The sequence below is a fragment of the Panthera uncia genome, chromosome B4 (assembly GCF_023721935.1).
Source record: "Panthera uncia isolate 11264 chromosome B4, Puncia_PCG_1.0, whole genome shotgun sequence".
NCBI lineage: Eukaryota > Metazoa > Chordata > Mammalia > Carnivora > Felidae > Panthera > Panthera uncia.
In genome coordinates, this window is record NC_064809.1 from 88874639 (window position 1) to 89018817 (window position 144179).

The 144179-nt window shown below is 41.3% G+C and overlaps 4 protein-coding genes across 8 annotated transcripts in view; 2 read left to right on the forward strand and 2 right to left on the reverse strand.

The window, feature by feature from the left end:
• Window positions 1–319: 319 nt before the first annotated feature.
• On the reverse strand, window positions 320–8487 carry LLPH (LLP homolog, long-term synaptic facilitation factor). Of its 3 annotated transcripts, none has more exons than XM_049625926.1 (3): window positions 8336–8487; window positions 6030–6249; window positions 320–937 (listed from the first exon to the last, which is right to left on the reverse strand). In XM_049625926.1, exons 2-3 carry the CDS (start codon window positions 6232–6234, stop codon window positions 759–761), a joined length of 384 nt encoding a protein of 127 aa, XP_049481883.1. In that variant the 5' UTR covers window positions 6235–6249; window positions 8336–8487; the 3' UTR covers window positions 320–758. The 3 variants fall into 3 exon arrangements, with proteins under 3 accessions (XP_049481883.1, XP_049481885.1, XP_049481884.1); XM_049625928.1 differs by lacking the exon at window positions 8336–8487 and adding an exon at window positions 7323–7535; XM_049625927.1 differs by lacking the exon at window positions 8336–8487 and having other exon boundaries at window positions 6030–7288.
• Window positions 8488–13718: 5231 nt separating this feature from the next.
• Window positions 13719–33232, reverse strand: TMBIM4 (transmembrane BAX inhibitor motif containing 4). The gene is made up of 7 exons (XM_049625925.1): window positions 33067–33232; window positions 29758–29866; window positions 28254–28359; window positions 24118–24151; window positions 20824–20941; window positions 14542–14587; window positions 13719–13982 (listed from the first exon to the last, which is right to left on the reverse strand). The coding sequence occupies exons 1-7, from the start codon at window positions 33161–33163 to the stop codon at window positions 13776–13778; spliced, it is 717 nt and encodes a 238-aa protein (XP_049481882.1). The 5' UTR covers window positions 33164–33232; the 3' UTR covers window positions 13719–13775.
• An 11732-nt stretch (window positions 33233–44964) lies between these two features.
• On the forward strand, window positions 44965–108201 carry IRAK3 (interleukin 1 receptor associated kinase 3). Of its 2 annotated transcripts, XM_049625923.1 has the most exons (13): window positions 44965–46506; window positions 63125–63307; window positions 68688–68746; window positions 69371–69425; window positions 70944–71095; window positions 74919–74983; window positions 81664–81778; window positions 82838–82956; window positions 96034–96232; window positions 96501–96563; window positions 96658–96822; window positions 98348–98878; window positions 107344–108201. In XM_049625923.1, the coding sequence occupies exons 1-12, from the start codon at window positions 46200–46202 to the stop codon at window positions 98861–98863; spliced, it is 1998 nt and encodes a 665-aa protein (XP_049481880.1). In that variant the 5' UTR covers window positions 44965–46199; the 3' UTR covers window positions 98864–98878; window positions 107344–108201. The 2 variants fall into 2 exon arrangements, with proteins under 2 accessions (XP_049481880.1, XP_049481879.1); XM_049625922.1 differs by lacking the exon at window positions 107344–108201 and having other exon boundaries at window positions 44967–46506; window positions 98348–105482.
• Window positions 108202–139103: 30902 nt separating this feature from the next.
• The window catches only part of HELB (DNA helicase B), a 36246-nt gene continuing 31170 nt past the window's right edge, over window positions 139104–144179 (forward strand). The window contains exons 1-3 of one of the 2 annotated variants that reach the window (XM_049627404.1): window positions 139104–139342; window positions 140811–141221; window positions 142134–142303. In XM_049627404.1, coding sequence (XP_049483361.1) covers window positions 139159–139342; window positions 140811–141221; window positions 142134–142303 — 765 coding nt within the window. In that variant the 5' untranslated portion in view covers window positions 139104–139158. Of the gene's footprint in view, window positions 139414–140810; window positions 141222–142133; window positions 142304–144179 lie in introns of both variants that reach the window. The other variant, XM_049627405.1, reaches the window with a different exon arrangement.

Sequence of the window (144179 nt, forward strand, 5' to 3'; positions counted from 1 at the left end):
GCTCAAACTCACAAACCGTGAGATCATGACCTGAGCCGAAGTCGGACACTTAACCGGCTGAGCCACCCAGGCACCCCCAGAAAAACTGATTCTAAGAAACATTGTGTGAGGAATGTTGTGTTGTATTAGGCTACATAATATAAAAACTGACATTAACTAGTTCCCAGGTTGTTCTATCTCCTAAAAAGATGGAGGCTATTAATTTGTAGATGTTAATATTCTACCTAAAAACTTAAAGATTTTTTAACAATTTAATTGAAGATGTTCTTCTCTCCTACTAGAAAACCTTAAGGACACATGAAAGAAAAGCACTTCAAGATCTAGACAAAATATCTTTTATTCTGAATTAAACAAAATCAAAACTCTAAACAAGTAGTGCTTATAAGATCCACTGACATATTTTTAGTTGTGTAAGTTTTCTTTAAACCTGAATTAGCTGAAATGTGTCAGTATAATATCTTCTTTTATCTTTATGGAGACCAAACAATTACAACCACAGTAACACTTAATAGAATTTTGAAGTCTGAGAACCCCTGCACATTGGACAGCATCCAATTAAAATACCAGTGTCGCTTTCATTTATCAAAGAAAATATTTTATCAAGCTCCCAAAACAAATTTGAGGAGTTAAGTTGGGTTTGAAGAGAAAGGCCAAGTTAAATCTGGAAACACAGTTTTCATTTGGTGAAAGCTGAAATCCACATATACATTCTAATCGAAGACCTGTCCCATGTAGGATTTTTCAAATTTTTAAAGAGTCTACCAGGCCAAACCCTTTGCTGCCTTTACTGCTTTTGCTTTGCTTTTCCCCTTCCCTTTTTCTCGCTTTGCCTTCAGCCTTTTCCTTTGTCTCTGGTTCATCCATATGGGGTACTGTCCATGCTGGTCTAGAAGACTCTTTTTGTTTCTCTTAATATCAGTCTCCATCTTCATGTCATCTGAATAAAAAACGAAAACTATTAACGCTCATGAATAAAGAAACAATCCTGTGAAAAAGCATGTTAATGCAATGAGAACATCAGAACTGAAAGTGGTCTGAGACTACAAAAGAAAAAAAAAATCCCTTTTTCTATGGAATGCTCTTTGACTAACACTGAAAACTCCTCACAGCGCATTCAATGGACTCAGACATGCTCTCATGGGTTCCTACAACCATGAAAGACATAAAAAGTACTGGTGAGGAATGAGACATGTCTTCTATTTAGTCACTAAGAGACTTTCTGAAGAATGTTGTCATGACTGTCCTTTGCATTAGTAAAAGTTAAACAGCAGTCATTTAGGATGTATGGGTTTGAGTTACTGCAAGAAGGGTAAGTATATGGCCGGGAGCAGAAGTGGGTTACAAGAACATTTCTCAGATTAAGTGCTTTCTTGAGCTAACTACGACAGTTGAGCCTATTAAGTGTACCCACACTTTTAATGGACAGGCCTTAAAAGTAAATGAGCTATGAAGAATGGCTGGCCACTTCTAATGAAGTGTACTCAGAAGAGGCGGAGTAGTAAGCAACAAGCTTGTGACGGGCAGATGACAAAGGAAAATCAGGATGGGGGCACCTGCCTGGCTCAGTCAGTAGAGCATGCAACTCTCAATCTCAGGCTCGTGTGAGTTCAAGCCCCGCGTTGGGTGTAGAGGTTACTTAAAGAAAGAAAGGAAAAAAAAAAAAAGAAAAGAAAAGAAAAGAAAAACTTGGATATAAGGTTGCCTGGCTGGCTCAGTTGGTAATGCACACAGTTCTTGACCTTGGGGTCCTGAGTTTGAGCCCCACGTTGGGGGTAGAGTTTACTTAAGGAAAAAAAAGTGTATTAAAAGAAAAAAAAAAAGAAAGAAAAATGAAAGAAAGAAAAGCCTGGATGTACACTGGGGCTGACACTCTTATCCAGATAACACCCAGAGACCAGCAATCTCCCTGACACGAAGCTCAGTGCAACCATGCTGTGGTACATCTATCACCAACCTTATCTACTGTGAAGGACAGGCCCAGAATGTCCTCCCATGGGAACTTACCAGGGTATACAAGGTCGTGCATGATCACTACCACCTGACACTGTATTAATTCGTTTATCTGGCTTACTTTCAGTCTCCTCCAATACAATGTAAATCCCATCCGGATGGAAGCAATTTCTGGTATGCATCATTATTTCCTCAGTACCTAGAATAGTGCCTTCTGTATACTAGCCATTCAATAACTAGTTTTTGAATGATTGTTTTAGGTGCCGTTCTAGGTTCTGGGGATATGGTGGTCCAAATACACTCCTTGCTGTCATGGAGTTTACAATATTCCGTTGAAGGGAGAATAACAAAGCAAACCGCAGCCTGTGTTAAGTGGCTTTTTTAAGAGAAGCACCAGAACCACACTAAGTAAGACCCAGCAGGCTCTGATGAGCACACGGAAAGACAATGAGATGTTTTAACGATGTGAATGACAATAATTTGCCTTATTTATTCTAAAAAGATCATACTGAGGCGCCTGAGTGGCTCAGTCAGTTGAGCGTCTGACTTCGGCTCAGATCATGATCTCGCGGTTTGTGAGTTCAAGCCCCGTGTCGGGCTCTGTGCTGATGGCTCAGAGCCTGGAGCCTGCTTCAGATTCTGTGTCTCCCTCTCTCTCTGGCCTTCCCCCACTTGCACTCTGTGTGTGTGTCTCTCTTGCCATCTCAAAAAAAAATAAACATTTAATCAATCAATCAATCAATCAATCATACTGTTTGATATGTCAAAAATGAATCAAAAGGGAGTGTCTGGGTGGCTCAGTCAGTTGAGCATCTGGCTCTTAATTTTGGCTCAGATCCTGATCCCAGGGTCCTGGGATCCAGTGCCACATCGGTATCCACAATGAACGTGGATCCTCCTTAAGATTCTCTCTCTCCCTCTGCCTGTCCTCCCTTGCATGTGCTCTCCTCTCTCAAATTGGAAAGAAAAAAAAAATCAAAAGGGAGCAAATGCTGAAGAGAGAAGTAAAACAGGCTACCATCTTGGTTCAGGCAAGAAACAATAGTCATTTTAAAGTGATAACATGAAAGGAGGAGGAAAATGGATAGATTCCTGCTATATTTTGGAGATATTCAAGATGCGCTAATGTTTTAGAGGTGAGAAATAAAGGAAAAAGGGATCAAGGTGACTACTAGGTTTGTGGCTTAAGTTGAAGGAAACAAAGGGGAAACACAAACCTGAGGGCAGAGATGAGCAACCACACTGAAACCAGGCAGATTACTAAATGGAAAGACTCCCCCACTCTCAGTTCTATCCCCATTTAGTTCCTGAAATATTCCAAGGAGGGTAGCTGGACACTGCTGTAGGCAGATGAGAGGATCCCTCTCTAAGAATGATGCGAGAAAAGACCTAGGTTCTGACATACATCCTCCACAACAGAACCTTCTAGGTTCAACCCAATCATACTCCAAGTCTAACAGTTGATAAGTCCTCCCCCACACCTTGTCCCCACCTCCCCTGCCAGTGTCCATTCATCATTTTAGTGCTTTACTTTTAAATATAAACAACCATTCATTACTAGGCTTTGGAGAAAGCCTTCATTGTGAAAGAGAAAGATGAAAACTAAAGGAATGCAGGGGGTAGAGGGAAAAAAGAATTCAAGAAAATAGACAATGCAGAGTAGATCAAAAATTTTCAAACTATAATGAAAATCCGCAATGAGATTAGAGAACATATATCCATTAAGAACCTCAGGCTATAACAAAGAAAGAGTAAAAGAGAAAAAAGAACTCAGAAATTAAAAATATAATAGCAAAACTAAACAACTCAAAATAAGAAATAAACAATAAAGTTATGAAAGTATAAGAGAAAAACAGAAAACAGGAGAGAAAACTACAGAATACATTAAACAGACTCAAAAGCAAACACTCAAAAAGCAAATAGGCATCTACCATCCAAAACATATAAGGAACACTTACAATTCAACAAAAGGACAATCCAATTTGAAAGAGTCCTGACTCTTGGTTTCAGCTCAGGTCATGATCTCAGGGTCATGAGACATCAGCCCCAGCATGAAGCCTGCTTAAGATTCTCCTCCCTCTCCCTGTCCCTTACCGGCTTGCCAGGGTGAAAACAAAAATGAGCAAAGGACTTGAAAAGATCCTTCTGCAAAGATCATATGCAAATGGCCAACAAGCATATGAAAACATGTTCAACAGCATTAAATGACTGAAGAAATGCAAATCAAAACCACAATGCGACACCACTTCACACCCAGTAGGATGAGGCAATTCTAAAAAGAGAAGGAAAAAGGGGAAAATGGCTGCCTGATACAGAAAACAGTAAACAGAATTATCAACCAACCCAGCCAATTCCATCCATAAGTACAAATCCAAAAGAAATGAAAACATGTATTCAAACAAAGATGTGTACACGAACGTTCACAGCAGCACTATTCACAACAGCCAGAAGGTGAAAGAAAGCAACCCAAAATGCCCATCAACCAACGAATGGATAAACAATGTGTGGTATGTACATAAAATGGTGTATTCTTCAGCCTTGAAAAGGAAGTACTGATACATGCTACAACATGGATGGACCTTAAAAACATTAAGCTCAGTGAAAGAAGTCAGACACAAAAGGTCATATGTTACAGGATTTCAATTATATGAAATATCCAGAAGAGGTAATCCATAGATACAGAAAACACATCAGTGGTTGCCAGAGACTCGTGAAGGGAGGAAGAGGGAGACTGTTTTATGTGTATAAGGTTTCCTTTTACGGTGATGAAAACGTTTTGGAAAAAGAGGTGATGTTGGACAACATCACCAACGTACTAAATGATACTGAATTCCACACTTTAAGGTAGTTAATTTTATGTTATGTGAATTGTACCTTAAAGACAAAAAAAGAGCAAATGGGCAGAGGCAGTACATACGAGGAAAAAGAGACAGCAAGTGTTAAGAATTCTTGTTTCAAGGAGAGCTGAAATAAAACAGCAGATTGAGAGAAATGGGACATCGAGGGAAGGATTTTTCTTTGTTTCCTAGAACATATTTATGCTGTTGGAATGACCCGGTGAAGAAGACAGACTGATAAGCAGGATGCAGGCATATAGCCCTTGAGAACGGAGAGGATTCAGAACACAAGCGGAGATACGGGCCTTTGAGAGAGTAATATTAGCAAGAGGGAAAACTTCTAGGACTGGAAGGCTGAGGATCACTGCTCTCTTCCTTGACCACTGGACACCACATAAATTCACTTCTATTTTAAGAGCCTGAGTATTACGAGTGCTTATTTCAGTTTGCTGCCAAACTGTTATATGAGGATGTGAAAACCAAGGAGTCCTTTCCTGTGCTGAAGCTAGTAATATACACAGCCTCTAACTTTAGACTGTGATTAAAACAGGTACCTAGAATCTGTCAAAATCAAATACAGGAAACTCTGATTTGTTTTAGGAAAATAATATAACGGCATATAACGATTCTTTGAACGGGAATAGATCTTACAAAGGATAAAATGGAAAACGATCTGCTATCTTGCCTAGTCCCTGACTGAATGATATACTCTTCCAACAAGGATGCGTCTACGTTGTTCGTCAGCTCCTGTTATACTGTATTTCTGACACACTTAGGCTATTGTATAAGCCTAAATACCCTGAATAATCCAAAACATGCCTATTCACATGAAGCGCCTTTAAAATAGTTTAGCATAGAATCTCTAGCAGCACTATAAGCCTTCAAAGAATCAAATGGGCATGGCAGGAGGTTTGTAGGGAAGCATGTGCAGGAAAGAGTGGAGGACAGTCAAAAAGGGAAAAAGAGTCACAAGAGGAAACTGATAGAATTATTATTAATTTTTTTGTTTATTTATTTTGAGAGAGAGAGCGGAGGAGGGGCAGAGAGAGAGAAACAGAGAGACACAGAGAGACAGAGAGAGAGACAATCCCAAGCAGGCTCTGCCATGTCAGTGCAGAGCCCGATGCAGGGCTCGAACTCACAAACCGTAAGATCATGACCTGAGCCGAAGTCAGACGCTTAACCTAGTGAGCCACCCATGCGTCCCTATTATTATTTTTTTAACAAAGCACTTAAACTCACCTTTTTCATCTTGTACCACACATTCAGTTTTCTCTGGACAATGTTTAGGCACCACCACAGTTGCTATCTCTTGAACATCTTTCATTAAAACATCACTATCTATTTTAAGAATACTTTTAAGTCTGCTGAGTTCCTTTGGGGCATTCTTTTTTCTCTTTTCGGCACGCATCTTCCTTTTCCACTTACTCCGTAAGCTTTTAGCCATATTTTACCTGGAAAGCTGACAGAAATACATACACAAAAGCAAAAATTTATACTTTTAAAAAAAGAAGGGCAAATCCTTGGAAAACCAGGTCAAAAGGTATCTCTACAAAACATGAACAAACGAAAGGTAACACACTTCACTCTGTTCATGATTTATGATGGCATAATGCACAAATTATGGGAGAATCAACATTGCATATACAGCCACTAAATAACAAGAGCACCAAATCAAACTCCCTGTGGTCACTGGCAAACTGTAAGTCAAGCCAATTCTGAAAGCTCCTGGAGTTTCCATACAAGATGCAGAAACTGAATTTCCCCCAAAATGCAAAGAGCATCATCACCTTACATTTATGCAACAACTTACAAATTACAAAATGTTTTTATAGGTATCTTTTAACTTGACTGCCTCTGAGCTTATAGGACACCTTACCCCAGTCTTCCTCATTATGCTCCCCTCAATTCAATCTACCTAATTTTTTTTAACTGTTTGTTTATTTTTGAGAGAGAGTAAGCATGTGCATGGGAGGGGCAGAGAGAGGGAGACAGAGGATCCCTAATAGGCTCTGTGCTGACAGCAGAGAGCCTGATGCGGGGCTCAAACCCACAAACCGTGACTTCGTGACAGGAGCCAAAGGTGGATGCTTAACCGACTGAGCCACCCAAGTGCCCTTCAATTTAGCTATTTTAAACTTGTCCATATCCACTCTTGCTGTTCATCTGTTAGCCCCAGCCCTAAATCCTCCAAAAGGCAGTTAGTGTGAGCTTTTAAAAACTTAGAGCTTTCCATAGTCTTTCATGGAATTCTTTAATGATATCCCACCTCATATTCAAGATCTACAAGACTATTTGTGACTTTCAACTCTATTTCATCTCAGGCTCCAAGCTCCACCCCATCCCCAAGTACCAATTACATCGGAGAAAAAGCTCAATCAGTGACAACCCAGGCACAGTATGGGGAGGTGAGAGGGAATGGGAAGGAAGGAATTCTAGGTATTATAAAGGGTTTGGAGGAAGGCTTTTGAGAGTGATTTATAACACAATCTTGATTGCATTGATGGATGTTTGTATACATATATCAAAACTTACACTGGGATGCCTGGGTGGCTCAGTCAGTTGAACATCGACTCTTGATTTCGGTTCAGGTAATGACCTCATGGTTGGTGAGTTCCAGTCCCCCTCAACCTCCATGGGCTCTGGGCTAACAGTGAAAGCTTGCTTGGGATTCTGTCTCCCTCTCTCTCTGTCCTCCCCCTGCTCTCTCTCTTTCCCTCTCTCAAATAAATAGCCATTAAAAAAAAAAACTTATATTACACACTATGAACATGTGCAATTTAACAGATTATACATCAATCAAGCAGTTAAATAAAACGTTAAGACATGATTTTGAAAAAAAAAAAAAGAAAAAGAAAAAAAAATTTTTCAAAGTCCAAACTATCTCCACTTTAGCACCTTTACAATTTGCTGCTTCCATGCCTGGGAATGACCTTCCCAAAGCTCGCTCCTTCATTTAAGTACCACAGAAAGGGTTTCTCTGACGACCTCTCCCCCCCCCCCCCAACCCCCCCTCGTAAGCTTACCTCCTACTCTCCATCACACCATCCTTTTCTTTCCTTTTAAATACGTATTACATTCTGAAATTTAGTTTATTTTCTGTCATCCCGGGGGACTTCGGGGACCCCGAAGGCAGGCGCTAACTAAATGGGTCTCGTTCACCGCACGGCGCATTTGTTGAATGGATAACTAACAGTTTAACAGTTTGGGGACCACAACCAGCAACCACCAACTCACGGTCCCCCTGCCTACAACAATCCAAGCCTGCGAGGGGCAAGAACAGAGGAGTTGCGGTAAACAACTTTGAAAGCCCAGGTTAACCCGAGCGAGACTACCGACAAAGGAGGGCTCCACCTCGCAGAGCACGGGGAAGCCCGAGGGCCACCACCAACACCACAGGAGACTCTCGTTCCTGACGGAGGGCTGCGTCTCGGGCCGGGCTCAACCTTGCCCAGAGAGGGACCGGGCTTGAGATGAGACTCTCTACGGGCGGCAGGTTAGACTCCCAAGTCCCAGGCCCCACTGGACCCGGAAAGCAGAGGACTCACCACGCAAGTCAGAAACCCGCAGATGGCACGCAGACCACGCTGACCGGAAGCCTCCACACTTCCGCCTTCCTGCCGGCGCTTTCCCCGCACTCCCAGGAGCCCCGGACGGGCGCGCTGCACGCCGGGAGCCACGATGCCCCCGGAAGGCCTCGAGGGGCGGGGCCTTCTGGAGTCTGGCGCTGACGCACTTCCTCCCTCTGATGGGAGTGCGGTTTTAGGAGCTTGGCTCCTCCCCTGTGGGTTCCCAAGAGGGATTTGGACATTGCGGAAAATCCGGATGGCTGTTGGGGCGCCAGCTAGACCAGTTTCCCGATCGTGACCGGGTTATCTCCGACACGCTAACACAGTGATCCTGGCCCGGTGACCCTGCCTGCCCAGTAGTGAGCCCAGAGTCTCCCTTTACATCTCAGGTCCCACATCACCATTCACACGATACTCTTGGATTTCCTTAGACTGATTCGTTCAGACACGTGTTCTTCTAGAAGGGAAACAACTCTTTATTTGCAGCCCTTAACGTTTTCCCATCACGGGTGATGATCTCACGTTTGTACACATTTGTCAAAACTTACCTATTGTACACGTTAAATGTGCGATTTATTGTATGTCCGTTATACCTCAATTTTTTTTTAACCAAAAACCCTTTCCCATCCCAAAGACAAATTCAAAAGGTAAAATGATCAAACTGATTCAGTTCAACCAATTTTTACTTGGCTAACAATAATTTAATGTAAACCAGACATAAGTCTTAGGTGATGGTCACAAACACCAGTTTTATTATTATTATTATTATTATTATTATTATTTTACATATGCTACTAATAGCATAGGCTTTGGAACCAGACATGTCTTGTGTTGCATTTTTGGTTCCAACACTTCCTTGTGAGTAATAAAAGTAAGTATCTCAGAGCCCGGAATGCCTTATCCATAGACTCCAGCTAATACATACAACCCAGTTGATCCTCGGTAGGTGATATAGAGCTCAACAAATGGTAGCTTTTATAATTTTTACATAATCTCAAACATGCACAGTACCGTTTCTTGTTTATTTATTCTGAGAGCGAGCGAGTGAGAGGGGCAGAGAGGGAGGAGAATCCCAAGCAGGGTCTGGGCTTTCAGCACAGAGCCAGAAGCAGGGCTCAATCTCACAAACTGAAATCATGACCTGAGCCGAAATCAAGAATTGGTTGCTCAACCAACCGAGCCACCCAGGGGTCCCACAGTACTGTTTCTAAACTGTTATTTTCCAGAGATTTATAACATATGCCAAAAAAAAAAAAAAAAAAACACAAAAAACCCAGGAAATTGTCTTTAATGATGTCTAGTAAATTCCTATCTGGTTGCTAGAAAAGGAAAGTTCTGAGAAAATTTGTGTGTACCTTCTTTCTTTAAATTTGTGTCCCCGAAGAAACCCTGCAACATATGGAAAGTGGTACACTCAGAATACAGTAGGCTTTTTTAAGTGGCTGACAAACTCTTAACCTGTGATATATAAAAAGGCAGCACACATTAGAAACCTGCTTTCTGGGGCGCCTGGGTGACTCAGTCGCTTCTGATTCTGTGTCTCCCTCTCTCTTTCTGCCCTTCCCCCACTCACACTCTGTCTCTCTCTCTCAAAAATAAATAAACATTAAAAAAGTTAAAAAAAAAAAAAACCAACCTGCTTTCTTTAAATAAGAGTAAGCCTTTACAAAGCAAGTGAATTTCTATTTTACAAGTTAACCATAGATCTTAGCTGCCTCTCCCAAAAATACACGTTCACATTGCATTTTAGAGAAAGCTCATGGACAGTCCTAATTAACTGCATCTCTCTTAATAAACCAGGCCAAGGAGTGCCTGTGTGGCTCAGTAGGTTAAGCGTGTCCAACTTCAGCTCAGGTCATGATCTCGCAGTTTGTGAGTTTGAGCCCCCTGTCGGGCTCTGTGCTGACAGCTCAGAGCCTGGGGCCTGCATCAGATTCAGTGTCCCCCTCGCTCTGCGCCCCTCCCCCACTCATGCTGTGTCTCTTTCAAAAATGTGTAAATATACAAAAAAAAAAAAAGTTTTTAAATAACAAACCAGGCCAAGACTTGAAGACGCCTGGCACCAGAAGAGAGAAAAATTTACCTATTGTGAAAATGTCATGGTGTTAAGTATATGCCAAAATTCTGCAGTACTAATACTTTAAAAAAGCTGACTCGTGAACTGCGTTACTGGAAAAAAGAAAAAAACTTGTAAATTTATGTTCCTCACCGGTTTGTATGAAAGCAGTTCTAACAATAAATAAGTGGCCTTAGTATATTTAAAAATCTATTATTAATTCCCTCATTCATACATTTGAGTATGCACTCCGTGACAGGCTCTATGTTGGGTATATGAAGATGACTGAAACTAAACTACCAGCTTCAGGAAACTTTAGGCTCTGATGGAGGGACAAGGCTTACAGGTCGAACTGAACATTGCTTCAGCTCCCTCCCAGAGCCGGAAGGAGCCCCCTGGAATGGAGGCACGTGTGTAGCACTGAATACAGGCTAGGAAGTGGACCAGTTCTCCTTCTTAAAGGCATGCCAAACAGGCACCAGCCAGTAGGCCCTCTGCAGCCAGGCCTCTCCCATGGAACTCCCAGTCTGACCAATCACTCGGTGAGGACTGCAAAGCCTTCTGGGATTCAGACAGTGACGCCATGTTGCCCAGACCCCAGGTGATGGGGACTTCAAGGCAAAGCTCTACAAAGATGAACAGGCAAAAAGAGCCCGAGTTCCCAGCTGTTCCAAAAAGGCCCACAGCTGGCTGCTGATACCACTAGTCCCCAGAAGTGCATCAAGTGGATCAAAGCCTGGGGTGAGACCTGCAGAAAAAAAAAAATGTGGGCAGGCAGACAGGGCCCACCGCACCTTTCCCAAGAATACATTCAATAGAAACAGCTCTCAGATACTGCTCTCTCCCCATTTTCCTCCTGCCTCTGGCTGTACTTTGCACCTTGCGTGTGGAGTTGCTGGTCACTCTGTCCAAGTCCTGCTAATTCCATTTTTTAAAGTATTTCTGGAGTCTGCATATTTTCACCTTTGTTTGTTATGAAAAATTGGAAGTTGCATGCACCCTTTTATCCAGCAATTCCGCTTCTAAGTATATTTCCCTATCTTGGCAAACTCCTATCTATGCACCCTGGGAGATACACAGGGACACACGTAGCAGCACTGATTGTGCCAGTAAAAAAGAAGGAACCATATAAAAATGTTTGACAGAAGAATGTATGAATAACTATAGTTCATTTATGAAATATAGCCTACATCAGTGTTTTTCAAACTTCTTGGTCTTGTGATCTCTTCACACTCTTAGAAATTCAACATTTGTCGTATCAGAAATTAAAACAATTTCTTACACTTATTTGTCATTTAAAAAAGATATATGAATTACATGTCTACATTATGTTTATTTAAAATAAACTACTGAAAAGAACAGCATTGTTTTCCATTTTTTTAAATGTCAAATCTGTTTTTGGTTATTTAGTATCTTTAGTTACAATTCAGTACATTCTGCCTTTCGATGGCCAATAATAATTAACAATAGTAGCTGACATTAACTAACACTTATATGATATATCCATCTCATTTAAACCTTGTAACAGCCCAATAAGGTAGATATTACTCCCATTAGAAAGATGAGACAAAGACCTAGATAAGAAAGGATAACTAACTTGTCAAAAATCACATAATCAGTTGGTTGCATAGCAAGGATTCCAATTTCAGTGCTCTTACCCCCTATACTATGTTAAACTTGAGTAGAGCACCATACAATTGGGTATTCAACAACTAACTGATAATGATGGAGTCAAATTTACACCAAAAACTCACCCGAAGCTAAATCTATATTACTAATTTATTTCAACTTTAATAGCTGGGAAATGATGCTTCGTGAAGGTTATGGGCCAAGTTGTGTCCCCCAAAATTCGTATCTCCCTTAGTCTACCTGAGCTGCCATAACAAAATACTAGAGACTGGGTAGTTATAAACAACAGAAATTTATTTTTCACAGTCTGGAGGCTGGGAAGTCCCAGATCAAGGTGCTGGCAGATTCAGTATCTAGTTAAAGGCCCTCTCCCTGGTTCATTGATTGTGAAAACTGCTACCTCATGTGATAGAAAGGGTGAGGAATCTGTGTGGGATCACTTTTGTAAGAGTACTAATCCCCTTCGTGAAAGCACCATTCTCATGACCTAAGCATGTCCCAGAAGCCCTACCTCCTCATATCATCACACTGGGCATTAAGTTTCAAACTGTGAATGGAGGGTGGGGAGGGCACAAACATTCTAAATTACTACAAGGTACTTACCCCTAGTACCTCAGAATGGGACCACATTTGGAGACAGGGTCTTTAAAGAGGTATTAAGGTAAAATGAGGTCAGTAGGGTGGGCCCTAATCCAATATTGACTGTGTCCTTGTAAGAAGAAGAAATTTGGACACAGACAAGTACAGAGAGAGAAAACCATGTAAAAACACAAGGAGACGATGGCCATCTACCAGCCAAGAGAGAGACCCCAGAAGAAACCAATCCATGATCTCAGACTTCTAGCTTCCAGAACTGGGAGAAAATTATTTTCTTTATAAGCCACCCAGTCTGTGGTACTTTGTTATGACACCCTAGCAAACTAGTACAGTGAAGGAATCTGCCAGAGTTTGCTTGGCCACTGGTACACTGCTGTAATTTTTAAATGAAACCTGTACTTAATGTCAAATTTTATGTCAAAAATCTGACTTTCAAGAAGACATCTAACTTTTAGTATACTTTATAAATGAAATGTCATTAACACTTTAATTTTAATATAATGTGGAATAATTCTGCAGAATTTATCTTTTTTGCTTTTTCCTTTCTAAGTCAGATTAAAATTTCCTAGTAAAAGGAAACTTATACTTTATAATGGTGAGGACACAAGTACTTTAAAATCAAAATCAATTCTAATGTTAAGGAAAAATTTAGATAAAGTCACTAGAAGATCAATTGATAGTCTTATCTACTCATGAAATTATTTTTGAATTGCAGATAAACAATCTATATATGGCAAATTTAGGATTGAAAAAACTGAAAAAGAGAATTTTGGTATCTCTTTCCTGAGATTCTAAATCAAGGATTTAGAAATGAGATATCATAAAGAATAGTTAAGATTTATATTACTAGAATATAATCTAGTAATTATATATTTATCATATATATGCATATAATTATAATTACTATTATAATTACTACTATATAACAGTAATACAGAGATTGCTATTATACTATAGTATAATACTGTACTATAATATTCTATATATATTATACTATACTATAGTATAATATTATACTATATTATAGCAATGGCTCAGAAGTCCATAGCATATACATAAAGTCACAAAAGTATTTACTAGTCAATTATATCTCAAACTTTATTACTTAATGAATCAGTTTCCAAACACTGCTCTCAATCACTTTTTATTAACTGCTTCCAAAAACCGCAACAGATGCAGGAATAGATTGATGACATCCAAGTACAGGCTGATGGCAGCTAATACATACTCTTCAGGTGACAGCCTATGCATCAGGGAGTGTGTGTCATAGATGATGAATCCGCAGAAAAGAAGGGCTCCCACAGCAGCCAAGACCAACTCCACTGTTTCGTTATAGAAAAATAACTACAGGCAAGATATTAATAAGTTTGTATTTAAGAACGATATTAAGAATACTTGAGTTACTTGCTGTGAAGTTACACATGATATGTACATATTTAATAATGCTTTACAACTTTAAATACAAATGTTAAACATAGAAAAAGGCCAGGCAAGTCCATCATCATCTCTGTTGGATGAAAGGATGAATGGATGAATCGATGGATATCCTCCCTTCTATTAAATTACCCACCTGACTTTGAACAGTAGCATTGCAAATATAAATCATTTAAAAGTAGATTTCTTTTTCAGAATTATACGTGTCACTTGGAGGTGAGCAATTACAAGTGAGGGCCTCTTTCTATGTAATTTAACTGATATGTTCATCTTTCTTTCAATCCATAATACTGATTAACATAAGACCCTAGTTTTTTAAAAGGTAATTTTTAAGTCATTCTACATACAAGTGTTCCAAAAAATTATAACCAAGTATCCTATCACAAGAGTACCTCTTATAGCTTTTCAAGATTATTTATATTGACATGGCCAGAAGTAAATTTCAAGTTAGCATTTTAAAACAACTTACCTTCAAGATTCCAGACAAGCACAAAATCCACAAAACAGCAAACAGTCTATAAAAACAAAATATTAGTGATTTAGAATATTGTTCCCTACCAAAAAACTATGTAAATTGATGCAACATTTTCTGAAAAAAAAAAATACATCCATCCTGACATTTGCCAAAGAATAAGTGAACTATAAGAGTTCATAAACAGGGGCACCTGAGTGGCTCAGTTGGTTAAGCGTCCAACTCTTGATTTCAGCTCAGATCACGATCTCACAGTTTGTGCGATCGAGCCCCTCGTCGGGTTCTGCACTAACAGCACAGATTCTGCTTGGGATTCTGTCTCTCTCTCCCCCCTAACTTGTGCCCTGGTGCACTCTCTCTCTCCCAAAATAAATAAACTTAAAAAAGAGTTCATAAACATACAATGAATACTGTAGAATACTCAGAAATCGAAAAACCAGCTATTGATTCAACATTTGTTTTTATGGTGAACAAAACTAGATTAAAGTACCATTTTTAAGGTTTTCAACTGGAACACCAAAAAAACACTGATACAAGCAGAAATATCATTAGAAGCATTTTAAGCCAGAAATCGATAAAACTTTTAGAACAATGAACAAATGAAACATAACTATTTTTAAACCAAATAACAGTGTCAAATTAGTCTGTGAATATGCATATCTATCAAAGTTCCCAATGTACTATTTTATTCTAATGTATTATAGAACTTACTTTATGCACATAAATTTACCACTGCTATAATTTCATGAGTTACCACTCATACATATTATATATGATGTATAATGAGGTATTATAAAGTATAAACATACGACACAGGACATCTAAGCAGTCAGTCCTTTGTTATCAGATATGCGATGTGAATACACATCTGCTGCTTTAGGTCACAAGGAAGTACTGGGGTCAAATGTACCCTTCTTCCTTAAGTAAAAAACACACCAAACATGAAATAACCATTTTCAGCCCCTGAACAGCAAACAGCATGGCACGGTAGTTCCTGAGATAAGGGAAACAGAAGAGGTAAGCTCTATAAGTGACCCAGCTGGAAAAGAGTTTCCGGACCACAGTGTAGGGACAAGAACCCATATGAAGCCCTCTGGTCTCCCTGAATTGAGGAGGTGAGAATTCAGAAGTCAGAGAGGCCCACATGGCTAGAATTCGCAGAGCAAAGTTCCAGAAAGGAGAGAGCTATACAGAGAGCTAGTTGGCTCTGGTGATATGCAGAGAGTCCCCTTTAAGTCTTTAGCTGAGCACAGATCAATGCATACTCGTGAGGAAGTGACAAAGGCTGGGGAAAGAGAAGCAGGCAGAACAATCCTCAGAGCCCAAACGGGAACAGGAATAAGTTCGCCCTAACCAAAGTGGAAAGACCTCCTAAGACGTGGGGTTTGAATAATTCTTAGAAAGATACTGTCTCAACAGTGGGACCAAATTGGCCCTAACCTAAACACTGTTCTGGACCCACCTAACAGTGCTTAAAAACAAGCATCAAAAGGTTCAGGCAGTTTCCAAGGAACTTAACAGCTTAAGAGAAGAATAAAACCAAAGTATTTAAAGGAAAGAAAAAAATCAACACCCAACAATATAAAATTTACAATGACAAGCATCTAATAAAAAATTAAAAGGCATGCAAAAGAACCAGGAAATATGACCTATAACAATGAGAAAAATCAATCAATATAAATAAATTCAGAAATGACACAATGATAGAATTAGTAAATGACATTAAAAAATATATTCCAGGGGCGCCTGGGTGGCGCAGTCAGTTAAGCGTCCGACTTCAGCCAGGTCACGATCTCGCGGTCCGTGAGTTCGAGCCCCGCGTCAGGCTCTGGGCTGATGGCTCGGAGCCTGGAGCCCGTTTCCGATTCTGTGTCTCCCTCTCTCTCTGCCCCTCCCCCGTTCATGCTCTGTTTCTCTCTGTCCCAAAAATAAATAATAAAAAATATATATATATATATATTCCATATGTTCAAGGAGTTAGAGGAAAGCATCACCATGAGAAGATAAGGGGAAGATATATATTTTTAAGACGCAAACTCAACTGAATTTCCATAAATGAAAAATATGTCAAAAGAAAAATATTCTGGTTGGAATTAACAGCAGATTAGACACTAAAGAAGAACACATTACCAAATTAAAAGTAGCAACAGAAATGAACCAAAATGAATCACAGAGAGAAAACCGAGGAGAAAAAATAAATAAATAAACCGAGTATCCATGAACTGTGGGACAACATCAAGAAGCCTAACGTATATGCTGATCTCAACAGAGAAGGCAAAACCTAAAAATGTTTCAAGTAACAGTTCCTGAAAATGTTCCAAACATGATGGAAATTTTAAACTGACAATCCAAGCAGAAGAAACATGAGAAAACTACACCAAGGAGTATCATAATCAAATTACTAAAAATGTTAATCAAATTACTGAAAATTACTGAGAAAATATTAAAGGTAGATGGAGGATAAAAGACATTATGTACAGAGGAACAAAGATAAGAAAGACAGAAGACTTCTTGTCAAGAACTACCTGAACCAAAATACTATGGAATGATATCTTATAAAATATGGAAAACAGGAAAAAAAAAAAAATCACCCAAACCTAGAATCCTACACTCCATAAAAACAACATTTAAAAACAAAGGCGAAAAGATATTTTTTCAGACATGCAAAAGTTGAGATCAAGAGACCAGCACTGTAAGAAATATTAAAAAGAAAGCCCACAGGCAGAAGGAAAATATAAGATGGAAATTTGGATCCACACAAAGAAATGAAGAACAGAAATGACAAATATGTGGGTGAACATAAAAGATTTCATGTATTTTTAAGTCTCTTTAAAGGATAATTTAATGTTTTGAACAAAGATAATAATATTTTACGAGGTGTGTAACATATGTGGAATTAAAAGTTACAGTAACAATAGCACGAAGGCAGGGGAGAGGACATGTAAGTTTGCTATACAGGAAATGGTATATGACTTAGAGGTAGATGAGGATGATTTAAAGATGTGTACTGTAGGGGGCTCTGACTGGCTCAGGGGGTAAAGCATGAGACTCTTGATCTTGGGGTTGTGAGTTCAAACCCCACGCTGGGTGTAGAGATTACTTAAATAAATTTTAAAAATGTGGAGTAAGAAGAAAACAAACAAATAAATAAACAGTAAAACCTAGAGCAACCCCTACTTAAAAGAGCTATAGCTAATAACTAATAAAGGAGATAAACAATCCGAAGGAAGGAAAAGAGGGGAAAAGGTACAAAGAACAGACAGGACAAACAGCAAGAAAACAAATGCTGAGATAGTAGGCTTAAATTCAATCAGATCAATAATCACATTAAATGTTAGTAGTCTACTCCAATTAATAGCAGAGATGGTCATACTGAATTTAGGAAAAAAAAAAAAAAAAGCAAGAGCCAACCATATGCTGCCTGTAAGAAAACTATTTTAACTATAAAGCCACAAATCAGCTAACAATTAAAGGATGGAAAATGGTTTACCATGCTAACATAATTAAAAGAAAGCTGAGGTATGGGGCACCTGGGTGGTTCAGTCAGTTAAGCGTCCGACTTTGGCTCAGGTCATGATCTTGCGTTTCATGAGTTCAAGCCCCGCATCGGGCTCTGTGCTGACAGCTCAGAGCCTGGAGCTTGTTTCAGATTTTGTGTCTCCGCCTCTCTCTGCCCCTCCCCTGCTTGTGCTCTCTCTCTGTCTCTCAAAAAATGAATAAATGTTAAAAAAAAAAAAAGAAAGAAAGAAAGCAAGCAAGCAAGCAAGCAAGCTGAGGTAAGTGTATCAAAAAAGTACTTTAGGGCACAAATATTACCAGAGATAACTACTACAGAGTAATAAAAGGATCATCAAGAGGACATAACAATCCTAAATGTTTATGCAACTAAAAACAGAACTTCAAAGTAACATGCAGCAAAACTTACAGATATGATGAGAGAATCATACACTAATCCGTACTTGTAGTTGGAGATTTCACTACTACTTTGACATTAATTGATAGAATGAGCACACAGAAAAGATTGGTTAAGCACACAGAACACATAAACAACACTATATCAATGAACCTGACTTAACTGACATTCATCAAACACTGATCCAACAGCAACAAAACATACATTCTCTTTTAGTGCACAAAGAACATTTACTAAGTATCGTAAAATGACTCTCAATAAATACCTAAGGACTGAAATCATGCAAAATATGTTATTTAACAACAAAATAAAATCAGAAATTAAATATATAATAGTATCATAACCCAGTGTGGTGAATTGAGGGCATAGTGAGATTCCAGCTCTCAATTCCCTTGCTGGAATAGCCACAAAATTTCTACTGAGACATCTGGAAGACCAAAGTCAGAATCACGTCTCATAACAACACATAGTATAGATCCTTCAGGACTGAAATGGACTCAGAACTTGCTTTTCCACACTTAAACCTTAGGAAAACTCCAAAGCTTCTGCACCAAGGAGTATAGGGAAGGTGGCATTAAGAAAGCATCTGAGGTTTTACTCTACTCACAAGCTAATAATGAGGTAGTCTGGCACACTTTCATGGATGCCCGTAGAAAACATGAGACCCCTAAGTCTGATACAAAGGAGTTTATTACGGCAATAGCAGTTGTTAAAGAACAAGCACAGTAGATTGGTGTTGTCAGAGCAGAGAAATAAGAGAGCTAGTAGAAGGCTGAAGAAAGAAAGTGCGACACTGGCATTTAAGATTTCTTTAGTGGAACAATCCCTAGTGACCACAAAGTCCGCGGTGTAGCCATGGCAGGGAGATGAAAAGTTGCTGAAGAAGAGGGCCAGACACACTGAGAAGCTAAGGTGATAGATGGGCCTAACATGTGGTTCGATGCTAGAGTCTTTAAACAATGAGGAAAGATTGGGGTGCCTGGCTGGCTCATGGTACAGCATGCGACTCTTGATCTCGGGGTTGTGAATCCGAGCCCAACGCTGGGTGTGGCGATAACTTAAAATAATAAAAAAATAAAAAGAACAAGGAAGGCCTGAACAAAGGGAATCACTGGCAATAATGAGGAAGATTAGGAAGTGTAGAGCCGGACAACATACACCTTAGAGCAATGCATTTCTAGCACACTAAAGAAATAACGAGAGTAGCACTAGGGGACGGAAGCAGTTGGCAATACTAACCCCTTACCCAAACTACATAGGGTGTGTGCGAATGAGCAGCTAGAGAACAATGTTCTCGAGGAGGAATCAAGTTTCAGCTGAAATAAGAATAATATATTATGAAGAGGCTGAAACATAAAGTAAGATTATTTACCAGAACTGGATTTCTAGAGACTATACTAGAACGGATGGGAGACAGGGAGCACATGGAGACTGGCATGAGAAGAAGCAGAGAGCAAATCTTTCTCCGTATGTACCACATGAGTATGTATCCACACCACAGCACTAAAAGCAGGAAATGGAAAAAATATTGCCTGTAAATCAAACTCCATTCTAATACAATGATTTAAGCATCTTGCACAATTGTCAGTGTTGGATGACTAGTTGTATCTTATCCCAACAGAGATTTCTGGTAACCTGGATTTCCAGGGGGAAAGAAGGGGATGAAAGAATATTTTGCCACAGTAGACTTTTGTAAATTTTTAACGTTGTAACAGGAAAAAGGACAGACGATGCTCGGGTGATGATATGCCAACAGGAAGCCATTATGAGCTTAGAAAAGAATATATGCATTCTTACCAGGTGAGGGCAACACTGTACCATTATCCTATATAAAAAGTATCATTCCATATATTTATTAGTTTGAAGAAAGATACAGGTTAATCTAGATAGGTCAAAAAGGCTTTAAAGTTCATGCAGGTATCACCAACACCTGGGTTTCTCCCACAAAGAAGAGAGTGAATAGTCTTGGTAACAATGATGTTAAGAATAATTTAGTAAATTCCTGAATAATTGCCTGAATAACAAATGCCTGAATAATTTAGTAAGTTCCATAGCATTCATAGAGCATACAAGCCTAGCCTCTCTAGAAAACTGGGTTTGTTTGTTTTTTGTTTTTGTTTTTTGTTTGTTTGTTTTTTGACATTCCCATTCCTTTCAATATAGAGCGGAAGCAAATGACTCAAAGCCACTTTCCATCTCCCTGTATGTTCTGGGAGTAGAGCCCGGCCTTAACACTCAGAGAGATGACCTCTCATCACCCTCCATTTTAGAAGGCAGTATCCAAAGCTAACAATATAGCACTTATCTTAGGACAACCTATAATGTTAAGGATATTTATCTATCATAGTCATGAATATATAACTTACCCTGCTCCAAATTTGCTGAAATCTCTCTTAGATTGTAGAGTATATGCAGTCAAACCAAGAAAGACGGCAGTAGTCAGTATAAATGCTTGCAGAATAATATATATATCATAGAAAGAAACTGTAAAATTAAAAAACACTGATTAAAAATGCACTTAAACATACTCAATTTTATTTTATTTTATTTTTTAATTTTTTTTTAAACGTTTATTTATTTATTTTTTTTTAATTTTTTTTTTTTCAACGTTTTTAATTTTTATTTTTGGGACAGAGAGAGACAGAGCATGAACGGGGGAGCGGCAGAGAGAGAGGGAGACACAGAATCGGAAACAGACTCCAGGCTCCGAGCCATCAGCCCAGAGCCTGACGCGGGGCTCTAACTCACGGACCGCGAGATCGTGACCTGGCTGAAGTCGGATGCTTAACCGACTGCGCCACCCAGGCGCCCCATAAACGTTTATTTATTTTTGAGACAGAGACAGAGCATGAGCAGAGGAGGGTCAGAGAGGGAGACACAGAATCTGAAACGGGCTCCAGGCTCTGAGCTGTCAGCACAGAGCCCGATGCGGGGCTCGAACTCACGGACCGTGAGATCATGACCTGAGCCGAAGTCGGCCGCTTAACCGACTGAGCCACCCAGGCGCCCCAAACATACTCAATTTTAAACAGCGTTTTCCCCTGGCATTTAGCAGAAATGCTGTATTTTCTTCGGTACTACTTGCCAATAAAAATAGAAGACTCTTTATCCAGCCTTGGAAGGTAAAACCACACCCACACTGCAATAAACAGGCTCCAAAATACTCATTCATACAAAATAAAGGGGTCACGTCATTATGAAGTTAAAAAGATGACTGGAGAGATATGACACAGCCAGGTGGTTTATGATTTGGGGGATACGGTGGGATGACTCCCACCATCTCTGTCCCAGCTGAGTTTTATGACGATCTGTGGTGGCTGTCCTTTATGACTTAAGTATCCGTAGGGATGAATGGGGTCCTGTGGCTGACTGGGAATCACTGGGCAGTAGCAGCAATTCTAGCAATCACCTGCTTCATTGCATAACCCAGCCCATCAGCCCAAATCAAAGAAACTAGGCAAGAAAAAATACTGGCACTGTCTGGGATTGTCTGCCATTCATCAACCCTGTAGACAATAGGAACCAGCCACTAACTGCATTATATCCATACCTGCATCATCTTGGAATACAGAAATGGGGGTTTCCTGAATATATACCAAATTCCCTTCTGAAATTTTAAATGAACATCTGAATTGACCATGGCTATTGTAATTATAACACAACTGCTTAACATTTTAACAAAATGCTAAATTGTAACCTCTTTAAAGGAGGTTAAGTACTTTCAACCAAAACCATTTAAGTAATTTTTAATTTTTCAGGGATTAATTTCTATTCTTAAATACTACATATAAAATTTCTCTATTTCTGGAGCGCCTGGGTGGCTCAGTTGGTTAAGTGTCCAACTTCAGCTCAGGTCATGATCTCACGGTCTATGAGTTCGAGCCCCACATCAGGCTCTGTGCTGACAGCTCAGGGCCTGGTGCCTGCTTCCGATTCTGTGTCTCCCTCTCTCTCTGCCCCTCCCCTGCTCATGCTCTGTCTCTCTCTGTCTCAAAAATAAATAAAAACATTTTAAAAAAATAAAAAAAAAAGAATTTCTCTATTTCTATCGTTATAGGATCAGGAAGGTGAATGCAGAGAAGGAAAAACATGAAGTTATCTTGTCAACAATTTTAGAATGAGATTAGGTGGAAAGGATATTATAATTAAGGAGGAAAATAGAGTTCTCAGATTATCCCATCTGTGTATGTCCACCCCTATTCCAATAACCCTGAAATAGCAAATCTTTCTCCTATATCCATTACACATGGTGGGAGCCAGGGAAGACAGAGATGGACTTGGTAATAACATGAATAGATAGTAACATTAATAATAATGTTAATAATAATAAATAATTGGGGTGCCTAGGTGGCTCAATTAACTGTCCAAGTCTTGATTTCGGCTCAGGTCGTATCTCACAGTCAGGAGACTCAGCCCCACCTTGGGCTCTGCGCTAAACAGGGAGCCTGCTTAAGGTCCTGTCTCCTCTCCCTCCACCCCACCCCTGCTCACTCATGTGTGTGTGTATGCACGCTCTCTCTCAAAATATAAAAAATTGAAAAATAATTTAGAAAAAGGAAAGGTTCTACCAAAAATAAATACTAAGTAAATGTTAATAATACTTCCTTTCTATGTTGAGAAATTTCAATCCTATTTATTTTAGTAGTTATTATCATTGACTTATATTGATTCCTTTATAAAAGAAAGAAGTGGTTACCAAACAATATGTAGATTCAATAAAACTGGCTTAGGTTAAAAGCAACAATGACAAAATAGGAAAAGACCAATATGTTAAACATAATGATTAACAATTAACTATTATTGTAATAGTTAATTCTAACTTTTTTGGTACCCTAGGTTAATCATTTTGAGACTATCTGAATTTTTATTAATATTAAGTCATGGGGACACCTGGGTGCGTTTGGGCGTCCCGACTTCGGCTTGGGTCATGATCTCACAGTTCATGGGTTCAAGCCCCACATTGGGCTCTGTGCTGACAGCTCAGAGCCTGGAGCCTACCTCGGATTCTGTCTCCCTTTCTCTCTGCCCCTCCCCTGCTTGTGCTCTCTCTCAAAAATAAATAAACATTAAAAAAATTTTTTTTAAAAAACAGTGAGTCATGAAAATTTTTACTTGAGGCATTACATATGATACATCAAATAATTATGACAATTCATTTCTTTTCTTTTTTTTTAAACAGACACTTCTTTCAAATACATATTTAACACCAAAAATAAAACAGAATTACCAAGTTTCTTATAGTGCCATTCAATAAAATATGATGCAATAATGAAGCACAGTTCAGTGTAGCAATTTGAGAGGCTCAGCTCATGTGATGAAAATGTATGGCTCAAAATATATTTTATCAGTTCCTCCAAGGCCCCTTTAAATCGGGAAAACATTAGCTGTCTTGTTTTTTATAAATGGATAAACACACATGAATACTGTTCTCCATTCTGCTGTTTTCTTAACTCTTTTCCACTTCCTCTAAGCTTAGTTGAACTACATAAAGTATAAACATTTAATTTTGCTTATATTTTAGGAATTCTTCATCCTATGCTATATATTTGAAATATGACATTTCATGAAGTTAAGCTTTAGTCCCAAACACCTATTTACACAAAAGATTTATCCACATTAAAAAGTTAGTGTAACATAAGAGAAGCAGAATTACGGCTTACCAACAAAGGCCACAGTCAGAGCTTCGAATAGTGTCTAAAAAAAGAAACTAAAATTACACAGATGCACATAAAATTTACACTAAATCATGTACATATTCTAATTACTAAGAGTTCAATGTGATTCCATGTTTATGATCTCATTTTAGCTTCAGAGCAGCCTTTGAATTACACGGGACATTTGGTAAGCCCACCATAATGAAAATGAGACCTCAAGGGCACCTGGCTGGCTCAGCTGGAAGAACACATGACTCGTGATGTTGGGGTCGTGAATTCGAGCCCCACATTGGGGAGATTACTTAAATAAATAAAGCTTTACAAAAAAGCAAAAAGAAAATGAGACCTCAAAGTATTGAGTAGGAGTACTTAGATTCTAATAGTGATCCTTAAACTCTAACTAGAGTTTTCATATCTGTAACAGGAACAGAAATAGTATGGGAAATTCCATTTTTCATACTCTCTGTAAGTAAAAAGAAATTACAAATGATATGCCCATCCGTAAAAACTTCTAGTGGCACACACACCTAAGAAGAATAAAATATTTAGGTAGCACTTTGGTGTGGCAGTCCTGAAACCGTCTCCCAGTATTCTCTCCTTCTTCCCTAGTAACAGAACTTTTACCTGGACACATAGCTGTTCAGGTTAAACATTACATTTCTCAGCTTCCCCTGCAGCTAGATCTGGTCATAGGACTTTATTGTAGCTAACAGAATGTGGGTGGAGAGGTGTACAACAACTAAAAACAAAGGGGCTTGCTCTTCCCTTTGTCTTCTCATTTAAAAAAAAATTTTTTTAACGTTTATTCACTTTTGAGAGAGACAGAGCATGAGCGGGGAAGGGGCAGAGAGAGAGGGAGACACAGAATCTGAAGCAGGCTCCAGGCTTGGAGCTGTCAGCACAGAGCCCGACGCGGGGCTCGAACTCACGAACTGTGAGAACTGAGCCACCCAAGCGCCCCTCTCATTTTTTTTTTTTTTTTTAAATAACTGGATGGAATGTGGATATTGGCGGTGAGCTAACTTATGCCACACAATGCTTAAGGAGTACTTGAACTTCAGCAAGTGTCTGTGCCCCTGACAACTTCACTAAACAGTCATGCAGATTTTTACATGAACGAGAAGTAAGCCATCTTGCTTCCCCCATGTCACATGCAGCTGAACTCATATCTTAATACAAGATTTAGGGACATTGAGTCTTAATCCTCCAGCTTCTCTTTCTCCTGAACTATATGCCTTTGTTTCGTCTGACATGCTTACTCTAGTTAGATTTTACCAACTATCTGATTAGACCGTATCACAAAGCCAAGCCAGAAGTAACAAGCAGTGGCTGTATACTCATAGTCCTGGGAGAAGCCCTCCCTGTAACTCTCCCCACCTGAAATCAAGAAATCTAACAGAACTAGAGCAAAAATGGCATTAGAAATGGACACACACGTGGAGGCAATGAAGCCACCGCCCCATTTTGTCATAATGCTGTTGGCAGCATCAGGGAAGTGGTAGCAAAAGATGATAGAAAGATTTTTTTTTTCCGGGCAAATATGATCATACCACTTTCCTGATACTTGTGACATGACTTGAGGTAAGAAATCCTACCCCCTACTCAAGTATCCAAAGGAAACGGGACAGGATGAACAGGAGAAAAGATAAGACTAGGAAAACATACCACCACCCCAAAATAATGCCCTCTTTTAAGTATGTGAACACACACACACACACACACACACACACACACACACCCTTCTAAAACAAGATAAGATCCACCTCCTTGCTTACTTTGGTAGAGCAGGACAAAGTAACCTCGTATCAGAGGTCTCTGAATAATCTGAAATGTATTTTACATGCTTCCTTAGTTGTTCACCCATTTTTAGCTATGGGTATAGGAATAAGAGATCACCTTGCCCACAAGCATTTGGCTAATGCTTTTCTAGTAGGTTCTCTCTCTGCTGGACAAAAGTCAGTCCATACCAGAGAGAAATCAACCACAGTCTTTTTGAAAGGAGGCTGGCATTATATAGAGTTGAAGAGGAACTCCATATGACAGTTTCTTTTTATGACCCCCTCTCTCTCCTAGGACAAAGATGACTGGGGCAGGAGTTGGTATCTAACCCTAGGACTACCAACCCGTGTATTGGTTAACAACCTACAATGTGACCTGTGCCAATAATAAGCAGTGCCAATCAGATTCTTTCTCACTTGGGAATCTAAACTTAGAGAATGAAGTTATGGCAGCAGGAGCTAAAGCTAAAGGTTAACGAACCATATGAGGGCCCACAATGCACCATATAAAAACTACAGATAGCAGGGGTGCCTGGGTGGCTCAGTGGGTTAAGCGTCTGACTCTTGATCTCAGCTCAGGTCATGATCTCAGTGTGTGAGTTAGAGCCCCTCATCAGGCTCCGTGCTTACGGTGCAGCTGACAGTGCAGAGCCTGCTTGAGATCCTCTCTTTCTTCTCTCTCTCTCTGCCCTTACCCCACTTGCTCTCTCTCTTAAAAATAAATAAACTTAAAAAAAAAATAACTAAAGACAGCAAAGAGGAAAACTATGTGTAAGGACAACTGTAAGGTAGAAAAGAGATGTTACAGAAGGGGGAAGAGACTCCCAATTCTTGCTTCGGATTCCCTACAATAGCATCATTCCTGGAAGCTTCCTCTAGTGTTCCTTGTCTAGTTCTTAAGGCCCCTTCTTGGGGGGTTCCCAAGCTCTTATAAACTTCACATTACTTGAGATAACTTGGGTTAGGGTTCTGATACCTGGCAAACAAAAGAACCTAAGATTTAAATGAATAACCTGTCCTATAATTGAAATTTCTAAAGTCATGAGCTTTTGTTTCATCATATTAACATAAACTTGTTACCAGAATTCACAAACTTTCTTTAGTTTAAAGCATTTTAATCTGGTAAATAGCATTTTCACTCTTATTTGACTATAAAATTGGCATTAGTTTGAAATGTTTTGAAGTAAATTTTTAGGTTAGAACCCAAAGTCATATTGGATATGAGAACAAGAAAAATAATTTAAAAGATATATAACTTGAGCCTTACAACTCATTCTGGTCATATTATAGGATTGGGTTTTAATAGGTAGTAGTTTGGGTTTTAATTTTCACAAACATCTAAACAAACATGACCTAAAGTTAAGTTCCCCAATTATGATTTTATTTATTTATTTAGCAAGAGAGAGCACAAGCAGGGGAGGGGCAAAGAGAGTGTGAGAGAAAGAGAATCCCAAGCGGGCTCCATGAGCCCAATGCTGGGCTTGAACTCGTGAATCCATGAGATCATGACCTGAGCTGAAATCCAGAGTCAGACACTTAACAGACTAAGCCACCCAGGCTCCCCTCCCCAATGATGATTTTAAAACAAATTAGTAGAGCACATCAACTGAGCAAAATGGTCCTTTAAAAGAACAGAGTACTAACATAAAAATAACACTGAGGGGGTGTCTGAGTGGCTCAGTCGGTTGAGTGTCTGATTTTGGCTCAGGTCATGATTTCACAATTCATGCGTTTGAGCCCCACGCGTGGGGCTCTGTGCTGACAGCTTGGAGCCTGGAGCCTGCTTTGGATCCTGTGTCTCCTCCTCTGCCCTTCCCCAACTCACGCTTGCTCTTTTTCCTTCTCTCTCTCTCAAAAATAAACATTGGAAAGAAATTAAAAAATAAGTAACACTGAGGAGTTAATCATAAAGATTTGAATTTAAGGTCTATGAAATTAAGGCTATAATTTTTTTCTCAAGGAAATCACAGAATATTAGGGATACAAAGTATCACAGGGATAACCTACTCTAACATTTTCATTTTACATATGAGCTAACTAGGTACAGAAAGGCTAAACACCCTGCCAAATGTCACATAACCAGATGGTGGCAAAGCCAAGTCATGAGAGTCCAATTCATTATTCTTTTCCACTATGTCATAATATCGACAGAAAAAAAAAAAAAAAAAACTTTGAAACTGACAAAGGTTGATTTTAAAAGACTAGAAAGTTACAAGTAATTTCCTAAGATATTTGAATTTATTAAAAACTCATTACTTTTGTTTTGCTACTACTTATTACATATGTACTTGCACTCAATGAAATAAAGAAAGTTAAAACACAAGAATAAAACGTTAAAGTAACAGATACTGCCAAAATACTCACAAATCCAAAAAGCAGGTACAGGTTAAGGGGATGCTTATGTCTGTTTACAGTCAATGCTAAAATCAAACCCAAAGATCCAAGGGCAAACACCAAAATTAAGGCAGGACTAAAAGACATAAAATTAAAAGCATTTTTAAGCTTAAGAACAGTATAAATAGTATTAACCAATAGAATAAAATCAGTCTGTTGTATTTGTGTGTATTTGTGGTGTGGAAGGAACCACACCAAGCTGTCAAAAGAAACTATTTTTCCATTCAGGGAATTTGATGAGTGTGAGCTGGGAAAGAGCAGCAGGACAAAGAAAAGAGCCCATAATAAATGGGGAGTACTTTTCCTTTTTACTTCAGGAACTTTTAGCATATTTGAATATTTTTGCAATTAGCATACTGCTTTTTAAAACTGACATAAAGAATAGCTATTAAATAATAAACAAATTTTATATACATCTACTATGTAGCTATCATTTAAATTAAAGGACTTTACCTCAAATAGCAAACTAATTTTTTTGTAGGGGAAGTGATGATAGAAATTGTCTACTTCCAAGAAAATACTCATTCTTTCTTTTTCCTTTCTTAACGTTTGATTTATTTTAGAGAGAGACACAGTGTATGAGCAGGGGAGGGGCAAAGAGAGAGACACAGAACCCGAAGCAGGTTGCGAGCTGTCAGCACAGAGTTTGGTGCGGGGCTCGAACTCATGAACGGTGAGATCATGACCTGAGCTGAAGCTGGACGCTTAACCAACTGAGCCACGCAGGTGCCCATATTTTTCCTTTAATACAAAAAAATCTATATAACTTTTAGCTATGGAAATAATTATTTTGGAGGTCAAATCTTAAACAAATTAGGGATGAACCATATGAAGCTCCTTTGGAAATTTCTCAGTGAAATTATCCTAGTCATGAGCCAACACCAAGAAAAGTTAAACACACGGTTATTAGTGCTTATTCAAGCACTGTCTTAGGCTTTGAGGACTGGGCATAAGTATAATAAAAGCAAAAAAATTAAAATTCAAAACTGCATACAGTAGAGATGCCTGGGTAGCTGGGTCGGTTAAGCGACCAACTCTTGATTTTGCTTTAGGTCAAGATCTCATGGTTCATTGGTTCGAGCCCCGCATCAGGCTGTGCTGATGATAGTGTGGAGCCTACTTGGGATTCTCTCTCCCTCTCTCTTGCTGACCCTCCCCTGCTCATGCTCTCTCTCTTTCTCTCAAAATAAATACATAAACTTAAAAAAACCTGCATATAGTAAAAATTCTTAATTTCATCAGAAGATGAAAATTTAACCCTACAAAACTGTCAGCTAAAAAGTTCAGAGGTAAGTACCATGTTGCAGAACCTTTTCTTTATCAGAACTAGTCTTACTCATAAGAGTTAATAATGAACCTTTTTTACATTCTAACCTCAGAAGTTAATAGAGGAAAAAGTGAACTTTGCTTATAATATGCCCTTTTGATCATAAGCAGCAGCAGAAAATGACTCAAAATCATCTTATCACCTTACCTCTCATGTACAAATGTCCGTATAGACTCAAAGTATAAAAAAAAAGAAGATGTCACTGAGGTTAAGAGAACTTGCAGAGAAAGGATGCTGTAGACTTTTCTTAGAAAGCCTGAAAAAGAAAATAATTACACATGATAGTATTCTTAAGCATTTATCACAGAACATCAGGAACAAATATGTTCTTAGAAACATTAAATTTTTATATATAATCTGTAAATCTTAATGCAAATAATGTAGTCTGTAACTTAAACTAAAAACAAAAACACTTCCAAAGAAATCACAAACTGTAAATGATAACTATCCTTCAAGAAGCATGAGTCTAAAAAAAATTAATAGGCCAGAATAAAAATGTTTTCAACCATGGGTGGCCTGGTTGGTTCAGTAGGTAGAGTATGTGACTCTTGATCTCAGAGTTTTTTTTTTAAGTTCGATCCCCATGTTGGGCATAGACAGATAGAAAGAAAGAAAGAAAGAAAGAAAGAAAGGGAAAGAGAGAGAGAAAGAAAAAGGAAGGAAGGAAGGAAGAAAAGAAAGAAAAGAAAGAAAGGAAGGAAGGAAGGAAGAAAAGAAAATGTTTTCATCAATAGGAAAAGAAAGTATAAAACACTGTTTGTACACAGCAGCATAAACAAAGCAAAAGATTACAAACAGAACATTTCCAAACAACAAATCTTGAAACTGAAAAGCTAGAATAGAAAGCATATGGTTAGATACAAATTTTAAAAAGAAACCTTAATTTCCAAGCCATGCACCACTCTTCCCTTCCTCACTGTGCTTTACCCACGCTAGCCACCTTTCTGTTCCCCAAGCATGCCAACTCCTTCCTATGTCTGGGCCTTTGCCCTTGCTATTTCCCCTGCCTGGAATGCCTTTATCCTTCTTTAGATGGAATGGTGGTTTAAAACAGCCACAATTTTTTTGACACTCCGTTCAAGAGATTCACTTCTAACAACAAAAATAAGGCAGAAGTGACAATGTATGTTATGCCTAATGCTAAGTCATAAAAGGTAATTTTTTATACCTTAGTTAAAAAAAAAAGTAATACAGCCACCCACTTGCTCTTTCTTAGAGGACTCACTCTAGGGCACTGTTGCTCAACCTTCCTTTTTTCATTATTGTGAACCTAAGGAGCCTTCTGGACATTACTTTCCTAATAGTCTGCCGATAAAATTTTAATGCCGCATACATCTGTTTATGTACCACGGGTCTTTGGAAGGCTAAAATTATCGTAAAATTTGAGATTTTTTTGCCCTCCACCTCAAGAACAAATTTCCGCCCCCTTGGAGGCAATATTGTCCCACTGAGAGTGAATGCTACAGGAGCCAGACCTTCCAATATATCTCTTCATCTGGCTGTTTACCTATATCTTTTGGTAAACTGGTAAAAGTGTCTCCTTGAGTTCTGTGAGCTGCTCTGGCAAATTAATCAAACCCAAGGAGGGAGTCATGGGAACCTTCAACTTACAGCCAAGTCTAACAAGTTAAGGGTAACCTGGGGATCTATTACTTACAAGTGGCATCTGAAGTGGGGTGGGAGTATTCTTATGGGACTGAGCCCTTAACCTGGGGGATCTGTTACTATCTACTAGGAGACGGTGTCAGAATTGAGTTCAATTGTAGGACCCACAGTTGGCGTCATGGAGAATTGCTTGGTGTAGAAAAAAAAAATTTAAAAACCACACTTTGGTGACCAGAAGTGTCAGAACTGAAGTGTTCTGTGTGAGCAGCGAAGAGAAACACAGGAGGACAAACTGGGTTTTTTCCCTACTCAAGGGGGAAAAGCAAGTTTGTCACTAACACATATGATCCAGCGATTCCACTTTGGGGTATGTACATAAAAGAACTCCAAGCAGGATCTCAAGGGGGTACTGTGCCACATGTTTATAACAGCATCATTCACAGCAGGTGGAAGCTACCCAAGCGTCTACCAACAGATAAAGGGATTAACAAAATGTAGTTTATTTGCACCATGGAAAATTATTCATCCTAAAAAAGTGCCGTCTGACACACGATACAAAATGGATACACCGTGAACACCTGCTAACTGAAATAAGCCAGTCACAAAAAGACACATACTTCATGATTCACTTACATGAGGTATCTAGAGTAGCCAAATTCATAAAACAGAAAGTAGAATGGTAGCTGCCAGGCTCTGGGGGAGGGGAAGATAGGGAGCTGCTTGATGGTATAGTTTCGGTGTTGCAAGATTAAAAGGTCATGGAGATTGGTTGCACAACAAAGTGAATATACTTCACACTACTGAACTGAAAAATGGTGGAGATGGTACATTTTTAATGGGCTGTGTTTCACCACCATTAAAATCTTAATTTAAAAAAACTACGCTCATTGGCCAAAACCATTCCAAAATTCCATTCCAAGAATAAAGATGTTAGGGATCGAGATTCTTAATGCATCAGATCTTCATAATTCCTTTTGCGGAACAAATTCCAGCCACAGGGATAGCCTGAAAATCTGGGGCAACTTCTGTATTCAATTGGCTGAACTAGAGCGGGCAATGAATTCCACCTACATGAAGGTAAGCATTTTATTTTTTTTAAGCATTTTAAATTCAACATAATTTCTGCCCATTAAATACTGTATAATTCCTTAAAACGAATATTGCATTTTGATTGACCTCTAAAGCTTCCATTTCCAACAACTGCGTCAGCGAATCTTCAAACTTAGGTTGCGTTCCAGGTGTTGCAGAGACTAGTGAACAAGAGATAATGGTCCCTGCCCTCACAGATCCTACAATCCAGTAAAGAAGACAGACAAGTAAATAGAAACCTGAAACGCGATCACATCCCCTACAACAAAGACGTGCCGGCAAGTAACTGCATTCAGGCGGACGTCACCATGATCGCATAATAAACTTATTTTCACCTTAAAAAGTAACCTTTAGTTTCTTTTAATATAAAGACGCCAAATTAAGGCTGCTGAGGTTTTCATCTACCCTTTCTACGCGGAGGAGGGAAAGGATTAAAGTGGGACGGGCTGCTGTTCCGGTTCTCGGTCGCACAGCCAGGGGACCACCACACCTCCCTAGAGCCGTGCTCTCGCTGGGCGCCCTGGCGGAGCGGAAGCGACACTTCCTCCCAACTCCCGGGGGAGGGCGCTCTTCCTAGGAGCCCGGGGCCTGGGGGAGGCGAGCTGGAAGCAGGGCTTCCGCTCTGAACTCCTGGAGACCCGCGCCGGCCTGCCAGCCCTGCCCGGGAGGCGTTGTCCCCGGAGGCCGAAAGCCGCCCCCAGAGGCCGACGACAGCGCAGCAGCCCCACGCAGGGCGGCCCGAAGGGGCGGGGGGAGACGTACCCATTCGAATGTGCACACTGGCAGAGGCCACGCAGCTGCCATAGTTGAAGTCATCCTCGATCGAGGAGCAGGGGTACCGGGGGTCGGGGTCGGCCATGTCGGTAGCAGAACCCCAGCCACCCCGCCCAGCGAGGCCCAGTACGCGGGCTCAACGGCCTTCGACCCACTTCCGGGATGAAGCAATCCAGCCCCAACTAGCCGAGTCGCCGCGCCCATCGATGCGCAGCACACGCTCATCGATGCGCTCACCTCCGCGCTTCAGTTCGGCTGGGGGAAAAGGAGATTGCTTCAAGTTGGGGAGGGAGAAAAAACGAATGACGTTGTTCGTATCATCCGAAGTGAAACTTTTCTCAGAGTTTTCTCAACAAGGTGTTTTATATCCTCTCGCCAGGAGAGTTGCTGAAAGCTATAGAACCGAGGCCCCATCCATCCATCCTTTCAACAAATCTCTCATTCACATATTCCGTCCATAGTCCACACGGGAGACACACTTTTAATTATATATTTTTTAATGTTAATAATAATCCCTAAATTTCTTGAGCACTTTCTCTAAAGGGTTTCTGAATGAGATGATGCTTAATCCTGGAAGACAAGAGCCAACCAGAGAAGAGTGGGCTGATGCAGGTAGGTAGGTTCTCAAGAGACCAGCATCTGCAAGGGGTGGGGAGATGGGGAACAAAGCTCAGTTAAGGTTAGATACAAATGACAGAGAATGAGACTAGATAGGGGCACCTGGGTGGCTCAGTTGGTTAAGCGTCCTACTTCGGTTCAGGTCATGATCCCAGGGTTCACCAACTTCAGCTCAGGTCATGATCTCAGGGCTCACCAACTTTGGCTCAGGTCATGATCTCAGGGTTCGTGAGTTCAAGCCCCGTGTCCATTCAGTGCTGACAGCTCAGAGCCTGGAGCCTCCTTCAGATTCTGTGTCTCCTCCTCTCTGCCCCTTCTTCTTCTTCTTCTTCTTCTTCTTCTTCTTCTTCTTCTCCTTCTCCTTCTCCTCCTTCTCCTTCTTCTCCTTCTCCTCCTTCTCCTCCTTCTCCTCCTCCTCCTCCTCCTTCTCCTTCTTCTCTCTCCCCCCTCTCAAAAATAAGCATTTAAAAATAAAAAAAAAAATGAGACTAGATAGATAAATAAAGGCCAGCTCACTGTGTGCCAGGTGCAGAATACATTGGAGAGAGCCATGACCAAAGGCAGGAAAAAGGGAATATTGGTTTAATCTAAAACAAATGATGAAGGCAAATTCGATGGATCAGAGTGAATACTCATGGTATTGCTGTCATTCAAATGCAAATATGAGATGTAGGTATTCCCAGAGTAATACCATCCCAGGGGTCCTCGGAATTTTTTGATGAGTTTGATTTGATCCCCTCACATTCACCTAGTCTCCACTTTAACCGTAAACACTCAAAAGACTTAGTAAGTGGAGCTCAGAATAGCTGTGGAACTGTCTATTCTGAAACAAAATCCTTCAATTTGATGTTATTGGAAGCTTTTGTCAAAAGAACTAAACTCACTTCCAAAAAGATGAGCCAAAAACAAAACAAAACAAAACCTTACCTTTTATGATTTTCATTTTATAAGCATATTACTAATTTTTTTAAGTTTATTTTGAGAGAGAGTGTGCATGCACGTGCAAATGGGGAAGGACAGAGAAAGAGAGGGAGGGAGAGAATCCCAAGCACACTCCACACTCTCCGCGCAGTGGCCCACGCGGGGCTCGATTCCACTACTCATTAGATCATGACCTGAGCCAAGATCAAGAGTGGGAAGCTTAACCGACTGAGCCACCCAGGCACCCCCATATTACCCATTTTAATATAAAATCATAAAAGGAGTTGCTAAATGGGACAAACTGGAGTTGTGCTGCCAATCCATCTTTTTATTAACTAAAAGCAGCATTTGTAGAATTTAATCCCCTACCTCTTTCCAGTTGCAAAAAAAATAAATTCCAGATGGATTATGGATCTAAATGTGCAAGACAAAACAATAAAATTTTAAGAAGATAATATAGGAGAATATCTTTATGATTTGGAGAAAAGCAAAGATTTCTGAAACCAGATACAAACTAGCAGTTAACTTTGAAGGAAAATGTTGACAAACTATATTAAAATTTTAAGGGGTGCCTGCCTGGCTCAGTCAGTGGAGCGTGCAACTCTTGGTCTTAGGTTTTGGGTTGGAGCCCCACATTGGGTGTAAAGATTATTTAAAAATAAAATCTTACGCAAAACAGATGAGCATAAGGGAAGGGAAGCAAAAATAATGTAAAAACAGGGAGGGGGACAAAACAGAAGAGACTCATAAATATGGAGACCAAACTGAGGGTTACCCGAGGGGTTGTGGGAGGGGGGATGGGCTAAATGGGTAAGGAGCACTAAGGAATCTACTCCTGAAATCTTTGTTGCACTATATGCTAACTAACTTGGATGTAAATTTTAAAAATAATTTAAATTAAAACAATTTAAAAAAATTTGAACTTCTAGTAATCAAAATATAAGAGAATGAAAACCAAGTCACAAAATGGGTGAAGATATTTGCTACACATGAAATCTACATAATGCTCCTTTCCAGAATATAAAAACAACTGTTACAAATCAAGAAGAAAAAAAGAGACAGGCAGCCAACAGAAAAATAGGCAAAGGCTCAAACAAGCACACCACACACTCTCTCTACCTCTCTCTCTCTCTCTCTCACACACACACACATATGCCAAATGGCTAATAAAAAGATGCTTGCCATCATTAATGATCAGAGAAATGCAAATAAATGTCACGATATCTCCACACAGATGGCTAAAATTAAGAGGTGGACAATACCAAGTATTAAAAAGGTTGTGGATTAACTGGGACTCTTAAACTAGAGCTGGCTTCCTTGACATGCAACCTGTGCAACTGCACAAAGCCCTGCTCTCAGAAGGACCTTGCATTTGGCTTCATGCTCAGTTGTCACCATTTTGAAATACTTAATAATTTTGCCTTTGAACTTTTGTTGTATGAGTGGAAGCACAATGCAGCATGAGCATGAGCAGAAGAGGTACACACAATATATGAGTGTCCATTCTTTGCCAACCATTTGCATTTAGCATTCAAGATGCCCCGTGAGCACAGAATTCTATTGAAACTACAAAGAATGGAAGTTAGAGTAGATACAAAATCAGTACAAGGTAAGTGTATTATACATACAATTTAGTAAAGGGAAGGAAAAGGAGGGCACAGACTGTGCCAAGGGCTGTGAACTTACTGTGAATGTAGAAAGAAGGCAATGGTATTCTAAGAAGCATAAATGACCAAGGAATCCTATCACATCCTTTTTCACTTGTGTCAGTTCCCAGTATTAGCCAGCCACTAACACTAAAAATGAAGATGTTGTAGGAAAGGGTAAGAGGGACAACTATAGTTTCTTTTCCTTACATGTAAGCTGAAGGTAGAGAGAAGTGAAATAAAAATATATGAGTGGGGGTCCTGGGTGACTCAGTTGGTTAAGTGTCCAACTCTTGATTTCGGTTCAGGTCATGATCTCATAGTTTGTGGGTTCGAGTCTTGCATCGACGGTGCAGAGCCTGCTTGGGATTCTCGCTCTCCCTGTCTCTCTGCCTCTCTCTCTCTCTCTCTTGCTCTCCCAAAAAGAAATAAATGAGCTTAAAAAATATATATGAATTAGTTTTATGCAGTTTTTTCACAGTTCTAGTAAGAATGAAATACATATGCATATATAGGCCATGAAATGCAAACTGTAATTTGGATGATCCACATAGGAGTTTGCATTTTAAATCAGTTATTGCACAAGGGTGCCTAGATGGCTCAGTCAGTCGGGCATCAACTTCAGCTCAGGTCATGATCTGAAGGTTTGTGAGTTCCAGCCCCGCCTTGGGCTCTGTGCTGACAGCTCAGAGCCTGTAGCCTGCTTCGGATTCTGTGTCTCCCTATGTCTTCTCCTCCCCCATTTGGCTCTGTCTCTGTCTCTCAAAAATAAACAATAAACATTTAAAAAGTTTAAAAATAAATAAACATTAAAAATATATATATTAAAAAATAAACTGCTATTGCACAATATAAAGATCAATTATAAAGCTCGTGCTAATAGTTTTAAGTGATATTTTTCCCTTTACTTAAAGGACATTAAATAGAAAGTTAAAAAAAAATCACGGCAAGTAAAGAAACTGCAAAAGAAATGAGAGCTCTGGGGGAGATTATAAGCGGTTTCACAGAGTGTTTTAGTTTACTAGGGCTGCTGTAAAACATTACCACAAACTAGTAGCTTAAAACAACAGACATTTCTTCATTCACGGTTCTGGAGGCCACCAGTCTGAAATTAGGTTGTCAGCAGGGTTAGTTTCTTACAGAGGCTCTCAGGGATAATCTGTTCCATGCTCTAGTGGCTTCTGGTGTTGGCAATCCTTGGATTTCCTCGGCTTGTGGCTGCATCACTCCAATCTCTGCCATCATCAGCACCAGGCCTTCTTTCCTCTGTTTCCATGTCCAAATTTCCCTCTTTTTATGGACACCAGTCCTAATCCACTATGGCCTCATCTTAACTTGATTACATCTGCGGAGACTTTCCAGGCATACCTTGTATTATTGTGCTTCACTTTACTGCGCTTTGAAGATACTGTGGTTTTTTTTACAAATTGAAGGTTTATAGGGGGCACCTTGGTGGCTCAGTCAGTTAAGCGTCCAACTCTTGATTTTGGCTCAGGTCATGATCTAACAGGTAGTGGGATCCAGCCCTGTGCTGGGCTGTGTGCTGACAGGGTGGATCCTGTTTGGGATTCTCTCTCTCTCTCTCTCTCTCTCTCTCTCTCTCTCTCCCCCTCCCCTGCTTGCACGCGCTCTCTCTCTCAACATAAATAAATAAACACTAAAAAAAAACAAGTTTTATGGCATTGAGCCACTTGCTGCATTGAGCAAGTCTATTGGTATCATTTTTCCAGCAGCATTTTCTCACTTCATGTCTCTGTCACATTTTAGTAATTTCCACAATATTTCAAACTTTTTCATTATTATAATGTTTTTATGGTGATCTGATTAGTGATTATGACCCTCTGAAAGCTCAGATGATAGTTAGCATTTTTAGCAATATTTTAAAATTAAGGTGTATGCTTTTTGCCTAGACATAATGCTATTACACACTTAATACACTACAGTTTAGTGTAATACAGTGTAGTGTAAACTTTTATATGGAAACCAAAAATTAGTTTGACTCGCTTTATTGCGATATTTGCTTTATTGCAGCAGTCTAGAACCAAATCTGCAATATGTTCCATGTATGCCTACATTTCCAGTTGAGGTCACATTCAAAGATATCAGTGGTTAAGACTTACCTGTATTTTATGGGAGCCCACAAGTCAAACTACATCACAGAGGTGGTGACTTTTCAATAGCATCTTAAAAAATAATTAGGGGTTCATCAGTAGGAGATACTTAAAAAAATCCAAATATGAAATAACTAGTACAAATTGGAAAAGACCCAGACACTTATGAGAGACATTACAGAAGAATAACATTTGGTGATTTATTGGATATAAGCACCACCAAGTGTAATGTCTGACATAGCAGGTGCTTAGTAAGTTCTTCTGACTATATCAGTTGATCAGTCAGTCAATCAAAATTACTAAGAGTTCTTTTGGCCCATGTGACCAGACACAAGAAAGCTGATTTTCTAGGAAATGATCAGTTTGGAGCATGCTGAATTGAGATGAAAGAAAGAAATCAAATGAAATTGTTCAGTAAACACTGGAGGTGGGGAGTGAGAAGGGAATCTATAGGACAGCTTAGGACTAAAGGCACAAATATGAGCATGGTCCACATAGAGGTAACAGATGAACAATGAGATTATATGAAATCTTCAAGACCTGGAATAAAATGATCACTAGAATTCCACCTGTGAGTGCATGGTATAAGCCAAAGGAAGAGTCAGTTCAGAAAACAGAAGAAACCATCAGGAGTGTAGGAAAACACTGAGTATCGTCATAAAAGACAAGAAAAGGCAAAAATTCACAAAAGGTGGTGTGATGAGGGACCAATGCTATGGAACTGTCAGAGTAAGCCCTGAGGAAAGGCCATTTGATCTGAAATTACTAGTATTTTTAAATCCAAATATGCTGGATATTTTCATATACAGACTTGGTATTGCCTTCATTATCAACAGTGCCGGATTCAAAATCCAAGCCTTTATTTTTGTTTCAAAGGTTCAGAACAATGAAACAAAATCAGTAGGAACAAGAAGAACTATGATGGCCATGACAGGCCAGAAGATGTGGATAACTAAATTACCAAGTGTTTTTAGAATGCGTCCTCTGAAACCCAATGATGTGACATCATTTCTTGATGTGCAAAGGGCTTGTTATGGACTGAATGTTTGTGTGCCCCCCATTTGTATGTTGAAGCTCTAACTCCCATTGTTGCTGGATTTGGAGAAAGGGCTTGGAAGGAATTCATTAAGATTAAATGAGGTCATAAGAGTAGGGTCAGATCAGATAGGATCAGATCAGATAAGAGGAGATGAGACACTAGATAGGATCAGATTAGATAAGTGGAAACACACCAGAATGCTGGCCTGTGTGCTCCTGTGTTCTCTCTCTCTCTCTCTGAATGTATGTGTGCGTGTGCCCGTGTCTGTGTGCATGTGCCCACATCCAGGAAAGGCCATCTACAAGCCAGAAGAGATTTTACCAGAAATTGAACCCTGTGGACACCTTGATCTTGGGATTTGTAGTCTCCAGAGCTGTGAAAAAAAATAAATAAATTTCTCTTATTTAAACCACGCAGTCTGTGACATTTTCAATGCCAGCCTGAACAGACAGGATTTATTTTGGGGATTTACTAAATAACAAGGAAAGGAGGGCCAAATCCTTGAGATGGAAAATGCACAAGATTTGTGCTTATAACTTGACAAGGAAACTTTGGAAATCCTGAATGAGATTTTTTTTCATCTATTTTTCCAACAAACATTGCCTCCAGAGTTCTCCTAGCCAGCAGCAGTTTTGCCATCTGTGACGTGCAGAAGTTGGATTAGGATGTCTAAGCCATTTTCCATTATCAAATTGCAAACAGTCTGAGTAGATACTTGACTGCAAAAGAAAACATTCCGCCATAATCTCAGATTTATTTCACATGTTTGGGGTTCTTCTAGAAGTAAATAAATGTTTGCTTCAAAAATAGAGCTTTAGCTAATATTGAAAGCCCTTGACGGAAAACTATTCAATTCTAAAAATCAGATTTTAGAAGGCAGTGCTGACTAGGCAAAAGTTATCATAGCCACACACTTCGAGGTGAGAAATACTAGGAAAATGATTTAAGAAGAAAATAGTGAAATGAGATGAAGCATGAAAATGTTGGAAGAAATTATTTTCTATAGTTGAGGGTTTTCTAATAGACAATAGCTGTTGACTTTAGAAAGTTTGGAAGACACAGAGTAAGAAAATAAAATCACCAGTTATCCTTCCTTCAACCCTAAAAGGATAATTGCTAAAATTTTAATATAGATCATGTTGCAAAGTAATAGATTTTTAGAACACTGGTTTTGGTATCTTAAATGGGGAAGGGTTGAGTTATAAGACAATGCAAATCTAATCTTTAAAAATCCACACTGAACTGGAGGAATAATTATTGCATGTTATTACTATTAGGTCATTTTGATGAAGGCTTAAAACCACCCAACTTTTCCTTCATAGAATTACCAAGTAATATGCACCACAAATGTTCTCGCCCCATTACTGATCTTTACCTCACCCCTGAACTCCAATGTACCTAGGACCCTCTATGGCCTGGGGATGGGATAAGGCTCAAAGAGGGAATATGCTAGTGATCTTTGTTTTGAAAATTATTTCCCAAACCAGAAAATCTATGTTCCACAAGCTGGGTGTCCTTTGCACATTCATCCTTAGGGATGCTGGGTAAGTAACTGCCACCAAGAAAAGTTTTCCATGTATACAAAGAGCTGTTATCTGACTCCTCTAGTTTCCTCCTCACCTGATTTTTTATCTTAGGCTTTGATGCCTGTGCTTAGCTGGGACTTTGCCACCGATAATACTGTGTATCTGTGCTATTGTGCCATCTGGGCCATAGCCTTTAGGGTTTCCTCGGCATCTCCATTTTGTAATCCGTGTAGTTCATTACTCTCTTACCTCCAGCTAGGAAGGAAGCTCTTCTTCTAGTATATGAAATATGGGGGCAGGGGGGTGGGGGGCAGAGTTGGGGAGGCAAAAGTTCCCGTGGCAAAAGATGAAGTCACACAGTGAGACAGTTTTAGGTTTAACCGCAGCCCTCTCTTTGCCAGAAGCACGTATGCTGGGAGTGGGTGGGCAGGGTGCAGTTCAGGGTCTGGGTTTGTGTGGATTTCAGTGTAGTGCCATATGCGTCTGGAACTTCATACTGCTTCTGTCTGTGCTGTCAGAACCGTTCTCTACCAACACTTACTTTCTCTCAGGGGCCCGGTTGTCTCCCTCTACCGTCCAGTTTCCATGCCCATCTGACATTTCACAGATATAGCTGTATACGTTTGAACTTCAGTTTTGGACAGAGGTTAGTTCCCACAGTTTTACAGGCCATCAACAAAATAGGAAGTATCACCAAACGTCTGTTCAGTGTATCAGGATGCATTTGGCTGCAAACACAAGATTCCTAGTTTATAAACCTACTTAGTAAGGAATTTATGTGATAGCATTTATAAGCCCATAAGCAGGACATTCTCCATGGAGAGAACAAAAGAGCTGCTTTAATGACATTATGAAGGATCTGTTTTTTTCTCTCCCGAGACCATCCCCAAGGCTCACTTCATTCTAATATTTACCTCCATGTGGTTGCAAAATGGTTCCAGAAATGGCCAGAGCTGCCACATGTTCCTGTTCAGATCCAGAAGGAGAAATCTGAATGAGATCTGGTACCCCAAGCCATATATTATTGGCTGTTGTAGTCACACACCAGCCTGAGTCTGAGTGCAATTTCAAATACGGAGGGCAGGGTAGACTGCAGCAAGATGGGAAGAGCACAGTAGGCAAGGGGATAGCAAGTGCAAAGGTTCCGATGTGGGACTCTGCCTAGTGTGTTCACAGACCAACAAGAAGGCAGTGTGGTAGTGCAGAATGAACAAGGGAATAAGACCAGAGGTGACAGCAGAGTGGGAGGAGAGAGAGTGCAGATCATACAAAGAGTCTGACTTTTATTCTGACCCAAATTAGATGCCATTGTTGGCTTCTAAATAGATTTAGTTTACATAGTCAAATAATCAGATAGTCAGATTTGATTTAAAAGGATGAATCTGGCTGCAGTGTTGAGGACAGTCTATAGATTGTAACAGTGGAAGCTACTTTAGTTAGAAGACAACTGCAGTAAACCAAACAGGATATGATGATGGCTCAAACCAGGCTGGCAGTTGTGGAGGTGGAGAAAAGTGTGATTCTAAATATATTTTGAGTAGAGTCAACAGGGTTTGCTAGTGGGTTGAACATGGGCTGTGAAGAAATAGGGGAGTCAAGGATGACTCTCTAGCTTTTGGTTCAAGCAGCTGGAAGGATAGAGTGACTTGGATGGGGAAGAATGTTGAAGAACAGGTTCAGGAGACAGGATCAAGCATTCAATTTTGGACATGAGTCTTAGGTTTAAGGGAGAGGTCTGGGCTAACCATATACATTTGGCAGTCCTTGGTAGATAGATGGTATTTAAAGCCTCGAAACTGGTTGAGATCATCAAGGGAGTAGGTGTACATAGAGAGAACTATGAACTGAACCCTGGGGCACTCCAACATTAAGAGTTAAGGAAGAAGAGAAGGGACAGCACAGGAAGCTGAAGAGTGACCAGTGAAGTAGGCTAAAAAGAGAATTTGGAAAACAAAGAAAGTGTCCAAGAAGGAGGGGAGGGATCACCTTTGTCAAAAACTACTGATAGGTTGGGGCACCTGGGTGGCTTAGTTGGTTAATCTGACTCTTGATTTTGGCTCAGGTTGTGATCTCACGGTTTGGTGAGATTGAGCCCCACATGTGGGGCTGCTTAGGATTCTCTCCCTCCCTCTTCCTCTGCCCCTCCCCTGCTTACGTGTTCACTCTTTCTCTCAAAATAAATGTAAAAAAAACAAAAACAGAAAAACTACTGATAGGTTGAGTAAGATGAGGCCTGAAAATTGACTGTTATATTTAACAATGATGTGGACATAGATGACCCTGAGAGCCATTTCAGTGGAGTAAGGTAGGAGGAGTGGCTTAGGAGTTGGTTTAAGAGAAGATTAGAGGAGAAAAGTTGGAGATAGAAGATTCAACTCTTTACTACAAAAAGGAGTAAAGAAATGGGGGTAATTATGGCATCAAAGGGGGGAAATCATATCAAATTTTTTTGGTTTAAGATGGAAAAATAACATCATATTTGTACGCCGATGGAATTAATCCAGCAAAGAGTGAGAAATTGATGGTGTAGCTGAGAGTGAGAACGGCTGCCCTGACATCTTTGAATAGGAGACGGGAGATCAGATCGGATGCACTAGTGAAGGGATTAGACTTAGATAGGAGCCTACTAATTGACTAATGGAAAAGGAGGGAGGGCGTGTATGTCCCTACAGATGCTGGTGGGCAGATAAATGTGGTGCTGCTGATGGTGCTGAGAGTCTGTGGATGTTTTTTTCTGATACTTCAGTACTTTCACTAAATACTCTCAAGATCATTGGCTGCGCAGAAGGGTGGAGGAGAAGGTAAACGGAGTTGGGAAAAGAGAAGGCATAGAATAGTTGTCAAGGGGACCCGAAGAGTAAGTGAACAAAGGGCACTTAGTGTGACAACCTGGAAGCATAAAGGACCCATTTGAAAGTCATGGCTTTGATTTTAAATTGGGTCTAATTAACAGGGTTTTTATTCCCCACTCCACCTCCAGCTACATTCTGGTGCACAGGAGGCAGAGCCAAAAATTAGAAAATTGTATCTGATCAGGAGGGTAGATTTGCCAAGGCAGCTCAACAAAGCCAAAGAGGAGCAAGAGAATGGAGAGCATATGTGAGAGGGATTAGAAAAATTGAGTGTGGATTTTATGGATAAAGAGAGAAGTAAGGACATTAAGAGGGTGGGGCCAGAGAAGAGGTGGCAAGATTTTGGATTTGGTAAACTACGGGGGTGGGAAGGTGGGGCGGGGGGAAGAATTGTTGGGGTCAGAGCACTAGAAGAAATGCACTGGAAGGACAGGAGATGTGGTCTGAGAGTGGATTCATGAAATAGAAATTACAGAAGGGGCACCGTCGATAATGACAAGTTCTAGGGAATGATCATGGGAGTGAGTGGCTGAAATAGGGTGGAGAATAAGATTACTGGAGGAGGATCGGTCAAAGAACTCACAGGACAGGGTATTGGAAAGATCATCATCTACTCTACATAGATTTCAAATCATCAAATAGGATAGGGCTAGTATTGGAGAGAATTGCAGTGAGCAGGAGCTATATAGTCTAAAAATGAGAGGGAAGAATTAAGGTGGGGGAGAGCAGTGGATGACAGCAATGGTGAAGAACAGTGAGCGATATAATCTGATGATATAAAATTCAGAAGTCAAAGGCAGTTTTAAGGAATACAGAGAGAGCATGGTCTGATACTAACTGCCAACATTAAACATACAAGAAATTTCACATAATCCATATACATTTCAAATACTTGGGGCACCTGGGTGGCTCGGTCGGTTAAGCGTCCGACTTCGGCTCAGGCCATGATCTCGCGGTCCGTGAGTTCGAGCCCCGCGTCGGGCTCAGAGCCTGGAGCCTGTTTCAGATTCTGTGTCTCCCTCTCTCTGACCCTCCCCCGTTCATGCTCTGTCTCTCTCTGTCTCAAAAATAAATAAACGTTAAAAAAAAAAAATCAAATACTATGGTATTCACATAAAATTCTTGATTCCCTGTAAATCAGAAGATCTGGAAAAGCAGGCCTTGTTGACTGCTTCACTCAGCAACCGTGATTCCTGGATCCTCTGCGTAATTGAGTTTGGATCTCTCATCGTACTAATTCACCAATCCAATAGCTACCAAATACTTGTATCCTGCCTGTTGCTGTTTATTCAGGTAGTACCTTTGAAAGGTATAGAGTTTCTTAAGCGTGTACAGATAGACAAAATTTCAGCTATTTGAACAAAGGCATATAGAAACCTTTGCCCAACCGGTATTGGCTTCACCAATTTTCAAGTGTATTTTGTGGCATACTTTAGCTGAGAACGACTTGGGATTCAGGTAGCGTCAGGCGTAATAAACGATGGTGTATCATCAACTGTTGGTCTCTAGGGGGCGCCATTGCCAAAGAGTACAGATCTGAAAGGTTTCAACAGGGTTGATACTGTTCGGTTGATGGCCATTGTCCACTCCAGTCATTAAGGCTGGGATTTTTCTCAGCACTTTCAAAGCATCTCCTCTTTTTTGTCAGTAGCATTCGTATCATGCTCGCGGTGGGTACAGCATACCGTGACAGAATATTTCAAAACAACAGCCAAGTTTACTTAAACTCCATGTTGAAAGCAAAACAGTCTGTGACACACTTTGAAGTAGGAAAAGTAGCGGAACAATGTTTTATCAAGAAAGCCCAGAGAGAAAAGAATGTAGAAAAACCAAGTAGCAACGTGGAGAATGGGCAGCGTCTGGAAGAAAACGAGCACAATTTTCTTCTGCTTTGTTCTCTCTTTTGCGTTCCTGTTGTTGGCATCTTCTCTGGTCTCTTCCAGCAATCACTTCGTATGTGCACGTTTACCTGTTCGACTTCAGTAAAAGTTGGGAGGGAAATGCGCCAAACGTTTCGGATGGTTGTCTTCAGCTCAGTGACTATCTTCTCCTGTCAGTTTTTCTGGATTTCCCAAGAGTTCCTCGGGACACATGTATCGCTTTCTGGCAGGGTAAAACAAAACGCGTCTTTAAAAGAACTATTGACCGGTCTTCTGTCCATCCACGCCAGGAGACAGCCCATGCCAGGGCAGGCAGAGTGGGGTGTAGACTCTCCTCCATTAGTCCTGCCCTCCTGGTCTTCCCCCGGCTTTCGCTCTTTGCCTCTCCAGTCACGTCCCAAACCCGGAGGGACGAAAGGCCTGCTCAGAACGTAAAAGCCAGTGAGGAGGGCCACGCAGACGCAGGGGAGACCCCGCCGCCAGGCCGGGCGTCCCCAGGGGCATCTCTGCCGGGCAGCGCCTTGCGTCATGTGGGGCCCGCCCCCTGGTGGGGCTCGGCAAGTTCTGCAGCCTTGGCCGTCGTGGAAGCAGGATTTCCGCGGTTGTGTAATAGCACCTCGCGGGCGCGGAGAGGCCTGGGCTCCGCATCCCTCCTCGGACTGGCCCCTGGTCTCCGGCGGCCGAGCCATGGCCTGGACGGCGGCGGCGGCGAGCGGCGGGGCCCACGGTACGCTCTCGGCGCACACGCTCCTGTTCGACCTCCCGCCGGCGCTGCTGGGCGAGCTGTGCGCGGTCCTGGACAGCTGCGACGGCGCGCTGGGCTGGCGCGGCCTCGGTGAGCGCGGCCCGCCGCTGCGGCGGTGCGGGCGGGGCGGGGGGCGGCGGGGACGCGGCGCGCATGCTCAGCGGGGCCCGCCGCTTTCGCGGCCGGGCTGCCCGTGGTCCGGCCCGCAGGGGGCCGCGCGGCCTCCGGGTCTTCCGACGGGGAGGCTGTCCTTTCCTCACCCCGGGAAGGAGGCAAACACGCCCCGAGGCCCGAAGGAGAGCTCCCCGCTCTCTTTCAAAGACACTTGGGGTGTCTCTGCAAGGTTAAGTGAGCGGAGGCTTGGGAAACGCGGCAACCCGCGTGAAACCATCTAATATTTATCAACTGTGCCTCCTTTGCTTGGTTCCGAGTATTTTCAATCAGAACGCCTATGTGATGTCCTCTTCCTGCAAAATTACCCCAGAATATAATCTTCGTATGAAAACATTTTTGTGCCTTTCAGTGTACCCTTTGGTGTGTTCAGCCCACTTCCAAATACCCCCACCTTCCTTAAATTTCAGGTGAAATGCTAAAGTAGAATACGATTTGTAATTAATGTGGCTCCCAGTTTTCCTCATTAAGTATTTCTGGCTTATTTACCCAATTTGTGGCATGAAAGTTTATGCTAGATGCTGGCTTTTTATTTTAATCTAGAAAATTGGCTTTTAAGACTCCCATTTTATGCAGCCATTGGGAAGTTGGGCAACCGACTGCTTTTGGCAAGTGTTGAGTGTCTTCACCAGAATTCGGACAAAAATCCTTTGTTTTGATAAGTACAGGTGTTTTTGTTAGATTTGAGCTTCCATGAGGCCACATTTAATATGATTGAAAATAAACACAGTCATGTCAAAATAACTTAGCCTTGATTCTCTGAAATTGTCTTATTTATTTTAAACAACAGCAGAAGACCTATGAGAAAAAAGTTTTGTGTTGATGAGCAATATGGTCACACATTCTGGAATGTGGCATTGGGCTTTGAGTTAATGTAAATTATATTATAAGCTCTGTCACTTTCAAAGTATGACCCTGATGTAAACATCTCAGAAAAGGGTGCTTGACTCTTTGGCTTCTGGAAAGCATAGAGAGTTCCAGTATGCGTTTGAGGGTAAGATCCTTTCCACACCAGATCTTTCTGAAATGGATAATGACATGGGCAGTTTTAGCACCCATTGGTGTCCTGGAATTACTATGTTTGTGAAAGAAACTTTTTTAGTCCAACCCACAGGTAATGAATAGGGCTAGGCAGCTATCATAAACGAGTAAGGCAGGTTGAAGACTGGAAATGAAAAACATATGTCCCATCTGAAAGGGGCAGTTAGTCCTCAGTCCCAGGTCACTGCCACTTTTCAGGAAGTCCAGCCCAGAATTGCTGGACTCTCTCTCTCTCGCAGCACTGAAATACAGATATTCGTGCTTTACCTGGGCTGTCTCATATAACACTTCCAATTGCCCTTGGGAGGTAGGTGCTATTATCATCACACTGTTTCAATAGGGGAGGAAATCATGGTACATATACATTAAGTTACTTGCCCAAATTGACACTGCTAAGGAGCGGCAGAGCCAGGATTCGAACCATGGCAGTTGGGATCCACTGCCTGTGCCCTTAACCTACAGCCACTCTACACTTCCCGACCCTGACTTCCTCAGGGTCGCAAGTCCTGACTTCTGTGCTCTTTTCCGCTGTATCTCACAGCCTCTCTAAAGTGTAGTCATTTCAGCCATGAAAGAACAATTCAGTGAGCCATTTCACACATGCAGCCCCATTTTTCTAGTTGTGGAAATCAGACCACCCAAATGAGAACAAGCTCGGGCTGTTTATTCAAAGCAAGGGAGTCAGCCACCATCACTCGCATCTGACAGAGACCCAAAGGCAAGCTGAGGAGTGGAAAAGCTTTATGTTGGAAAAAAGGGGAAGGCTTCAGGTCTGTCCTTATTGGAGGCAGTTGACATGGAGAAGCTATGGACAAGCTAACTAGCAGGAGAGCATTCTATGTGATTGTTTAGGGAGCATATTTGACTTTTTCCAGATGGCCCTAAACTGGAAGCAGGGGCAAAAATTAGGAAAGCTGTCCCTTGTTGATCAAGTCCTGACTATTTGGGGCTGATTGCTATAGCGATTATTGTTTGGCTTCCTGGACTAGTTGCTACAGATGCTAATATAACTTCCCAGACTAGTCACCCTAGGTAGTAGATTGGCATCCTGGGCTGCTTGATGCATCTTGTGGGTCACAGTTCTATTTTTATATATAGTCTGGCCATTGTCCCTTTGTATATTCTTTCATAGGAGAAGAATCTAAAATGTCTAGCCCTTGATTCCCTAGCTATAATTTATTATGCACATAGCTGGACCACATAGCTCTGAAAGGAGATCTAGAACAGACCAGCTGCCTCATGAATTATTGGCTCAGCAAGAAAGGAAGCCTGGCTCAGTTCAGGGTGGTTGAGGGCAACTGCCCATGTTAAGTATGCCATTTCCCTATTGGCACAGTGAAAGGAGAAAGAGGGGAAGAGGTGCAGGGAGGGAAAACTTGACCTTAGAGGGTAGAGGGAGGAGAGTGTTAGGGGACTGAATCAAGGAGACAGCCCTATTTATGCTCAGGACAGTGGAGAGCCTAAAGATACAGAGTGTCTAGATTCCATATGGAGAACAACCGTAATAGGTAAGACTGTCTCAAGCCGATTGTGTTTTTTCTTGATGATGGTGAACATCAGACTATATTTGCAAAGGCAGCTCCACCACAGATAGATCATATGGCAGCCTAGTCATTCACAAGCCGGAATCATCTGTGCAACCTTTTAAAGACAGATGGCTCAGAGCTGTCAATTCAGTAGGTCTGCTTTGAGGATCCTGCATCTTTCTGGTTTTTGCTGAGCCCTACAGGTGAGTCTGAAGCACAGCCTGGTTTGGGAGCCTTTGCTTAGGCCAAATTCTCTTCTTTAGTGGCATCTTAATAGATATTTTGGGGGCACCTGGCTGGCTCTGTCAGTTGAGTGTCCATCCCTTGATTTCGGCTCAGGTCATGATCTCACGGTCATGAGCTCGATGCCTGCGTCCGGCTCTGTGCTGAGCACGGGGCCTGCTTGGGATTCTCTCCCTCTCTCCCTCTCTCCCTCTCTCTCTCTCTTCCCCTCCTCTCTCTCCCCCTCCCTTGCTTATGCAGGCACATGTACTCTCTCAAAATGAATAAATATTTAAAAAATATATACACATAACAGTTATTTTACCACACTCTTTCACTTCTCCACTTAATTTTCTTTTTTTTCTCTTTTTTTGTTTATTTACTTTTGAGAGAGAGACAGAGCACGAGCAGGGGAGGGGCAGAGAGAGAGGGAGACACAGAATCTGAAGCAGGCTGTCTGCTTCTTAGAATCTTTGAGCTGTCAGCACAGAGCCCGACACAGGGCTTGGACTCACAAACGTGATATTATGACCCGAGCCAAGTTGGACGCTTAACCAACTGAGCCACCCAGGTGCTCTTCCACTTAATTTTCTTTATCTTTATTTTATTTTATTTTATTTTATTTTATTTTATTTTATTATTATTATTTTTTAATGTTTATTTTTGAGACAGAGACAGCGTATGAGTGGGGGAGGGGCAGAGAGAGGGAGACACAGAATCTGAAGCAGGCTCCAGGCTCTGAGCTGTCAGCACAGAGCCCGACGCGGGGCTCGAACTCACAAACCGCGAGATCATGACCTGAGTCAAAGTCAGACGCTCAACTGACTGAGCCACCCAGGTGCCCCTTAATTTTCTTTATCTTTAAACGTATTCTACATATTATTCTTCAAGTCACTTTTATCATGTATTATTATTAAGAATAGTGTAATCACTAGGTTAACATTCTCTGGTTGGTGATGATTTTATGGCTTCGCAATGAAAGTAGGAGCCCAAATTGAAAATGTTATTTATTTTATACTATCTTACAGACATGGGAACATGTGTACTTGGTGGCAAGTCATTTCATTATTTTACGGTAGAGGGTTATTGAGTGTTATTTGAATTAAATTGAAACCTTTCAATGCTTATGATACATTGAGAAGGAGACCCTTTTACAGATAGTCTATAATGGTTGTATTTAGATTTCCTCTTCTTAAAAAAAGAAATTATCAGAGCAATTATTATTCATCATTTTAATTTAATTCATCATTAAATTTAAAATTACATTAAATATGTATTTGAATATTAAAGACTTAAAATAATAGGAATAATAACGATAGTAGCTGCCATCTACTGTTTACTCTTTGCCAGATACTCTGTGCTAAGCACTTTATGGAGTGTGTCCTTGATCACAAAAATCCTGTGAGGTAGGCACTTTTCCTATTCCCATTTATAGGTAGGGAAACTGACTCTCAGAGAATATAAGCAAATTACCTCAAGTCATGGTCTTGTAAAGCACAGACTAGGTTTCTAATCAGATGGTCAGACTCCAGAGCCTGTGTTCTTTTTAAAAAAATGTTTAGGGGTGCCTGGGGGGCTCAGTCGGTTAAGTGTCCGACTCTTGATTTTGGCTCATGTTATGATCTCCCAGTTCATTCGTGGGATCGAGCCCTGCGACAGAATCTACACTGACAGCACAGAGCCTGCTTGGGATTCTCTCCCTCTCCCTCTGCCTCTCCCCTGCTTGTGCACACATGCACACACACACTCACCCTCTCTCTGTGTCTCAAAATAGATTTAAAAAATTTTACAAATGTTTAAGTAGACTTTATTGTTTAGAACAGTTTTAAATTTACAGACAAGTTAAGAAGAATTCTCATATATTTAATGTCTTTCTCACATACTCTGCACTCAATTTCCCCATTATTAACATCTTACACTAATCTGGTGTTGTAGACCCTAAGCCTAAAGTTCTCTTTTGTCTAGCAAAAGAGCAGACGCAGGATTAAAACGAGAGATGGCTAATGTGGGGGGGGGGGGAGATAAGAACCTCGAGTAAGGGTCCTTGCCTAGTATTTATTCAGATCAGAAGGCTTGCAAATGTGATGGGTGTGTACAAAGAGACAAAGAAACTCGGAACATTAACTTGTGGATGTGAGGGGGAAAAGGGAATTTTGAAGATATACAGTGTTTGGGGTTTGGGTCAATATAAAACAAAATCCAGGCACCGGGCAGATGGGTAGATGGTTGTTAACGGCAGACAGGAGGCACCGTGTCTATTTATCTTTGCCAGCCTAGGGGATGAGACAGACAGGGGGAATAACCTCAGGGTTAACAAGACACCTTTTCTTTTGTTAACCATCTCCACTCCGGCTGCTTTGCCTGCAGTGCAGAGGTCCAGAGTCCAATTCACCAATTTACCTAACCTGTCCCTATTCTCCTATGAAAGCAGCTTTCTGCTGTAGTACTAAACTTGGGGTACTTTCACCCTGAATATCTAATCTTGTTATTCCTATGTATTGGGCACCTTTGTGCAGATTCTATTTCAGGCCTTTGCCTCTCTGTATGTATATCTAGGGGTTCAGCACCCCTTCCCTGTTTTGGGGTGCCTTTGCACCTCCCTATTCTTGGCACCTTTGTGCCTCCCTATTCTTGCCACCTTTGTGCCTCCCTATCCTTAAAGTGCCAATCTGTTTACCCAAACTCGGGTGTGAGCATTTTATGACTTTGTGTTTCTTTATGCCCTGTTAACCCATTGGTGTAGGCCCTGGGGGATTCCTAAGCTTATCCCCCACAGTCTGGTAGATTTGTTACAATATCGATATGTTATTGTTAAAGTCCATATCTTATTGGGATTTCTTTCATTTTTACCTAACGCCCCTTCTCTCTTCCAGGATCCCATCCAGAGGTTAGTTAGCCATCATGTATCCTTAGGCTCCTCTTTACCATGACTGTTTCTGACTTTTCTAGTGTTTGATGACCTTGACAGTTTTGAGGAGCACTGGTCTACAGTTTTGTAAAATGTCCCTTGACTAAGATTTGACTGATGTGTTACTCATGACTAGACTGAAGTTATGGATTTTTGAGAGGCAGAGGTAAAGTGCTATTTTCATTACATCATATCAAGGGTGCCCACTGTTTACATGACTTAGCGCTGTTGCTGTTAACCATAGCTGAGGTAGTGTCTGTCTGTTTTCTACACTGATACTTCTCCCTCTTGGCATACTCTTTGGAAGAAAGTCACCATGTGCAGCCCACACTTAAGGAAGAGAGAGTTATGCTTCCCCTCCCTGAAAGTGGAATAGAGCCTGTGTTCTCTTGACCACCATGTAATTTCTCTGATCTTGCAGTGTTCTCTCTAGATCTCACTTCTACTCTGAGTTACCACCCCATTTCTCTGTTCCCTTTAAGACAAAATCCTGTGTATTATATTCCAGGCCCTCCATTTTCCCTTGAACTTGCTCCAATCAGGGTTTCATGCCCCACTGCTCCATTAAAATTCCTCTCATCCAAGGTCACAGCAGCTAAACTCAATGGTCAGTTCTCAGTCTCTTTTTATTTGACATAGTTGATCACTCCTTCCTCCATGAAGCACTTTCTTTACTTCTAGAATTCACACTCTCTTCATTTTCTTGTCTTCTTACAGGTTCCTCTTTATCTCTCTGACCTCCTCGAATGCCCCTGGGATTAGTCCATGGCCCTCTTTTCTGTTTATCTACTTTACCCACTATCTTGTCAATTGCATCTGTATGGTAATAATGCCACGTTTCTAGCCTAGGTCTCCCTCTTAACATCAGTAACATCTCTCTGTTTGCCTCCTTGACAGATATTTCCAACTTAACAGCCCAGAAATGCTTCCCTCCCCCAAAGTTTTTCCCCATCTTGGCTAATGGCAACCCCATCCTTCATTTGTTCAAGCCGAAAATATTAGTCTTCTGTGACTTCTAGCTTTCTCTCACAAGCTACATCCTGTCTCTCAGTGTATACTGGTAACTCTGCCTTCAGGATCTATCTAATAATCTGATCACTTCTTACCACAGCCTCCACAGCCCTCCTGGTCCAAACCATCGTGAGATCCCACTGGCTAATTTCAGCGGCCTCCTAACTGGGCTCCCTGCTGCTACCACCCTGGCCCTCCTCGAGTCTCTTTTCAGCACAGCCACCGACCGGTGAACTAAAGTATATATGCAGGGGATATTATATCATTGTCCTGTTCAGAACCCTTCAGTAGCTTCCCACCTCCCGGTAAACACCAAAGTCCTACATGCCTTTTCTCACTTCCTTCTTGTTTGCTCCACTCCAGCTCCATTGGCCTCCTCGGACAAGCAAGGAACATTTTCCTGCAGGTAGCCTTGAGGCTCATTTCCTTACCTCCTTTGTGTTTTTGATGAACTATTATCTCTCCTGATCACTCTTTTAAAATCAACCCCCCCCCCCCCCCCAGGGCGCCTGGGTGGCCTAGTCAGTTGAGCTTCTGACTCTTGGTTTAGGCTCAGGTCGAGATCTCACAGTCTGTGAGTTGGAGCTCTGCAAGTTCAAGCCTCATTGTTGGGCTCTGCACTGCCCAACAGTGCTTGGGATTCTCTCTGCCTCTCTCTCTGCCCCTTTCCTGCTCACACTGTCTCTGTCTCTCAAAATAAAATAAAATAAAATAGACACTCTCCTCCTCCTTATGCCCCTTTCCTGCTTCCTTTTTCTCTCCATCATTTATCATCTTTCAAATATTTTGTAAATTTTTATTTGTTTTTTTGCCAATCTAGAAGTAAGCTTCAAGGGGACAGTATGAGAAGTAAGCGAGAGGAGTCATTTTTAGAAATACCAAATAAAGCTGTGCTGCCTAACGATAAGTTTGCAACCTATTGGGAATATGTATGAGCCCCTTCACCCCATAGTGGAGTCCCAAACCCTTAGACACTTCGCTTCCTGGTTCTTCCCCTCTCTCTTTCCTGTGCTTATTTTTGCGGGCTTTGCAATGAACATGCGCCAAAGAACAGAGGGAAAAGGGACTGAAGGTCTCTGTGTCACCTCAGGGAATGTACATTTGTGCCATTCAGACTACTTTTTGCCTTACATGGGGACAGGCAACATCCAGGTAAGCTGTCACTGCTATAGTACTCAGCCAATGAGGAACCAGGGGAGGGGCTTACATACTAGGAGATAAGTTGTCTGCTGTGACTTCCCCCAGTTTGCCTGTCCATTAGACACCCCGCTCTTGCAAGAACGTTGATTAAAGCTTCGCTTCACTGTGCTCTGAGTCTCAACATCCCTCCTTTGATTGGGTCAGTGGGCTTATTTCTCACAGGCAGGGAATTTTTTGTTTGCCTTATGTCCTGCTTACTCCTTTAGCATCTGAAAGTGTATGTAGTACAGTGTAGGCATTCAATAAATATCTGCGATTGAATGAATAATGAACAGATGTCTGTTAAATATCCAAAACCTTCTTGGGCAAAATATCAAACAAAGCGTTGTACCTGATACAAGTCATGGTCCCTGCTTTTAGGGATTTTCCAATTTAAGGTAGGCAACAGGCCTATGCACATTTTTTTTTTTACACATTTATTTATTTTTGAGAGACAGAGAGAAGCAGACTGCAAGTCGGGGAGGGGCAGAGAGAGAAGGAGACACACAATCCGAAGCAGGCTCCAGGCTCTGAGCTGTCAGCACAGAGCCCGACACGGGACTCGAACCCACAAACCATGAGATCATGACCTGAGCAGAAGTCGGACGCTTCACCGACTGAGCCACCCAGGTGCCCCGGCCTATACACATTTTATAAAGAAGTTTAACAAAGGAAGAAAACATGGGGAGATAGTAGTGATCATAACCTGGGTAAGGAATTACACAGCTCTGCTTCAGACTGAAATGCTGGTGTTCAGGGTGAACTGTTGTAAAATTTTCTCCCAGAGGTAGTTAATGTTAGGTCCTTACCTGAGTCTGGGATTGAGGAGGGAGTAGGGCAGAAGGATACGTGAAAAATCATGCATAGCCCTTCCATGGAATATGAGTCCTGCTCAGGTATGGGTAAAAAGTAAACATAAGCTTAAGTATGGATAAGAATTACTTCTTGTAAAATTTATTACCTAGTGGGTTTTTTTTTTAATTTTATTTAAATCAAGTTAGTTAGCATATAGTGTAATAATGATTTCAGGAGTAGAATTTAGTGATTCATCACTTATATATAACACCCAGTGCTCATCCCAACAAGTGTCCTCCTTAATGCCCATCCCTGTTTAGCCCATCCCCCCCCCCCACCACCTCCCCTCCAGCAACCCTCCATTTGTTCTCTGTGTTTAAGAGTCTCTTATGGTTTGCCTCCCTCTCTCTTTTTATCTTATTTTTCCTTCCCTTCCCCTATGTTTAGCTAGTGGGTGTTAATGCTATAGTCTGGTAAGAGGAGTTGAGCTAACTGACACATTTGACTTGTATTATTTCTTTTGGAATTAAAAATATCTTCAATCTTAAATGTTATTTTAAAAGAATGCCTAATTGCATTGTGTGCTTTGTAGGAAGAGAGACTTCTTTTCCTTTTCCCATTATATTGTCTCAAAACAAGCTTTGCAAGAGTGCAGTCTTAAGTTACTAGGGGTTTCGACTTGTGGTTATATGCAAATACAAAGATTCCAAACAAGGGTGTGTTGCATTAGTCTAAAAAACCCCTTCAGAGACATATTTGCATGTGGAGAGTGCTTTCTGCAGTTGAATTCCCCAGTGGTTAGCATTACCTAGATAGTGTTGCTCTCTCAAACAGAGCCCAAAAGGACCTTTTGAGCGTCAAATGAGTATTAAGCAATCAGTATCTTCAGATAAACTAATCCGAACTGTTCAGGTGGACTTTTTGGCTTCTATTATGCCAAGATGCCTTTCAAAGAAAAGATTTGCCTTCCAAAAAAAAATTTTTTTAAACAATACTTAACTATAGCATATTTTTCTTAAAAAAATTTTTTTTAATGTTTATTTAATTTTGAGAGACAGAGAGAGAGAGAGAGAACAGGGGAGGGACAGAGAGAGAGAGGGAGACACAGAATCTGAAACAGATTCCAAGCTCTGAGCTGTCAGTACAGAGCCCGATGCAGGCCTGGAACTCGGGAACGAGGAGATCATGACTTGAGCCGAAGTTGGACGCTCAACGGACTGAGCCTCCCAGAAGCCCCAACAGTGTATTTTTCTTAATTTATCTTTTCATTTAGAATGCTCTTAAGTTTAACAACACAATTAGTCATTGAGAACTTTACTCTTTATTTGTTTAGTGCCATGAATAAACAAAGATCTATGTTCTGGAAGAAAACAGGAAAGAATTAGAGAAAACTATGAATATGGAAGGATCTGACTAATAAACATGTCAAGAGTTTGCCTTCCTGTATCATCACATTGAAGCTCTTGTCTAGAATTTGACCTAAATGAATTATACACTTTATGGATGCTGATAACGCTCGTTAGTGGTGTTTCTATGCAGAATGCATCATCATTGAAGAAAAGCTATTAAGGTTTGTACTATGAATCACCAGTTAGAGAAAGAGAAAATGTATTTCGCTTCTTATCCTGGAAGCAACCCATGCCTGCGGTATCCATTTCAACTGAGCCTGGGTCAGTTTTACTCCATGAACTGTTGCTACTAGAAAAATGCCTCTGCTTTCCATAGACCTGGTGCAAACTGTGAACCCTTTGATCCTGGTCAGTGTTAGGGAAGTAAAACCTCAGCTCTTTTGGTATCTGTTGTGTCTCAAGTCACAAGGTGGGAGAGCACAGAATCATGGCCTGTTGCACTCTTAAAAGGGAAATTCAGAAACTGAACAAAGAAAAAGAAAACTGGGGACTAGAATGATGTGGGAAATCCGATATTCCCTGGGACTTGAAAAGTTAACTCTAGATCTCCTTTGGGGTTATAAACTATTCCTTTTTTAATGTTAAGTTTGTTTGTTTGTTTGTGTATTTATTTAGAAAGCATGAGCAGGGGAGGGGGCAGGGAGAGAGAGAGGGAGAGAGAGAATCCCAAGCAGGCTCTGCACTGTCAGCAAAGAGCCTGATGCGACGCAGGGCTTGAACTCACAAACTGTGAGATCATGACCTAAGCTGAAACCGAGAGTTGGATGCCACCCAGGTGCCCCTAAACTATTCCTTTTCTACTGTGAGAATTGTGAGCCCTAAAATGTTTTTACCTTTTTATGTGCAAATATGGTATATGAGACTCCTGGTACTTCTGCGGCCAGATGGATCCTCCCAAAACTAAAGTTTCCATCTTTGCACCGCCTTCTCAGAAATCTTTGGCCTTGTTTACTTTCAGAATAGAGTTTAAGTTTGTGTGCTAACACCCAGGGCCTCTGTCACTCAGCAAATACGTATTGAACATCTACTATGTGCCAAGTGCGTACCTACAAAGGTAACAGGGAGACCCCATGGGGCTTGTTCACCTTTTTTTTAACGTGAACCCTCTGCTCTAAGCATACTGGCCTCTTCTTTGCCCTCTCAGGCCCTTTCCTTCATTTCTGGAACAATTCCCCATCTGACAGGCTCTTCTGTTTTGTCCCAATTCAACCCTGTTGTAAAGTGAGCTGATGTCGTAACCGGACAAACATGAGTTGGTGCCTTGGTGAGTCAGAAACTGCACCAGGTTGCGTTTTCCCACAAAGAAAACTTTTGTATGCGGCAAATAAGATCATGGGGACTGGCTTCCAAAGCCATGACTGCCTGAGAGAGGGTGAATGGGTTCCTTTTGTTCAGTGTTAGGATGAATGTTTAGATTGGGAAGCCTTGTCTTCCTGTGTAGAGGTGAGCATAACATCACACATGCACCTTAAGGAAACATGACAATATGACATCGTGTGTTATGTAAATGACACTGAAGCTCCTCCTTGGGTGGAGATTTTAGTATTATAATGAGATAAAGATAATCATAAGTTATTCCACAGCTCACTCCATGGTCCAGCCGCACAAGCTCCAGGCTGGTTTAGCATAAATGATCTGGGTGGTCTGGGCCAGCAGGAGGTCTTGTCAAGGCAGTCACCATCACCTGGGGTTGTTGGGGGGAGGGGGTGGTTTTGGGTTTCATTTGTCTGAGTTAAGGGAAAAGTCAGAAGGTAGAGCTTAGGGAAAAATGTAAGACAAAAGTTAATGAGTGTAGCAGGTGGATAGTAAAGGCCAGGTCCTGGGGTCTAGCTGGTGCCAACGTCACACCCTCATACTCCTCCCTGACTGGTAGCCCATGAAAGGAACAGCTTTGAATCCAAATGACAGCCCTGCCTTAGTTTAAAGCTAGGTTCTCTTTTCTGCTTATTATGGATCTTTGATAAAAAATACAATTGCTGTTTTGCTTGCTGTTTGCTATGAGCATTGTGAGACCTTTCCTGATTGTAACCCGCTGTAGAATGGGCTGTAAAACTTCCTAAATGTAGTCTGATATGTAATGAAATGAGTAATTGTATACAAACAAACCGGCATTTCTCACTTCTGTAAACCTGCTTGCTTAGCACATTCCTCACCTACCCCCTTCCCCCTTTCTTCCTCCTGCCACAAGTAAAAACCTCCCCTGTGCTATTTGTCTCTGTCTATAAAAACGCTATACCAACCCTAATCGTGGCCTCTTGCGTCACCGGTGACGAGTGCGCAGGGGACCAGGTTCGAACCTGCAATAAACGGCCCTTGCCGCTTGGCTTTGACTTACGACTCTGGTGGTCTTTTGTGGGAGGTTTTGGAACTTCAGGCATTACAGCCCACAAGGCTGTCATCTCCCTTCATGTCTCATCCCAAAATCAGGTCATGTCTTATCCAGAGTTTTAAAGTAGAGAGGGAACTGTTTGCTTTTTTTTTAATTAATTTTTTTTAAGTAATCTCTACACCAGCGTGGGGCTTGAACTCATGACCCCAAGACCAAGAGTCACATGCTCTTACAACTGAGCCAGCCAGGCGCCCTGAGACGGAGCTGTTTTATTTTATTTTTTTATAAAAGCTTGCCGTATGTTGTATAAGTATTATTAATTTATATGGTACATTATGCCTGATACTCTATAAATGTCAGCCAAGTAATCTACTAATAGAAAAAGTAGAAACCTAAACTTTCACTTTGCTGAGATTTGATATTTAGTGTTCCCCTGTTGGAATGTTAATCTGGAGACTGAGAAGTGTTCTGAAGACTGGAAGACGTATTTTAAGGTCAGTGCTCCTATAATCAGCAGACCAGAGAGGGGCAACCAAATTTAGTGTCTGTTTTGGGAGGGACTTCAAATGGACTTCAGAGGATGTTTACTGATGAGAAGTTTGAAATTGCTCAGTGACTTGCCTAGAGTTGCACCATAGGCAATGGCAGAGCCATGAATAAACACACATTTTCATGCGTATACCCAGGGGGCCACAAGGGTCCTCTGTCTTGATGGAGACTTCCCTTTTGAAGACAATGTAGTCTACTTTTGGGGTTCACAGTTCATTCCTTTATTTTGTTTCCCAACTGAAATTCCCATGATTTTTTTTTCTCCCCAGTATAGTATATTAATTCCAATAATTCCTTGAGTATTGGCCTCTCTTTAGAAGTATGCATAATTTTAAACTTGGCTCAGGCTCCAGAAACCATTCCTCTAGGAAGCTTTCCATGATGCCCTTATCTTTTTGAGAGGGATAGAGAGGGATAGAGTCCCAAGCCGACTCTGTGCTGTTAGTGCAGAGCCCGATGCAGGGCTCCATCTCATGAAACGTGAGATCATGACCTGGGCGGCGAAATCAAGAGTGGGTCCCTCAACCGACTGAGCCACCCAGGTGCCCCCCCGCCTATTTTTAAAGATTTTATTTTTAAGTAATCTCTACACCCAACATGGGGCTTGAACCCACAATCCCAAGATCAAGAGTTGCACACTCCCCCGACTGGGCCAGCCAGGCACCTCCATGAGGCCCCCATTTTTAGTTAGGGACCCCTCTTCTTGCTGCACATACACTTGACGTATGCAATTATTATACTACTAGCACAGTCAACAAATGTTTGAACTTGTTAAAAAGTGAAATTCAACCAAGTAAATCTGAAGATTTTAATTGGCTTTATTTAATAATTCACGAATCAGTCAGTATTCCGCCTAGCAAGTAGAAGGGAGTTCCAGGGAGTTGTACAAAATGGAAGGTTATTTTCCAGGAAAGACGGTGGGCAAGAAAATTATTAGCAAAAGAAAAGTATTGTTCTGCTTAGGTCATGACCTCACGGTTCATAGGTTTCAGCCCCAGTTCAGCAGAGAAGCTGCTTGGGATTTTCTCTCCTTCACTCTCTGCCCCTCCCCCTCCCCTCAAAATAAATAAACAAAAACTTAAAGGAAAAAAAAAAAAAGGATTGTTCCTGGCAAGATTCTGTCCCTTAGGGAGAAGAGCAGGGGGTCTTATCATGCAGATTACCTCATCTTCCTCTTGGGGATACAGAGGGCCCATGTAACAGATTACTTCAAAGGAACTGATCAGAAAATTCCTGACTAACTGGGTAAGATTTATATTTCTGATGCAGGTTGAAACTACAGTACTGGATTAGGTATTTAGCCCCGTTTGGTGACTTGGCCTAAGTGACGCCATTTTGGGCCTGTTGACAAATTGTACTGATTTGCACTATTTCCCCTAAGAGCTTTTAGAAATAAAGTGTTTATGAAAAGTGTGCCTCAACCAAATAGGTAGATCACATCATCAAAAGAAATACATTAAAAATTAAGTTACTGGGGTGCCAGCTGGCTTAGTCAGTTGAGCATCTGACTTCAGCTCAGGTCATGATCTTTCGGTCTGTGGGTTCGAGCCCCGCGTCGGGCTCTGTGCTGACAGCTCAGAGCCTGGAGCCTGCTTCAGATTCTGTCTCCCTCTCTCTCTCTCTCTCTCTCTGTTCCTCTCCCGCTCTGTCTCTCAAAAATAAACATTAAAGCAAACTTAATTTAAAAAAAATAGAGAGTTACTACGTCTTGATAAATATTTTTGCTTTGAAGGTCCCCTTCTATTTTGTAGTGTGAAGCTATCTAAAACATATATTGACAGTTGGATAGTCCTTGCCTCTTCATGAGACATCATCTCTTCCAAGAAATAGATAATAAAGATATTCTTGCCAGAACTTAAAATATGGAGGAAAGGCAAAAACAGTCCAACTTAATGATGTCAGATATGTTATTGTAGCTGTTTTTTCCTTTACAGCCTAAGCATACATTCCAGTTGAATGTCTCAACTTCATCATCCTTTACTGGAAATGCCACTTCCTTTCACTCTTTTCTGATACAAGATGTGACTGAAAGATGAAACTTTGTGGGTATTGACCAGGATAGACTAAGTTATATGCAGTAACAAGCACTGCCCAAATCACTGCCAGTGGTTAACATAACCGAAGTTTGCTTTTTGCTTGTGGGAACAGCACTGAGAGTCCAAAACAGCTGACCTCATGAGGTGGCCCCGCATTCCAGGTGGCTTTGATCTTGAAGCACCCCCGTATCAACATGTGCTTATACCTGGTGGCGAGCATGGGTGCCTGGTGAATTGCCCCCTGGCTCTTCAGTGTTCCTGGCTGAAAGGGACACATAGGCATAACTAACCCAGGGCAGGAAGATGTAATCCTCTCTGAAGGGGCAGAAGATTGGAAATATTGGTGAGCACTGGTAATATCTACCGAGTCCACTTTTGGTCCACAGGAAGAGGGGGGCAGTTATGGTTGCATATTGTGATCTCTGTCAACTTTCAGGATATACTTATGCTCTCAGCAAAAACAGAAAGTTGAAGGAAACTGAATAGTCTAGCAAACCCTTGAAGGACTGAAAATGTGGGGAGAAGGGATGCCATATGAAATCAAAAGATGTTTGTCTTTCTGATGTCTTGATTCAAATACCACAGCTATTGGGGTGCCTGGGTGGCTCAGTGGGTTAAGTGTCTGACTTCTGCTCAGGTGCTGATCACACGGTTCGTGAGTTCGAGCCCCACATCAGCCTCTGTGCTGACAGCTTGGAACCTGGAGCCTGCTTTGGATTCTGTGTCTCCCTCTCTCTGCCCCTCTCCCACTCGTGGGTGCGTGCTCTCTCTCTCTCAAAAATAAATAAATGTTAAAAAAAAATTCAAGTACTATAACTAGTGTAGTAGCTCCCTAAGAAATTTTTTAAAACTTTAGAGTCTTTTAGAGTCTGAAATAAACTGAAGAGAGATAGTTCTTTAGGGGGCTTATTATACTTCTCAGGTCTGAGCCCCTGTTCGTCTTTTAGAAGGACATCAACCTTTGGAGAGTATCACTGGGGGATAGGGGAGTCCTCCAATGAGGTTACCTTGGTTACTGCTGGAGAGAAGCTTCCAGATTTGTGTGTGGCAGAAGAAAAGGCTGATTTCCATAGCCAGTTATGGTGACGTGTTGAGGGTCCCCACGACCACACTCGGATGACAATTGGATTTTATCCATCCATGTGTATCTGGCTTTTTAAATTTTTTAGACTTTCCAGAAGATAAAGGTATGAGACAGGGTGTCTGGGTGACTCAGTCAGTTAAGTGACCAACTCTTGATTTCAGCTCAGGTCACGATCCCATGGCTCATGGGATTGAGTTCTGTGTCGACCCCCGTATCGGGCTCTGTGCTGACGGCTAGAACACTGCTTGGGATTTTCTCTCTTCCTCTCTCTCTGCCCCTGCCCTGCTTGTGCTCACATTTTCTCTCTCTCAAAATAAATAAACATTAAAAAAAATAATTAAAAAAATAAAAATTATAAATAATGTGAACTAAAACATATAAAGTATCCCTACACATGTATTCCAATAAAAGTAAACTATTTGTGTTCTTCCTGTTGCGATTTCTACAGCGGAGCGACTTTCAAACAGCTGGCTGGATGTTCGTCACATCGAAAAATATGTTGACCAAGGTAAAAGTGGAACAAGAGAACTACTCTGGTCCTGGGCACAGAAAAACAAGACCATCGGTGACTTGTTACAGATCCTCCAGGAGATGGGGCATCATCGAGCTATCCATTTAATTGTGAATCATGGTAAACATTTATGATTCTTATGATGTGGCTCTCTGTCTATTTTATAGAGTTTGCAATTTATAAATGCAAATATTGCATTTTGTTCAAGACCATGACTGGTTATACTATATGTCAAGGATTCCTTACTTGAGGCTTTATCTGAAGGCTTTTATCACTTCTTTTGGGCGACACTTTCTTTTCTTATTGCCTGTGTTATACAACACAGTCCTTTCTACCACTTGTTTAGGTTTTTAAAATTTTTTACTTGTAAACTACACATTAAAATTTTTTAAAAAATATTTATTTTTGAGATAGAGACAGAGACAGAGTATGAGCAGGGGAGGGGCAGAAAGCAAGGGAGACACAGAATCCGAAGCAGGCTCCAGACTTTGCTGGAGCTGTCAGCACAGAGCCCCACGCAGGGCTCGAACTCACAAGTGGTGAGATCATGACCGGAGCCGAAATCAGATGCTTAACTGACTGAGCCACCCAGGTACCTCTAAATTACATTTTTTTAAACGTTTCATTCTTAGCTAAGAGAATCAGTTTTCCATCCAAAACTCTGACACTATTTGAATCGTAAACAGAATCACAGTGTTTGAGTAAAACATAAGTACTTTTATAATTAGCTTTGTCATATAAGTCAAAATATAATTGGATTCTCTCTTTCCCCGCCCTTGTATTTTAGTGCAAATGATGTCTGGGGCTTATCTTTTATCTTCAGTGGTGTTTTTATGCCAGGGCCTCTAACTCTGCCTTACGAGTCTCATTTTACAGTGGCCTAATACCTCCCTCTATTTGTCTTATGTGTTTCTGATGCTGTGTCATGACTTACACTTAAAAGCAACCTGATAAGGAAAGCTCATGAAACTTTTTCTGTTCATTCTTTATCAATAAAATAAGTTCCTAATGTCCCCTGTTCTGTTTACTCCACTTTAGATTTGTTCACTTCAACAAGAATGATCCTGAGTGATCTTGGGTCTTACGTTACAAACTCAGGGCTCTTAGGCTGAAAATTCTTTTGAATCAGCATCCTTTTTCTTTTGGCTCTTTTGTCCAGAGGTATTTTTAGTTCCGTATATTTGCATGCAAATATACCTCTACCTTATCACCCCTACCTAGAAAAAATCCTGCGAAATTTGTACCAGAACACTGTACCTTCAGATTGACTTTGATATGCTTTTTACGTTTAATGGGATATTAGACAGTTCCCAATAGGCTCCCACTACGGTATTTCCCATAAAACGCGGCTCATCTCTTTTGTCACTGTTTCCTCACTTGGTTTAGTCCCATGGAATGCTTCACTACGAAGCTGACTGACCAAGTAAAGTACAGTGACTCCCTGGACACTGTAAATGCACTGCCTTTTCATTCTCTGAGCCTTTTCCAGCTGCTGAAACCACCCACACAACTTATCGTTCACAATATAAACTCACACCAATCTGATAGGACGCAGGGTTATGTTTTACATTTACAGATTCCGGAATAGATTTCAGGATACCTTTTCACTCTCTGTGTTGTTTATTTACACAGCAGAGAATGATGTGGACTGTGAGTAGACGAAAATTTCACATCCTTGCTTGACTCCTGTTGCACGTGCAAAATTGATTTCATTTTTAAACATAGGAGATTCGCTGATTGGTGGAAAGACAATTATTTACTGCCCTAGTATCAGGAGATAGGTAAATCTGAGATGAAGAGGAGGATAGCATTTTGGTCTGAGTCCTTTGCTGAGAAAATAGCATTATTTAATTGCAACTTGTTGAGTGGATGCTTTGAAACTAAATCTTTAAAATGTTAGTTGTTTAGCTTGTTCAAAGAAGCAGCGTGATGACTCATGGAAACCGTTAAGTGAGCCTAATGAACACGTGTCTCCTATGATAGCTACTCAATGAATTAGAAGTTAGAGTTCCTAACTGAAAGTGCATAAAAAGATTTAGTCGTTGGGGCGCCTGTGTGGCGCAGTCAGTTAAGCATCCGACTTCAGCCAGGTCACGATCTCGCGGTCCGTGAGTTCGAGCCCCGCGTCAGGCTCTGGGCTGATGGCTCGGAGCCTGGAGCCTGTTTCCGATTCTGTGTCTCCCTCTCTCTCTGCCCCTCCCCCGTTCATGCTCTGTCTCTCTCTGTCCCAAAAATAAAAAATAAAAATAAATAAAAAAAAAAAAACAAACGTTGAAAAAAAAAAAAAAGATTTAGTCGTTGTTTGTTGCTCCCATGGACAGACTTACCAGTTATCCAAATAATCCATTATTTGCTCAAATATCCATTTTTGCCTCCCTTCCCTTGAAATTGTCAGTTTGGTGGGATGGTTTTCATTTTAGAGGAGAGATCACTTTGTGGATTTGGAATTTCTTACAAGCCCTCCTGAGAAAAGTCTTGTATTTCCTCCCAGTCACTATTCCTGCGATTCACGTGGCTGCCATTAGGTGTTTTCACATCCATAAAGCATTCCCTCATATCTCAGACATAGCCTAGCTGTTCAAGAAACGAGAATCCTTACCTGCTTTCGTTATATTTCTGGTATGCCTGCTCTTACATATCACATTTTGCATTTATATTTCAATGGTCATAATTGTTTTCTACTTTTGACATAAAATCCACAGTTTTCTGCAGCCTTCTTAGGAGAGCCATTTTGAATCTTCAATTTTATATGACAATGAATATTGCCTTCCTTTTTATGGGCAACAAAAGGACAATGACTTTTAGTGCCCTTAGTTCAAATTTTATTCTACACGATACTTCCCCATGATGTTTATTTCTTTTTCTTGCCTAATTGTCCTGGCTAGAACCTCTGGTATAAGGTTGAATAGAAGTGGCAAGATCAGACATTTTTTTCTTGTTCCTGATGTAAAGGGGAAAGCATTCAGTTTTTCATAATGATGTATGACATTATTTGTGGGCTTTTCACAGATACCCTTTATTAAATTGAGGGAATTCTCTTCTATTCCTTGGGTTTTTACGATAGGTTAGTGGATTTCATGGGTTTAGTTCTTCATTCTATTAATGTGGTGTATTACATTGGTTGATTTTCATATTGTAAGCCAATCTTGGATTCTCGAATGAATCCCACTTGATCATGGCATATAATCTTACATGTTTCTGGATTTACTTTGCTAATATTTCATTGACGACTTGTTGTTGTTGAAGACTTCTGCATCTATGTTCATAAGAGATATTGGACTATCGTTTTCCTGTGAAGTTTTACCTGGCATTGGTATTAGGATAATATTGGGTCTCATAGAATGATTTGGGAATTGTTTCCTCCTCTTCTATTTTGGAAAATTTTGTAAAGAACTGATGTTAAATTTTGTTTAAATATTTGATAGAATTCACCTGTGAATCCATTCAGGCCTGGGGTTTTGTGTGTAGGAAATCTTAAATTATTAATTCAGTCTCTTTCCTTGCAATAGGTCCATTCAGATTGTTTATTTCTTCTTGAGTTAGTTATGGCAGTTTGTGTCTTTCTAGGAATCTGTCTGTGCCATTTCAGTTATCTAATTTTTTTTTTAAGTTTATTTATTTATTTTGAGAGAGCACGCAAGTGGGGAAGGAGCAGAGAGAGGGAGAGAGAAAGCATCCCAAGCAGGCTCTGCACCTGCACAGAGCTGGATGCAGGGCTCAAACCCACGAACCTCAAGATCATGACCTGAGCTGAAATCAAGAGTCACTTAACTGACTGAGCCACCCAGGTGCCCCTTAGTTATCTAATTTTTTACATGCAAATGTTCATCATATTCTCTTACAATTCGTTTTATTTCTATAGGGTTGGTAGTGTGTCTCCTCTTTGTTTTCGGTTTTAGTAATTTGAGTCTCCTCTCTTTCTTGGTTAGTCTAGCTAAATCAGTTTTGTGATTATTCCAAAAAACCCCTTTGGTTTCATTGATTTTCTCTTTTGTTTTTATATTACCTATTTCATTTATTTCCACTGTAATCTTAATTCTTTCCTTCCTTTGCTTCCTTCAATTTAGCACTTTCTTTTCTAGTTCCTTTGGTGAAAATTCAGGTTATTGATTTAAGATCCCTTTTCTTTTTTAAGGTAGGCATTTACAGCTATAAATTTCCCTTTAAGTGCTCTTTTTGCTACATCCCATAAGTTTTGGTATGTCGTGTTTTCACTTTCATTCATCTGAAAGTAGTTTATAATTTCCCTTGTGATTTCTTCTTGGATTCATTGGTTATTTATGGACTTGTTGTTCAATTTTCATGTATTTGTGAATTTCCCAAATTTCCTTCCATTACTGATTTCTATTTTAATTGCATTGTGGTCAGAGAATATGCTTTGTATGATTTCAGTCCTTCCAAATTTATTGAGGCTCATTTTATTGCTCAAGATATGGTCTATCCTGGAGACTGTTCAACATGCTCTTGTGAAGTATTTGTATATTCTTTTGTTTTTGGATGTAATATTCTAGAGAATGTCTGCTAGATCTAGGCTTGTAGTTTGCTCAAGGAGGTCTGTTATTAATTGGTTATGTTTTGTTGCCGGTCCTCTAAGCAAAGTAGTTTTTTATAACATTAGAATACAGTCAAAGAAAAACTAGAAGATGAAATAAAATTTTTCTGAAGTCTGAATCAAAATGTCAGATGTGACAGCAAGATACTTCAGGGTTTTCATCTTTTGCAGGAAGCTACATAGACTACCTCAATTCAAATAGAACATACAGAAGTTACGGTGTATATTTGGGGAGGGGTGATAGGTGTTTGTGGCTGATTACACGCACACGCACACACACACACACACACACACACACACACACCCCTCTAATATCTTATGGCACAAGAGGGGATACAAAATAAACTAACCTAAGGAGATATAATCCCATAATTATACAACTTTAAAATATATGAGCAGGGGCGCCTGGGTGCCTCAGTCGGTTAAGCGGCCGACTTCAGCTCAGGTCATGATCTCGCGGTCCGTGAGTTCGAGCCCCGCATCGGGCTCTGTGCTGACAGCTCAGAGCCTGGAGCCTGTTTCAGATTCTGTGTCTCTGTCTCTCTGACCCTCCCCCGTTCATGCTCTGTCTCTCTCTGTCTCAAAAATAAATAAACATTAAAAAAAAATTAAAAAAAAAATAAAATATATGGGCAAAAAGCTGATTCAATGTTGCTTTTTTCCTTTCAATTTTCTACTTTCTACTTTAATATTTTTAATGATGTCTATCAATAATGTAAGGTAGGTATTATACGTTAGGTAAACAAAAACATGTTTGAATAATATTTGATCATTACAAAGCTATTTACATATGTTAATTTGTAACCATTCAAAGGGAATGCAACTGAACTTTAGAAATTAACACTACTAGCAAGGTGTTTATTTTCACAGTCTAAGAAAGGAAAAAAAAACATGCTTATTAGAGACATAAAATTTTATCTGTATCTACCTCCCTTTCTTTCTTTTCAGGAGCACCCTTGAAGAGTCAGAGTCATCATGGAGATAGCTTTCCAAACATGTTACCCAAGGTAGAGTGTATGTGCAGAGATAATGAACCTTGAACTCTGTTGCATATATAATTGAGCATGGGGGATGAAATTATCAGACAGAAAAATGATGGTTTGCAAGTACTTTTTTAAAACCAGTAAAGCTTTAGCTTTCTCGTTGCTTTGTTTAGTTGGGGATTCAGGAAACTAGAGATTTGTGGGAAAAGAGTGAAGAGCTTTCTCCTCTCAGTGATCTGTCATAGATAAGGCTTAGAACTGGTAAGAGTGCTGTGAGTTACGCATTTGTCTTAATTCAGCTTTTAATTTTCCTGTTCTACTTGGCATTTTGCATGTTGCTGTTGGTTTTTATGGGAACAAATAAATTGGCAGCGATCATTTTTTATAGCATTAGAAGTCATTTAAAATTGACTGTAACTATGACATTGATACTTGAGTTTTTGTAGTTAGTATGGAAGCTTTAAATGCATAAGGCAATGAATACTGTTGAATTAAATAAAGTAACTTCGCTTTCTACTAGCTTTCTTCTAAATTAGATTCTGCTCTATTGCACTGTATAGTCCAGGGGGAGCTTTGGATTTCTGTTAAGGTTCTGTTCTTTCTAGGCTTATGAAATGGAATTACTTCAGTATGTATTTCCTCTCTTAGGAAATAGCCAATGTCACAGTGGATAATGTTCTTATTCCTGAACATAATGAAAAAGGTAAAAAAAAATTTTTTTTTTTTACTTTAAATCATGCCTTGCTTTAAGTTAACTTACAGAGACAAATATCCAATGAACACATTAACTCTTCATTAATATGCAGGTTTAGGGTAAAATTTTCATGGATGTTGAAATACTTGCAGCTTTGACTGACACTAAGTTCTGATGGATGATATATTATTGTTATATTAAAAATCCACTGGCCAATGGAGAACATAATTGTGTTCTCTTCCCTGGGGGGGTTTTCATACTTTCTGTTAGTGAAATTTGCATTTTTATGTGTCATAGGAAAACATTTAAAAATTACATTGGGTTTTATATAGTGTTAGAAATTGTGATAGCCCTTGCAGAGATCTTTAGAGACTTTTGTAGAGCAATGCCGAAGGTCACTATGAAAGTCTCATTATTTCCATATCACTTTTACTACTTTATTAGCAGGGAGAATAATTTAATTCTACCTGGGAATCCTTCTGATCAACGTTAATGGCTAGTTAAGGCTGCTTTGCCTTGTCTTTACCACCAGATCTGTACCTTCCTTGGTTCAAAAGAGAATTAGAGAAGTTGGATAAAATTTTGGTCCTTTAAGATTTAACAATAAGATGTAAATCAAACAGCAAATGTGGAAATATAGCCAAAATTGGGCTCTGAAGGATTTAGTTAAGCTTTTCCCCTTGGATATGTATTTGATTACCTTCTAAATGTTTTCTCCCAATCTCTGCTTTAGATGATTTTTTAAAAAGCTGAAGCATCTTCCTAATTTACTCTGAGGAAGTAAGTTAGAGATTTAGAGGATTTGGCTCATGAAAAATGATTCTATCAGTCATACTTGGAGAATATTGTTTAGTCATAACAAAGTTTCTACTTCCATAGGTTTTTTTTTATTTTTTTTCAACGTTTTTTTTTTTTTTTTTTTTTTTTTTTATTTATTTTTGGGACAGAGGGAGAGAGAGGATGAACGGGGGAGGGGCAGAGAGAGAGGGAGACACAGAATCGGAAACAGGCTCCAGGCTCCGAGCCATCAGCCCAGATCCCGACGCGGGGCTCGAACTCACGGACCGCGAGATCGTGACCTGGCTGAAGTCGGACGCTTAACCGACTGCACCACCCAGGCGCCCCGGTTTTTTTTTATTTTTAATGATTTTAGGTTCATAGTGAGTCAAAAGCAATCCATTGATCTAATGACAAAGAAGTGGAGTCCTGGAAAACTGTCCTCAACTGAGTTCTTCGGCTGACCTCTTTGGAAGGGTGATAGAATCACAGAACTATTATTCAGATATCTAAAAAGGCATTTGTTCTGTGGAATGGTGGGAGCCAGACCCAAGTAAATGTGCGGAGATGGGCTTCAGTTTTGGTTCCTGGGCCTTCTGCTCCTAGCTCTCTGCTGGGCTCTGAAGTATTTCTAATATGGAACTTATGGTTCTTTTTAATGATGATGTTGATTCTTAAAAAAAAAAAAAAAAAAAAAAAAAAAAAAGAAATGAAAAAGTAACTTATCTTCTCCCTACTTTCTGTCCTAAGGAATATTGTTTAAATCCTCTGTCAGCTTTCAAAACATCAGAGATGGAACCAAAAATTTCCACAAAGACTTCCTAATTGGAGAAGGGGAGATTTTTGAGGTATACAGAGCGGAGATCCAAAACCGAACATATGCCATTAAATTATTTAAACAGGTATGGAAAGAATTACTATCACAGGATATCAGTTCCATTTATTTGCTCATATTTCATGCTAGAATGTGTCATTTTTCATCAACATTGGAAGGAGATATACTCGAAAATAAAATTTAATAAATGGAAATAAGATATATGACCTCAGGTGACTGGAGAAAAGACCATGAAATGAATGCCTGACTCGCAGGAATGTGGAAGTGAAATTCTTCCCATCCCCAGATGTGTCGAAGGAGAAAGGCTTTTCTGAAGAGCTGTGTAGGAGCTTGGCACTTTGCCTGTGCTGGTCTGCTCCAGTTTTCTTGTGTTGTTTTGTTTTGTTTTTGGTTTTGTTTTTAGGATGGGCCGTGTCTCCTCCAGGCAGCTTCACAGGCTAAGCCCCAGATTGGTCTTTGGTGCTACTTTATAAATTATCGTTTATCACAGTTCAAGAGGGTGGGAAAGGGGAGGCTTCGAATAGAAGGAGCGAGGCAATGATCAGAGTTGGAGTTTAGGAGAAAGCTGAGTGACTGCAGCCAGTAAAGCAGAAAGGGCGTTGGGGTATCACACCCAGGAGTCAGGAAGAGACAGGTAGGCACACATACACCCAGAAGAACTGCTCTGCTGTTCTTCATCGTTAGTCAGCAGTCAATAAACATTCATTCAACTCTCTCTGTGAAATGGGTGCTGGGCAAGGATGAATAAGGCATCATTCCATCCTCTGGGAGCTCAGTCCTGTGGGGCAAACGGTCAGGTAAAGAAAGAAAAGATTAAGCTACGGGGTGAGAAGTAGTTGAGCCCAGATTTGCACAAGAGGTCATGGCAGCACAGAAAAGACAGCCAGGGCAGGGGCAGATCCAGCACCCAGAAGAGAGCCTGGCACAGAGGAAGTACTTGATAAACATTTCTGCAATAGACAAATGGGAAAAGCGAACAAAAGGAAGTGACCTCTCAGCTGGATTTTGAAAGCCCAGTAGAATTTTGGCGGGGAGCGAGGCATGGGAAGTGCTCTCTGGGTGGAAGAAATAGCAGGTGTAACAGCCTGGAGGTGCGTGTGTGCAAACATATGCCTTACTAATAACAGATCATTGGGTGGAGGGAACGTAGAGCAGGGGGTGGGAAGGTAATGGCAGATGACACGGGAAAGATGGCTCAAGTCGGTGGGTGGGTTTTAAGTGGGAGAGTGAAAGGATTAGGTTTGTGTTTTTGAGATGTAACTCTGAGCACAGGTTAGGTCATGGGCTGGAAGTCGGCAGAGGCATTAGAGCAGAGATGGCAAGGACTAGGCTGGAGGTGGATAGAGGGGGTTTTAGATGGGTAGGGAAGAGATGGATGGGACTTAAACCCATGTCCTCAAGCCTAACATTAGAGTCACCTCAGGAGCTTTTTTGAAATGATCCCTCAGCATCAGGTTAGGTCAGCATAGTGGTGGCAGGCACCCGTATTTTTTCAAAGCTCCCCACGTGGTTCGGATGTGTAGCCAGCGTTGAGAAGCCCCGCTCTGAGCTAGGGCAGAGGCAAGGAGAAGGTATGTCTAAGCCAGGAGGTGAAATGGACCAAATCTCACGATCGGTGAGATAGGGCTGGGCAAATGGGGGAAAGGATGGATCTCGGGCGATTCCTCCTCTGCAGCTTAGATTATGGGGCCCTTTTTTTTCTTTAATTATTAACCTGATTTCTCCAGTCCTTACATAGCATTCTATACCCACTGATTTTATACGGACGTCTCAAGATTCCTGAGGAGACAAACGGTCTAATAAAGAAATGAAACACCATTCAACAAAGAGAATGTGGTTATCTAGAGGTGGCCTAACTGAAGCCTGTTTCCTAGGGCCAGTGTGTCCCAGTCCCATTTGTAGGTTCTCTTGGGATTGAGCCCCACGGCCACCTCCCCAAAAGGTTCCAGCCCTCTCTCTACTTTCCTCTTCTCTCCATGGCTGCCACCAACTCACACTGGGAGTTTTTGTGAGGTTTTTGGAAGGTTTGGGGAGGTTTGGGGTTTTTTGTTTATTTATTTTTTATTCCAGGAGTCTGGCTTCAGAATGGAATGTCATTGCCTTTAGATCTCCTTTCCCTCCTGTCCTAGGAACAATGATCATTTCCTTGATTGCCTCCAACCCTTCTGGTATAGTTTTGGTGACCCTCCAATGTGCAGCCACAGCACCATAGCAATACCTCCTAATACTGGTTTCTTCATGCACCTCTCCCAATGGACTAGATGATGGTTTTTAAAGATCTTATTTATCTTTGTATCCCGGAGCCTTATTACAGAGCCTGGCCCATGGAAGTTGCTCAGTAAATGTTCGTTAGGTGAATTGAATGAAGCATGTGTGTATGTCCTTTTCGTGAATTTAGTTGCTGATCTCTAGGAGTAAAAGGACAGGAAGTAACAAAGTTACCAAAGGCCTAGACACCATACAAAGTCCTAAGTGTGTGCCTGTGTGTGTGTGTGCATGCACACACACACACACACACACACACACACACCGGGGAAAGATGGGAAATTTAATGAAGCCTTAGCCATAGAGCATTTGTTTCTAAAGAAACATGGTTTTGTAAAATTGGAACATTAACTTCAGTAACCTTTCCTGGAGGGACTGAAGTGGGAAAGTGTACAAGATGCCTTAGATGGGTGTGACCAGATCGCCTGGAGACCTTACAATACAGATTCTGGTTGAGCACACCTGGGCAGGGACCTGAGAGTCAGCATTTCTTACCAGCTCCCCGTGAAGCTGATGTTCCTTGTGCACAGACCCAAACTTTGAGAGTTAAGCTAGGTTAGCATGAACACAAAAACTAACCCCTTCATTTTTCAGATTAAGAAAACAACGATCTCAGGGAGGTTAAGTGACAAAAAGTCACAAATATTGCGTGTTAGAAATAAGACTGAGACCAAATCCACCTGGCTCCCAGGACAATGGTATTTTAAAATGTAAATTCTCATAAAGTGGTCCGCGAAAATGATTTGTTAGCCTCGTTTATTGTTTCTGACTTCCTGGATTAACTTGGAAAATAGCTTCCAGAATTCCTGTTGGATTTCTCTCCCTTTCTTCCTGAGAACAGAGCTCTAAAAACCCTGCCCTGTCTTGCAATTTACAAATGATAGAAACTTACAGCTGATGGAGCCTAACAATGTACTTAACTCTTTCGTGGTGGAAGTTAGGATCTTGAGATACAGAGACGCGCAGCGACATAAGGTTTATAAACTAAAGCCATCACGAACAATACCAGGGACAGAGTAGGCGCTCATACAATATTACTGAATTCATTAATGTATTCAATAAATATTCCTGTGTCAGGCACTGGGCTAGCTTCTGAAGATTCTTTGAAGTAAGGAGTTACGTTTTTCAATTTCTTAGTAAGTCCACCATTTCAAAATTAATATAAAGGTAAACCTGAATCGACATATCCAAATGACCTAAATCATAAATACCAAATTGGAGAAATCCCCTTCTAACCAGAATACAGCTATCACAAACTGGATCCTTTGTGAGACCAAGTAGGGCATTTCTGTCATGGGATTTTCTTTGAATACATATAATATTTTTAAATGTATGTAAATGTGTACAAAATATGGTAAAAGGGTTCGAATATAAAATATGGCAACATAATACAGTGCAGGAAAAACTTCTAACTCAAGAGCAGTGGTTAGAAATCTGTTTGGGAGTTAATGGATTTTTGAAAATCTGATGAAAGCTAAGGATCCTCTCCCCGGTAAAAGAATTATATTCATTTACATCAAAAAGGTCAGCTGGTCTCAGGAAGACTGTAGACCCTGGTTTACAAATCCCAGAAACAGAGATCCTTTCCTTAATTTTGTTTTCTTATTTTTCTCCATGATATTTAGGAGAAAAAAATGCAGTGTAAGAAACAATGGAAGCAGTTTTTATCTGAGCTTGAAGTTTTACTACTGTGAGTATATTTGGTCTGGAATTTCTGCCTCTGTGCCTGGTTTTCATCTTTGTGCATCTTTGATTCTATAACACAGTGCTTGGCATGGTGGGCATGTAATAAAGGTGGGTTGGATATTAGGACTTTGGGTAAATTTTTGACATCTGCTTTAGTATATTCTTCAGAACACATTTTAAAATAGACCATTCACATAATTCACTTGAATATATTTTAACAAGGAACTGTCACAAGGAAGTGGATTAAATCATGTGTGACTAACATGGCTGAATGTAAAATAACTCCTCGAACGTTAGAATTTTATCTATTTTACCATTCCCCCCTTCCTTAGAGACACTTTAGTCAAGAAACTTCTGTCAGTATAACCGTCTTCGGGAAGAGCGTTTAGACAGAGAAATCAAGTGCTTTTGATGTGCGTATTGTTTTCTGGGATTTCATTCATGAGCCCAGGAGTCCTCAGAGACAAGCTAAAATGACTTCATTTTCATATATATTCATAACTGCAGCTGTGCGGCTGTCCAGCTGGCTCATCGGAGGTCCTTAACCCTACAGACTTCACTCGGCACCCTTTGTGAAAAGAAACGTTCTTTTCAGATGTTTTCTAAACCAATATGTGAAATGGTGGTGAAGAGGAGTCATTGTGCTAAATCCTGCTTTTGTACCCTGGGCCAGCAATCAAAACATTAGAGTTCTAATCAGAAAAACTTAATGCATACCATTTAGTCAACAAGAAACTAAAGCCAACATTGTAATCGTAGATTTCTACATTTAAGCTGTATTTATTTGCTAATGAACAAGTAACAAATTGAAATATTTCAGAATTCCAAAAGTGCCAAAGGGTAAACCAAGAAAAGGAGTTTTCCACTATTGTCTTTAACCACCCAGCTGATTGTCCCAAGGCAGCAGTCATCAGTTTTTTGTAGATCTTCCCAGAGATCTAAAATATGGCAACATAATACAGTGCACGAGAAACTTCTAACTCAAGAGCGGTGGTTAGAAATCTGTTTGGGAGTTAACGGGTTTTTGAAAATCTGATGAAAGCTTAAGATCCTCTTCCCGGAAAAAGGTTTATATGCATTTACATCAAATAAGTATATATGTATTTTTTTCTCTCTTTTTTTTTTATTTCTTTTGAGAGAGAGAGAGCGTGGGAGCACATGCATGTGCGTGTGCAGGAGCAGGGGAGGGGCAGAGAGAGAGAGGGAGAGAGAGAATTCCAGGAAGGCTCTGCGCTGTCAGTACAGAGCCCAGTGCAAGGCTCAAACCGTGAGATATGACCTGAGCCAAAATCAAGACTCGGACATTTAACTGACTGAGCTGCCCAGGTGCCTCTGTATTTTGTTTTCTTATTTTCCCATCAGAGGTAGCATAAATATACTGTTCACGTTGCTTATTTTAGTATTCTGTTGTGTTCCTGTACTGTAATTTGAATAACCATTCTTATATTAACAGAGTTTTAGATTTTTTTCTAATCTTTTAATGTTAGAAAATAATGCTGCAGGGGCACCTGGGTGGCTCAGTCGGTTAAGTATCTGACTTCGGCTCAGGTCACGATCTCACGGTTCATGAGTTCGAGCCCCACGTCAGGCTGTGTGCTAACCGCTCAGAGCCTGGAGCCTGCTTCAAATTCTGTGTCTCCCTCTCTCTCTGCCCCTCCCCTGCTAGCGCTCTGTCTCTGTCTCTGTCTCTGTCTTCTCTCAAAAATAAATAAACATTAAAAAAAAAAAAGAAAAGAATGCTGCAACATGAAAAGCTTATTTTTTTTAATTTATTTTTTAAATATTTAATTTATTTTTTAAGGCTCCACACCCACTGTGCGGCATCACGACTCCAAGATCAAGAGTCACATGTTCTACTGACTAAGCCAGCCAGGCGCCCCAGAAAAGCTTGTATATATGTTATTTTGTAACTGTTTGAGTAGATCTAAGTTCCCATAAATAAAATTACAGGGTCAAATGGTTACATGCATTACATAATACCAAATTGTCCTCCAAAAGAAGTTATAAAAATTTATACCTACACTAGGCATATATGAATGCCTCATTCACCATATTTTTGCCAACATAGTATTTTTTTTAATGTTTATTTTTGAGAGAGAGGGTGAGTGGGGAAGGGGCAGAGAGAGAAGGAGACACAGGATCTGAAGCAGGCCCTGCACTGACTGCAGAGAGCCCGATGTGAGGCTCAAACCCGCAAACCGCAAGATCATGATCTGAGCCTAAGTTGGACACTCAACTCACTGAGCCACCCAGGCGCCCTACAAAGCGTTTATTCTTAACTTTTAATTTTTGCCAATGTGCTAGGTGAAAATGGTTTCTTAATGTGCTTTAAATTTCTTTTTTTTATTATGAGTGAATCTTTTCACATGTTAAGAGACAAATTTCCTTTTCTATGAAATACCTGATGCTATTCTTTGTCCATTTTTTTAACAGTTAGGCTGTTATTTTTCTTCATGACTTGTAGAAGCATTTTATATATTAGAGAAAATTAGCCTTAGTCTTATGTTATGAAATACAAATTTTTTACCAGATTGACATTTGTCTTTGCCTATTCTAGTCTTTGCTATGTGGAAATGGTTTTAATGTAGTTGAATTTAATCTGTTGTTTCTTTTATGGATTCTGGGTTTTATATCACAGTTTCTAAGACCTTCCCCAGTGAAAGGTTATAAAATAATTCTACCATGGTTTTGCCAAGTACTTTTATGATTTCATTTTTTACATTTATATCTCTTAGCCATTTGGATTTATTCTGGTGAGGTGTTTATATATGACTTTTAAGAGAATTAACAGCTCCATGATGTTGAATATTCTTGGTGTGATATTTTTATTCTTTATACTGCTAATATTTATTTAGTTTTAGGCTTAATACCAAATACATTACACGTATTAATTCTGCAGTCCTCACAGCAATCCTGTGAGGTAAATACTGCCATTATCCCCATCGTACAGATGGGGAAACTGAGGTAGATCCTACCTTTTGGAGAAGGCCCAACTCATTTCCTAAATCACTTTCAATCTTCTCCTTCTCAGATATTTATTAATGAATAAATCAGATGTAGCCCTCTCCTCTCAGAACATGCTGGCTGAAGTGGGATTAGGAGGGACGCACATAAGTAAACAGGCAATTTCAGTAAACTAAGTGATAGGATAGGCAAGTACAGAGCACTGAGGGTGGAGAAAATGGTAGCCCGGGGCGGGGGAAGGGGGGGCAGCAGTATAGCCTTCTCGGAAAAAGTAACATCTAGGCTGAGACCTGAGGGTGAGTTTTTTAAGTTCAATAGTAAGGAAGTGTGTAACCCCTGTCCCTTAAACAGAATTGTGAAGTCCTTGGGATGTGGCTTCTGATTCCTTTTTTCCCTCCTTTCCCAAGGGGAGGGAAGGGAGCTAATAATTTTTCAGGACCTAACACCTGGCTAAACAGTTAACTTTTCGTTTAATTTTCATGAGGACCTTGGGAAGTGACATTTTAATTATTGTGTAGAGTTGAAGAATATTAGTCTGCTGGGGCTTCTGTCACAAAAGAGACAGGGTGACTTACACAAAAGAAATTTATTTCTCACAGTTCTGGAGGCTGAGAAATCCAAGATCAAGGCAGATTTGGTTCTTGATGAGGGCGCCCTTCCTCGCATGTAGACAACTGCCTTCTAATTCTGTCCTGACATGGTGGAGAGGGAGGGAGCTGACTCTCCAGTGTTTCTTCTAATAAGGGCACTCATCCCATCATCCCATCATGAGGGATCCAACCCTAACCCCGACTACCTCCCGCAGGCCTCATCTCCAAGCACCTTTACATTGGAAGTTAGGGCTTTAACAGGTGAACTGGGTCAGGGGGTAGCGAGTGGGGGGAGAGACACAATTCAGACCATAGCAAAGAAAGAGTCTCACAGAGATTAAATGACTTGCCCAAGTTCACACAGCTGATAAAAAGAAGACCAGAGATTCAAACCCAGGTTTGTCTGTCTGTCGTTCAAGTCTGTCCAGTCTGCCACATGGTGGTGCCTCACACTGTGTTTATCTGACACTCACAAATGCTGATTGAATTGATTTTCAAGGTGTTGTATCAGGGGCACCTGGGTGGCTCAGTTGGTTAAGCATCTGACTTTGGCTCAGGTCATGATCTCACTGGTCCCGAGTTTGAGTCCTGTGTTGGGTCTGTGCTGACAGCTCAGAGCCTAGAGCTTGTTTCAGATTCTGTGTGTGTGTCCCCCCCGCCCCCCCAAATACATAAACATTTAAAAAAAGGTATTGTATCTGCTGACCTTCAGACCTATATAATCTAAAATCCCACTGACTTAAAAATTTATAGCGAAAGGTGGATGAGAAGGGTCTATAGATGCAAAACCAGCAGTGTTTATGGCTGTGCCATGTTCCATACCTCACAAACCTATACAGTGTCCATTTTACTGCTAGATTGGCAATATCTAAAAATAAGCAAATGGTCATTTCTGCCCTGTGAGCGAGAGAGCAGAGAACCAGGGCCATGACTGTGTCTGTACGAGGTCTGCTAGCTGCTTTCCAAAAGATTTTTTATCTCTTTAAATTATTTTAGATTATTATATTATTATATTATATTATTATATTTATTATAATATAATATATTATATATATAATATAATATTATAATATTATATTATATAATTATATTATATTATTATTATTATTAGAGATTATTATCTCTTTAAATTATTTATAAAAGAGATATTTTACCAGGTAGTGGTATAGATGAATTTTTTAGGCAGCCAAATACACCAGCTCCGTTCCTTTTCAGTCCATTGTGTTGCATTTTATAGATATGGTCTGAATTGTAATAGGGGTAGGGATCTTGTACACACACATACACACAAAACTTCCTTCTTTATGATAGGAGGAATAAAAGAAATCTGAAGCCATGTGTGAGTGTGTGTGTGTGTGTGTGTGTGTGTGTGTGTGTGTGTTTTATAGGAAGGTTTTGCTATTGAAGAAACTAAATAAGAGGCCTTTGTAAATAGAATCTTACAAAAAACCAACCTTATTTTTTTTTAAATTTAATGTTTATTTATTTTTGAGACAGAGAGAGACACAGCATGAATGGGGGAGGGTCAGAGAGAGAGGGAGACACAGAATCTGAAACTGGCTCCAGGCTCTGAGCTGTCAGCACAGAGCCCGACGTGGGGCTCGAACTCACGGATCGCGAGATCATGACCTGAGCCGAAGTCGGCCGCTCAACCGACTGAGCCACCCAGGCACCCCAACCAACCTTATTTTAATATCCCCAAGCATGCCTAGAACATGGTAGGTAGTCAATAAATAATTGAACTGAGATCACAGGTGAATTTCACATTTTATGTTTCATGTTTGTTACCTGAGTTCCATTGGTTTTCACAGTGATGATACAGGCATTCAAGAAACAGGGTTTTAAAGGAAAAGAGGCTGAAAATGTAGGCTACACTGACATAGAACTCTGTCATTTAAAATCTTTTTTTTAATGTTTATTGTTGAGAGAGAGACAGAGACAGAGTGCAAGTGGGGGAAGAGCCGAGAGACAGGAAGACACAGAATCTGAAGCAGGCTCCAGGCTCTGAGCTGTCAGCACAGAGCCCGACATGGGGCTCGAACCCATGACCCGAACTGAAGTTGGATGCTTAAACAACGGAGCCACCCAGGCGCCCCAGAACTCTGTCATTTAAAAATCAGTGATATATTTGGGGCACCTGGCTGGCCCAGTTGGTGGAGCATGTGACTCTTGATCTTGGGATTGTGAGTTCAAGCCCCACGTTTGATGTAGAGATTACTTAAAAATAAACTCGTTAGGGGCTCCTGGATGGCTCAATCTGTTGGGCGTCTGACTCTTGATTGCAGCTCAGGTCATGCATGATCTCAAGGTAAGTGGGGTGGAGCCACATGGTGGGCTCTGTGCTGACAGTGCAGAGCCTGCTTGGGACACTCCCTCCCCTCTCTCTCTGTCCCTCCTCCACTCATGTGTGCACACACTCTCTCTCAAAATGAATAAACATTTTAAGAAATCTTCAATAATGAATAAATACGTGCATACAATAAAAATCAGTGATATATTCTTCAACATCAGACTTTACTAACCACATGGATTTTAGGTAACTATAAAGCTTTATGAAGATCCTGGATGTCGTCTCTACTCGTGTGACTGGTGCCTAGCACAGAATCTGACATAGTAATACTCACTAAATGAACGAACTAAATGAATGAAAGATAGTCTCCTGTACTCTTCTATTTTGGTGATTTAGACAGTATACTTCAAGCAATGAAATGAATAGTCTCAGTTGTATTATCTTTATTTAATAAATAAGTTACATCGGCTTTCATATTGATAAACATAGTTTATTATATTAGAGAGTATTGTCTATTTCTTCTAAAGTTCCCAAGACTCCCAAATCTTAAGGAATCGTCACTTTCTTAACTTTTCTGTCTTATAGTTGGATATTTTATTTATAGTTGCATGATCACAACTAATCAAAGAATGTCTAGTATTTGTCAGAACGCTTTAGACCAATTTGGAAAACAGATCTGTGTCATGTCATGTGTCCAGTGAGATTACTTTTCCCTTGGCCAAATTTATATTTTGCTTTAGACCTATTCCCCATTCCCACCTTATCACCCCCAAACCACAGCACTGTTCATTTCCTATTTGAATGAACAATTTGATGGATTTAAAAATCTTTTGTTTCAAGGTTCCATCATCCAAACATACTGGAGTTGACTGCGTATTTTACAGAGAGTGAGAAGTTCTGCCTTGTTTATCCATATATGAGAAATGGATCACTTTTTGACAGATTGCAGTGTGTAGTAAGTCGGACCTATTGCTCTCCCCAACTCTCTGACCCCCTGAAACCCTGAGGGAGCTGCTGAAATCTCCTGAGATCCAGGAGCCAACATGTGTTCACAGGAGGGGATAGCCAACAATGGGTTTCCCAAGGAAGTAGAGGACTTTTCCATGAATTAATATTTTACTCTTAAAAACAACTGTATAAATACCTGAGTTATTGTGTGTTGTGCAACATGGTGGCCAAAAGATTTGCCGGATCCTTCTTATTTTTAAATTTTTTTTTATTTTTTTATTTTTTAACGTTTTTTATTTATTTTTGGGACAGAGAGAGACAGAGCATGAACGGGGGAGGGGCAGAGAGAGAGGGAGACACAGAATCGGAAACAGGCTCCAGGCTCCGAGCCATCAGCCCAGAGCCTGACGAGGGGCTCGAACTCACGGACCGCGAGATTGTGACCTGGCTGAAGTCGGACGCTTAACCGACTGCGCCACCCAGGCGCCCCTCCTTACTTCTTATTGATTCCATATCTTCAATGAGTTTACATGAACTACTCTTGTTTCTTACATAATTTTTATTTGCATAACTTTACACAAAATACCATTCAATACGTAGGGTAAACATAAAGGCAATGCAGACTCCTTAAAGAGAAGAAGGTTGAATTAATGCCTTGATTCCCCGTATTTGTGAAAGATAAGTTTAACAAGTCATTCTGAACAGGTGACGTTTCAGTTAGGGTCAGAATAAAAACAGATTGTTTTCCGTTACCCACACTATTATGCCACAAATACTTTTAAAATCTTACTTAATGAACTTACAAACATAGTTACCTTCCTAACCGTATTTTGACTAAGCTAAGGTTCAAATTATTGGGTATTTCCATTACCAATGGAAAGCTGTAAAGAGGACTAGAATCACTGGTAGAGGAAAACCCATCTTGAATCACAAATAGGTTATGGGAAACCAAAAGGTTCATTCACCCACCTTACCCCGCCTCACCATCTGCCTCTCTTCTGGCATACTTCTATGTAATGTGCACCCGTGTGTTTTGCTCCCAGACCAACTACCGTTGTCTTTTTAGGGTAACACAGCCCCACTGTCTTGGCACATTCGGATCAGTGTTTTAATAGGAACCTCCAGAGCCATTCAGTATTTGCATAACACGGAGCCGTGCTCAGTCATCTGTGGCAGTGTATCCAGGTAAGTTGTCTCAGAGCTTGGCTTGCACCTGACAGCCCTTTCAGCATCACAGGGGAGTCATGCCTCACACTCTTTTCTACCTGCAGTTTCCCTGATATGTACGTGTGTTTAAGGATTAAGAGTGCTCACCTGGGGCGCCTGGGTGGCTCAGTCCGTTAAGCGTCCGACTTCGGCTCAGGTCATGATCTCGCGGTTTGTGGGTTCGAGCCCCGTGTCGGGCTCTGTGCTGACAGCTCGGAGCCTGGAGCCTGCTTCCGACTCTGTGTCTCCTTCTCTCTGCCCCTGCCCCACTTGTGCTCTGTCTCTATCAAAAATAAATAAGTGTAAAATAAAATTAAAAAAAGAGTGCTCATCAAGTATTTAAAAATCTTTTTAAAATATAATTTTATTATTTTTATTTTGAGAGAGAGAGAGAGAGAGCGAGCAAGGGAAGGGCAGAGAGAGAAGGAGAGAGAGAGAAATTCCCAAGCAGGCTCTGCAATGCTAGCGCAGAGCCCGAGGCAGGGCTTGAACTCACGAACCATGAAATCATGACCTGAGCCAAAATCGAGAGTCAGACACTTAACCAACTGAGCCACCCGGTGCCCCCCAAATCTTACTTTTTTAGTGCAGTATAACTGACACACAATATTCAATTCGTTTCAGGTGTACCTTCTAGTGATTTTATTTATTTATTTTTTATTAATGAAAATGTGTCTACCCAATTTAAGAAGCTACATTTATATTGCCAAAGGGAGAGTTTATATTATCTTTGGGAATTACTAACGAACAACGTAGGGTAGACAGTTTTGCGTAGTTGATACTAAACTTTGAGGCGAACCTGTATTAATCTCACTTTTTTCTTCTCGAGTGAAGTTTAAGGAAAGGTTAAGTGACCTGTACGGAGATTCCCAGCAAGATAACCGCAGTAGACAGTAGATGGTGATTAAAATTCTTTGTCCCCGAGTCCCCGGTGTCTTGCTGATTCTAGCAAGCAGCCTGCAGCCTCCTAGCTTTACATCAGTGACAAGCCAAGCAGTAACTCCGGTGTGCATTTTTGAGACAGGAGGAAATGAGAGGCAGCATCTTCCGTCTTTCTTTTTCTTCAGTAGACCTAAAGAATCTTTCAGAGAGTAGGTACGCTGTAACAAAATCCCCCTGGTGAATTTTTCCTGTGTGCCCTTCATCTTGAATCTGTTCAACAGTGGGTAAACACACCTTTGTTGAGTAGCAGGGATGACTGAATTTAAAAGGCTGCTGCCTTTTCTGAACCATCTCCTAGTATCTTGAAAAAGCTTCTGATGTGCTTTTGAGCTGAGCAAAAGAGGAGCCGATTGCTTGCTGACTTCCTTGTTTTTCTGGTGAAATGAACTCCATATAAAAAAAGACTAGATTTTTACTTAGCCCTGGGGCTCATAGGGGAACCACCCATAGATGTCTGCTCCTGTGGCAGTGTGGTAATGGTAATTCATCAACTCTAGTGGCCCCATAGAATCAGCACAAAGTGGGTGCTCCCTCACGGGACCTGGGACAAAGATATACACAGCGAAGGCGTCAGGAGTCTGTTTCGAAGAGCTGAAGTGGCCACCCCCAACCCGAAGGAATCCTTCTTCCCCCTACCTTACCACCAGCTCAGCACAGTAGGTGCTCAAAGATATTTTATCTGAGGAAATAAATAAATATCTGGAATTTTGCTGTATATATTCTTCCTTTGGTGTAAAGTCAACACGAGTATCGCTTGTTTTCTGTCCCAAGCAGTAGTAATACATCAATGTTATTAATTTCCCTTTTGTGTGACTGAGTCCATCAAATCCTTTCCTGGAAGCAGAACTTGATTAGGAGAAAGCAGTGAGAAGCAAGAGACTCTCAAGGTTCTGTTACTTGATGGGCCTGGGGGACAAGGGAAGACCACCAACTGGGAGCATGGTGGGGGGGGGGGGATGGGTGGTAGTGGTGGAGGGATACAGATCCAGCCTCTGCCTTGTGTCCAAGGTTTTCCTCAGCTTTGGATGTGCCCTGCCAGCATCTGTCTCCAGGGATCTGGTTAGATAGAGCTCAGGCTGTGGTCCTGATAACCCGCTTTCTCGTTCTGGATAGGTGTCTTCAAGGCAGGGTCCTAGGAAATAGGCTCAGGGGAGAGATTTGCCTGCAGCAGGTTTTTTAGAGTGCTGTCAGGAACAACAGAAGTAAGGGAGGGAAGGAGGAAGGCAGAATCGGGCAATTGGAGAAGTTGAGCTGGGATATCGTAGTAGAGGCCCTTCCGATGCCACGGGGAGCACTGGTGTTGGGGTGGCCCTTTGAAAATATCCTGACGGCAAGGCAGCCCCCTCCCACCAACAGCATCAACAGCTGTGGGCTATCCACAGCCACCCCTCCCCTGGCTGGGGAACCACCATTGTGTCCCTGGGTCCTCCTGTAGGAGGGATCTGGACCACACCACGGTGGCCACCACAGTTCCGGAGGGGGATCTGACTGGCTAACGCTCTGCAAAATGTGACCAAATGATTTTTCTTCTTCATACTTTCCTCTCCACCTTCTTCCCATCCTTTCCTCTCAGCTCACTTCCCCTAATGTGTCAGACATCTGATTTAAGAAGCCGGCAATGTTCTTCTTAACATGGGATTCTGAGCAAATTGCTTAGTTTCTGTAAGCCTCAGTTTTTCCCTCTGCAAAATGCTAGCAAAAGAATAATAGCATCTATCTCTTAGGATTAAATGACATAAAATATATATGGTGCTTGGCAGAGAGTATGTTATAATTGGTGAAAATGTGGCAGGAATAGCAGGGGCAGAGGCTAAGAGATGATGATGGCCAGCCAGTCTTTTAACTTACTTACTGTCTTAGTCCATTCAGGATAAATAACCATAACCAAAAGACTAGAAAGTGGGTGGCTTATAAACAACACATTTATTTCTCACGGTTCTGAAGGCTGGAAGTCCAAGACCATGGCACCAGCTGATTCTGTGTCTAGTGAGGGCCCACTTTCCGACTCATTGATGCCCATCTTTTCTCTGTGTCCTCACAGGGTAGAAGGGGATCTCTCTGGGGCTTCTTTTACAGGGGTACTAATCCCAGTCACGAGGGCTCTGCCCTCTTGACCTAATCACCTCCCAAATGTCTCACTTCCACATACCATCTCATTGGGGGGGGGGGTAGGATTTCAGTACGTGAATTTGGAGGGGGACCCAAACATTGTGTCCACAGCACTTACTTCTATCATCAATTTATTGTGTTCGAAAAGTAGACCTCCAAACTAAGCTCTGTTTTAAGACAGATCACTTCTGTGTTAACATATGGTTATTGCACATTTGGCAAATCATGTTTATTTGAGTTAATAAATATTTACGGAACACCTGTTGTATGCAGAGCATTGTATTAGACCACGTGGGGTAGATGTGGGTGATCATAGTCTTGTCCTTGAAGGTTCAACCTGCTGATCAGAGGGATAACACAAACCCAGAAGATATATGGTACAACACTAAAGATGTTCAGTGGTTGCCTGCTCTGAGGAGGCTTGCTCTAATTACAGAGTTCCAAGCCCAGTGTTTGAGGAGATGGGTCATGGCAGTGGATTGGTTGAAAGAAGGGGGGAGAATAGTCCTAGTGGAGGCAATAATTTGTTCAAGGGAAAGAGTCAAGTAAACATTTACCAAGTGTATAATGAAAGCAAGACAAATGGGTTAGCTGGAGAGGAAGGAACAAGACTGGAGAAGAAGGAAAGGGCTCCTGGGAAGAGTGAGGAACGTAGTGGGCAGGGGTGCAATGGGCTTGCATGCCAACCAGCCTGAGGACCTGGGTAGGATAAATGAGGCTCTTACGAGGGACTCTGAGGCTTTTCTGGGGACATAGGTGGGAACAGAAAGGTTCTGGAGTCTCTTAGGAGGTCTCACACTCGGAAGGAGGCCATTTCTTCCAGGCCAGTATCTTAGGTACTTGTCTGGATGGGGCCAACTATAAAATCATTTCAGCAACACTGCGAGACAGAGTGCCCAACAGTATTACAGATAAAGAGCACCAAGAGAGATCTGGTCAGAGATGGAGAATTTCACGGAAGAGGCAGGATTTAAACTGGAAATGTGCTAACAATGTATTAATTTTTTTAGTTGGTGATGGGGCTGCTGCTGATTGTTGCCTTTTTGGCTTTTCCAAAGGGTTCGAGGACTCAAACATAACCATCTGTAGACTATGCTTGCCCGGGCACGAGTCAGGGTGTAGAGTTCCAGGGCTGTGGGCATTTCTTTGAGATTGTGGTTTCATAGGGCTCATCAGTGTGTCCCTGCCTGTTCCAGAGCATATCAGCCCTTCTACAGCCAGTGAACTCTTGGCCTTTTTGCTGAGCCTGCCAGCAAAGATGTTAATTAGTACCAGCTATAACAGTAGATTCCTCCCCTTTCCTTTGGTGATGTGTGCACCTGTTCTCTAGAAACTGGAATGAAACCAACTCATTTCATTCAGGGCACTGAACATCTGATGGTAATGACATTCAGCCTCCAGCAGGCTTGACCAAATGTGAATTGGCTGACCCAGGTCACCCTCCCAAATCTTTTAAATGAATTCTTCACTTTGCTCTAAACTTGGGCCTCCCTGATTCTTGGTTCCTGTTTGCACAGCCTAGTGCTTTCAGGAAGGTCTGAGATTCCTGTTCTTCTGCCTGCATCATATTAATTTTCCATTCTCTGTAAGGCAGCTTTTAGGGGAAGTGTCACTTTATTTCTTGGCCCTGATAATTGGCTCAAAAAAGGACATTTCAAAATATGTTCAATAGCGACCTTTTCTTTTTTTTTTAATTTTTTTTTAACGTTTATTTATTTTTGAGACAGAGAGAGACAGAGCATGAACGGGGGAGGGTCAGAGAGAGGGAGACACAGAATTGAAACAGGCTCCGGGCTCTGAGCTGTCACGATGCGGGGCTCGAACTCACAGACCGCGAGATCGTGACCTGAACCGAAGTCGGCGCTCAACCGACTGAGCCACCCAGGGGCCCCAATAGCGACCTTTTCTGTGACTGAGTCAGGGCTCTGTTTTTGATGGAATAAGAAATGGAAGATATTGTTACCTTTATTTTCTTTTCTGGACCTCAGACTGATGAATCACAGGAGAGTTTGTCATACATCATTTGACACTATTAAATAATGTTTTTAATAGTATGAAATAATATGGAACAATGTATATAAAGTGAGATTAAAGGGAAAAGGCCAAATTGAGGGCACCTGGGTGGCTCAGTCAGTTAAGGGTCCGACTGGCTCAGGTCATGATCTCATGGCTTGTGGGTTCGAGCCCCACATCGGGCTCTGTGCTGACAGCTCAGAGCCTGGAGCCTACTTCAGATTCTGTGTCTCCCTCTCTCTCTGCCCCTCCCCTGCTCACACTCTGTCTCTCTCAAAAATAAATAAACATTAAAACAATTTTTTTAAAAAGGCCAAATTGAACTAGTATATGGTACAGTTATAACTTTTAGAACTACAAATTCATGAATTAAAAAAAAAGATTAAAACATACCAAAATATCAATGAGGCTTCATTTAGATGGAGACTATAGCTTTTTATTTAATGTTTTCTTTTTATTTCTATATCATGCTTCAAAAATTTTTATTTAAGGATTATGTTCTACTCTTAAGGGAAAAGTCCTTGTCTGGAACCAGGCAGGTGACTACTGAATCTTCTCCTAGGGCTGTGGACATGAAGTGAGATAACGTATGTAAAGCACAGCCCAAGACTTGGAAATAAGCTGTAATTCATCCCACCTCATGGGGACTCTTCCTTCTGCCTCCAAGTGTCTCATCCAGCCTGTCCTCGGACCCTTGCACAGCGTGTTGTTAGCACTCCATTTGGGTGAAGCTCTAACGATTAGAATGTCATTTATTTTGAGCTAAAATCTGGCTTCCTGTGACTCACCCGTTAACCATCATTGTGCCCCTACAATTATCTCTACGTACCTGAAGAAGAGAGAAACTCCATTTTACTTCTGCTTTGTCATCAACAGTTTCTTAATCTTTTATGAGTAGCTGAATAAAAAGATGTTTCTTTCGGTTAACTGTAGTAAATTGCAAGAGTAGCAAACTGAAAAAGGAGGGTTAGACTGTAGTCCTGACTCTGCCATTAACAAGCTGTTTTGCAAAAAGACAAGTCATTACAACCATGCGGGGCTCATTTACCTCATCTGAAAAGGAAGTGATTGTACTATAGCACCGAGGGCAAATCAGTTACAGCTCACATTCCATCGTTGATTGATTGGTAATGACTTCCCACCTGCAGTGTTGAAAGAGAACCTGGGGTGGGTGCGTTCTGAACTCAATTAGTGATGTCTGCCAAGAAAATGGGAAGCTGCTTTGGCAGCATTTGGGCCGTATATTTGCCATATGCAGAGTGGTCTGGGTCCACTTATGGTTGCAAATTCTCTTAATTAACACGTTGATTATATCAACAAATGTTTGCTTGGTATCTTCTATAGACTCAACATTATGCTTATGTAAACAACACAAGCTGGTCTCTCTGAGGAAGTACCAAATGGTATGGTGCGGGCTGCACAGTGGGAACGTGGAGAAGGGAGTGAGTATCACTGGAATTCAGAGCAGTGGGGTGAAAACTTCATGGAGGGAGTGAATCTTAGGCTGCACTGAGGGTTGAAATGAAAATAAGGGAGGGAGGAGTACTTTGCAGGTCAGGGGAACAGTATAAACAAAGTCCCAAAACACTAATAAGCGCCATCTATCCGCACAGCGCTGGTAAGTGCTAGTGCATTCGGGGAAGCTGAGGCTGCGGACAGACTGAGGAGTTCTGTGATAGCCAGCCTGACTTAAGACCTGACTCCAAAGCCCAATGAATAACTTACTCCTCCCAGCAGCCCTGAGTTTGTGTATCATTGGTCTTACCTCAGTGCGGCAGAGGAGAAAGCTAACTTACTAAAGTTTGTGATCTGCCTCTGTCCATGTCTGTAGATGGGGAAGGTGGTGGGGTTCCATGTTTGTGTGGGTCCAACAATCATGGTCTTATCAGGCAATTGAGGGTTCCTAGCCTGGATTCCTGGGAGCATTGTTGGTTTCATGGGTAAAGACGGAGAAATTGGGCAGGAGAAGAGAACATAACTAACTAGTATGTGCAAATTGGGAAATGTTGACATTGGACCCTTAGTGAAAATAGGCAGTAGGCAGCAGACTCTGAGGGGAGATTAGGCCTGGAGGTCTGCATTGGGAATCTTGGTCTTGTTCAAGCAGTGAGAATAAAGAGTCTTCTAAGGAGACACTGTCAAGGACGCAGCTGCAGAATACCCAAGGAGGAAGCCAAGCCCACATTTCAAAGGTATTTTCAAGAAGTCTGGTGGTTTAGTTAGCCCAAATATGTCTTAGTAATTTGAACTCTTCAAAGAGAATATTAGAAAAACAAAATTCATTTCCAGATGGTGGAATTTAAGGAGGAAAAGGATTTAAAGAAAAGAATCTTGAAGAGTTGAAGTCTCTGTTCTTGGCAAAAGACCCTCACATTTTTATTTGGGAAACGAAGATGTTTTTGAGTTACAGGATCACATAAAAGCATCTGAAAGCAGTAAACCTTCTTGTTATTTCCATCCTATCCCTTAGCCAGCTTAATTGTTTTCACATTTATGAACGATTTTACATTGAAGTGCATTTTATCCTCAGCATTTTTCATCCCAGGCATTCATTCCTGTTAATGTTTCCAAAGCCGAGATAATCTCAGTGAACATTTCTAATGTTTCCTATAAGATCATGTTCTCTCATCGGTATTGCCATGTGTCTCCTGCCAAGTGAAACAGATTTTCATACAAGGGAGGTGGTCTAGGAAGGAAAGGAAGGAAAAAGCCATATGCTTAAAAATGAATTTTTAGAAGAGGGAAATTGATCAGAGATGGTGGTAGTTGAGTGCGTGGAGAATTTCGTTTGTGAGGGACTAGAAACACTGAGTGGTTTGGAGGGAGGCTAGGAAGCCACTGATCAGGCCCTTCCTCCCACCGTAACACCCTTGCCTGAGGACCCAAGCTCCACCTTCCTTTACCCCGCCTCCCCCCCCCACCAGACCTGCTGTGTGTGGCTAGGACTCCCGCTTAGCATTTAGTAGGGATGCAGAGCCTGAAGGGAATGCAAAGTCTGTTTGTTTGACTGGTTGGTTGGTTAATTAACAAGTCTCCTCTCTACCCAACCCCCAACCCCCTCCCCGTAAAAACCTACTTTTCTTTTCAGAAGTATTTCAGATGTAAATAATTCTTTTCCCCCAGATTTTCCTCTCCCCGCAGCCATGTCTCCCTTCTTCTAAAATTTCCAAATAAGTTCATCATTTCTAAGGGATGCTGGCACAATTAAATGCTGCATAAATTAAAATTTCTCCTATTAATTTTACCATCACAGTCTCTAAACCCCAACATTCATTTATTTATACACATGGGTACCTACATGCATGCACATATATATACCAAACAATTCTTTTTCTCTCTCTATGATTTTAGAGTATCTGGAAATGTTACCTTACTCAGGCTTTTCCAGAACTTCTCTGGAACTATTTTGAAACTCAACGGATGCCCTGAAAATGATTAACCCGATGATCCTCAGATCTCCAGGGTCATTCTGCAACTTCCTGTACCTTTGTTCCTTCAGATTGGTGCCTTGAACTTCTAGACATACCCACCCAAATTTCTTGGGATTTTAAGGTGGGTATAGGATGGACAAAGGCCAGCCTACATCCTTCAGAGTATATTTCGAGGCCCTCCCTGTGTATCCGGCACTCTGATTACATTTTCTCATTTAATCCTTGTAACGACCCTAAGAGGTAAGCATTCTCATTTCCTCTTACCCGCAAGGAAACTGAGCCTTAGGGAAGTTGTGCTAGTTTGGTTAGAGATGAAATTTCACATTTAAAGCACGAATACTCCTTATTGGCTGGGCCTTTGACACAGAGAGCCTAAGACTCACAAGTCATCAATAAAGCAGTAACAAGCTTTAATACTGTCTCTGGGTCCTGCCTGGGTTCAGTGGAAAAGAAAGAGAAGGCTGTACAGTCTGAGGCGGAATAAAGGGCCTCAACTTCGTCAGATGTACTGCATGTTGAAGTGGGGGGAGGGGGCGTGTGTGCCCTTTTCCAGTAACCTGTAGGTTCCCTGAGAAGCTGCATCTTGCCTCATCTGGTGAGGGGTATCTTGGTGTTGCAACAGTAGTGACACAGACAGTGAGATGTCCTGTTGCCTCAGGCTGTCAGGAAGAGGCCAGCGGGTCGTCTTTATCTCTGGAGCCAATTGGTTGGAGTCTGGACTTTCCCAGAGAATTGCCAGGTACTCCAGACTGGGTTACTAGACACTAATAATACTCTCCCTAAAATCCTTTAAAAATAGGTATTTTTAAAAACCAATCGTATGCTTACAGGTCAGACGTTTATTTTTACTTAAATCCAAATTCTGCATTATAGTCTAGGTGTGTCCTTGCACTCTCTGTTTATATTTTAGGCCCAAGGGCTTTGGCTAAATCAGGAAAAAAAACTGGTGGGCAGAGAAAGCAATCCTTGTAGCCTTTGGGAGGAGGTTCAGGCCCCAAAAAGAATTGTCCTGGAGATCGCTGGCACAAAAAGAGAGAGAGCATGTTACTCCCCAGAGTCAGGATACAAATTGACCGCCTTGTGTAGTAGGATTTTCGCCATCTCCTCAGTGTACCTCCACTGATCCTGCTACTAAAAGAATTATCTAGAGAGGTGATGGTCTGTGTTACAGTAAGTAGCTCTGTGGGAAAGAACAGAAGAAATGGCTTGTAGAAGCACAAAGCTGAAGGTGTGGGCCGTGACAGGTTTCTTGTCTGTCTCTTTGGTAAGCGCCATGGTTAGCAAGCTGCCCTTTTGTTTCACTATATTGGTATCTGATTGTAGTTCTTTTACGTTCTCTTTATTTTATTAGCCTGGTTTTACCCCCCTAAGATAAACATACTCCCTTGACCTGCATGATAGTTGAAGGCAGTGTATGAACATTCTATTGAAGACTGTAGCAGGGGAAAGAACTAGGGTGGAACTCATTGTTCAAGGGGCTTTTGCAGTTACTGTTTTATTAAAATAGAACATTCTTCTTCCTCAGCTATTATTAACTTATTTAGAACAGAGTAAGTAAATCACTGGACGTAAAATTCCTGCTAGTAAAATTCATGCTAGTCTGCGGGTAAACAACTTGTCTCTTCACCAGATTATCATCATGAAAAGTGTCAATGCAGTGCCCTGGGGCAATTTCACGTTCTCACTGATGGCCTCTCGCTGACCCAAAGTCCTCTGTGGGATTTATTGTGTCACACATTGTGGTTACTTGCTCTCCCTAAGTCTTTCAGAAGCATGAGTCACCAATTGCTGAAAGCTTGCCACTAGTTTTGCTGAGGCTCAGATAAAGGCATTAGAGTATGGGTTTGGTTTTTGTTGCTCGTTATTTTTTCTTCTTTTGTGCTTAGAAAAGACCCATTCTTCAGGAAATCTAAGTGTTTTGCAAATTCAGCTTTTTGCATCCTCATGGGTATAGCATTTAACATGTTTTTAATGTTTATTTATTTTTGAGAGAGAGAGAGAGCAAGCGCGAGCAGGAGAGGGTCAGAGGGTGAGGGCAGAGGATCTGAAGTGGGCTCTGTGCCACACCGACAGAAGCAAGCTCAGTGTGGGGCTCGAACTCACAAACTGCTAGATCGTGATCTGACCCCAAGTCAAAGTCAGACGCACAACTGCTCCACCGACTGACCCACCCAGGTGCCCCAGGTCTGACGTTTTAAGTTATGATTTGATACTGTCTTCAGAGCTGAGTTGAGGAAGGAGAGGGCTAGACGTGTGCCATTGAAACTCTGGCATTCAGAGCTCTTGCGCCCCCCTTGGCTGAAATAAAGGGTGTCCGTGTGGGGGTTGGGGGTGTATGCAGAAGACAGCTAGGCTGTCGGTGCAACAGGAGCTGGAGGGGCAGGAGTTTGGGGCCTGGTAACGGGACCTAACGAACCTCTCTGCCCATCTCACCTCCTGGCACACGTCGCAAACTCCTGCGCTAAATACCCGGCACTCCAAAATGATCAGGGGATCCACCTGTGGAAGAAGTAATTACAAACCAAGTTGTCTGTTCTCACCTAGAGCTGGGGAGAAGGTACGATCTGGCTCTAGGGGATTCCTCGTCTTCAGAGGCTTGTCAGGGTGGTCAGCACTGTGTTCCAAGTGAGACAGATGATGAGTGACACAGATGTGTGAGCCCTGGGCCGGCCTTAGAAGCGGCCTTAGAAGCTCCATTGAAATCAATGGAGAGAAAAGACAAGGCAAGGAGAAAAATGAGAACCATGATCGTTGATTCAAGTGTGGAGGGCTAGGCCTTCTCTGAGTTTCTCCTCGTAAGTGCAAGGATCACACCACGGGGAATGGCCCTAGGACAGATAACATGAGGCAGCGGGCTCTTTGGATTTTGCAATTCTCCTGCCACCCTTAAAGGATAGAGGGTGACGTCAGGTATAGGACATGTTCTTCTCTACCCTTAAAGGGCCCCGGAGAATCTCTTCATTCTGTCTGCTGTCAGCTTAGTTCTAGACAGAGTCTGGGTTAGAATTCTTAAAGGCCTCAGCTCTGAATCCTCGAAACAGAACTAGGAGTCTGAATACTCTGAATTATTACAACACCTGCAATTCAGACCCATGAAACTAGGGTCTGCCTGTCGGCCCACTCGTACAGGGACAGCAAGGACTTCTGGAACTTTTGTAAGATTCAATATTTGTTGAGGATTAAGAATTTCTTATTTTTCTCCTCTGGCTATTACCACTTACTTTTTTTTTTTTTTTTTTTTTTTTTTTTTTTAATTTTTGAGAGAGAGAGTGAGCACACAAGCACGGGAAGGGCAGAGAGAGAGGGAGACACAGAATCTAAAGCAGGCTCTAGGCTCTGAGCCATCGGCACAGAGCCCGGCGTGGGACTCGAACTCACGAACTGTGAGATCATGACCTGAACCAAAGTTGGATACTCAACTGACTGAGTCACCCAGGTGCCCCTATTACCACTTTTAATAACAATGTGTAGTACTTCAAATATACCACTTGGCATTTTGGAAGCTTTGGTTTCAGGGGACAAAGAGCAAGCTCTGAATAGCCCGGAGCAAAACTGAGAAATAGGTTACTTTTTCTTGGCCCACCCACCTCTTTTATCAATATCCTTCTGCTCTCTTATGATTAATTAGTAATTTTCATCTTACCTACCATTTATCGACCGTTCCTGTGTGCCAGATAGTAGGCTATTTCTATTCTCCTTATCAGTTCTGTGAATTCTGTTGTTTGCCTCATTTCGCATGTGAGGAAAACGACATTGGGACTTATGGGGTGAAGTAACCCATCAACAGTCACAGAGCCAGGGAAAGGCAGAGCTGGGACTCACCCCAGGTGTAGGCCATGTGAAATGCATGGGCTTAGCCTTTTCCATCCCTGCTGTGACAGCCTTTTGAAGGTAAATGTAAGCTGAGGCTTACTGTCAGACAAGATGTTAAGTGGTTATTTAGGATTTTATGTGACAAGTAGCTAAAATTGACTCTAAGCACTTTGTCTTTACTTCAGCAGATATCTATATTTTAAATAAGGCTCAAAGACATTTTTGTCTTCAGTCCGTAGAAAGTCATAGAGATGGGACAATAGAGAAGGACTATCCTTAAGGCAGGGGCTACCAAAGATCCTTCACATCGCTGCAGGTTAGTGGCTTTCTGCTGAGAAGCCGGGCATTCCGCAGCACAGCTCTGTACATAACAGGTACTTGATTGTTAGCTGACTAAAACCCAGTTAGTGTGCTCACCGCATATCAGAAGAGCATAAGGAAAGCTGCTTTGGTTCATTTTAGTTCCTCCTATTGGCAAATCATCAGCTTTATCTACCAACTCCCTCTATGTATCTATAAATTGGAGAAGCCCACTGTCCCTAGGCCAGGTTTTCATCTTTGAGTTTTATATAATCCTTGTATTTATATTTTAAGAAAAATGGGAAAATACCCTCACGGAAAATTCTGCACGCGTTTGTGTTGTCATTGTTTGGAATTAACCAGATATGAGGGTACGCTTGCCATTTTGTTTTTCGCTGGAATGCCTTTATGATGTTTTGGTCTCGTTTGTCCTTGGCTACAATTTCAGTGCGAACATACTTTTGGATGATCGGTTTGAACCCAAACTGACGGACTTTGGCATGGCGCACTTCCGACCCCACCCGGAACATCAGAGCTCTACCATAAGCATGGCTAGCAGCAGCACTAAACATCTGTGGTATATGCCTGAAGAGTATATCAGACAGGGCAAACTGTCCATTAAAACGGACGTCTATAGCTTTGGAATTGTAAGTACCAAGTACCAGTCAACAAAGAAGGAGAGTTTATCACCAGGAACGTTCTAGATTCTAAGAATTTTTTTAAGGGCTTTAACTTTTAGACTTACTGACTTCCTGTTACCCAATGTCTTATACATTAATCTCATGCAATCTGTCAAATAATAAAATATACAGTCATTGATTAGAATGAACTATATCCATTGTCAAGGTTAACTGTTGACCTAATTATATGTATATATTTAACATATGTAGCTGACTTTCTCTATATTCCCTATAGGTAATCATGGAAGTTCTGACAGGTTGTAAAGTGGTGTTAGATGATCCAAAGCATATCCAGCTGGTAAGAATTGTCTTCATCTCTGCACCCATTTCTTGGTCATTTTTTTGGATAGAGTTCTAAAAGACAAAGATACCTTATCTTCTTCTCTTCCTAGAGGGATCTCCTTATGGAGTTGATGGAGAAGAGAGGACTCGATTCATGCCTTTCGTTTCTAGATAAGAAAGTGCATCCCTGTCCTCGGAATTTTTCTGCCAAGCTATTCTCTTTGGCGGGCCAGTGTGCTACCACGCGGGCAAAGTTAAGACCATCAATGGATGAAGTATGTACACATGGTTTTATTCAAAACCAAGCCCACAGAACCATGGAAAATCTAAATTGGATACATTGTGTGTCTAAGTAAATTCTTTATCAATGAGGCAAATCCAGCCCCTAACATAGAATTCTAACCTAATAGATAGTTTTTCCAAGTCACCAAGTCACATTCTTTGGTACTCTGGTAGAGGTCATTATTGGGTGGGATCAGGGCACCACAAAAAATTTAATGAAATGACATAAGTGAGTAGTTTGGAGAGAATTGTATTCAGCCTTCATTAAGAGATCTGGTCCATTAAGAATGTAGCACTTGTTTCCCCTACTGATTTTTTAATTTAGTCATCAGTTTAATCATCCAGTCAGTTATTTGTTTATTTGTTCAACAAATATTTAGCTAGCGCTTACTTTGCATGTGCCAGACTTTGTACTGGGTGCTGAGGGCACAACAGTAATCAAGATACGGTTGCTGCCCTCAGGCTCACAGTCCAGAGTGAGTCAGATCAGTAAACATGGCATCAGGGTGGGTAGAAGCCCAGGTCAGTATGGGAGCGTAGGCTCAGAATACACACCAGCCTATGCAAGTCAAGGAAGCTTCTTGATGGAAGTGACAGCTGTGCTATGGTTGGCAGAATAGGGTGAATTGAGGCAACAGTAAGAATAGGAGGACACTTCAGTCAGCGAGAACCTATACATGCAAAGCTCAGAGGTGATGGATTCCATGGCACTAATACTGCAGGTAGTTCAGAGAAGTGGGATGTCATAAGGGAAAAGCTGGAGTGCTCAAAATAATAGGAAGTTCTAGATGATGGACGGACATGAATCCATTGTGGTAGTCTGGGTTTAATCCTGAGTCTATTGTGGAAGCAGGAGGGGATTTTAAACAAGAGGTCAACATAATCAGAATATAAAGAACACTGGCCTGGGAGTCAGCAGAGGTATATTCGAGGCCTGACACCACCAGTAAGAGCTATATGACCTGAAATCTTGGGCCCAAAAGGAGCTATGAGAGGTACCGTGGAAGAATAATGGGACTGGGAGCCAGATCTGAGGTCAAGCAACAGATCTGTTCCTTACTGGCTAGTGATATTTATTCCCTTTTTGAGCCTCAGCTTTATTATCTGTAAAATGAGAATAATAATATTGTTTGTACAGATTAAAAGGGGGAATGGGTGTGAAAACACTTTGCAAATAGTAAAACTCCCTAAGTACATTTTTAAAAAGTACGTGTGTGTGTGTGTAAAGATATGTTACATGCTCTTTTAAATCAGGTCAACAGCTCTCAATGTGGGCTGCATATCTGGATCAACTGGGAAGCTTTTAAAATACAGATTCCTGGGCCCCTATCTTTTATACTTTGGTTCAAGTCTGTGAAAGAAAGGGTCTAGCTAATCTTTAATAGCTTCTCATTCAAAACTCTATTGTTGAACTTATTTCATGAAAACAAGAGGCTGTTCCTTAATAAGTAGGCAGAAAAAAAGGTGAAAGGAGAGGTTATTCAAACTTAACTCAATGTTTGTTTCTTGGTTACCTAGGTCCTAACTACTCTTGAAAGTACTCAAGCCTGCTTATATTTTGCTGAGGACCCTCCCACTTCACTAAAGTCCTTCAGGTGTCCTTCTCCTCTATTCTTGGATAACGTACCAAGTATTCCAGTGGAAGATGATGAAAACCAGAATAATCGTTCACACCCTCATGATCAAGGTTTGAGAAAAGATGGAGTGACTCCGAAAGTTCCATTTGAATGCAGCCAGTCTGAGGTTACGTTTCTGGGCTTTCACAGAAAGACAGGGGGTGAGAGAAAAGAGGATGCATGCAACATGCCCAGTTCTTCTTGTAAAGAAAGTTGGTCTGCAAAGCATTCAGCTCTATCGCAGGACTCAGGGGCCTGTGGTGCAGATCTGGACCCTTCTGCAGAAGCTCCAGACCCTTCTTACAGGAGCAGGCCAGTGGAGACTAGCTGTTCCTCTGAATCTTCCTGGAACGAATGTGAGCAGTACAAAAAGGAATCAATTTCACCAGAAGATAAAGAAGAAAGCAAGTATTGCTAAGGCCTCTGAGTACAGGTATCATCTTGGGAAAACATTGTTACCATAAGTAATGCGAAAAGGACTATGGATGGTGAGTTTGGGTGATGCGGATCTACTCTGGACAATTCTACTCCTTCCTTCCCAACTCTGAAAACAGAGTGGCTCAAACCTAGGCTATATGAGAACCATCCAAAATTACTTAAGATCATGAGCTGTGGCTTTAGACAAACAAAACCTACCAAAGAGGGACTAGATTCTACAGTCTTCTCCATCATCATCAACATGAGCCCCTGTGCCACCAGTCTGCTAAGTACATTCAGTTCAGTTAGATTGCATTATTCAGTTTGGCTTGCTTGTGAAGGTTGTAAGAAGTGTCTAATTTGTAAATGTTAACAGGTGCCTTTTTAAAGAATTACCTTTGTGTTTATCTTAATTAACCTTTAGTATTTTTCTGTTCCTCCCTGTCAAGCCTGTCTGTTTGAAAATGAGCCAGATTTACCCTTGGCTATTGACATGTTCTGTGTAGAGAGGGGATTCTTGCCCAAGATCTGTATTTCTGTATTTAAACCCTTAGGATAGTTTATCACATATCATACAGTTTTGGCTATTATTACATTTTTTTTTTTTTTTTTTTTTTTTTTACAAACCTAGAGACCATTATATCCTGAGTAGAATGTGTGAAATTTTAATCAAGTAGTTTTTGTTTCTGAGAAAATGGCTGGTCACAAGGGCTTATGTTACCCTTTTCTTTGATCCTGTACCTTCCAACTCTGTGCCTTTACTCTTGCTGTTTACTGGGTCTCCCCCTGTTGAAATCCTACCCAGGCCTTCAAGGCCCAGCAGAACTACCTCTTCCAGGAAGCTTCCTTAATCTGTCCAGCCAGAAGTACTCACTTCCTTAGCATTTCTATAGCACTGTTTTTGTGTTTCTTTCATATTTGTTATTTTCTCAATTGTACCAATGTTGCCTGTGCCATCTTTTCTCTCTTACTAGATTGTAAACTACCTGTATTAATTTCCTATTGTTGCTAGAACAAATTATAAGGCACTTTGTGGGTTAAAACAATGTAAGTTGGGGTGCCTGTCTGGCTCAGTCAGTAGAGCATCCAGCTCCCGATCTCAGGGTCATGAGTTCAAGTCCCATTTGGGTGTAGAAATTACTTAAAAAAAAAAAAAAGTTAATTATTTTACAATTCTGGAGGTCAGAAGTCCTTGGCATTCTTTCTGGAGGCCCTAGGGGAGAATTCATTCCCCTGCCTTTTCTAGCTTCTAGAGACTGCCTGCATTCTTTGACTCATGGCCTCTTCCCCTCCATCCTCAAAGCCAGCATTGTGGCATTTTTGAATCTAGATTTCTCTTTCTTTTTCTCTTTGGACTTTTCTTCATCACCTCTTTCTCTTCCTTTGCCCTCCTGCCTCCTACGGATCCTCGTTATTGCATTGGGCCCACTCAGATAATCCAAGGATATCTATGCATCGCAAGACCCGTAACTCATTCACAGAAGTAATTCACAGACTTCTGGAATTAGGACATGGATGTCCTTGGGGAACTGGGGGCCTTACTCTATCACATTCCCTGAGTGTGCAGGGGCCATCTCTTCAAGGCCTAGCATGTTATCCTATACAGAGCTGTTTCCTTACAAGTTAAGTTGAATTAAGTTCTAAGAACCCACATAATAAAAAGATTGCTGAGTAAAGTGGGGATTAGGACTGTCTTTCTGATGATGGATAGAAACACTCCAAGAAAACCATTTCCACAAGATTAATGGAATTTCCCTCTCTAGAACATGTATGATGAAAGGGTAGACCTCTAGCCTGCTCTGCATCCAAGGAATAGGCTCTTGCTTTTTTTTGTGTGTGTGTGAGTTAATATGTTTGGGTTAATTGGTCAGATTGGAGTCTAGATTTAAGAACAAATTATTTAAAAAAGGAAGTCATCTTAAAAAAATTTTTTTAATGTTTTTGTTTATTTTTGAGAGAGACAGAGACAGAGTGTGAGCTGGGGAGGGGCAGAGAGAGAGGGAGACATAGAATCCGAAGCAGGATCCAGACTGAGCTGTCAGTACAGAGCCTGACATGGGGCTCTAACTCAGGAACCGGGAGATCATGACCTGAGTCTAAGTCGGAAGTTTAACCGACTGAGCCACCAGGGAGTGCCCCAGGGAATCATCTTTAAAAAAAAAAAAAAAAGGTTGGGAGGTGCGCCTGCGTGGCTCAGTCAGTTAAGCGTCTGATTCTTGATTTCAACTCAAGTCATGATCTCGTGGTTCATGAGATTGAGCCTCGCGTCGGGCTCCACACTGTGCGGGGCCTGCTTGGGGTTATTTCTCTATCCCTCGCCCTCTGTCTCTCCCCTGCTCGTGCTCTCTCTCTCTCTCTCTCTCTCAAAATAAATAAACTTAAAAAAAAAAAAAAAAGAAGACGGAAGTCATCAGGAATCAGGGTCAGGTTAACAGACCAAGGCCAGGAACATGAAGCTACAATTCTGGGAAAAATGGTCTCATGGTGAGGTTCAGAACACAATAAGCCTTAGTCTGATTGACAGGCCACATAAAGGCCCAGGTAAGCAGTTGGGAGAGGTCATGCTCAGGCTGGTCCTCAGGGGCCAGCCATCTTACCCATCTGTTCTTTGCATGTGTTATTAAGCACCTGCCAGAATCAAGGCACTGTATTGGCTCCAATAGGACACTGAGTGAGGAAGAAAAGGCAACCACCCCAGTGAAGAGTTGGGTGACATCTGGTATTTGAACCACAAACCAGTGGAACTGAAAGTAAAAGTGGGAGGAGGAGGAGGCAGAGATTACTATGCATTTTCTAGAGGGGAAGGAAGGCTTTTTTGGAGAAACTTGTTGGAGAGAGAGAAGGGAGGAAGAGAAATAGAAAAGGAGTCCCAGGATGGACATCCAGGGATTTGGGGGCCCAGAGCTCTACCAGAGCTCTGCAGAACCCCAGCTCTGGGGCTGGAAGGATGGGTGAGGGCAAAGGGAGCTCGGTCCAAAGCATTTCATGCTTTTTCCTGTTAAGCCTTCACAGCCACACTGAAGGTACAAATCCCATTTTATGATGAGAAAACTGACTTAGAGAGGTTAAATAACGAGCCTGGGGTTTTCCCAGAACTGGAAGAGCCAGGATTTTAAAGCACAGCTGTCTGATATCAAAGCCCACACTCTTTCTTGTATTCCACATTGCATACAGAAGCCCCCACAGATTCAAGCTTTTATAGAAAGGGATAGAGGTGAGAGCTCATTTGTTGATTCCAACAGGTTTTCAGTAAACACACAAGGCTTGCCATGTCTTCTGCCTTTTTTCACTATCCTGTTCCTCTGTTAACAGTTACCCACCTCTTTAGTCATTAGATGTAAGTTAAATGAATTCATTGATCTAACCATTCATTCACTGAACAAATATTTATCAACAGCCTCCTTTATGTCAGGCATTGTTCTGGGAGCTGGGGACACAGTGAAGATCACACCCAACTGAGAGCGCCTGGGTGGCTCAGCTGGTTAAGCGTCCAACTTCAGCTCAGGTCATGATCTTGAGAAGTTCGTGGGTTTGGGCCCTGTGTGGGGGTCTGTGCGGACAGCTCAGTGACTGGAGCCTGCTTTGGATTCTGTGTCTCCCTCTCTGTCCACCCCTCCTGCTCTCTATCTCTCTCAAAAGTAAATAAGCATTAAGAATTATTTTTTTTTTAAAAATCACACCCAACAAAGATCTCTGCCCTCATGGAGCTTATGTTCTAGTCAGTAAATGAGCGGATGGATGAAAGGAAACAACATGGGAAAGTTGTAATCTCGATTCTAATGCTAACTGGTGGCTCTCCAGGAGACCAGCCTCACTGAGCCATCTCTGAGTGTTGTCTGGACTTAGACTCCAGCTTCTCTGCCAGCCCTTCCGTAGGGATTCACAGAGGTTTCCCCTCACCCTATGGTACAGCTGATGTCTCCATGGTAACTGGTTGCTTTGCTATTAGTGTGCACCAGGCAGTCTGTGATATATGGCAATCATGACAGGTCCGATTCTTCCATTGACCTATGATTTGTCCAGGACATTCATCTAGCTACCAACGACACCTTCAACTGGCTGCTCCTAAGGACTCTGAAGCACCTACACATGCCTCACTTCCCCATCACTCCACAATGTAATTGTCTGTTGACTTCTCTCTTCTCCACAAAACTGAAACTTCTTGAGGACGGGGACTATATCCTGCTCATTTTTGTGTCTGTAACAATGAGTATGGTACCTGGTACATAATATGGCCTGATCAATATTTATAAAATGAATGAACCAAATAGTCATTTAGAATATCTTCAAAATCATTGGTATCTAGTATATCACGACTGTCATCTACATTGCACCCAAAGTGCATCTTTCTTTTCTCTCTTTTTTTGTTTAACGTTTATTCATTTTTGAGAGACAGAGAGAGACAGAGCATGAGCAGGGGAAGGGCAGAGAGAGAGGGAGACGCAGAATCCGAGGCAGGCTGCAGGCTCTGAGCCATCAGCACAGAGCCTGACGCGGGGCTCGAACTCACAGACCGCGAGATCGTGACCTGAGCAGAAGTCGGTCGCTCAACTGACTGAGCCACCCAGGCGCCCTTCTTTTCTCTTTTTTAAAGTTTTATTTATTTCAGTAATCTCTACACCCAACATGGGGCTTCAACTTGTGACCCTGAGATCAAGAGTTGCATGTTCTTCATGGGACGCCTGGGTGGCTCAGTTGGTTGAGTGACGACCAGCTTTGGCTCAGGTCATGATCTTGCAGTTTGTGAATTCTAGCCCCACATCGGGCTCTCTGCTGACAACACAGAGCTCACTCCAGATCCTAAGTCTCTGTCCCTCTCTCTCTTACCCTCCCCCACTCACACTCTTTCAAAAATAAGTAACATTAAAAAAAAAAAGTCACATGCTCTTTTGACTGAGCCAGCCAGACGCCCCTAAAGTGCATCTTTCTAATACCCATACTACCATTATTCATTTGCTTAGATGGTTCCATCCCACTATTCTCAGAGAAAAGTTATTAAGTATTAAATCTGAGATATCTTTGAAAGGAGGAATTAGACATTGTGTATACATTGTTTATAGATATGATTCATGGTAGAAAATATTCCCAAACCATTTCTAAGCAATGATAAACCAACATTTGATAGGGGATAAACTGATACTTGTGGTATTTTGTTTCCATATTTCTGTCAAATTATTTGTATATATTTGATGGTCCATTGAACTTGACATGCAAGTATTTTCTTGGAAGGCATTTTTATTCCAAAGATCTACACTGCTTACCAAGCCTTCACTTTAGAGCCTTCTTATTAATGTCATCTGTCTTGTTGAAAACTTTGTGGCAATCTCTATAAATAGCAAGTGAATATTTCCAAAGTTTTGTATTGGCTCCTTAATTTTAAAATTTCTTACAGACCAACATTGATTGTAATGGAGAGTAAGCAGGTAGAAAGAACTTACGTGCAGGAGATTCAGACTCAGTTAACACTGAGGTGTCTAATAGTGTGATAAGTGCTTTCATTACCTACACTCTGAATGCCAACTGAGCTGGGTTCTGTTACTATAATAGCAAGGAAAATGATATCAAGAAAGTTGACTCTTATCCCAAGTCACGCTGATAGTGAAGTATGGACACAAATTGAAAACTCTTTATTCAAATCCAGGAAATATTTGCTCTGAAAACGGATAACTTAAAAATTAGGTATTCCTGGGGCACCTAGGTGGCTTAGTCAGTCAAGTGTCTGACTCTTGATTTTGGCTCAGGTCATGATCTCATGGTTGCGGGGTTTGATGCCCACATTGGGCTCTGCCCTGACAGAGCCTATTTGGGATTCTCTCTCTCCCTCTCTCTCTGCCTCTTCCCTGCTTGTGCACATGTGCCACATGCACTCTCTCTCTCCCTCAAAAATAAAAAAGTAAACTTTAAAAAATTAAAGGCATACCCTATTTGAAAATAAAAACAGTAATAACATATGTGTTTATCTTATTTGTATTAATTGTATTCTCCAAGATTGGCAAATATAAAAGTAATTGACAAAATATGAACAAAGGGACATTCTTGTTCACTGTTGGCAGGGGTGAAGACTGGTACAACTTTTCTAGAGACAGTATGTATCAAATTTGGCAATATATACCAAACATTTAAATGATACACTTTTACCCAGCAATTTGTTTACAATTTGTCCTAAAGAATAAAAACTACACAAGTATGTAAACATGAGGGCAAAGATGTACTTTATGATATTCATGATATTAAAACTTTGGAAATGGCCTAAATATCCTTCAACAGAAAATGGGTTACATAAATTCTAGCACATATATACTATTGAGTCATATACAACTGTCATTAAATATTATTTAGATTGCATTTATTGCTATGGAAATCTGTCCCTGAAATATTATGGAGTGAAAAAGCAAGATATAGAATAATATGTTTAATATGGGCCCATTTCTAACACTGGATATTTTAAAATAATATATGTTTCATACAGAGATCTTTGCCAAAAATGATGTCTTTCTCTGGGCTATGGGATTTGGGTGATCTTTACTTTCTTTTGACTTTTATGTATTTAAAACTTGTATAATGAGCATGTATCATTTTTATTACCAGAAAATAATAAAGGTATTTTTATGTTGGAAAAATTCTATACATGTCGATATTTACCTCTTTGCTTAGCTGTGCCCTTGATAACAACTATCAACCACCAATAATATTTCTGTTCCATTGCCCTTATTTCTATCGTACAGCCTCAGCGACTGAAGCTCCCACATAGATCTATCTTGTATCTCCTGAATAACAAGTTTTGAGAGGACTTATAAAAAGGCAATCCAATGGGTGCCTGGCTAGCTCAGTGGGTGAACTGTGCAATTCTTTTTTTTTTAATTTTTTTTAATGTTTATTTATTTTTGAGACAGGGAGAGACAGCACGAATGGGGGAGGGTCAGAGAAAGAGGGAGACACAGAATCTGAAACAGGCTCCAGGCTCTGAGCTGTCAGCACAGAGCCTGACGCGGGGCTCAAACTCACAGGCCGCGAGATCAAGACCTGAGCCGGAGTCAGATGCTTAACCAACTGAGCCACCCAGGCACCCCTGAACTGTGCAATCTTGATCTCAGGGTTATGAGTTCAAGCCCCATATTGGGTGTGGAGCCTAATTAAAATTAAAAAAGGTAACAAATTAAAAAAGCAAGCCAAGATGCAAAAACCAGACCAGCTAAAATACAGAAGAGTGGAGAACAGATCACAGTGCACAATGCTTTGTAATTACAGTTGATTTTGGTAAAATATTTAAAAATTACCCTTAAGCTCTATCCTTACAAATTAGCACTGCAAGGAATAGCCTACAGTTAAAAAAAAAAAAAAAATTAAAAGATCTTTGGAGAGAGAAATTTTTAACCATAAATTATCCCTTCCTCAGACTTAGGTCCCATTATCCCTTTTTAACCTGCATACGACTTTTAACCTGCTGAATTTAGTAGACTCGGGGCTGTAGTTATGAGTTGAAGATAAAACTTGCCACAGTGCAGAGAAAGTGTGACAGAATACAGTGTTTTTCTCTAGCAGGTAGAGATGGAGCCTATGTAACAATGCTAATGGGGCCCACGATACATTAATTATAACGGGAAATAGCAAAGTGTACTCCAGGGTAAAATGCCAATTCTAATGAGCTCTATCCTGGAGGGACTGTTTTGTGGGCGTAAGTTACAGGGGACAGTAAATATGATAAAAACACAGGCAAATCCAGCTAAAAGATAAATTCGTGCTGGCTTTTTAGGAGCATGACCCTGCCACAAATTTTGTTCTCTTGACACCAAATTGACGTGTTGGTGCTATTTTTGTGTTTCCTGGAAGAGAAATGCCGGGTAATATTAACTGTATCATCACTGCAGAGATTTCAGCAAAAGAGAGGTTAAGGAATCTAGTACGCAAATAGAGTGTAAAATGAAGTCACTCTGACAGCACATTGGGGTGAAGTATGCATAACTTCCGGTAGTCTTCTTAATCCCATTATTCACTAACGATAATTTCATGTCATTCTGAAAGCATATTAGCTAATTACAGTGCACTTGCTGGACCATTAAACATTGGATCTTCTGATACATCTTTTTATTTTATGTTTGTAACACGGGGTTTTTCTTTCAGGATTTTTTTTTTTTTAAGAAAAGAGCTGCAGTGATCTCAGCCAAGGGCAAATATAAATCTGTGACTTTTATTATTTTTACTTTATGTGCCCTGGAGGAAAATGTGAGATTCCAGTATGCTTACAAAGCCAAGTGTGCATGTTTGTATTAAGTCACTGCCAGTAGCTCTAAGGCTTGAGACAAGAGGCAGAGCAATCATTATGCATTTGTTTAGCAGTTTGAAGAGGGGGAAATAATTCATATGATTTCTAATATTCTGTCTTGGCCATTAAAATGTATTTCTCTAAAAAAAAATTATTACCGTATTTTAGAAGACATAATCTAACATGTTCTCATCTTTCTCCCTATGTCATAATCCCAGCATCGTTTGTCCTTGTTTCAATGGCCATTTGAGTGACCCAAGTAGCATCGCTGCATCACAGATCTCATCAATCACAGTGAAACTACACCTCTACTTTACTTCAGCCACTATTTCCAAGGCCACACCCTCTGGACTCCATTCTTACCTGAAGCTGCTACACATCAGAAATCACAATATGCTATCCTGGACTTTATAAAGACATCCTGTTATCTGATCTCCCCATTTTTTTTTTCCTGGCCTGTCAATGACCATCCTTTTCCTCCCCATCTACTCCATGGTTTCTTTGCAGAGGTTGGGCCATGGGTTCATCTGTGTCAGTATTTGTCCTTACGGAAAACTAGAACCCCTGCTAGTTATTTCAAACAGATGGAATTTAATATTGGGAGTTGGTTATCAAAGACTTGGAAAGGCCAGAAGAGGAAAAAAAAAAAAAAAAGAAAAGGAAAATGTGTAGCTATCCAGAGATTAAGAACTACAGGAAGCCACTTTCACTGTTGTGCATGAAGGAGAAAAAAAGAGAAGAGGTGTAACTAAGAGCCGTGACCACTGTTCTGCTGAGGCCACAGAGAGCTTGCTCCTGATGCGTGCAATGCTGATGCATTTCCATGGAAGAAAGCGGGAACGTGGACCGACCACCACCTGTGCAGCTCCTATGTTACTGCCAGGGGCCCAATAAGAAGCAGAGAAAGAAAAGGCTCCTCTAGTTCTTCCGGGTTCTATAACGAGGAGTCAGCTGTCAAGGGCATCCAGGAGATGCAGTTTTCTTTAAACTACAAAGGAAAGCACAGAAGGGCAAGAACAGACAAATCCTACCCTGTGGCTATTCAGCATTTATTCTCGCCTTTCTACCTTCTGTTTCAATTTCCGGTAACAGTAACAATATCATGCAAATATTCGTCAAATAATCGAAGGTGCTGTCACTCTTTCAAAAGATGTACAGGCTCTCATCAGTCATTATATCTGTCTCCAGGTGATTTTAATATATCTTCTGCCTAAATTTTCTAAAAATAGAGGTAATCATCTCCAACAATTCTTATACAATATAGGAGAAAAGAGAAGGAAAGTAAGTAAGTGGTGAATAGACACAAATACATACAAAACAAAGGAAGCCTGCGCGGCTGCTATTGTCTTTGTTTCTGTGATTGGTCACCAGGATGCAATTTCACTCTCCTTCCATGCTCCCTTGGCCTCGGCCGGCACTTTGGGTCTCTCGGTTTCCTTCCCTGATGGTGTGTGCCAAACCTTCACTGCTAAAGGGTGTGAGCCCCCAGTGGTCTTTATTGGTGCTGGAATTGACGTTAACTTTCATCGCTGGAGATGGAACTGTTAGTAAGCGGAGTTCCCCGGATTTCAGGCCTTCCTGTCCTCCTTGTGCTCCCCAATCTCATTTCCCCCTTGACAGCGGCAATCAATACCCAGAACCTGTGTCATAAGCTACATCTTTCTCCTTGGTTCAGTGGCTTGAAGAGCCCAAAATGACAGCCTCCACTTCCCAGTCTGTAAAACCATGCTTGTGTCCGCATGGGATCGTTTCTCACTTGAGATCTAAGAGCTCTACACTAGCAGAGCTCACGGGGCACCTGGTGGGCTTAGTCGGGGGAGCACACCACTCTTGATCTCAGGGTTGTGAGTCTGAACACCTTGTTGGGCATACAGTGAGTAAATATATACATACGTAAATATGTAAATAAGCAGAGCTCCGAAATGATGGGAAGCTGAGAAAAATATGTATGAGTGGATGTGTTTACTTTTCTCAGCATCCTTGTCATTGAATAATGGGAAACATTTTAAATCAACAGCTCTCTTAAAATTTATCATACCAAATCAAACGTAATACTTTAAATATTGTATGTAAAAAGAGTATTAGTTTATTCTGTTACTTAACTGGGCTATGTTTCTGTGAATCTAGTCTGAGTTTGTGTTAAGTGTCGGTATGTGTGTCTGTCAAAGCCACCATTTCATACGAGCTCCTACTAGCCTGGGGATCTACCACGGCCTTGAGATCTTTTTCACATAAACAGCCGATAGCATAGATCTCCTTCATCTTTTCCTTGTGTAATTGATTTTCACAAAATAAAACCCAGAGCTTATTATATGTTTATCGCCTTAACACCATCCAACTAGTTTTGAATGACTTAATACACATTGTGGTTCACTGCTATCTTGTTTATTTGGAATCACTGATCCAACATTTTGAGGCAGCCCCTCACTCCATTTCTTACCACTCTCATCTCTTATCATGCTCCCCATCATATGTCAGCTGCAGCCACTCTAGCCTTCTTGCATGCCAACCTTGTTTCCATCTCAGGACTTTGCACTTGCTGTTCCCCTACCTGGAACTCTCTTCCTCCAGAATTTCTCTCTCTGCTCTTACTCCCTATCCTCTTTTACAATGTACCAGTTTCCTTCAATTCATGTGTCAGTGCATGATGCTGTTTTATATACTTATCTATTTGTTTATCATCAGTCTTCTTCCCTAGAATACAAACTCTATGAAGCCAAGGACTTTGACATGGTCATGACTGGATCCCCAGCACTTAGAAAATTTCCTGAGACATAATAGATGCTCAATAAACATTTTTAGAAGTGTCTTTCAAATTTTTTTAATCAATTTATTTTTTAATTTACATCCAAGTTAGCATATAGTGCAACAATGATTTCAGGAGTAGATTTCTTAATGCCCCTTACCCATTTAGCCCATCCCCCCTCCCACAACCCCTCTGCTTGTTCTCCATATTTAAGAGTCTCTTATGTTTTGTCCTCCTCCCTGTTTTTATATTATTTTTGCTTCCCTTCCCTTATGTTCATCTGTTTTGTATCTTAAAGTCCTCATATGAGTGAAATTATAGGATATTTGTCTCTCTCTGACTAATTTCACTTAGCATAATACCCTCAAGTTCCCTCTATGTAGTTGCAAATGGCAAGATTTCATTCTTTTTGATTGCCAAGTAATCCTCCATTGTGTGTGTGTGTGTGTGTGTGTGTGTGTGTGTGTGTGTGTGTGTGTGTATACACCACATCTTCTTTATCCATTCACCCTTTGGTGGACATTTGGGCTCTTTCCATACTTTGGCTATTGTTGATAGTGTAGTCTTTCAAATTTTTAATTCAATCATTCAACATTTTAGCATTTTTTTTTCCAGGTTTGCATGATTGGACAATTTGATGAAGTTACTTTATCCACAAAATTGTTGATAAAAAGTATTCTACAGGATAGAGTCAACTTCAGAACCATGTGGCACTTCACCAAGTATCCTCCTTCAGGTTAATGTCTTTCCAGTAATTAAAAAATCTTTAGGAAAAAATCCAGTCAACTCTGACTTTATCTCACTTTTGCAACATGTTTCTCTATCTTGACTACAAGAGATGATCCAAGCTCCTTTAAATAGCATAAAATGACCTTCATAAGCTGGTCCCAAACTATCTTTCTAGTATTTAATCCCATTACTACCTCTTTCTTGTTCCTTTCCATAGATTTTGTATTTTTTGTTCTAGTCCCACTAAATTTGTTATGATTCCTAAAGCACACCATGTCCCTTCTCATTTCCATGCCTTAGCACATGCTGTTCCAACTATCTGGAATGCTCGCCTCTCCTCACCCCACCTTCAGCTAGGTATATCCTTATACACCATTCATGAGCTATCATAAATATTACTTCCTCCATGAATCCTTCTCAAACTTCCCTGATATAATCATCTCCTCTGTTCTCTCTCAGTAATTTAGATTTATAAACTTTTGCATTTTGCTTATTGTTTGTAATCATTATCATATTGTTTATGTCTCTTTTCGGAGTTAAGACTGTGACCTCCTCCAGGGTATGAAATTACTCACTGATGTTTATTAAACAAATGAAACACTTAACAAAATATTTTATCCATTACTTTTTGGAGTTTAAAGAAAGCAATTCACACCCAATAGGAGTGACTGATACCCCAGATCGGCTTCCACCAGAGTGGCACTGACCTTGGTGAATATTGGGGAATCCATCTTAGCCCTGCCATCTCAGAGGCTAGAATTCTTCAGTCTCCTTGGAATGGACTTATCTCTCAATGGCAGATCTGAAGTGATCAAGTTCATAGAGGTTGATAAAAATCAGCATACTGATTTTCTACTTTATAATGAAAAGCCTAACTGTCCAGAGAATTGAATTCTCACGTCAACATATTAGTGTATTATCTCCTTATAGGCAAGCTATATATGAAGCAGTATGATATGGTACAGGGGGACTGATTGATTGTAAGTATTTCTTGGTGAAGGAAGCTTGAGACCATCTCATGCACTAGGGAAACAGTGCCTTCAAGGTCACTATGATGTTTGAGGTTGCCTAGCCAAGGCTGCCACTCCCTGGGCAGGTCCTGGGGGATCACCTTCAGCTTGGCAGCTCGCCATCCGTTTCTTGTGTAGCTACGGTCAACCAACATGTCTTTGCCCAAACAGGACCTAAAGAAATGTCACTGAATGCCTGGTGACTAAGTTACATTTGTATTTGAGTTCCCATTCTTCCCATTTATATATTCATGGATATTCTCCTGGTTTGTTCCTGTTCATATTTACTGTGTGTGGATCTAATTTAACTTCAAGCACAACTGTATTGTTGACTCATTGTCAACTCTAATGACAACAAGACCTAAAAGGGTTGAGTAATGAATCAAGGTCTTACAGTTTGTCAATGGACAAGGCAAAAATTCAACCTTGATCTTATTGCTTTAATCTGGTATGCTTTTCACTATACTTCTCTAAGTGGAAATACCTAATAATTGTACAAGCAGATGAGTTCTTAACCTTTTCTTCCTGATTAAAGGTATTTTTCTTTAAAAGGCTTAAAAACATGCATATACTTTGAGACTTTTTTCTTAAGTTTTTTTTAAATTTCTTTTTAATGTTTATTTTTGAGAGAGAGAGAGAGGGAGAATGTCAGCAGGGGAGGGGTAGAGAGAGAGGGAGACACAGAATCCGAAGCAGACTCCAGGCTCTGAGCTGTCAGCACAGAGCCCGATGCGGAGCTTGAACTCACAGACCATGAGATCATGACCTGAGCCAAAGTCCGAAGCTTAACCGACTGAGCCACCCAGGCGCCCCCTTAAGTTTTTGTTTAAGTTGCAGTTAGTTAACATACAGCATATGTTAGTTTCAGGTGTACAATTTTTTAAATGTTTATTTATTTATTTTGAGAGAGAGAGAGAGAGTGAGAGCAGGGGAAGAGGCCCAGAGAGAGTCGGGGCTCGATTCCATAAACCGTGAGATCTTGACCTGAGCCAAAATTCAGAGTCAGATGCTTAACCGACTGAGCCACTGAGGAGCCCTGAGGAGTCCAATTAATTTAGTGATTCAACACCTACATATAATACCTGGTGCTAATGACAAGTACACTATTTAGTCCCCATCCCCCCACCCACCTCCCCTCCGGCAACCATCGGTTTGTTCTATATAGTTAAATGTCTTGTTTCTTGGTTTACCTCTCTTTTTTCCCCTATGATCATTTGTTTTGTTTTTTAAATTCCACATGAGTAAAATCATGTTATTTGTCTTTCTTTGACTTATTTCACTTAGCACACTCTAAGCTCACTCTACCTCCACCCAAATCATTGCAAAAATGGCAAGATTTCATTCTTTTTTATGACTGAGTAATATTCTATTGTATAAATATACCACATCTTCTTTATCCATTCATCCATTGATGGACATTTGAGCTCTTTCCATAATGGCTATTGTAGATAATGCTGCTATAAACATCAGGGTTCATGCATCCCTTCGAATTAGTATTTTTGAGTTATTTTTGTATTATTATTTAGTATTTGTATTTTGTAAATTCCTAGTAGTGCAGGAGGGCTCAGTCAGTGGGGCATGTGACCCCTGATCCTGGGGTTGTAATTTCGAGCTCCAAGTTGGGTGTAGAGATTACTTAAAAATAAAATCTTACAAAATCTAGTAGTGCAATTGCTGAATCATAAGGTAGTTTTATTTTTAACTTTTTGAGGAACCTCCACACTGTTTTCCAGAGTGGCTGCACCAGTTTGCATTCTTGCCGACAATGTAAGAGGGTTCCCCTTTTTCCATCTCCCACTTTGAGACATTATTGACGTCTATGAATCTATCCCATGGAAATAATCGTATTGGTGCAAAAAATTATAGCTGGAAGGATGCACATTTCTACATTATGTATAATAGTAAATAACAGAAATCAATGTAAGTGTCCAATAATAGGAAATTTAAAAAATAAATTATAACTAAATGTAGTCATTAACACAATGTTCTACAAGAATTTTCATCTTACATTGTTAGTGGTAAAAGGCAGATTACTAAACACCATGTAAACAGGATTCTACTTTTTGCAACAAGGAAGTGAATGGGTCTATAATTATAGAAAAAGGACTAGAAAAAATAAACAAAAGCATCTAAAAGTAAGTGGGTGTTAGGATTATAATGATGCCACCTTTCTTTTCTGCTTATCTATATTTAAAATTTTTTCTGCAAGGAACATGTATTACTTTAATTTTTAAAATAATTGTCATTATTTGAGTAGTTTTAAAATTATTTTTGTAATCTTAGTTGATGGGATTTAAAGAAAAAACAAAAGTCATATGCACCATATGTCAGTATTGGTAGCTTTCTGTGTAAGAAAAATGTTTTTATCTATTTCATGTGCTATTAATTTCCTATAGTGACATTCCACTATAGAGAAGCTCTTTAAATTTATTAATTGCTTGTATTTTTATCCATATAATTGCAGACAAGTCTTTTTCGTTGTTCTCTGGAAGAGACTAATATAAGAACGAGGATAATGACTCCCAAGCAAATATACAAGGGACTAAGCTTAATTTGTTAGAGCACTACCGTGTTGTGATAACAATTATGATTTTGTCTCCAGTGTGGGAGAGTGGGCTGTATACTAGGGCTACAGTAGGTACCTGTTCATAATCCATCCTCTGTAAATATTGCATTGATTGGAACGGATGCCACGAGAGAGCAAGGGTAGATCGGCATGAAACACTTTTCCACTGGTCAATCAGTTAACACTACGTATTTGTATAGGAAGTACCATAGCGGTTGGATCAAGAAATGTTAATATTTGATCAGAATTCAATTCAATTTTAATTTAATTTAAAAATTCTGGGAATTCAAGACCCGTGTAACGGAAAAGTAATGAAATGTCAGGTCCTCCAGTATGTATCCTCTTTATACTCCCATCCACACTTTACACTCCCTCCAGAGTTCATTTGCTCACTGCTGACCTCCCTCTTGGACATTTCTGCTCTGTGCAGTGGGATGTTCATTTGCTTGCAAAGAAACTTTTCTTTATTCTCAACCTGCTCAAAGGCATTTTCATCCTATCATCTCAAGGAAACCTGGCTCTCATTAAGTGCACTGCTTTGCTTCATTTACAATTCTGTCCACGGAAGGGTGCTCATTCTGCTGTGAACCTGATGCCTCTAGGTCTGGGAGGGGCCAGTCCAATGCTTCTAGCTGCACGCTGCTGTCTCCCAGCCCAGGGCTGGCTTCAGGGGCATGTGTCCGGTGTAGTCACACAGCGTCCGTGCACAGAAATACCCCTGCTTGGGGCTTAATGCTCTATAGTGTTGTCTTGAAACTCTTAACAATTGTTATGGGCTGAATTGTGTCTCTCAAAACTCCTATGTTGAATACCTAATACTTAGTAGCTCAGAATGGGACTATATTTGAACATGGGGTCCTTAGGGGTGCCTGGGTGGCTCAGTTGGTTAAGCGTCTGGCTTCAGATCAGGTCATCTCATGGTTCAGGAGTTCCAGCCCCATGTCAGGCTCTGTGCTGACAGCTTAGAGCCTAGAGCCTGCTTCATATTCTGTGTCTCCCTCTCTCTCTCTCTCTGCCCCTCCCTCACTCACACTTTGCTTCTCTCTCTCTCTCGAAAATAAATAAACGTTAAAAAAAAAAAGATTTTGAACATGGTGTCTTTAAAGACACGGTTGAATGATGTCACTGGGGTAAGCCTTAATCCAATATGACTTGTTCTCTTGTACAAAGAAGAGATTAGGACACAGACACAGTGGAAAGATGTGGTAAAGGAAGAGAAACAAGATGGCTGTTTATAAGCCAAGGAGAAGGGCCTCAGATGAAACCAACTTGTAAGGGACATCTTGATGTAGGACTTCTAGCTTCCAAACAAGTGAGGAAATAAATTTCTGCTTTTTAAGCCACCCAGTCTGTGGTACTTCACTACAGCAGCCCTAGCAATCTAATATAACAATTTTACCTTTTAATTTATGTTTTGTGCGTGAAGTGTGAAGGAACAGTACTCAAGAGGCTTGGAGCCACAGTTCATGAGTCCCACCTCCCACTGTCTCCCCACCTTCCCTGGTCAGATTCTTGGCTTCCTACACTTCCCCTCAATTCCTACACCCCCAGCAGTTGGAGTGATGCCCACTCTGCCCCTTCCTGTCCCCTCCCTGGGGTAGTGAGTGGGCCATGTCGGCAGAGCAAGTGCACCTGTGTCCCATCATTGCTCCCTGGCCCTGGCTGGGGACTGGATGCCGGCACAGGTAGGGCTGAGGCTGAGTGAACATTCCCTATGACGCATTTAGGTAGGGCACGTCAGGACCATCTCTGTTCTCAGACACAGCTGGCAGCACCACTGCGTCTGGTGGGTCCTCGGCAAGGGTTAGCCTCTTGCCCACCCCGATCCAGGAATTGTGGTTCCTTCATGGCTGCCCTTCTGCTCTGGTTGGAATGGTGGGCTATGGAAGGAGAGACCGACTTATTTCCATTCAGCTCAGGTGCAGCACATCAGGGAGGTAGAAATCGGAAGCCAATGGGCCTTGCACTGAGTCATGGGACAGAGCCCCCACGGGGCACCTGTGAGGGTCTGCACTCACTCTGCAAGTATCCCTATGTCCAAGGGACCACAACATGCAATTGCAAGTAAAAACACCATGACAGGCCAAGAGACCGCAGAAAAAAAGGAAAGAGTTTTCTATATTTTAGTAACTTTAGCAGCATTATATATAATTTTTAAAATTTATTTATTTTGAGACAGAGTGTGAGCAGAGGAGGGGCAGAGAGAGAGGGAGACAGAGAATTCCAAGCAGGCTCCGCACCCTCACCAAGGAGCCCGATGCGGGGCTTGAACCCACAAACCACGGGATTGTGACCTGAGCAGAAACCAAGATTCAGACGCTTAACTGACTGAGCCACCCAGGCACCCCAACAGCGCTCTATTTAAATGGAGGCCCTCATATTTTCATTTGGCACTGGGCTCTATAAATTATGTCGCCAGCCCTGCCCAGGCCAGCCCCATACCTTAAGGTTACTACTTTTAGAGCTCATACAATCCGGGTATTTCATCCTGTCTCCTCAGTACCCTTGCTTCTGTGCTTATAATTTACTCCTTTAGCTCGTATCTTTATCCCTGCTCCTGGCCATCATGGTGTGGTGGCCATTCCCGGAGTGTCAGACTTAGCCACATCCAGCTCCCTGTTTCCCCAACCTTCAAATCCAATCTAGCAGAACAATTCCCTCTTGTGACCCACCCTCGTCTTTCATCACCCAACTGCTCCCCCTCTCAACCTCAGCATTGTGATTTAGTGCACACGCCATGTGGCAAATCAACTTGTAAAAGAGAAGAGTAATGTTTACTTTGTAGGTTTGCTGTAAGGTTAAGCAAAATCATATATATATATATATATATATATATATATATATATATATATGTATATAGGATGTGCTTAGCATGATGCCTGGCACACAGATAGGCCTTCTCACTAAAAGCCTAGCATTTTCCCCTTGGGTCACAATTTCCTACCCTTGTGCTCCCACCCTCTTGTCCCCACCAAACTGGCATCCAACACTAAGATCTCCACTCTCAATCTCCCCCTTTTATGTCAGTCTATCACGACACCCTTGTCCATCCCCAGGCTTCACTCCCTACCCTACCCCCTATTTTTTCAACTGTTGGCAGGATTCTCATTTCTTTTCTGCCATAGCTGACCTGCAAAATATCTGCCCCGTAAAAATTTACCTAGTTCCTCTCTAGTTTCCTGTGATCTGCTTTCTCTGCTCCCAGACTGAGACCCTGCTGTGCTGGCGTGTGCCTGCCTGCCGACTCCAGCCAGCCCCTTCCTGCTGGTCTCGGCTCATCCATAACCTCCATACCCCACAGTGGTTGTGAGAAGGCTTCTCTTCGAGCCTCCTGTCCTTTCCTATCCTCTGACTCTGAGCCACTGTCCCCGGTTTCGACTCCAGAGGTAAAAAGCAGGCCTTGGGCTTGACTCTGCCTTCCCTGTTCTGCTTACAGACAGACCCCTGTATGTGGGGCCTCCCTCCTTCCCCCTCTTCCTGCGTATCTCTCTTCTTGCCTGTTTTCCTCTACACTCTGGGTCCTCTGTTGCTTCCCAACTTGGTCAGTCATTCTTTCTACTTTACCGTCAACCTCTTGTTCTCCATGTCTGCCCCTCCTCCGAATGATACCTTCTTCAATATTTAATTTACGGGGAAACCCTTCCATCTCATCAGCCAGGCCCTTTGATAAAGCCTACCGTGCTGGCTCGCTCCCTTCTTCCACTTCTGACAGCTCCTCAGCTCCCTTGATAGAAGGCTGTCCTCCATTCCAGGGACATCTGTCTCTCTGAGACACTCAGTGGGCTCCTAACTGCCCATCTGTGATCAACATCTAAACTTGATCACACCTCATTTCTCTGCAGTGTCTGACATGGTTGAATTCTACTTCCTTCTGAAAAGGAACTCTGGAATTCTAATTCCTTTAGGTGGTCTCTCTCTCCGTTTTCTTTGTCTTCTCCTTTTCGCCTTCTCTGCTGCTCCCTCCACTGTTGCTGTTCTCTCGGCTTCCACCCTTCCCCCTTCTCTTTCCCTCTCAAGCCTCCCTTGATGAATTCATTTGTCCTCATGGCTTTATCCACCCTATCTTTTCTGACGACCCAGTGCTGGGGTCCAGGCCCACCGGACCAGAGTAGCACAGTGGCCGTCACATTGCTCAGCCACACAGCTTACTGGCTAAATGCCCGGTGCAAATCATTAACCTATGCAAGTTTTAGCCTCCTCCACCGGACAGTGAGACTAACAACACATAGCTTATGGGGTTGTCGTGAGGATTAAAATAATGCAGAAAAAGCTGCTGGCACATATAAATGCCTCAATAAACTGTAGCGACCCTGCTGTTGCTCATTGCCTTGATATTTATTTATTTTTTAACTTTTTTAAGTGTTTATTTATTGTTGAGAGACAGAGAGAGAGGGGGGAGAGAGAGAGTGCAAGCAGGGGAGGGGCAGAGAGAGAGGGAGACACAGAATCCGAAGCAGGCTCCAGGCTCTGGGCTGTCAGCACGAAGTCCAACATGGAGCTCAAACCCACGAACTGTGAGATCATGACTTGAGCTGAAGTCGGATGCTTAACCCACTGAGCCACCCAGGCGCCCACTCAACGTATTTTTGTGCAGGATTTATTACAACTCTGTTCATATCCAGCAAAGACCATTTGACAGGCACAATGTAATAGGATAAAGGCTAGGTGCTTGCCTACTTTTCCACTGTCCCGTAAGTGCTCATGCACCACCAAATGAAACCACTGACAATTTCCAGAAGGTACCATGTCCAAATAGCTTGTCTCTATTGCTACCCTACTCTGTACAGCCACTCCTGACCATCTCTCCCACAGTCCCTTACCAAATTCATTACTTCCACTCTAACCCCTGCAGCTATGATCGGCTTTTTCTAAAAATCGTTGCCTCTCAACCTTCTGAACTTCGCTTTTCAGTCCCGTCTTTGTCTCCAGAGCCTAGCACAATGCCTGGCACACAGACCTTTATTACCCCTACAGTGGTTGAGTCGATAAATTCAAAACACTAGAGAAACGCTTCATCAGCATTCCACCAGGGGTCGCTTTCTTTACATTTTAGGAAGGAACAGTGCAGGCACTTAGTAAATCAATTCTTTATGAAAAATTTAACTTTGTATTTAATTTTTAAAGTCATTTATTGTTTATTTAATGGAAACTGAAATTCTGCCATGTCGTACAAGCCTCACAGCACTATGTGATCTGCATCTCTTTCTGGTTTTATGGATAATGTCAAAATTCACGTTTGGATAAAACCCAAAATTGAACGTGGCTTTTAATTTTGCACATTAAGAATTCAGATCACTGAATTTATGTGAAAGTTTCTTCCATATTTTTAAGGTTAATATCCTTAGATAAGGATATTAGTATTTAATTAGTTTATTTCAAGTATGTTTATAGTTTATCCCAAAGACCAATTGTCTAAAGCTTTATTTCTTTATTCTTATTTACTCTGTTGCAAAAATAATGGTGTATTCCTACTAATCATCTTGATATGCCTGGCTTGCAGTGGACACCATAATTTCTAACATTACCATTATTATCTCTAGGAGAACTGGCCACACAGAATGAGAAACTTTCCCTCTAGGGAGGGTCAGGAAAGACTCCCTTGAGGAAGTCGTACTTGTACAAAGATCTGAAGCAAGAGAGAGCCCAACGTACCGACGAACTGCACAAAATTCAGGATGGCTGGAGCTTAGGATGAAAGAGGGCGGTGGTGGGGAGAAGATAAACTCAGCAGTTATCTGAGTGATCTCAGTAGTTGGCTGGTACCAGCCGGCTCAGAAAGAAACTTTTCATCACGTTTCATGCTATGAGCAATGAGAAGCTATTGATGGGGTTCATTTTTAGGATGACTTGAGTCAGCAAGACCTTTTAGGAGGTTGTTCGGGAAGACATAATGGTGGCCTGCACGGGGGTGGTCCAGAGGAGATAGAGATAAGCGGACAGAGTAAGCATATTTTTAGGAGGTGGAATTTATAGAATTTGGTGAGGAGCTGCAGGGGTAGGGAGGGCGGAGAGAGCCAGAAGTGGAGGATGCCTCTAGGGTTCTAGCTCGGGCAGTCAGCAAGAGGAGAGTAGCATTCGAGGAGCTAGTGGAGGAAGGCCAGGTGTGATACACGTGTCATGGAATCGCTCCACGGTCCCAGCAGCTGACCTTTATCACCCATTTCTCTGTGCTCCTTTAGTATATCATTTCTCTTTCGATTGGAATCCACGTAAGAACCACAGACTGTTGGAACAGTACTGGATCACACAGATTAGCAACAACCTCATCATATATGAGCTTTAAGAATCACAAAACTCTCCAGCCTTCTGGGGCCCTCCTATATAAGTAAAATATCTCAGGTACCTATGCTTTGTAACTGTAGGAAATATAGTCAACACCCAACTATTTCTAGGCATTTCCAGGAGGATGTTTGCATGGCCTATTGTCATTGGGAACCAGCAAGGCTCCATTTCTCCTTAATCCCCTCTTACTGCTACTTCCTTGCCTCCCCTTCATGCTCTGGCTCTGTCTCAATTCCTTCCCTCTAACTTGGCCCCAGAGCCCCAGGCTTTCATCTCTAGGACCTAGGGACCCAACGCTGTTGCCTGTAACTTGCTTTATAAAAGACTGCAAGGAATCGAGGAAGATTACTGAGCAAATTAAGGAACTTTAGACTCAGATTTCAGACTGTCCCGTGGGCTGGCCAGCTGCTGTCCTACTAGACGTGCATGCTCTCATTTACAATAGGTGTCTTCGCCTGGTTCTTCTCTTGCCTGTTCTTTAAGACCCCAATCCTCTGTTTCCAGCCCATTTCCCAAATCAGTGATCATCCACATAAGTCATCTAAGGATAATGCCCTTTTCCACTTTATCTATAGCAGTTTTATCAGTTTTATTTACTTATGTTTAATTTTTCTCATCCTTGCTAGACTCCGTGTCCTGGCTTTGCATGGCCAAGCGTTTGCCCAAAGCTGTTTTCTCTAGATGAACTCTGCTGCACTTTTCAAATAGTAATTATTTCCTTCCTGCTGTCTGTACTCTATTTTGAAGAGAAAACAGAAGCTCCCAAATCTAAGTGCACAGCACTGTCAGTGACAGATTTTAGAACAGAACATCTTTTTCTAAGACATCTGACCTTGATTCCAGTATGCTTTCTGTACAAATCTCTCATCTTGGGGGCGCCTGGGTGGCTCAGTCAGTTGGGTGTCTGACTTTGGCTTGGGTCATGATCTCACAGTTCATGGGTTTGAGCCCTGCGTGAGGCTCTGTGCTGGCATCTCAGAGCCTGGAGCCTGCTTCTGATTCTGTGTCTCCCCTTCTCTCGCTGCCTCTCCCCTGCTCGTGCTCTGCCTCTCTCTCAGAAATAGAGAAACATTAGAAGCAAACAAATCTCTCTAGTCTTTTGGCCTGGGACTTCTTGAGGGTGTGGAATTGCTAGCTAGCTCAGCACAATGCCTGGAGCAAAGCAAGATCCCGCTCCAGGAGTGTTTGCTGAATGGACATGCTTCATCCCCATTCCCTCAAAATTCTTCTAGACTGGAGTGATCCAGCCTTTCTGGTGCCAGTGACCAACCGTGACCATTAGAGGGCAGCAGAGGTACAAAAGCACCCTGGAGGGGATGGCTGAAGTCTTGTAACCAAGTCAATCAGAAACATCAGTAACAGAAACCTCATGGAATACAGAATGCAGGGCTGTCAGGTTAGACAAAAACAAAAACAAAAACAAAAACAAAAACAAAAACAAAACCCCAGGAAACTCTGGGAATACTTACATTAGAGATTTTTCGTTGTCTATCAGAAATTCAAATTATCTGGGTGCCCTGTGTTTCACCTGGCAACTCTAACAAGTGCCATTGCACATGAGCCTCATGCTCAAGAAGTGGCTTTGGTCCTTATCAGGATCCTGTTGGAAGGAATTTAATGGGGAAGGTGTATGGTGAGGTTACAAAAATCAAATGTGCACGTTCATCACAGAGGGGATTGACTAACGGTGTTAGCTCAGCCGATGTTAAAATCCGCCCTGCAGGAGAAAACTGTAATAGCACCTGGAGTACTCAGGATGGCAGTTCCCTCCTCTACCCCTTCCTGCAGGAAATGCGACTGCCCTTGCATGCAGTGCAACAGATAGTTACCGTTGAAAGAGGATATGCAACATCTCTGTATGTGGGCATAGACTGAGCAATAATCGTTTAACTCCACGCACTGTGACAGCTATAACTTGTATCCACCCTCCTCCTTGATCTTGGCATCTTTCAACTTGAATCACAACTAATTCTATTTATTCCAGAATCTGCCATTTTCCACAGGTTTTTCTTATGATGCTTCCTTTCCCCAAGGTTCATTTTCTTTTTAAGGACCTCCTAAAATTATGCTTCTTCTTTTTTTTTTTTTTTAATGTTTATTTATTTATTTTGAAAGAGAGAGATAGAAAGCAAGTGGAGGAGGGGCAGAGAGAGAGGAGACAGAGAATCCCAAGTAGACTCTGGGCATGGTCAGAGTCAGACTCCACCTGAACCACAAAACCGTGAGATCATGACCTGAGTGGAAACCAAGAGTCAGACGCTCAGCCAACTGAGCCACCCACGCACCCCCTGAAATTATGCTTCTTAAACATACCTTTCTCTAATTAAGTGGAGATACCCATTCTTAATCTAATTGATAAACATAAACATTGAATAAGCTGAGAAACACATTTGTTTCAACACACACTTATTGAGGGCCTACTATGTAGGAGAAAGATGTCACCATTAAGAAACTCATAACATAGTTAACAAAAACATTAGAAACCAGAAGGGAAATTCCCCCCCCCGTAAGAAGTGATTGATCTGGGGTGGAGAGAACAACTGGTTCCTTGTAAATCACAGTTCTCATATTCCTATGAATTTACTTTTGGAAGTAACTTCAGGGTAAGAAAATTCATGTGTATGTTATAACTGATCTATGGGAATTGGGAAAGCTACAGTAGAGGCTTCTTTAAGTTGTTTCTCAAGGAGCAGTTACTTGCTTCCTCTTTTCATTAGGTAGAACTGACCAAATCGAGCCTCAGTCATCCTTCTGTATATAGAAGCAACTGAAACACACACACACACACACACACACACACGTACAGCTGCATGGATTCAAGAACAACAGGTACTAGTGATAGCTGGCTGGAGAAGGCAGCTTCTAACAATCCTAGAATGTTAGCACTTCAAAGACCTTAGGGATCAATCATCTGGTCCAATTTCCTTACTTACAGATGTGGTATCTGAGGCCCCCAAATTTTTAAAGACTTGTGTAAGTTCCCTCTCCAAGCTTGAGATAGGGTTGGGACAGAGCTCAAGACTCCCATCTGTGTTTAAGATAAGGTTCTGAAAGACTAGATATGACGTCCAGTGACATTTGGGTAGTAACCATTTTCTCCTGGGAAAGTTTTTTTTTTTTGAGAGAGAGAGTGTGGACTCACCCATGCTAGGAGAGGTAGGAGCAGAGGGGAATAAGGAAGGGAGAGGGGCAAAGGGGAGAAGGAGGGGTAGAGAGGGAGTGGGGGAAGGGCAGAGGGAGAGGGAGAGAGAGAATCTCAAGCAGGCTCCGCACCCAGAGCAGAGCCCGACTTGGGGCTGGAGATCATGACCTGGGCCAAAATCAAGAGTCAGATGCTTAAATGACTGAGCCACCCAGGAGCCCCTCCTGGGGAACTTCCTTAAGTCCCTGGCTTCTATGACGACTTTAGATTTTCCTCTGTCTCCTGGATGCTCATTTCTGACTCCTTTGCTAGTGCCTTCCTCTACTCTTGTCTACAAGGAATGTTCTTTAGAGTTCATTCTCCCACCACCCCCTGCACAATTTCATCAACTATCATTGTTTTAGTCAGCATAAAAACTACCCCTTCAACTCCCCAATTTTTCTCTCTTATTCTGATGATTTCCCTAGGATCCATATGTTCAGCTGTTATCTAGGTATTCCACAGACACCTCCAACTGTCCAAAACAGAACGCTTATCTTTTTTCTTAGCCTCCCCCAAGTTGGGCTCTCTTCTTGTATTCCATGTTTTAGATAGTGACGTAATTATCCACGCAAGTCTCCTTGTCCCCACCCCGTCCCCCCCCACAAATTGGTCACCAAGCCCTCTCAAGTCTATGCCCTTCACACCTCTTTACCTATTACTTCCTCTGCATCCACACAACCCTGCCTTCATTAGGTCAGGAGTTACAGGTTCAAATGCACACAGGAGGAAAGCAAGTGAGAAGGGACATGTGCCTTTAATAGGGGGCAGTAAGAACTATGACCAACTAGAGACAATGGGCCTCATGTAAAGAGGAGACAAAGTACGTAGTTTATGTCAATTTTTTCTAAGAGAGAATGCAGGCCCAGTATTGCCAGATATACTAAATTTGGAAGCCTAAAGTTTTAATGCAAAATATTCTGATTTTTAAGTGGGGCAAATAATTTAATTTAAAAAACCCTCAGATATTGGATGGAAAACAAGCATACCTGTCCCCCCACTACCACCAGCACCGCGGTGCCTGACCCATCCCATCATCCTGCATCTAGCACAGTGCCTGAAACACAGTAGGTGATCAGCAAACACTTAAGTGAACGGAAATGGATTATGAGGTTGTTGTTGAGTGGTGTGCCGTTTAACCTTAAAAAATAATTGCAACTCCTGAATTGTTATGCGCACCTTTTAGTGAATAAAGTGACACAAAAGTATTTCAAGAAAAAGTCAATTATTTTCCTTCTCTGTTCCTATACCCTACAGGAAATTGATACTAACAGTGTAGTGTTTATCCAGCTACATTTTCTGTGTGATCTTAAGACAGTTATGTGAATTTCTGTTTTGTTTTTGTTTTTCAAAAATGTAACCATACTTTACACATTAGTCTGCAATGTGCTGTTTTCGCTTAATTATCCAGTATTGCCATCCTTTGGCTTAGTAATTAAGTTAGTTACTAAGTTAGATATTCTTTTTTTTTTTAATGTTGATTTCTTTTCTTTTTTTTTTTTAATTTTTTTTAACGTTTATTTTATTTTATTTTTTTTTAACTTTTTTTTTTTTTTAATTTATTTTTGAGACAGAGAGAGACAGAGCATGAACGGGGGAGGGGCAGAGAGAGAGGGAAACACAGAATTGGAAGCAGGCTCCAGGCTCTGAGCCATCAGCCCAGAGCCCGACGTGGGGCTCGAACTCACCGACCACAAGATCGTGACCTGAGCCGAAGTTGGATGCCCAACCGACTGAGCCACCCAGGTGCCCCTAATGTTTATTTATTTTTGAGACAGAGAGAGACAGAGCATGAACGGGGGAGGGTCAGAGAGAGGGAGACACAGAATCTGAAACAGGCCCCAGGCTCTGAGCCATCAGCCCAGAGCCTGACACGGGGCTCGAACCCACGGACCGCGAGATCATGACCCGAGCCGAAGCCGGCTGCCCAACCGACTGAGCCACCCAGGCACCCCTCTTTTCTTTTTTTTTTTTTTAACGTTTATTTATTTTTGAGACAGAGAGAGACAGAGCATGAACGGGGGAGGGTCAGAGAGAGAGGGAGACACAGAATCTGAAACAGGCTCCAGGCTCTGAGAGGTCAGCACAGAGCCCAACGCGGGGCTCAAACTCACGGACCACGAGATCGTGACCTAAACTGAAGTCAGCCGCTTAACCGACTGAGCCACCCAGGCGCCCCTAATGTTGATTTTTTATAAGACAGAGAGGAGGGAAGGAGAGAATCCCAAGCAGGCTCCATGCTCTGTGTAGAGCCCACCTCGGGGGCTCAATCTCATGTCCTTGAGATCATGAACTGAACTGAAATCAAGGGTCAGTTGCTTAACAGACTGAACGACCCTAGTGCCCCAAGAAACTTCATTCTTTTTAATAGCTGCATAATGCTCTTTAATATGATTTACTATAATTAATCCAACCACTTTCCTATTGACTAACAATCAGATTGTTCCCAGCTTCTTTTTGGTTTAAGAAAGATGTACAATAAATATCCCCATAAACTTATACAGGGCTCTTCCACGCCTTCTATTTCTGTGAGAGAGATCCCCCAAAATGGAATCACTATATTAAAGGATGTGTTAATATGTTTTAAAAGACACTTCACAATCACTTTCAAAGGGTTCTAACAATTCACATTCCCAACCAGGTGCCTTTGGCAGAGTGAACAGGGAAGGTCCCACTGAGAAGATGATATATGAACAAAGACTCAAAGATGGTGAATGAGCTAGACCCACAGATCCCTGGGCAAGACATTTCCGGACAGGGGGGAACACACCGGGGAAGTGCCCTGAGACTGATGCGTTCAAGGAACAAGAAAGAGGCCAGTGCAGCCAAAGCAGAATGATCCAAGGGCAGAACAGGAGGAGATACTGTCAGTGAGACTGATGGTAGGGCAGAGCCTGTAGAACCATTTAGGTTTTGGCTTTTACCATGAGTGTGATAAGGAGCCATCGCTGGGTTTTGAGCAAGGGAGTAATATACTAAGACCTGTTTTAAAAGGATCACTACGGCTGTTACATTGAGAAATGCTCTATCTGGGAGAGCACTGGGCGCAGGAGACCAGGTAGGAGGTTGCTGCGATAAGCTAGCACAGAAAGGAAGGCAGAGGGGGGACTAGTGTATAAGCAGTGGGGATGGTGAGACCTGTCAGATTCTGGGCCTGTTCTGAAGGTAGAGTCAGTGGAACTTGCTGATGGGTTGGTTATGGGATGGAGGAGACAGAGAGGAGTCAGGGATGAATCCAGAGAGTTTGGCTAGAGCAACCATGAGGATAAAGTTGCCATCACTGTGGGATGGGGAAGACTGTAGGTGGAGCAGATCTGAGGGGAAAAGATCAGGGATTCATATTTGGCCATATTAAGTTTTACATGTGTATTACTGATCTAAATGGGGTTTTTTGGCAGGCAGTTGGAAATACAAGCTTATAGTTCAAGAGGGGAACAGACAGCAATACAAACTTAAGAATCACAGCATAACGAGGCTGCTGGGTGGCTCAGTCGGTTGTGTCTGACTCTTGATTTTAGCTCAGGTCGTGACCCCAGGGTCATGGGATTGAGCCCCACATCAGTCTCTGCTGCATGTGGAGCATGCTTGGGATTCTCTTTCTCTCTCTCTCTGTCCCTTTCACCGGCTTGTGCTCTCAATCTCTCTCTCTAAAATTAAAAGAAAAAAAAAAAAGAATCATGGCATATAGATGCTATTTAAAGACATGAGACCAAATAAAGAGAGTGTAGAGAGAAGAGCAAAGACCAAGTGGTCAGGGAGAACAGGGAAGACCAGAAAAGGCAACTACTCGGAAGCAGCAGACACGAGAAAGGGAGACGATCAAGAGATAGTGGTGTCCCTGAAACCAGGGGCCCAAAATGTATGAAGGCAGAAGGAGAGATTAGGTGCGTCCAATGTGGCTCTGATAAGTCATGTAAGAGGACAGCTGAGAGCTAACTGATAGACTGAGCAAGGGACCCCAATTACTACTTGCCCTGAGCAAGTAGACAGTCACATCCTACTCCACAGAACCTGTGAATACATTACCTTCCATGGCAAAAGGGACTTTGTAGATGGGATCGTGTTAATAACTGGAAATGGGGAGATTGTTCTGGATTGTCAGGGTGGGAACAATGTGATCACAAGCGTCCTTAGAAGGGGGAGGCAAGAGGTTTGGAGTCAGAGGCAGAGGCAATGGGGCAATGGAAGCAGAGTTCGGAGTGATGTGGCAAGGGGCGCACTGTCCCCTAGGGCCTCAGAAGGAAGGCATCCTGCGGACCCATTTTGAACTTCTGACCTCTGGAACCGTGTGATAATAAACTTGTGTTGTTTTAAGCAACTAAGTTTGTGGTACTTTGTCATAGCAGCAATAGGAAACAAATACCCCAACCATGGGGTATAGTGATGTGAGTGTCCTGTGTTCGTGGCCACATGGTGGCCTTGGAGCAGAGGAGTTTCAGGAGAATGATGGGAGTAGAAGTCTGACTGAAGTGGGCTAACGAAGACCAGGAGAACATGCAGGACCTTTGTGCAAAATCAATAAAAAAAAGCCTGTTTCTGGGGGCACCTGCGTGGCTCAGTCAGTTAAGTGTCTGACTTTGGCTCAGATCATGATCTCACATTTTGTGGGGTTGAGTCCCACATCGGGCTCTGTGCTGACAGCTCAGAGCCTGGAGCCTGCTTCGGATTCTGCGTCTCCCTCTCTCTCTGCCCTTCCCCCTGCTTGTGTTCTGTCTCTTTCAAAAATAAATATACATTAAAAAAAAATTTTTTTTGAAAGCCTGTTTCTGGCTGGCCAATTGGAAACGGTGATGCCTCGAGGTAGATCAATTTCAAATGTTGTTCCTCAAAAATGACAAAGTCCTGTTTCAGGCATTTTGCTTGGCAAGCAAAGAATGAATTGGATTTCAGCCTTTACCAGCACCTCCTCTATCAAATGCCTTTGGGCAGAGCACAAGTTAGCCCTGGAGGAGAGGAATTGAGGATAAATAAATATAGACAATCCTATTAAGTGATTTTGGTGCAGGAGAGCTAAGAAATGGGTTGGTGACTGGTGGGGGAAGTGAGGACAGAGAAATGAATTTTTTTTTTTTTTAAGTAGGCTTCACAGCCAACCTGGGGCCTGACCTCACAACCAACTGGACCTTGAGATCAAGACCTGAGCTGAGATCAAGAAACAGACACTTAACCAGGGAAGGGTTGCTGGAGTGAATGATCTTGAGCAGATGAGAGGGGCTAGGATCAATCTATCTATCTATCTAGATATCACTTTATTTTTGAGAGAGAGACAGAGTGAGAGCAGGGAAGGGTCAGAGAGAGGAGACACAGAATCTGAAGCAGGCTCCAGGCTCTGAGCTATCAGCAGAGCCCAACATGGGGCTTGAACCCACGAACCGTGAGATCATGACCTGAGCTGAGGTCAGATACTTAACTGACTGAGCCACCCAGGCACTGGGAGAGGGGCTAGGATCTAGACCATAATGTAAATGAGGACTACAACTGAGGGCTTGGTATTTGATAAAATCAGTAAGAGGCAACAGGGCACAAAATAAGACAGTGAAATAATATGTTTGCACCAGGAGAACAATGACCACAAAAAGAAGGAAAATGGAGGTTGTGAGGCCAGCCAGGACAGAGTTGTACTAAGTTAGGTGAGAAGGTACAGAATAAGGTGTTGGTATAACTTTCAGACTTGTAACTCAGGGCTCCTAACAAGGGCCCCAGACATCAGGTGGTCTCACTCTTTGAAGTGACTTCCTTAAATCTCCTCAGACCCTCTCTGGTACCTGGGACCAGCTGAGAATGGATTGGTGTCCATCTGGGTGGGGCGCTTCCAACCAGAACCGGGGCCCCATGTGGGCTCAGTACCAGTTTCTCTGTTTGTGGACGATCTTCCATTGCCTGTCCAATGAGTGGCCTTGATCAGACATCCCAAGTTGCTCTGTGGTTCTCGACTATGCTATCATCCTGGGGTTCTGTGGCCAGGTCTTGGTTCCGGGAGGGTGACCCGGCAAGCTAATTGCACCTACTGGGCAATGCAGGTTTTTGTTTTTGTTTTAGGATTGTGTGAGCATGAGATTGGGCTGCCAGAATGGCACTGCCATGTTGATTTAGGGTGGCCTAAATCGTTCATACAGACAGGAGCGCTGCAAAAAATATTTGCCCATGGCTCCACACACCCTAGGAAGGGCCCTGAGTGAAACATAGTAATGAAGGGGCAATCGAAGAGACATTTTAGAGGAAAAGGAGAATAGATGCAATTTAGGGATTAATTAGATGTCCGGATATCTGAGCATCATCTTCTTAAGTGAATCCCCCCCCCCCCCCCGCAAAGAAATAGTTCAAACCTTGTACTTCCCCTTATTATTTGGCAATGATACAACTTAGCAAACAGATAATAGGTGGAGTTTTTTAAAGAGCAGTGTGGGAGCTGTAAGGAAGCGTTTTTTCTCAAAATGTGGAGTAGTGGTCAAATGTTATGGGGAAGGTGTCAGCCAACAATAATCTTTCCAAAACAGAGCTAGCCAGGAAAGAGGTAAGGAACATTCATTTCTCCCACATGCACTATTGATCTGAAACCGCGGAGCAGGGAGTTCTTACAGGTTGATCCAGCAGCTGCGTGAAAAGTAACCTCCGTGCAATTTGAGTTATGGATCACTCACAGATGACATCATGTTGTGGCTGTCTTTATAACTGTTTTACACCTACTTGAGGATCTCAAAGGAACGTGTGTATGTTTTACAAATCTCAAACAAATAAGCGAAGGCAGAAAATCAAGGAGTTTTCTTTTGCAGCAATATTTGTCTCCACACAACCCCAGTGTTCTTGGCTTTGTGCACAGATGCTGAGAACACAGAGCTGTGCTTGGACACGCAGCAGCAAAGAACACAGGCGCTGGCGCCAGACTCCCTGGGTTCAAATCCCGGCTCGGCCGCTTCCAACCTTAAGCAAGTTATTTAACCTTTTCACAAGAGTTTCCTCAGAAGTAAAATGGATATTTTACTGGTACCTACTTCCTGGGGCTGTTGGGAAGAGTAAAGGAGCTAATTCACTAAAAGCACTTGATGGCCGACACATCATAAGCACTCAAAATTAGCTACTTTTCTTGTTTATAAATAAAGGAAGATAAAAAATACATAAATGTTCTATTTTTCTGGGTGTGAAAGAATCTTTCTGTGCCCTCTCCAAATTCTGTTTTCGTCTATGAAAAGTGGAATTTCACAGATTTTATCTTCCTTAATGAAATAAGCCATTGGGTAAAATGAACTGTTGTTATAGCTTTATGGCTTTTTTTTTTTTTTTTGAGAATTTTCAAATTCTTTTTTCTACTGCCCTGCATATAATGGCTTTATCCTCAGTGTAATTCTCTTTCTGCATGTTACTTGTCTTTCACTCATTCCTTCCCTTTTTGCTCCTTATCATTCCACCCTAGTTCTTTGTATCTTATTTTTCTTCAATGCTTCATGAGCTGGGCGACTTTTTTTTTTTTTTTTTTTTGTCTTTGACCAGAGGTATGTGCCATAGGTAGAATCTTCGCACAGATGGAGGGAATTTTCCAGCCACTTACAATGAGCCCAGGAAAACACAGCTGGTAATCTGAAGGCACTTTGACTTCTGCAACCAGGCTGACCTTGTGGAATGCCCAAATATATTTCTGTTCCATGACGTCAGTCTTCTTCCTCTATTACTGATTATGAATTGCGTAACTATTACATTTTTCACCTGTTCCTCGATGTGCACTTCTTCTGTTCAATAATTCATCCCAGAGCCAACATAGCACACTATCTTTTCTTTTCTTTTTTTTTTTTTTTTTTTTTTTTTTTTTTTTTTTTTTAAAAGAGAACAGGCAATTTATTTAAATCATGGAGCCAAAATTGGCAGAGGTGGGATGAAAATCATAGGCTTTGCAGAAAAGGAATAAGAAACATTTTGATATTCAAAATACCGATCAAACAATTATTAACCATGTACCTTTAGCATTTTTACTGGCACTTAGAACTTTTTGGTTAAGAGGAGAAAAACGAAATAATTACAATATCCACAAGAATGTTTAAGCCACTCAATGTCAAAACTACAATGACTTCAAAGGGTGGTTCTGGGATTAGGTACCAAGATAACAAAATTCTTAGAAAGTGAGTCTGATGTGCAGCCAGGATTGAGATCCTCTGTGACATACTAAGTGAAACTGGCCAATAAGAACACGAATTAAATGATAAGAAGATCAGAGTAGGGTGAAATATCAAGGTACAAAAAATATGGAGGAGTAATGATAATGATACAGGCCTTGAAAGATAGGGCTGGTTGGTAGGTGAAAGAACAGATGAAGAGAACTGTAGGGCAGAGAACATGATGAAGAAAAGCATAGGTGCAAGAATGGGCCTGGTGCAATGAAAGGAAAAGTAGTTAGGAGATCTAATTGGTGCACACTATCTTTTCAATGTCAGTTTAATACTATCTCTGTCTCTATTTCTATCGATCACCATTATCTGAAATAAGAAGCCTCCACTCCCGTCATCCTCTCTCCCCTTAATCTCAGTGTAGCCCGTAGTACTTAGAACCACTTGCTATTTGTATTTCCTTGATCTTTGTCTATCTCCTTCCCCTAGAATATGCAGGGACTTGTTTTGTTCACTATCTTTCTCTAGTGCCCAGTAACTGTCCCGAAATACGTATTGACTGAATAAATGGGTTGTAACCATTTGCTTCTTCTCACTAATACTTTCCAAACTTCTGCTGCTTTTTTCCCCCACTTATTCTGTGAGATCAATAATTTTCATAAACTGCCTAACAACTGAAGACCAAGATGGCCAACGAGGAATCTGTCTGCAGCACCGTACCTCTGGGGTAGCAGAGTTGTTGTGCTTTCGCTTCTGTGCTTACTTCAATCATGGCATACATGTTAGGAAAGGAGCCTCTAGAAAGCATATTTAAGAAAGCAATAGTTCTTTCATCAACATACTCTCCTAGAACTTAAAGACGTATATGCTGAAATAGAAATAGAAGGGCATGGAGTTAGCCCTTCACGTTATTTTACCTTGAGTAAAAACTTACATAATAATGCAGACTAAATTCAATTGTAATTGAGATAACTGGGACCATTACTTTGTAACATTTAGAGACAGAGGCGTAACATCAATGGCAATTACTGAGATCAATATTTCTACGGTGGCACCCAGGTGGTAAAGAAGAGGCCACGAAGGCTTCATGGGATCTCGTGGTATTTACTACCCAATCTGTCTCCTCAGAGGTGACATTACTTTTCTCTTTCACCTTAAAAATCCATATCAGTTTGTCATCTTACATATCATTTTTTAAAAACACTATAAAGACATACTTTACATATTAAATAACATCATAAGTCAACTAGGCACTCCCAAAGGACTTTTTTCTTCCGTCTTTTTTCCTGTTTTGGTCTATCACTACTGAACTACTAGGAGTCCGGATTTCTGGTTGGAGACTTATGAAACTAGATATCCACTCTTTGTGGGTAAGGCTTTATACTTCTTTAATCCATTTTCCTACCGCACAATGCTATCCCAGTGTTTTAGCATTCAAAACTCTGCTGAATCAGCCCTTAGTACGGTTTTCCAGCCCCTCATCCCATTAACTCCCAATGTACATACCTTAATTATTTTATAGGAACTTTGTGGCAAGGTTTATAATTGTTTCCTTAGGTCTCTCACTGTACCCACCAACACAACCACCTAGTATGTGATCAGCCTTATGTCCGGAAGGATAGGCTAGGTTCGGCTGACAAGACAAACAACTCCGTAATCTTAGTGGGTTAACCCAACCAAGATTTATTCTCATTGACTCAAAGTTTCCTGCAGGTCTCTAGAACTCTCCAGGGCAGTTGTCCATCATATGATGGATCACCATTGTACCTCACACTCCCACAATCATCAAGGTAAGGAATAATTAGGGACAGAGAGCGGAGCACCCACAATTAAATACTTCCACCTTGAAGTGACACGTTGCTCTCGTTTCATCAACCAAAGCAAGTCAGATGGCCATGACTGACTTCAAATAGGTGGGGAAGTAAAGTCCTATGTGCTTAGGATGACAGGGGAACTAGGCATCTGCTGACAACAGTACTACCTGCCACACATAGGTATATCTGTTGACTAAATGAAATTGAACACATTTTGATTATAATTTCTGCTCTGTATGTAATTACCAATCTTTTTGCAGTCCTATTATTGAACCCATTTCTTTTTCAAAAAAATTTTTTTAATATTAATGTTTGAGAGAGAGACAGAGCGTGAGCAGGGGAGGGGCAGAGGTAAAGAGGTGGAGACAGAATCTGAAGCAGGCTCCAGGCTCTGAGCTGCCAGCACAGAGTTTGACGCAGGGCTTAAACTCACAAGCCAACCCCCATGAGATCATGACCTGAGCCGAAGTTGGACGCTCAACCGACTGAGTCCCTGAGGCGCCCCTAACCCATTTCTTGTTTTGATTCTACCATTTCCTTCCAGACATTACTTTAACAAACAAAACAGACAAAATACTAATTCAAACACCCATCAGGATAAATTAATCTGAAGTGCTTTCGTGTAACTGTGAAACCGTCATTATCGTGACTACACCTTAACCGTGTGCTTTACTTCATTACATTAATTAAACAGGTCACTAAACCTTATTCCCTCCCTGCTCTCCCAATAAAATGTTTAGGCTTTACTAATGACAACTTCACAGTGGGCTACCTGCCTTGATCCCCTCCAGGCATTCTAAAACAAATACATTTCCAAAATAACCAGAAGACACATTATAGATAACATAGGGAAAAAAAAAAAAAAAAACTTCTGCATGAGAAGCAACATGAATGAGATACTGAAAATTCTTTGCTTCATGATTCAGACTGATTTATTTAACAAATTTCCTAGGATAGATTTCAAGCAGACATTGACACGAGAGCTTGCTTTTGTGTGAGATGAATAGCCACGGTTTCAGGAGAAAATGGTTAAGCTGTTTAGAGCCTTCAGTGGTTCCTCACTAACCTTACTGAGGCCTCCCAAGGCACGGCATGTTTGGCTGTAGCCCACCTCTCTAGCCTCACCTTGTATCCATTCCTGATACTCTTGGCTTCAGTGACTGGACTTACGTCAATCCCGGAATCCCTCTTGTTCTTTCCTACCTTTTCCCCCATGACGCTGGCTTTTCAGAAAATCCAGGTCAGTTGTCTTGTAGAATGTCACATGTGCTAGGTCAAGTTGCATATATTATGGCCTGTTTCTGAACAGCACTAGAGCTAAAAACAGCTTTTACATTTTTAAAGGGTTGTAAAAAAGAAGAGAAAGAAGGAAAGGGAGGAGAAGGAGAAGGAGGAGGAAGAGCCGGAGGAGGAGGCAGGAGAATTATGTGATGGAGACCACAGGGCCTGCAAAACCTGAAATATTTATTATCTGGCCCTTTATGAAAACTGTATTGACTTCTATTTTAGATCTTTCTGTTTCCTCGTGGCATTATTTAGTTTATACCTCAGTTCCTTGGATTTTAGGCAAGTTGGAAATTAGATCTGGAAATGTGCTATCCAATATAGTAGCCAGCAGGCACATGTAGCTATTGGGTACTTGAAATATGGTTAGTCCAAGTTAAGATGTGCTATAAGGGTAAAATATACCCCAGATTTCAAAGAATTAGCATGAAAAAAAAGAGCATAAATTTTTCATTAGTGATTTTTATGTCGATTACCCTGTTGAAATAAAAATATTTTGGATATATTTGACTAAATAAAATGCATCATTACAATTAATGGTACCTGTTTCTTTTTTTAATGTGGCTACTAGAAAGTTTTAAATTACATATGTAGTTCACATATTTTCATTGAACAATGTGGTCTGCAGCCTTAATTAAAACCAGGTTAAATGTTTTTGGCAAAAATACTTCACAGCTGATCTTCTGTACATTGTACTGCATCCTACCATGAGACACACATCAGTTTGTCTCATTAATGGCGTGAAGTTTGAAAACTTGATAAAGGGGTGACTGACAAGAATCTTCATTGTAAAAATACATTTTCCCCTTTGCAGTTTGTAATCTATTATAGCCGTGAGACTATTGAGCCACGGTTTCCCATTGACTTTTCACTCAATGTTTTTTTTTTTTTTTTATCCTTTTGTGACCCTTGCTTGAATCCGTTATTACGTTGCGGATTGCAAAATGGTGTTTTATATTTTTAGAATTTCTTTTTAAATTTCTTACCTGACATTCTTTTCTTCTTTTCCTTTTTTTTCCCCTTTCCTTCTTCCTTAAAAGGTGTTTTATTTTGTTTTGTTTTTGTTTTTAGGAAGTATCACAATGGACACATCACTTTTTACATACTCAGTGTGTTACAATCAAGTGCAGTGATTTTCTGATTCTCAAGCTTCCCGAAATTTGGTTAGTGGAAGTCCCTTCAAGGGGGCGCCTGAATCCTTTTATCATCACCCCATTGTTTTTTGAGGGCTTCCTTGCCATCTGGTACAACAAGTCCCAGGTCTGCCTTCTATTTTCCTTGTTTCAGAGGTAGAAACAGCCACTCCTTAAGAAGCCTCCATTTCTTTGAATGACAAAATGGTATTCCAAAACCAAGAGTTAGGGTGGTAGATGTGATCAGAGTTACTGGGATGACATTCTTTTCAGGTCCTCTCAATAGACAGAACTAGAAAATATATTTTAAGAAACCACAGCTCATATTGACATTGCTAATTCAAGTTTAATATTGTAGGAGTTTTCTCATTCCATTTGTTTTCTTTTCATATCCATTAAAAACCTTCATTTGATAAAAACATAAAGGCATTTACTTATCTGCTTTATCCTATGATACATAATTTCAAAATTATCATAACATTATTAAAACTAGCATTACCCATAGTGTGTGGTGAAGTTTAAGATTACTTTGTAGATCTTTTGTCCTCAGCATATATCCTGTTAAGGGTCTATGGTCAGAGTAACTTAAAAGTATTTATTCAAAGTATTCAAAAGTAACTTGAAGTAATTATTTTCCCTGCAAGGTTATAGCATATGTTTGATAGACACTTTCATTTGTTTCTGTTTGTGTCCAATTCAGGTTTGCTTTTGGTTCATTTATTTTTGAATAAGTGAACCATTCACACAGTTCAGAAGTTAAAACCATTATAAAAAGTTACACTCAGAGATCTTGTTCCCAGTCTTGTTTCCTCTACCTTCTTTCTATCCTACCTGTAGGTAACTATTTTCATTAATTTCTGGGTTTACCTCTCCTGGTCTTCCTGGCTTCCTATCCCCCTTCCTTCCTTCTTTCTCCCCCAAACAAGCATACCCATATACACATAAATAAAACTATACGCATGGCTTTGCTTTTTCTTATTTAATTGAATATCTTGAAAACCACTCATTATCAGTTCATAGAGATTTTCCTTTCTTTTTTAAAGTCACTGGAGAATATTCCATTGGATGGATGTATCATAATTCAGTAAGTCTCTTACTTATACACATTTCTGCTATTTCCACTTACTTGCTACTACAACAATTACAGAGCGAATAACTCCATGTCTGTGTTTGTGGACACGTACCTTCAGGGTAGATCCAGGAATCTCACTTTTAGAAACATCCCAAGTGATTTTCATGCATAGCCAGATTGGAGTATTGTTGCTTACTGTGTAAAAAGGGTAAAAATGGTATTCAGAAACCTTGAATAGTTAACATTTTTAAAACGAAGAAACAACAGGTAGGGAAGCAAAGTTCGCACCATCCCAAATCGTCACTTTACTTCGAGGAATGCAATTGAGTTATATAAACAGTAGCTTAACCTCTGGAGTCTTGTCCCCTAATCACCACGTCGGTAACAAGAATATACTATCCGGGCACACATAAGTGACCAAGATTTGGGCAGCAGATAACTTTCAGTTTAGATACGCTGAGTCTGAAGTAGCTGAGGTACATCCAGCAGTGGCATCTACTAGGCGGTTTTTTGCACAGGTTTGGAGATGAGGTTAGGAGTCTGTGAGTGTAGATTCCAGAGTAGGTGAAAGATGCTCGAGGGGAGGGTTACAGAGTGAGAAGGTGCTTAGGATGGACCTCTGGGGAATATTAGTGCTTAAGAGGGCAGTAGAGGAGCCCAAGGAAACTATACATGGCTAGAGAAGTAGGAGGAAGCCCTGAGAATGAGAACACAGGTCACGAAAGCCCAGGGAACAACGTGTTACAAGAAGATAATAGTTACCAGCGTCAAAGGTTGAGAGGTGAGGTAAGACAAAGGCAAGAAGGTATCCACTGATTTCCATCCAAGAGACCAGGACTGTGGCAGACCAGGTTTAATACTGTGGTGGGAACAGTAGCCTTTATTGAGTGTTAAGCAAGGAATTCAACGTCACACAGATGATCCTTGGAAATCTTGGAAACACCTGGTGTTTTGTCAGCTACAACAGAGTTTTTCTAAAAGCAACAAGAAGAGAGATTTGTATCCAAAGGGAAAAATCAATTTTAGTATTTTCTCCCATAGATTTTTCTTAAAACTTTGGTGCTGGCTGTTAATGTATATTAAAATCTATCATAAAATGCTTTGGGATTTAGCAAACAGCACATGTTTAGGTATTTTAGGTTTATTATTAATAGAGTAGTTTCATAACAAATAGTATAAAAATAGTAAGGTAATCATATGTTTTATGGTGTTCCTCAAAGAGTACCATGACTTTCAAACAGTATCCCGTATGGGAACCATGGCTCCGGAATAACTTTTTAAGCCTCTTTGCTTTCTCTTCTACTTCCTTTCCCCAGTCCCTGTCCATACTCTTGGCTAGAAGTAGATGCTGTTTTGCCCCACTGTTAGCAGGTAGGTAGTCCAGCTGCAAGGAGCTTGGGAGACCAGTGTGCACTCACAGAGGAAAAGAGGAAACAGACTTTGAATGTCATCTAATCCAGTAGTTTCCAAACCCGGCTGAGCATCGAAATAGAGAACCTGGCACGTGCATGAAAAAGACAGAATCCTGGGTCCCTGCCCTAGATCCCTATACTCTGCGTCTGGAACGGGGCGTAGAGAACTGTACCTTGAATAAGAGCCTTTGATGATATGAATTTAACTCCTTAAGAAAGCGGAGGACCAAAGCAGCCATGAATAAACGGGTCTTTCGACTGGAGATTCGCTGCTCTGTGCTTTGGGTGATGACCGATTGTCCTGAAGGGCATCTGGGTTTTCGTTTTAGGGTGCTGGGGATGGCTTGCTTTTCCGGGCTTTTTGGCTCACCAGACCTGGGCTTCCCTCACTTATCTCTCTCCGGAGGTGCTAGAAGTTCTGCAAGTGCCCTCCCCTGACGCTGTCCAGCCAGCGGGGTTGGTCCAGGCATCCCGCGGACACTCGAGTACGCTTACCGGCGTGCCCTCTCTTCTTCACCCCGCCCTTCGCCCCGTCCCCGGCGTCTGCGTCTTATCCCCGCCTCCCGCGGGAGACTTGGGGCGGAGCTTCGCCGCTGCCCCGCCCCCTGCGCGCGCGCAGGCCGGACGTCGCGAAGCTGATTGGCTGATCATGGCCGTGTACCTGCCGGGGTTTTCCGGAATGTGGGGAGAGGCTCGGGGGGGATCGTCATGGCCTGGTTGACCCAGCACTTGCGCGAACTGCAGGGACCTCTGCTCCCACCGAAGGACTTGGCGGAGGAGGACGATGACTATCAGGAGGAAGCGGAGGAGACTGAAGATCTGGTGTTTGTCGACGCCGAGGAGCTGTGCAGTGGGGGCGTAAAGGCTGGCGCCCTCCCCGGACTCCTCCGCGGTGAGGAAGCCCCCTGCCCCAAGGGGATGGGATTGGAGGCTGAAGTGTTTCCCGTTCTGGTGTTGTCCTAAGTAAGGCGCCGCATTGCTAACAAAATTTTATTTAGGACGGCCTCGCTGTTTTCGTCCTACTTAGGATAAGATAATATTAATAATAATAATATAATAATAATAATAGCAGTGACTTGAGTAAATACTATGCGTGAAGCTTGTGTTCTGTGTGTATTATCTCATTTGATATTCACAACTCTTTGAGGTAATTTTATAGTCGAGGAAACAGTTGAATGTCCAGCCTGTATTCACACCCGGAATCAGACTTTCAGACTATTTTCCTGTCCTGCCTGGAATCAAATGTGTATTTATTTTTCAGCTACTTCGAAAATAGACGCACGTACGCAAGAAACATCTCAAGGCGTTGTTGATTCATTAACCTTGTGTTAATAGTGTTGCGATGGGGGTTTGTTTACCTTGTGTAGTTTCCTGTGCTATAAATTATACCTGTTATGTGTACATTGTGACTGATATTTAAGAATATTTTATTTAAGAATATTTTAGTGGTAACCAAAGACCAGTAGAATTTTCTGTGCTGATGGCATTTTTCAGTATTTGCTCTGTCCGGTACAATAGCCACCAGCCATATGTGACTATTAAGAACCTTGAAGTGCAGCTTGTGCTATTGAGCTGAATTTTAAATATTATTTAATTTTAATTAATTGAATTTGAAGAGTTACCTGTGAGTGGCCAGCACAAGTTTCCACAGAAAGTTTTCAAGTGTTTGTGGAGGGTGTAGTCATTTATCCTAAAAGTGTTAGTGACTGGCTATCTTGTTCCAAGCAAGGTGGTATTTGTTGCAGGTGTACCCAGGAGGGATAAGATAATGAAATTTCTGTCTTAATGGGTCTTATCCTTTGGTAAATTAAACAGACATTCTTTAAATAATTACAGAAGTAACTATACTATTATTTAGTGCATAGAAGGAATAGTAAGTAGTGCTAAGAGAGGTTATATTCTTGAGATTCAGGGAAGGCTTTCTTGAGGAAGTGACAATTAAGCTGAGGTCTGTAGCAAATGGGGTAAACAGTAAGGAAGAGAACATTTGAAACAGGTGGAACAGCTTATGCAAAGGTCCTGTGGTGGGAGGGGCCATGCCAGTGTTTAGAAATGGCATGAAGGTCATTATTGGCATGGGTCAGTGTATAGTAGAGATGACTGTTTTTAGAAGAGAAACAGCAGACTTTTGCCCTATACCATACTCAGCTCTTGGAATACAAGGGCAAGTGAAACATTGTTATTCTAGAGAGCTTTCTGTGTAGTAGAGGGTGACAGATAAACAGGTAAGTGGAATGTGGATTCCCTCATAGACATCTATCTGTACAGGGTGCTGTGGGGCGATTAAGGAGAGTGGTAGATTTGGTAAAATATTGAAAAAGGGGTTTTAAATATCTTAAATTAACTTTTTTTTTTTAAAGTTGTAATTCCTGATGAAAACACTCAAGAGCAATGTGAAGTGTTTGGACGTTTTCCAGTAACGGGTCCTTGGTGGCGAGTGAAAGTACAGGTGAAACCTTTGGGACTGAGGAGCTATCAAGTTCAAGGATTTCCATCTTACTTTTTACAGTCTGATATGTCACCACCCAATCAAAAAAATATCTGTTCCCTGTTTCTTAAAGACTGTAATGTCTCCAGTGATCATATAAATAAATTTTTAGCATGGGTAAATGCTGTATCAAGTTATAAAAACCTCAACTTTGAAAATCTTAGGGAAACATTAAGAACTTTCCAAAAGGAAATTGAAAGGAATCATCAAAAACAGTCAAAACAGAATGTACGGGAAGAGTCTCTACCAGAAAATGAGATGTGCCTTCCTCTGGAAAACACAAGTAGGTGTGATTTTATCATCCACTTTTAGTGTAATGGAAATACTTAATGACTAGTGTGTTTAAGACATTACCCCTATAGTATCTTGGCTTAGTATTCTTTTTTAAAATGTGTTTTTGAAAATGTGTTTCTATCGCTTTGGGATGTGTCATTGTCATTCAAGGTTCCTCGTCATTAATGTGGAGAGTTGGGTAAGATGATCTTTAAGCTCCTTTCAGTTCCTCCCCAGTTCTAACACTGTGATTCTGTCTTTGTCTCTAACTTTTGTGTCCATGGGATTTCCTTGAGTCATTAAGAAAAAGTTCAGTTGTTAGTTATTCGGTTCTAGTTATGATTCTGTTTAAGAAGGCAGAGGAGAAAGATACTCATATTCTTGAGTATTCCCTTTTGGAAAAATTTCAGCCCAAAATGGTATAAAATAATTATGTATTATGACTTGCTATCTGGACATCCGCATGAGTGGAATATTTCATTTCTTAATTATATCAAATAAATTTGGCAGGACAGCATTGAATGACTTCAGTGACAAAAGAATCATGATTACAGTCAGAAAAATGATTATAAAGGTTAAAATGTAATGAGTTATTTTTGCGCTTAGTTTTAAATTTATCTTTGTATCACAGAGTCACAAATTTTACTGATTATATTGTAACCAGAAGGAAATAGAAGGCCGAGAAGCAGTTGTCTAAGCATTTGAGGAACATAAATTTTGGAGTTAAACACAGTGAAAACCACCTTAGTACAAAATCAATTGTTATAATACAATCAATTTTCTTGCTGGTTAAAATACACTTATTGATCTCTCTTTGATTAGGATTTCTTAAACTGGTTGTACTGGGTGAGAAAGTCCATCAAATCAATTGTTCTGTGAGCTCATTTGTATGTTTGATGTGTTCTTTTCTATTATCCTATAGTTCCATTTATAAGTGTAATGACAGCTTTGCAGTTTCCAAAAATAATGGAATTCCTTCCAGTTCTTCTGCCTCGACACTTTAAACGGCTCATAAGTTCAGGTTCTAAGGAGGTGTTGGGAGCCATAGAAGAGATGTTAAGTACACATCCGTGGAAACTTGGATTTGGTAAAGTAAGTAAGATGTTTACTCAGCAGCATCTTGTATGGGGGGCGGGGGGAGGTCTCAAACTTGACAATTTTTACATCTCTTTCAAAGGAAAAAAATTTGTATTGGACTGCAATGTTGATTTATTTTTCGTTTAGTGTTAGAACCAACTATAAAGTTCTTACACCTGTAGCTCATACACAGTAAATTTATAAAGGAAAACAAAATAACAAAACTGATGACATTCATATTGTCAATAATTTCATTATATAATTTAACAGGAAACATGTTTTGGTAACTAAATGGCCATTTGCAACTTGAATACAGATCTCATTGAAGGCACCAGTTCTTATGAATTTGGCAAGTTCATTTCAGTCCCTCCCTTTCCTGTTTGAACTTTTGAAAACTTTTATTATTTGGCACAATAATATCATTTACGTATGAACCCACTTCTGTTCTTATCATTATAGACCAAAAGTAGGAGTGATGCTATGAGGCTTCAGGGGTGTTGGGAACCAAATGTGGCCCTTAAATGTTGCAGGACTTGGTTATGGGCGGTTTTCCAATTGAAAATACAATTTAAAAAATCTGAGATAATTCTTGGATCTCCAGGAATGTTCCTAGAACCCCCTCCCCCCACAATTTGAGTAATACTGGAACAATGAATTTGTTCCCTATGTAAAATGATGATGGTTTCAGTATGTTTTGCAAAATGAGATTCTGGAACATTTGATTATTGCATGTATTTACCGAGTAGAGAAGAGAGGCAGAGCAATGCATATTCTGGGACTCAAGTGGGGGAAGGAGGCTTGAAGTCCATTGCTCAGTGTGTGAACTGCCATCAAGAATAAAGACCATTACTGGGGTTAAGATTGCTGGGGCTGCTGACCATCTAAATCTGTGCTTCATACCATAGTTCGGGTGGCTTAAACAATGGAAATTTATTTTCTCATGGTTCAGGAAGCTTGAAGTCCAAAATCAAAGTGTTGGTCTGGTTGGCTTCTTCTGAGTCCTCTCTCCTAAGCTTGTACATGGTCATGAGAAGACACTTCTCCCTGTGTCTTCACATGATTTTCCTTCTGTGCCTGTCTGTTGTAATCTTCTCTCCTAATAAGGACACCAGTCATACTGGATTCGGGCCTACCCCAGTGACCTCATTTTAACTGAATTACCACTTTAAAGACCCTATCTCCAAATATGGCCAAGTTTGGAATACTAGGAGGTTGGGATTTCAACATATTAATTTGGGGCGGGGGGGGGACACATTTCAGCCCATAAGATAGAAGGAGGGTTCTAGCAGGGATGTCTCCATGAAAAAAAATGGAGCTGGTGGAGAACTTGCTGAGTGGTTCATGGTGAAGGAAGTTCTCTGCCTCTTCAGTAGAGTTGGGGCAGAATTGTTGAGAGGCACATAGACACCTAAACACGCCAAGAAAGTGAAGCAGTCATCATACACACAAGAGTTTGACACAAAAGTGCATGTAATCGTGGTATATCATGTTGCTCAGCTGTGAATCCTATTTAACATCAATGTAACCAAAACTGATTAACAAAATGTATACTATAACTTTTGTTCAAAGATGGGAGGAGGAGAAGAAGGTATGGAGGTGATGGTATAAGAGAGAGCTTCCCCAGAGAAAGACTTTCCATAGTAGGGAGTTCATACTAAATATCGAAAATCTAAAAAAAACAAAAAACAAAAAACAAAGAAACCCCCACAAAGGATAGTGTAAACAGTACTTGGAAATGTGGAGTAAATTCTGGAATAAATAACTGAAAGTGTTGGTAGTGTTGACTTTGTCAGCATGGAAAGAGTAAGGCAGGTGATTCCTGTCTTTTGATAAGCTTCATGGTGTTATTTGACTTTCGAAACTATGTATGTATTGTTTTGAGAAAATAGAA

Excerpts from the sequence above, each read along its gene's own strand:
- LLPH (XM_049625926.1), bottom strand. The coding sequence starts at position 6,234 with ATGGCTAAAAGCTTACGGAGTAAGTGGAAAAGGAAGATGCGTGCCGAA. Across the intron at positions 938-6,029 it reads TGTGGTACAAGATGAAAAAG|ATGACATGAAGATGGAGACT; the intron begins GTGAGTTTAAGT and ends TTTTTTATTCAG.
- TMBIM4 (XM_049625925.1), bottom strand. The coding sequence starts at position 33,163 with ATGGCCGACCCCGACCCCCGGTACCCCTGCTCCTCGATCGAGGATGAC. Across the intron at positions 28,360-29,757 it reads CGGACATTTGTACATGAGAG|TCCTGCCTTAATTTTGGTGT; the intron begins GTAAGGTGATAA and ends TATGTCTTTTAG. Across the intron at positions 24,152-28,253 it reads TGTACCTGCTTTTTGGATTT|ACACTATTCGAAGCTCTGAC; the intron begins GTGAGTATTTTG and ends TTCTTTTTTTAG.
- IRAK3 (XM_049625923.1), top strand. The coding sequence starts at position 46,200 with ATGTGGGGCCCGCCCCCTGGTGGGGCTCGGCAAGTTCTGCAGCCTTGG. Across the intron at positions 74,984-81,663 it reads GAGCTTGAAGTTTTACTACT|GTTCCATCATCCAAACATAC; the intron begins GTGAGTATATTT and ends TTTTGTTTCAAG. Across the intron at positions 96,233-96,500 it reads ACGTCTATAGCTTTGGAATT|GTAATCATGGAAGTTCTGAC; the intron begins GTAAGTACCAAG and ends TATTCCCTATAG.